The 144,179-nt window shown below is 38.2% G+C and overlaps 5 protein-coding genes across 6 annotated transcripts; 2 read left to right on the plus strand and 3 right to left on the minus strand.

Annotated features, from left to right (window-relative positions):
• Window positions 1–4,199: 4,199 nt before the first annotated feature.
• On the minus strand, window positions 4,200–27,593 carry btbd16 (BTB (POZ) domain containing 16). Its single transcript, XM_073814612.1, has 16 exons — window positions 27,549–27,593; window positions 27,295–27,442; window positions 20,918–21,023; window positions 20,482–20,570; window positions 19,611–19,744; window positions 14,340–14,460; window positions 14,055–14,166; window positions 13,228–13,297; window positions 12,976–13,106; window positions 11,341–11,460; window positions 10,993–11,078; window positions 8,214–8,296; window positions 7,796–7,870; window positions 6,060–6,161; window positions 5,351–5,539; window positions 4,200–5,265 (listed from the first exon to the last, which is right to left on the minus strand). The coding sequence occupies exons 1-16, from the start codon at window positions 27,591–27,593 to the stop codon at window positions 5,203–5,205; spliced, it is 1,674 nt and encodes a 557-aa protein (XP_073670713.1). The 3' UTR covers window positions 4,200–5,202.
• A 1,047-nt stretch (window positions 27,594–28,640) lies between these two features.
• waplb (WAPL cohesin release factor b) lies at window positions 28,641–93,745 on the plus strand. Of its 2 annotated transcripts, none has more exons than XM_065242649.2 (20): window positions 28,641–28,891; window positions 29,948–30,435; window positions 49,416–50,103; window positions 53,421–53,749; window positions 58,641–58,762; window positions 64,694–64,789; window positions 68,900–69,061; window positions 70,465–70,601; window positions 70,711–70,822; window positions 70,955–71,182; window positions 77,245–77,356; window positions 78,077–78,174; window positions 78,281–78,357; window positions 80,544–80,716; window positions 81,061–81,176; window positions 84,706–84,867; window positions 86,387–86,594; window positions 86,802–86,890; window positions 87,589–87,684; window positions 91,853–93,745. In XM_065242649.2, exons 2-20 carry the CDS (start codon window positions 29,970–29,972, stop codon window positions 91,916–91,918), a joined length of 3,537 nt encoding a protein of 1,178 aa, XP_065098721.1. In that variant the 5' UTR covers window positions 28,641–28,891; window positions 29,948–29,969; the 3' UTR covers window positions 91,919–93,745. The 2 variants fall into 2 exon arrangements, with proteins under 2 accessions (XP_065098721.1, XP_065098722.1); XM_065242650.2 differs by having other exon boundaries at window positions 53,421–53,725.
• A 61-nt stretch (window positions 93,746–93,806) lies between these two features.
• Window positions 93,807–95,785, plus strand: LOC135720636 (uncharacterized). Its single transcript, XM_065242837.2, has 2 exons — window positions 93,807–94,571; window positions 95,088–95,785. The coding sequence occupies exons 1-2, from the start codon at window positions 94,106–94,108 to the stop codon at window positions 95,783–95,785; spliced, it is 1,164 nt and encodes a 387-aa protein (XP_065098909.1). The 5' UTR covers window positions 93,807–94,105.
• Window positions 95,786–96,647: 862 nt separating this feature from the next.
• Window positions 96,648–98,396, minus strand: LOC135720635 (uncharacterized). The gene is made up of 2 exons (XM_065242835.1): window positions 98,031–98,396; window positions 96,648–97,692 (listed from the first exon to the last, which is right to left on the minus strand). The coding sequence occupies exons 1-2, from the start codon at window positions 98,291–98,293 to the stop codon at window positions 96,648–96,650; spliced, it is 1,308 nt and encodes a 435-aa protein (XP_065098907.1). The 5' UTR covers window positions 98,294–98,396.
• A 1,706-nt stretch (window positions 98,397–100,102) lies between these two features.
• Window positions 100,103–100,664, minus strand: atoh1c (atonal bHLH transcription factor 1c). The gene has a single exon (XM_065242800.1). It carries the CDS (start codon window positions 100,655–100,657, stop codon window positions 100,103–100,105), a length of 555 nt encoding a protein of 184 aa, XP_065098872.1. The 5' UTR covers window positions 100,658–100,664.
• Window positions 100,665–144,179: the final 43,515 nt, after the last annotated feature.

Consider the following 144,179-nt stretch of genomic DNA (forward strand, 5'->3'; position numbering starts at 1 on the left):
TGAACAGCCATCATCATCTCACACACACTGTTATAAGACCAGCATCAGAAACAGAAAAATATCTGATCAGAAAAATATAGCTTATAGTTAAATAGATAATAGTACATTTAAGTTTAACCAGTTACAACTAAAATATTTTATTCTTGCGTGACTTTAAAGAAGTCTATTGACAAAACAAACGTATATATCAAGTTGTATTTATAAGATAGACGCAGTCATTTGTCCTAAAATCTAAAATAATAATTTATTTTTGTCAGAGCAGACAATATAAGACTCTTTGTATAATATACACATATTCACACGTTTTAATAAGCGTTTAATTAAAAATAAACCCCTAAATGAGTTGAAGACGTCTTAAAAACATTTTAAAAAGTTTATTAAAGGCATACATAAGTTCTCTGTCACCATCGGTGCACGTATACATATGTCTTAATCAGAGCCTTGGTTAAAGAATCCCCTAAATCTAAAATAAACCCCCTATTTTGCCATAGTGGACAGAATTACATTTTATTAAGGTTGATTTAAAACGGCATATATGAACACACACCCGGCGCTTTGTCAGGCACCGCCGGATCTTTAATACGCGTGAAACTATAGAGCAGGTTATGAAAAGATTCACGGAGTTCCTGAAACCGTTTAAAATTTTATTTAGTTTAGACTATCGTCTAAAGATTGTAGTATTGACGGTGCCGAAGGATATGGCTCAGGTCATTGCTTAAACTATACACGTATACGGAATATTTAATTAAATAACTTGTGATGTTACAAACAATAGTTTTAATCATAGCATTGTTCATGATCTGTCTAAATCTAAAATAAACATTTACTTTTTTGATACCGTAATGGGGAATTATTTGACCCCACTTTGAGTTTTAGAAATCTCTACTCGCTTTACAACACGCACCCCTGTGAAAGAATGCATGGCTTGTGAGAAGGAGGGAGGAAGGGTGAGAGCTGACATCGAATGCCAAAACACGAGCTGTCACACACGAGCCGTCATTAAACATAACAGCATATGCTTGACATAAAACACACGCAGTCAATTGACCTAAATCTAAAATAATAATTTATTTTTGTCAGAGCAGACAATATAAGACTCTTTGTATAATATACGCATATTCACACATGTTTTAAGAAGCCTTTAATTAAAAATAAACCCTAAAATGAGGTGAAGACGTCTTAAAAACATTTAAAAAGTTTATTAACGACAGATATAAGTTCTCTGACACCATCGGTGCACGTATACATATGTCTTAATCAGAGCCTTGGTTAAAGAAACCCCTAAATCTAAAATAAACCCCAATATTTTGCCATAGTGGACAGAATTACATTTTATTAAGGTTAATTTAAAACGGCATATATGAACACTCACCCGGCGCTTTGTCAGGCACCGTCGGATCTTTAATACGCTTGAAACTATAGAGCAGGTCATGAAAAGATTCACGGAACTCATGAATCGTTTAAAATTGTATTTAGTTTAGACTTTCGTCTAAAGATTATAGTATTGCCGTCTCCAAAGGTTATGGCTCAGATCATTGCTTAAACTATACACGTATACGGAATATTTCATTAAATAAATTGTGATGTTACAAACAAATGTTTTAATCGTAGCATTGTTCATGATTTGTCTAAATCTAAAATAAACATTTACTTTTTTGACACCGTAATGGGGGATTGTTTTACCAACATTGAGTTTTAGAAATCTTTAATCGCTTTACAACACGCACCCCTGTGAAAGAATGCAGGTCTTGTGAGAAAGGAGGGAGGAAGGGTGAGAGCTGACATCAAATGTCGAAACACGAGCTGTCACACACGAGCCGTCATTAAACATAACAGCATACGCTTGACATAAAACACATACACAGGAAAAAACAAACCACTAAATGATCGGTCATAAAACGATAAAACACTCGCTGTCTAAAGTTGACAACTTGTACAGATTTTGATTGATGGTCCCACCCCCTGCCAAACACAAGCTGTCAAAGAAGTCATAAAACACAAACTGTCAAAACACCATCTGTTAAGGAGTCATAAAACACAAACTGTCATAAAACCATCTGTTAAGGGTCATAAAACACAACCTGTCAAAACACCATCTGTCATGGGGTCATAAAACGCCATCTGTCAAGGGGTCATAAAACGCCATCTGTCAAGGGGTCATAAAACACGACCTGTCAGCGGGTGGGGGAGGGGGTCATAAAAGTTTGACGAATGGTGTACCACTATAACTACTCTGGTAATGCAGTTAAAATACCTTTATATATATATATATATATATATATATATATATATTAGCCTTCAATTTTAAGGTCAGTTTTGTAATGTCCCAGTTAATCAGTGTTTTACGTGTTTGCTAGATTTCCTATGGTAATCTTAATCATTTTACCTGTAATTGTTAAATTATTATTGCTATACTATAGCATTTGGGTATTAATTTTGGAATCTATGCAGCAAAAAAATAAAATAAATAGAAGACCAAATTTTAAATGCTGGGTATGGTGGCGTTTTATTTTTAATAAAATAAATCTATTAACATATACATTGTAGTTTTGGTGCCTTTAAATTTTTGGATGGATGCGCCTAAATTTTTGCTGGTGCTCCTAACTCTTTAAAGTTGGGAGCACCAGTGCTACCAAATAAAAAAGTTAATTTTGAGCCCTGCTACATACACCGAGGGTCCCCTTATGTGGAAGTCGCCATTTTGTGCCGTCATTTTCTATAGAAGCCCTTAAAGCAACACTATGTAGTTTCCATGTAAAAATGACTTACAGCTCCCCCATGTGGTTGAAAAGCGCAACAGTGCCTGGTATCAGACACTCTTCTGCAGGCAGGGGGAGGGGCGGGGCTGTGTGCTCTACCCTTCACCGCCACTTTCAGAGTGTGCTTGTAGCAGCTAGGAGGCTGCTCAGGTTGCAGCAACAGTACAATTTGTCCAGTTAAAAGTTGTCCTATCACTGAAATAATTTTAGAGACATTATTTAAAGGTAAAAAAACTACATAGTGTTGCTTTAACAGACAAACTTTTTTACTAAGTTGTGTTCGTCGATAACATGTTTTTCTAGTGGTGGCCACCGTAGCTTCTCTATGTGTTTCAAAAACAAGGGTTTAGCAGTGGACTGAGCCGTTGGTTGCAATTTGTAACCTCACCACTAGATGCCGCTAAAATGTACACACTGCACCTTTAAAATTTAGCTTTCTGTCATAAAGTGTGACTGTCTCATTGAAATCGATGTGTATGTTATTACATTGCTCCTGCAGCGATGTTTAAATAAGCCAAACTCTTGCTCCACTGCTGTGCTTATGAGAGAGCAAAAGCAAGAGATACAGAAAGTAAAGTGCAATTTACCAGATTGATCTTTTTTACCATACGGGTATTGTCTAAAAGAAACAGTTCACAGAAAATTAAATCATCATTTCATCAACCTTATATACCTAAACATAAAGATAAAAAATGTAAAGACCGCATTATTTACTGTCAAGCCCAGTCTTTCACTTTAGCAATATGGCAAAGATCTACACTGTCAGAAACAATGGTTAAAAACCTGCCCCTAGCTGTCACTGGGGTGGTACAAAAGTAAAGTACACATTTACAGTTCAAATTAGTACCTAAGACGTACATACTGGTACTGAATCTACATATCTTTACCTAAATGGTACATATTAGGACCCTTTCAAAGGGGGCACTGCCCTAGTGAAAGCTTTTTCTGACAATGTACCTGGATATTCTTAAAATGTTTGCCTTTTGTGCTTCAAAGAGGAGAAAGACATCATATGAGTTGGGAGTGGAAGCATATGATGGTGAGTGATGTTTTGGGTGAACTAGTCCTTTGAATTTATTCTAACTTAAAGTGCCATCTGGTGGAGATATTGTGAAAAAACTAAAAGGTACACAGAATAAAGCTGTGAAAGCTCTAACCTCAATAAGGTATTTTTATCTGACTCATCCACACTGACAGCTTTGATAGTAGATACTTGTTTATAAGTTTACTTTGTGAACAACTCCCCTGATGGTTATATCAGAGTGTTTAACAGGTGTGACCAGACAAGATGTTTCTATGTAATTGCCTCTATGCAGAAAGAGAAAGAGCTGTTTAAGTTCAGAAAATTCTTTATTAGAGTTACACAATGCAGAAATAGCATGAATGTATTTTCTGTAAATGAAATTTTGTAAATATGCACTGTGAAAAGTGCTACACAAATAAATTTGAATTGAATTTTACTGTTGGAATTTTTTGACATTGCATATTATAGTATGTATACTAAATGTATGTACACTAAATGCGTTGTCTCAGAATCCACACATCTGTGTTATTATTTTAATACAAAATTAACACAAAATGACACATAATGTGTTAAAAGCATAACACAAAAAATGTGTAAAAAATTAACACATCCTTTCTTAGAGTATACTTTTACATAACATAAAAAGTAGGCAGTTTCTAGTACTTCACTCCAGACATAGTAGTCACTATCAATTCTGCATTGCCTATTTCCTTATTCTGTTGCATTAGCATCAACCCTCAGCAACAGGCAATATTCTAATACTGTGTCTTTCTTGAAACTGAAAAACATCAACTCATTGGCAAATTTATCTTTACTTTAAATTTTGACTCAGGTCCACCAAAAATATTTATTGTTATTGTCTACATTTTAAGAAAAGTAATAGCACAACATAAATATACACCCCTGTTTAAAAGTCACCTGACTGAAATATTTTAAGATTTAAGATTAAGATTTTAAAAGCATTTAAAAACAAGAAAATACACTACATATACAGTAGCAAATTGTGCAGGTTACTCAACTGTATACTGCATGGGTCTCCAAACTTTTTTGTTCAAGGGCTTCCACAATCAAAGGCGGACACTACTTGTTTTTCTTTGGAAAACATACATTCCAAAGCATATTATCATAATTTTTACTCCACTACATTTCATAATTTCAAGTTTTTGGTTTATATTTAATATTAAACATCTAATTTTTTTTACTTAAGCATTTAAATACTGCATTTAATCAAACATACTTTATTAAGCATGTGGATTAGCTGTCTTTATTTCAGTGACCCTAAGTGCATTATTAAAACACTAGCTGTCAACCGTCCCCCATATTTAGTTCATCATTATAACAAAAAAAGCATTTTAACAATAGTCAATAACCTATACCCTTATAATGGATTAATGTCAGTTTTATTTAACTGTTGAGGCTTCATGGAAATGCCAGAGCAAAGGTCACCAGAATAGGTGGAGAAAGTCCTTCAATGTGAAATGGCTGTTCAAGAAAGGATCAAACTAATTAGAACTTAAAAAGTAGTTCTGTCATAAAGTCTTATTGAAATCAATGTGTATGTTATTACCTTGCTCCTGCTGCGATGTTTAAATAAGCCAAACTCTTGATTGACAGCTCCACTGCTGTGCTCCTGAAACTCACTGTTAATGTAGGTTTGCACTGTGATTTGGTAACAGACTGATCTATCAGACCTCATACAGAATGGGCGAGTTGCTATTGAAGACTGTGACACAGCGGTGTCCCAGTGTCTCAATCTCTACAGAGAAAGAAAGAGAGAGTTAGAGAGAAAAAGTTGGAAGAGAAGAATAGAAGGACAGATTGTAAAGAGCAATTTACCATACTGATGTTTTAAAGGAACAGTTCACACAAAATTATCTAATTTCATCACCCTCAAATGCTTAAACATAAATATGAAAGATTTTTCAAATAGACCAATAATAGATTTTCACTGTCCAGGTCAGTTTTTCACTGGACGCACGCGCTTGTTGCGGTTACGGGTCTGTACGGAATTTAACTTCCAGTCTCTGTTAATGGTACACATTAGGACCGTTTTAAAGGTACTGCCCCAGTGACAGCTATGGATGATTTTGTTCTGACAGTGTTCCTCGATATTCTTTAAAGATTCACCTTTTGTGCTCCAAAGAGGAAAAATCATCATGGGTTTGGACTTGAAGGATATACAGTAATAGATATGAGTGAACTAGCCCTTTGAATTGATTCTAACCCAAAGGCTATCTGGTGGAGACATCGGGTAATGAAGCTGTAAAGGCTCTTACCTCAATGGAGAAGCTGTATGTATCTGATTCGCCCATGTTAACAGCTTTGAGTAGAAAATAAAAGCCGTAGAGGCTGATGGTTTGAATACAGCTCTCTTGTTCCTAAAGGGTAACAGTGGAAAACACATAAACACACAGACATAGCTTTAAAAGCATTCAAATAGACAGCAAAGCCATTAAAGAAAATTTTTCAGCCTTAATGTTATTAAAAGTCTCACCAAGAATTTTAGAAAGTTTGACCACAACACACTGGCCAAGTTGACTGTTACGGGTTTTCTAATGGTAGAATACCAAAGGTTGCTATCTCTATAATTAAAGTATCTCTACTGAAAGTGAACCGCAGGTCCAAGGAAGCTGGAATTTTTCAGCACACTTTCATGTCATTGGCTATATCATTGGCCATTACAGGTAACAATTATACGATTGATGATCGTTAAGTTAAAAGATCATTGCATATGGAAAAATGCATTAATTGAGATCCCTAATTGAGACCACAAGCTAACTAAAGCTGGCAAACTGAGCATATTCGTGTCTGAATTTTATGCGCGAATGAAGCGACACTTGCGTCTGGTGTGAATGAACAGTTATAAAGCTTGAAAGAACTTGGACGTTTTCTAAAATAACTGAAAATGTGTTCATCTGAAAATGATGGACATAATCTCGGTTGGCTTCAAGGTGAGTAAATAATGTTGTAATTTTCATTTTTTGCTGAACTATCGTTTTAATGCAGCTCAAAAATGCATTGCCCTCTCCGGAAAACTACCCCTTAGTTGCTGGACCTGACATTTAACACCACAACATCTTTCTAAAGACCGCGACTGTGTTCTTGCCACTTCTCACCGGATGTATTCAAGCCATTTAGTTGAATTAAAGAACTATTAGGTGCTGGTAGTTTTAAGTGGAGATTAAGCCAAATGCCGTGCCTACAATTTTCTCTCACAGTATGGTCTGTGTTTTCTGTATTGTCCTCATCGGTTGCTCCGGTTTAAATAGGAAAGGCTGAACCGTAGACATCTTGTAAGACAAATAAAACAAGCGCCTTCTGCCACCTGATGTGCATGTGTATTATAATCTGTTTAACATCTTATTTTAGGATTAAGAGAATGGGTTTGGACTGCAACCATTTGACGTCATGTAGTTTGAGGCAAAGAAATGTCGGCCTCCTAGTAATTTTTTTTTTTAATTTATAAAACCTCTAATAGTTACTCTGTTTTTAATCTTACATTTAATAGCAAATCTAAGTGTAAATCTATACAAGTCTATATAGGCGGGGTAACCTTTAAAGAGACAGTTCACCCAAAAAACAAAAATTTACTCATTTACTCACCCCTATGTTGTTACAAATCTGTACACATTTCTTTGTTCTGATGAACTAAAAGGAAGATTTTTTGACAAATGTTTGTAACCAAAACCATTTGTGGACCCCATTTACTTTCATAGTATTATTTTTCCTTAGTATGGAAGTGAATGGGTTCCAAGAATGGTTTGGTTACAAACATATCTTAAAATATCTTCATGTTGATCAGAACAAAGAAATGTATGCAGGTTTGTATTGTAATAACATGAGTAAATGAGTGAGTAAATGAGAGCAAAATTTTCATTTTTGGGTGAACTATCCCTTTAAGGGGACAGAAAAGTGCCATGGGGTTTTTCCTTTTGAAGAACTTAGCCATACTGTATATGCCATTACAAACAGCTTTAAGATCAGTGTAAAATTGTCTCAAAGTATACCGCACCTTATCAACCAACATTCCAAACCGGACTGCTTGTTTGGAGAAGTCAGTTATGGCCATGTCACCACCGCTGTAAAGCTAACATCACACAGATTTTTACTTTGAGTACAAACCAGTTAAATTTCACTTGCAAATTTATTTGCCTAAATTACAAAATAAAAGTTCAATTTAGAGTTAATAACACATATTATGCTACAATAAAAGTAATATTAAGCTATATTGTTTAATAAAAAAATTGCTTTACCAAAAATTTAACAAGTACAATTTTTAATTATTATTTTCATTCTTTCTATAGAGCTTAACTGATATTAAACCTGGGACAATTTAAACTTTTTTTTAATATTTAGTCTAACTACAAGCAGCTTATTAAAAATGAATGTCTCTAAGTTACATATAAAAATGTGTTAATGGAGATGCTTACAGTGTGGTAATGATTGGACAGAATATGCAGTAAACAGGCTTCAGGAAACACTCTGATGTTGTGCAGCTCCTGTAAATGATGCCCTGTGACATAATCACACATGATCAGCACAACAGCTTGGACAGCTACAGAACCACACAAACAAGTTTATATACACATTTACTTTCATTAATACACACTCTGTTCAAAATGCACAACAAGAGTGGATCGTAAACGCTGCTTGTTTGATTGTTGAACTATTTTCTATAGACTGTTCCATCAGACGCACACACGTTGCTGCGTTTACGCCCCTGGGCCGAAGATAACTTCAGGTTTGTGCTTGTGTATCATTCTGGCTAACAATAAAATGACCTCTGGAACAAATTTGTTGTGGAAACTAAATATGTTTCAGTTTTCAAAAGACGAGGAAAGATAGTGAGCATGGATCATTGGACATTATTGTTGTAAACACATACACATAATGTTTGTTCTGAATAGCTGATACTTTGTCTTTGGGTGAAGGTGGGTCATAAAATCACACAGATGTGGGTCATAATCACACACAGCTGCAAGTTTAGTGGGCAATGTTCTGAGCACGGCTATAAAGTGAGGTTACAGGTAGTACACATACAGTCAGAGAAAATGGCCACCAAAGCTGTCATTGGAGCAGTACCCGTTAAAAAGGTCCTACTTGGGACTCTTTGGGCCAGATTTAGTAACAGCTTGTGCCAGCGCAAACCATCATTTTGTCGTTAAAGAGCACCTATTGTCCGATTCATGCTTTTAGATTTCCTTTGGTATGTAAGTGTGTATTAGTACATGTTAATGATATGCCACAGGTACAAACCCCAAAGTAAATGATGATGTGAGTTATCGTCTCCAACGTAAATCTCTTTTTTTGGACTAGAACAAACACACGGATTGTAGGCAGCAGTTTACTTCTTGGGATTGGTGATGTAGACAAGACCAACATTATCATAATTCCTCCCGCTTCGGACTCACAGCCTGTAAGTAACTCCTGTTAGCAACTAAATCTTTCAAACATGGTAAGGAGAGTCGCATTTCCTGCTGACGTCAGAGGTATTCAGGCCAATTACAATGTACAGATTAGCCGGCCAATCAGGGACACAGAGCTTTTCAAATCCGTCCGTTTCAGGAAGACAGTGATATCTGGAGCTACAAAAATGTATGGTATGTGAAAAATAATGTTTTTTTTAACCAAACCACCCAAACACATTAAATAACAGTTTTTTAGCAATGAAATAGGTGCTCATTAAAAGATGACTGTCTGGATTTACTAAAGATGCGCAGTGAAAATCTAGTTATTTTTGTGACTGACCTTATTGCATATGCATGTCAAGGAGTTTCCTTTTCAGACGCAAAATTTATAGGAGGAGAATATTAAAATGATTCACGCCACATGATTTACTAAGGTTTGCACATGTGATATGACCGGTATTTGCCCATATTTGACACCAATGAAAGCATGTCTTAAATCATTTTGTGCTTGGCTGCAATTGTAGCTGATAAGAGGAGGCTTGGCAGAGACAGTACAAGGCAGATTATCTTTTTGTAATGCCAGAAGAACATATTATTCAAAAATAATGTTTGCCAAGTCATGTTATTTTTTATTTGAGTCACAGGAGAAGTCACACAATAGCAGGTGTTTCAAAACTTGTAAACTTTAATTTTTTTTAAAGTTTAATTTTTTTACAGTTCTTTTAAGTGTTCTTTGGATTTTACACCCCGAATTTTGTCTGTGGTGCTGAACTCAAACACATGTGGCGTTAGTAGATCACCCACCTGAGGATCAGCTCTGCTTATTTGGGACCCTGAACTATTTTGCGCTGCTCTTAGTAGATTGCATTGGTCATTATGTAAATCAGCTGTAGTGCCTTTTTTTAATAAATAACCCGCAGATATTACCACTCCCATCTGTGCTTTTTTGGAATTGCGCTCTTGTTCTAAATTGCCCCATTTAGTAAATCTGGCCCTTGGGTACCACTCCTCTGACTTACTAATATGAATTATTTATGTGCAAAGGGTACTGCCCCACCCCGGTGACAGCTATGGAACATTTTTATTTTTTTCGAAAGTCTATAATGTTCGGACAGTAAAAATGAAACACATTTTGTCAAATAATCTGCTTTTTGTTAAACAAAAAGGTTCATGCAAACCAGAGAGGAGATTTTAAGAAAATCTAAGATGAACAGTTTTAATAGTAATGTAAGGGACATCTAAAAAGATCTAAAATGTCATAAACCTTATCAGACTGACTTATGAATATTAATTAGGTGGCTTAAAGGAATATTCCGATTTCATAAAAAAATCATGTCATCCAAGATGATTATTTCTGTCTTTGTTCAGTTGAGAAAAAATTCCAGTATCATTCCAGTAATACGGTTACACATCACAAGGCTAGTGCAAGACAAGAAGTTGTGGTTTAAAAGTACTATTTTTGGAAAATGATGATTGTTTTGCTACATAAGACCCTTATGCCTCGTTTGAGATTGTTTAGAGCCCTTTGAAGCTGCATTAAAACTGCAATTTTAAACTGCATTGAAATTGTAAACTGTTGAGGTCCACTAAAGTCCAAAATATGGAGAAAAATCTTGGAATGTTTTTCTCTAAAAACTTAATTTCTTCTCGACTAAACAAACAAAGACATTAACATCTTGGATGACATGGGGGTGATTAAATTATTGGGATTTTTTATGAAAGTGGAGTATTCCTAGTAGTGTATTTTCCTAGATTAGGTAGTAGTGCCTTAAAGATATTGCTTAAAGAGAAAATCACATACATTCAGTTATGCCATGGAGTCGAAGAGCTTGAAAGATTGTGATGTATTTTTGTCCATGAGGCTGTTCCAAGAAAACACCTGTTTCCCTGAACAAGAGGAACACATTATGGAGAGACGCAAATAACATTACATACAGTTTGTGCACAAAATCAGCAAAGCAGCATCAAGGTTATTTCTAATAGACTTGGCACATGTAACTTAATTACTGTAATGTCCTCAACACATTCTGAATTCACTATGTTTGAAAATATACTAATGTGCCATCTGCTCTGTGCTACTCAGGGTCTGTGGTAAAATGTTGTTTTTGACTGCTTACACTATAACACTGTATATGTAGTTAATATCTACCTGGAGAAGAAGTTGATGACAGTGCTGTGTGCAGGTAAGGTTTGTTTAAGTGGGTTTAACTGCAGGTACAGCCAATGCAGTACTGTCCTCGAGAGATCATACTCACTAAGTGTAAACAACCTACACAAAAAAAAGACAAAGTTACCTTGTTTCCTGTTGATTTACCCATCTGTTCATTTTCATGTGTTTTTTTAATAGTCATTATGGCTGCAGAAGGTGATTTCAAGTACAGCAAAGTGCTTAGGGAAGTGCGTCGATGGAAAATACATTGATCATATGCAGAATGCATTTTAACCCTGGAGAACCCAAGAACCCATTTGTTTCCAATAACAAATTTGACCCCGTGGGTTCTCCAGGATTAATAAGAACATTTACAGTTATAATAGGAGTTTATAATTCTCCTAAAATTTAAAAGAAAATAATTATACCTTGCAAGCCTGAAGTGTTTTTAAGACAATAAAGAGTTTCACTCCAAAATGATATCAAATATAATTTGTTGTTACAAATTCATGCTCCTCTTTAGTTTCATTGCAGAAAAGTAAGTCAAAGGTGTGGTAAACATAACCACAGAACTGTATATTTGGGGTAATTTTTTTGTTTTTTATTATTGAAATAGGACAAAGACATGTTTCTGGTAGAGGTCTTCTCGTGTCCAAAGACATCTACCCAACCCGAAATGACCCGACATGCATAAATCTTTTTTTTTTTTTTTAAGAAAGACCCGACCCGAGACAAACCCGAGAAAATTAGACCCGAGTCCGACCTGACACATGCAGTGTAAATAATTTTTAACCAACTGGACCTGAATGTAAACGGCACCATCGTGTGTCCAGTATGCAGCCTTGCACGCGTCAGTCAGAAAGAAACAAATTAAATTTTCATTTGTTATCTGATGACAACACCAAGCTAAGATGTGCATTTAAAATTGATTGACAGGTCTGGCTCAACAAATATAAACCTACCGCCAGCCACACAATGTCGCAAGTGCTCTTGGTAAACAAGGAGGGGTTGGAAAAGGACTCAATGCACACACGTGAGATAGTTCCGGTCTTCTCGGGTCTGTCTGGCCAAAACACATTCAACTTAATTACCCGAAACCTGATGCCGCTAATATTATACCCGACACGTGGAACATTTAGACCCGAACCTGCTCAGGTCGGACCTCGGGTTTTCGGATCTAAGTGGACCAGTGAAGACCTCTAGTTCCTGGCAGGGTTTAAAGGGATAGTTCACTCAAATATATAAATTCTGTCATCATTTACTCAACCCCAAGTTCCAAACATGTATACATTTCTTTGTCCTGCTAAACACAAAGAAAGATACTTCATTCACTTCCATTATAGTAAATAAAATACTATGGAAGTCAATGGTGCTCTTAAACTTTGGTACAAACATTGCACAAAATATCATCCTTTGTGTTTAACAGAACAAAGAAATATAGGTTTAGAACACAAATAAGGGTGAGTAAATGATGACAGAATTAACATTTTTTGGGTGAACTATCCCTTTAAGATGACTCCAAGTTCATAACATGGCAATCAAACAAGATTATGATATTATGATGTGCTACAATCATTATGTTTAAATGTACACCATGAGACACTTGAAATGATCCATTTAGAAAAAATATGATACCTTGGACTATGTAAGGTCTTGAGCATGAGGTCAAAGGGCAAGTCTTTGAGATTAATGTGACAGGAGAGATCGGTCACTAAGAACAGCTCCAGCCAATGCTCACACAATCTCTGGAGGCCTGTTTCTTTAAACTGAAACATCACAGACATTTTACATGCACCAACTTAAGAGCCAAGGTTTCCCCCTGCTGATCATTTAAAGAAAAACAGGATGGCATGTCATACTTTTTTACATTTTAGACCCCCCCTTTACCTTACAGGACACCTCATGAAAGCTACACACAGTCGAGGATGATATATTTGTCGTCATCTCTCTAAGACACCTGTCAATCATATTCATATGTTAATCACATACTGTTTACTTCAGAATCAGATAGGATATAATACTTAATATAAAATATGTGACCCTGCCTGTAAAAACTGTGAAAATGTACTGTTTTCTACATAAAATCATAATGCATAATGTAAATAACAGTTTGTGAAAATATAACCTTGATATCTTTAATATTGACCGAGTAAGATCATGTCAAAGATTGAAATAAATGTCTGATCAAACTTTGATGTCATAATCTCATCATTCGATTATGAGAATTTAGCCATGGTTTCACAGACAGGGTCACATAGATCACTATATATTCATAAATGTAAAACTAAATACGTCAGTGTTCCTGCATGTAGAGAATTTGCTTTACTTAAAAGATTAGAAATTAATTAGAATTTGAAACTTTTTCCATGACCAAGGGAGAACTATGATACAATGCATGTTGTAGTTGTAACTCAGTTGGGTGGAACATGGTTTATCTTATGTGAAAAATATTTTTCAGTGACTGGCTGCAGTGCCAAAGGTTACATCAAGTTCCACCCAGTCTTTCCGGTTATGAATGAGTCTGGGACTGGAAACGCAAACCACCCTAGAGACCAGGGTGTGGATTTTACATGACCATAATTAGTGTAAACAACTGCAGCAGGTTTGCATGTTTTGGACATACAGTGAGATCATTTATTAATATTCATAAAGCAAAAAGCCCTCATCTGAGTGTTAATGAAAACAAACCATAAAAACAACATGTTTACACTTACTTTTGGAAGAGATCTGACATCCCCAGTAAGGTTGCGGCAGAGATCACACCCTCTCCCCATTCCTCCGGCTGTTCCTCGGGGTCATAGAGCATCCGCAGGACAAATGACAGAGCTGGATGAGAGCAATTTTTCTTACATAATAATTTCCTTCATAACTGTCATGCTCTATTATAAATCAATATCACAGACTAGAAACAGATGTGACAGCAAGTCGATAGATGACAGGAAAGACAGGATGACACAATTTCCAGTGACAACATGATAAATATATTGTTTTGCGCTTACCCTCTTTAGTGATGGAGGAATCTTTGACAGCCAGCCGGAGAGTCAATGGGCCACTGAGATTTTCCTTACTGTAAACCAGACCTCTGTCATACCTGCACAGAGAACTTCCAGCTCTGCTGCCCTGACCACTCGCTACAATCACAACAAATCACATATGAGTATTTTTAACTTTTAATGTTTATATCTTGGATTCTAACTTTTGTTTTCAAAGTGTTTGTCATCTAAAAGTCCTCTTAATCTTAACATTGTTAATACTTCCCTTACAGTGTTGGGCAAGTTACTTCCAAAGTGTAATACATTATATATTACAAATTACTGTCATTTGAAAGTAATTAGTTACATTACAATATTACTGACTCTGAACTGTAATGAGTTACACTACTTTTGCGTTACTTTTGAGTTACTTTCATCAAAATAACAGAAGTATGACTAGGCATTATAAAATGTTAAAATGCAGTTTATTGATGCTTATAAATCTAGAAGTTATGTGTTGGCCCTCGAGCTTTGAATAGGCACAGTGAAGACTTATGGCAAAAAAACAGTAACAATGACTGTCAGAGTCATAAACATAGACAAATGATCTGGTAAAAGTCTGGTAAATTATGGTAGACATACCAAACACAATAAAGCTAGAGCCCACTGTAATGCAAACTATAGACTAATAACATGGCAAGACATGCAACCTCTTTTCATTTCTATTCTTTAATTCACTTTTAATTCAGATTCACAGCACAAACCTGGCATGCATTGGGTTGACACAACTTATCAAAAGTGCTATTGGAGGATCAGGCCTCAAGGAAAACAGCTCATTTCAGTACAATATAAGGATTACATGTAGACTAACATATAAAACATAGACAAACAGAGGAACACTGCTTTTTGCCAAACAATGGTTCCCATACAAAGGCTGGTAAAAACTTTAAACAGTGATGTTTAAATATACTATTTAAATAACCATGTTTAAGTCTACATTAATGTTATGTTGTAGTTTAGGTTGCTGTTTGTAATAAAACTGTAGATAGCATAGGAATAGCCTAGCAATCTATTATGCATATGGACTGTAACCATAGCAACGTTAGCTTACCTTATCATTGCTGGTGTGGTGAAATGGATTTTACTGGCAAGATTTTTAAAAGTCGCTTTACTTCTGAGGTTCAAGCAGCACAGGAGACCGATAGAAACGTTATGTTGCTTTTTGCTCTCATTCGCAGAATTTTGCGTGTGCGGCGCTACCGGACCTGATTGCGACCACTTTAGGCAATGCTTATACAGCCGCGGACTTCCCAGATTCGGCTCTTTAAGAAACGCGTCAAATACAAAATTAAAGTAAAAATGAACATGCTGCATACAGCACCTGGAAACAGACATACGCTGCGTCCCAAACCGCCTACTTCCATACTATATAGTAGGCAAAGAGTACGAGAAGTAGTGCTTTTCGCCTACTATATAGTATGGATGTATGCTGTTTGGGACGCAGCCATTACTATTTTACCCGCAGCTTTTTCCTGTGTGGATGCTGGTCACGCGCATTGGTCAAAAAAAAAAAAAAAATAACACGTCTATTTTTGAAATGCATTGTTGTAACGCGCTCGTTACTAAGACTGTAACGAGTAAAATATTACCAAAATTTTATTAGTAATGCGTTATATTACTGCGTTACAGCAAAAACTAATATATTACTGTAATATATTATATTTTGTAATGCGTTACTCCCAACACTGTTCCCTTATTACTGGATTTGTAGCCCAAACCCTCAAGGTTGCTCCATCACCAGTCCCTAAAAAGCCTGGGTGTGATGTGTCCAACCTTAAACTATAGGCCCATATCTAATCTTCCTTTTTTGGCAAAGGTTTTGGAACAGGTTGTTGTGTCACAACATTATTCTCACTTGTCCCTGAACAAGCTATTAAAACCTTTTCAGTCAGGACATAGTACAGAGACTGCTTGGGTTGGAGTTATGAATAATCTTCTTGTCTCTGCTGACACAGGTGCCTTTACTATCTTGGTCTTGTTAGATTTGAGTGCAGCCTTTAATACGGTGTGTCGCTCTATATTGATTGAGAGGCTGGAGACTTGGCTTGGTATTTCTGTAACAGTGCTAGAGTGGTTTAAATCTTATCTTACTGATCGTACACAGTTTGTTGTCTTAGATAACAATAAATTCAATGTTGGACAGATTTGTTACGGTGTTCTTCAGGGGTCTGTTCTTGGCCCTATACTTTTTTAGTATCTATATGCTTCCTCTAGGGCAGATTATTAAAAAGCATGGTTTGGGGTTCCATTTTTATGCGGATGATACCCAAATTTATATAATCACGAAAACTAATATTATATTTATCTTGGCAACACTTTCTGAATGCTTGCAGGAGATTAAACTATGAATGTACCACAATTTTCTTAGATTGAATAGAGTTAAATCAGAGGTCATTCTAGCTGGCACCTCTGCTGCTGTCTATAATGAGGGAAATTTTAGTTTGCATCTTAATAAAAGTGTAATATCTTCCTCTTGTCATGTTCATAACCTTGGTGTTCTTTTTGATTCTCATCTCACACCTGATGCAGACTCATCAATGCATTTGTTACCTCTAGGGTTGATTATTGTTATGCCCTTTATATTGGCCTGCCAGCAAAGTCTATTACGCTTCTGCACTACATCCAGAACTCAACAGCAAGTGTTCTTACATATACTTGTTAGCAGATCTATGGTGTACCTAGGAATTTGCATTGGCTTCCGGTCCATGCGAGTACTCATTTTAAAACTCTCATTTTATCATATAAAGCTGTACAAGGAACTGCACTGTCATATATATGTGAATTAAATACGCCATATTTGCCTTCTCGATCTCTCCGTTCTGCTGACTCTTTTCTCCCTAAACAGCCTTGTTGCAGATAAAAAACTATGGGCTTTCTCTGTCGCAGCCCCTAGGTTGTGGAATGCACTTCCTTTAACAATTAGGAAAGCCTTCACATTAGGTAGTCTTTTTCACAGAGTGTTTATACTTTAACTTATGTCTTTCTTTTTAGATATGTATTATGTATAGTAACAACAGATAGAATTTTAGGCTTGCCTTGGAGGAGGGTGCCCTACATTGGCACTGGATTTTGGTGGGTTAACACAAATATATGTCAGATAAGGCTTTTCAAACAACTAACAGAATTTTTTTATGGCTGGCCTAAGTGCCAAAGCTGAGAAGAGGACATTTTGATGGGTCCACACCATTTCTCCTTATCATCCTTTAAAACCCCCTTCATCCAAAGCCAGGGTGATCGTTAAATTCCTTAAGGAAATAGCATGGCTATGAAGTATTGGCTTAGCAAAGAACAAGAATTTACATTTTTTCTCCAACAAAGTGGACACAAAACCATCACCTATTGAATTCATACTCGTTTAGAGACACTAGCATTCTGAATGACATCTCTGTGTTATAAAACTGTTCAAATGATCACAGTTATTAACATATGAATGAATGCATCCATGATATGGTATCATTTTGCTGTCATGTTTATACATTCGGGACAATCCCATATATTTTGGAAGTGGTTGGGTAAGTGGAAAATGCATAGATGAAATTCTTTAGACAAAGTTAAACTCTGTACTTTATGCTATGCAAATGAGTTTCTCACAGTGAAGAATGGTATAGGGCACATTCTGTGAGCTCCTTCTGACATCAACAGCCAATCACGGCTCTGCATTATGGCAGGCCCAATATGCAAACTCCTCCTTATAAGAAAAGTTATACAAGTAACTTTTTTTTCAGACATTCATCATTATGAGTCTTGGACCCTGTGCTAAGAGACTGAAACAGAGCCCCCAAGTTCTGAATCTCTCCCTGAGAGAGACAATAACAGTAACGCTATCATTCTGAGTCTCCAGCCCTATGCTTTTATTACCACTGTTTCTTCCTTATGTTTATAATACAGTTAAAGGATTAGTCAATTTTCTTTAAAAAAAATCCAGATAATTTACTCACCACCATGTCATACAAAATGTTGATGTCTTTCTTTGTTCAGTCGAGAAGAAATTATGTTTTTTGAGGAAAACATTGCAGGATTTTTCTAATTTTAATGAACTTTAATAGAGCCCAACATTTAATACTTAACACTTAACAGTCACTTAACAGAGTTTCAAAGGAATATAAACAATCCCAAACGAGGCATAAGGGTCTTATCTAGCAAAACGATTGTCATTTTTGACAATAAAAATAACAAATATACACTTTTAAAGCACAACTTCTCATCATGTAGATCCGGTCGTGATGCGCCAGCTGACCCCACGCAATACGTCATGACGTCAAGAGGTCACAGAGGACGAACGCGAAACTCCGCCCCAGTGTTTACAAGTGGTTGAAAGAGGACCGTTCCTACGTTGTTGTATGTCAACTGATACTAAATAAATGTCTTTGTGTCAGTTTATTGTTTAAAATGGTCCGCAAATGTGCGTTTTATATATGTAACACGTGACCTCCCTACTTCACTACGCATTTACTTTAGGTCGCGCTGGACCGGACCTAGACGAAAAGTTGTGGTTTAAAAGTACATATTTTTTATTTTTCTTGTCGAAAATGACAATCGTTTTGCTAGATAAGACCCTTATGCCTCGTTTGGGATTGTTTATAGTCCTTTGAAACTCCGTTGAAAAAAACTGTGCTCTATTAAAGTCCATTAAAATTTGAAAAATCCTGCAATGTTTTCCTCAAAAGACATAATTTCTTCTCGACTGAACAAAGAAAGACATCAACATTTTGGATGACATGGTGGTGAGTAAATTATCTGGATTTTTCTTTTAAGAAAATGGACTAATCCTTTAAAGGTTCTACAAGTTAGCCAGCATCTCACAAAATCCTTCAGATAAATTAGTTGATAAACTCCTTCCAATTTACACATTTTCTTATTTGTTGAATGATCTATTTTTAAGTGAAATTCTTTAGCTGGTGCCCCGAGGTAAAGAAGGGAGGGGTCATCTGACACATACGCACACACACTCGAGGTGAAACTCACTTCTAGTGTCCTGTGTATGGCATACTACCCAATTGGTGCCATGTGTGTAAACTCTATACATTCATTGGTGCCCGTGTAAAAATCACTACATATGTATTGTATTTTTAGTATCTGAGTTTTGTCTTAACTTGAAGATGAAAAAGTGCATTAGAAATAAAATGTTTTATTATTATTTAAGGTTACACAGCTTTATCACCTCTAAACCTCTGGATATCTTCAACAGTTAAAAATATGTTTAGGAAAATATTATCCATATAGCACATGGATAGCCACTATACCTGCTCTCTCCTGTTGTTGAACATCTCTATGCCTCTTGATGTTGGTATACAGCTTGAATAACGTGTCTGATTTGTTTAGGAAGGGGCAATGTAACTCCCATCTGCTCCCCAGGCACTCTAACACTGCATCTATGAACAATCACAGAGCAGACAGATATTATTTAGTTACTTTATTATATATTTTGTTCAAAAGCGTTGCAGTGGTTTTTTCATTGTTATACAAATGGCACTTAAGAAATATTACAGAGTAACTGATGACACTAGATGGGGGGATGCTAGGAAGTTCTTAGGTTTTTGTGGGAAGGGGAGGTGTGTACTTACTGGTACACCCCCAAAGTCTCTAAGATATTCCAGTTTGTATATAAATCTATTGGGTTTTATCTAACGGCAAGCTAAAAGCTGATATCTTACATAATAGCATCTGTCATCAACAAACTGCACAATTGAATGTCTATAGCACAAACATAAAAATGAGTTTTACACAAAAGTTTAATACTCACCATAAGATTAGAAAGCAGTTAAAATCAATAACCCTATATATGAGCAATAGTAATTCAATTCAATTCAATTTTATTTATATAGCGCTTTTCACAAAAGTCAATTGTTTCAAAGCAGCTTTACATAAATAGAAGCAGTGAAAAGCACAGAAAAACGACAGATAGCACAACAAAATACAAAATAAATTTGCTGCGGCTATGACTCAATATTATAAGTGCACGTATTACTAAAGCAACGTCTAGAAGAGGAAGCTAAGTAAAGCCCAAAATGGCTGCCATCCCGGGGTGAAAAACCCCCTAGGAGAAAAAAAGTAATGCTTGCCTCATTGAGTTAACAAAGAGATGGCATGATCAATACTTCAGTAATACCTGGTTTAGCTTTGCAGACCACTCTGCGAGAGAGACTGTAAAACTCTTTCTCTGGAATTCCAAGCGTTGAAGGCCATGTGACATCTTTGCTATATGTAAAGATAAAGAGAGACATTATTGCTGCATCTTTTCGATTGTGGATGCACACACACTAAACATACAGACACATTTTGTCCCCTCATTTTAATCTCACAAAGCCTCAGTGATAAATGTCCTGTGGTTCTCCCTGTAGTCTTTGTGTTCAAAGCCCACCAAATGGAAAGTTGTCATTCTCTAATGTACTATCCGCCCTCTCCTTAATGACAGCATGTGGCCTGGCAGGTATCCCATAGATCTATCCCCAGAGTGAGATAACCCGTCTCCCTCTCTCCCTGCCAGCCTTTCACTTTCATGCTAAACAGTTGTCACGGACGTCCACTTGCCCCTGGCGGCATACCAGAGACTGGTGCGTTGGCTGGCTGACAGCGGGCGAACCAGTCGTGGCAAAGGGGATTGTGGGCAGCCAGTGGTGTCCTCGTGCCAGCGGAGTGCCATGGGGTCAGCTGCAACAGAAACACACGGAGAGAGAAAATCTGTGCGTGTCCGTATGTGTGTGTTCAAAAACAGCCGTCCAGATATTTTAAGCTTTGAGCAAACATATGTCTTTGTTTGGTGACAGATGGTTGCTAATGCATTAATCACACAAAGACTTGATTTAGGATGATTAAAAAGTAAAAGTTACACAACTAAGACCTAAAGCCAACACTTTGGGCAAATAATATGTAAAAGCATGTTGTTAACTGAGATCACAGCTACCTTCTGAAATGTTAATTTATTACATGAGACGATCTGCTATCGATGTTCATGGCACTACAAATCAATTTATGTGTCTTTAAAGGACACATATTATGCAAAATTCACTTTTACAACGTGCTTGGACATAAATGTGTTTTGGCAGTTTTCACTCAACAATGAAAAAATCCACCAACTGCTTATTTTTGAATCACCATTAAACCAAAGCAGTCTCATTACCTATGCTGTTTTTGATTGACTTATCAATGTGAAATCACACTGATAAAGCCCCACCCACAGCCACTGACTGACAGTCCTGCAGAGTCTGTTTAATCTACACCATATCCCATCAAGCAAAAACCGAGATGTTGAATTGACGGTAGACCCAATATAGTCCAGCTATGCACTTTTACCTTAAATAACCTTGAATTTCGGTACATGCCATTTTTTGCCAAAATAACTTGAAGATGTATGATGTTCCAACATGTAAGCAAAGTCAACAAGTGTTCACGGTGTTTGCTTTTATTTGTTTTAAATGTATACGCATCGTCTACTCTTGGGCTATGGTAGACGTATATAAGACTTTTACTGACAGCCCAAATTTAGCCTCGTTTTAGCCAAAATTGCTTGCTGGCCTGGGATCCCAATAGCATTAGTGAGACACTATTGTCTCAGACTATGTTCACAGGAATAAGACCTATTTTAACTGAAAGCCCTCACTGTCTCTTTTGGTAAGTAGCTCATTTGCATTTAAAGGTACACACACGAAAACAGCATGTTTTTGCGCCCACAAATGGCACATTTTGGACATGCTATAATAAATTATCTGTTAGGTATTTTGAGCTGAAACTTTACAGACACATTCTGGGCAAACCTGAGACTTATGTCTTGTAAAAGTGGGAATAATAGATGCCCTTAAATCAATAAGTGAAAAAATATACTTAACCTTTAGAAAAATAGAGTAGGTTTCTTCAACCCCTTTATGATTATTGTATGAAAGCAAAATAAATTGATTTTGAACTGATTTTTCAGTAATACACATAAAAACAATAACATGCATTTATTGAAATATTTTGTAATTTTTTATTATTAATACATATTTTTTAAATAATGGCAGATTACGCTTAACAATTAATTTATTATTTTTTATTAAACTTAATAACTTAACCTCTGTTTAACAGAATAAAATAACACACTGTTGCGTTAACGGGAGCAAAATAAAAGACAGCAGTGTTGCAATCACTAATAATTTTTTTTCTCACTAGTGACGAAAACGTTTATCGTAGTACTTATGTGCTTGTTTTGTCTGTTTGTTTCATGAATAAACTCACAATGTGCTTTTGAACAGCTGAAACTCTGTAAAGCCTGCAGTTCTCTCTGCATGTTATTACGGTCGTCGTGGCTGGTCATTGTCATCTTTTGGTAATGTAATGAATAGGGGCTTGACGAATCAGGGAAGGATGCGCATTGACCCAGAAGATCCAATTAGGGAGCGAATGTGGGCAGCCATGCTTTTGTTTACAGTAAAGTGTCTATTTACTTCTGTCCACACTGCAGAGCAACCCTGGAGTTTTCAAACAAAAAAGGGTCTGCAGCGTTTACAACGGTCTCCGTTTAAGAGGGCAAAAACTCTGGAGTAGTGTGGATGCCACAATCTAAATTCCTTATGGGGTATTTTTAACCCAGTGCTGAGTAAATATTGGAAAGAACTAGGGTTGCCAACTTTTCACTCTGAAATATGGGACAAAATATGGCCTGTCGCATCAGTGCGGTTATGGTTTTTGTATATACTGTATTTAAACCATTTGTCAAAATGATAGCTAATCTCGTAATTAAATATTAATTTATATTGCTTATGCCTTGGCAACATACATGGTAGGTTTATTAATAGTTTGTTAATTTACAGCAGGTACTGTAGCCTAGTAAGCCTACTTTTAACACAGTCCTTTAATTGAACCATTACATTTGATAACTGTATAAAACAAAACAAAACAGGGTTAATAAAATGTTATCTAATAAGGGTAAATAAAACATTATCCTCTTCATGTTAAGCTTATGTGAATGACAAACTAAAACTTACATAGATTCTGTAAGTTTTAGGTTTGCAACATCGAAAACTTAAATTAAAACACACGTACAGTCTGTGAATCAGAAGCGCGAGAATGTCCTGGTAAAGTTGGAAATGCCTTGGGGCTTTTCAGATTGAGACGTTTTAGGCAGGTCTGTATCAGCGATTTTATCAAAATTGAGTCAAAAATTTGTAACTATGTATATCTTATACATGCACAAACAGCTAAATAACCTATTTTATAAAAAGCAAACATGAAATCGTATTAGTTGACCCTCTTAAACGTATTGATTGCTTTAGAAGGGGTCTGTGATTGGATGAAAGGTGTCTGAGATAATTATCTACTGCATGTGGTGCCGCAAGAACTGACAGGTGGATGACATCAAAGTACCGCAAGAGCATTTTGATAGCGGTCTCATCTGTATGATTCGTCAAATCCCTCTTGCGGGATTTTGATGTTATCTGCCTCTCGGTTGTGGCAGCATATGAAGTCGAATACGTTACTGATTATGTCTGTGTCGCAGTCAAAAAACAAAAAACAAACAGGACTCATGACGTCTAATACGAGACAGTTGGCAACCCTAGACAGAACACATGTTGGGTTGTTGTAAGTTGGTGAGAGGCAGGCTTTTATTTATAAACGAAACAAGATAAACCAAACCAGGGAACAAAATAATCCATAAGACAGAAACTAACATCTACATCCAACAAAGACTCACTGTATAAAATTAGCTGTAATTATGCAGCTGGTTGCCAGTAACTTTAACTTATTGTAGAAGATAAAGACTGAAAATGTTTCATGTTCATTTAACTTTGAACAAACTGTTGCCAGTAAATATCATAAATGTAAAATCTACAGTAAGTTACTGGCACCTAGTTTCCAGTACTCTAATTTCTACAGAAATTTTTAACAGTCTTCATGACCACTAAGTTCAGTGAACTTAAATATAAACATTTTCGGGGGACTCCCTACTCAATTTATTCAAGGGAACGAGTTTACTTAAATGAGTTCAGTCAACTTATTAGGGTTTTCAGTGATTTCAGTCAGTGCATTTTCATTTTAAAATGCATTTACTTTTACATCTGCAGTCTAAATTCTGCCAGATTATTTATAACCCATTGCTGGGTAAATAGTGGACCGAACACATGTTGGGTTATTGAATAAACCTATGATGAGTTGTTTTAACGCAATGCAGGGTTGTTTCAATGCAATACTGGGTTGTTTCAACTCATGGTTGAGTTAACAACAACTGTAACAGTCCTGGTCTTTTATTTTGAAGTCATGTAATCTGTCATCCATGTTTGTAGTTTTTTGTAGTTCTATTTCTCATTGGCCCTTATTTGATTGTTCCCCAGGTGTTACTTGTTATCTTGTTTCCCCATGTGTATAAATAGCCTAGTGCTGGAGTTGTCTAAATAATTAAACTCACTTGGTGTTCATAAAGACTGAACTTAAATTGTCATTTACACTGAATAACAAGATGAAATAAAATATATTCAGGACTGATTGTGTGTCAATGATTGAACTTAATTTGTCCCAAAAATACAATGAGTTGAACAGGCTCCATGTATACCAAAGCAAACACTGATAACCTGAACGGTGATTTCCCATATAACTATACACTGTAAAAAAAAATCCATAGAAATTGCAGTGTTATTGCAGCTGGGTTGCAGGTAATTTACCGTAGATTAAAATTTGTTATTTACTAGCAAGAGTTTGTTCAAAGTTAAATACATTTTAAATATTAACAAGTCTTTATCTTTACAGAATAAAACTATACGATAACAGCCTCATGCAAAGCATTCTGGGAACCAGAAATCATCATCAACCTTTTTCTGTTTTTTGCTTCAGATTTTGTTTCCCAGAATGTTCTGCTTGATGCTGTTTTTTTTAGTTTTACTCTGTAAAGACAAAGACTTTTAAATGTTTAATGTTCATTTAACTTTGAACAAAATGTTGCCAGTAAAAACATACATTTAAATCTACGGTAAGTCACCGGCAACCCAGCTGCAATTTCTACGGATTTTTTTACTGTGTAATTTACAACAAAACAGCATCAATAATACTTAAAAGAGTGTAAAACTCGTTTATATGTCCCATCAGTTGTTAGTTACTCTTTGAACAAGCGTAAATAATAAAAACATTTTCAGGCACAAAAGCTTATGGGTATTCCTTGTGACTTCTGTACTGATAATTTTAAATGAATTGCACTTAAAGTTTTTAGTTCAAGGTTTTTGTACGTTAATAAGTTAAATGAACTAAGATTGTTAAGTTATGGATCCAAAATAAAAAAATTAAGTAATGTTAAGTCATGATTACTTGACTTTTTGTGTAGGCCTACCTGTAAATCCCTACAGTGTGGGGACCAATTGTCACAACAAAGATAATAATACAATTAAATTTTTGGACTTGTGGGGACATTTTTGGTCTCCATAAGGAAACAAGCTGATGTTTGTTTTGATTTTGGTTACGAGATTATATTCCGCATAAAAAAATGGAAACGTGTGTATGCAGGGGAATGTAAAACATGATACGTAATATAAAATAACAGTTTTCCCAAACGTATCTAATAGTTCTCTCTCCACATGATTAGTGGATATTCTTGAAATGTGCCCTTCATATCTGTATGAGAAGCATTTAAGATGATTACAGCTTCTGTGTACCCATAGCTACAATCAGAAGCGTTCATTATAAGCAGATGTCTCTCATCATGTGCATCACCATTTCATCACAATATTCAGATTACTCTTATGCAGAATGACCCACAGAGATCTGGCACTGGAATCAAAAGCCATACAGTCTTTTTTATTTTCTGCCGGGTAAAGAGAGTTCATGTGCATGACTGCCAAGAGCTCTTAAACCCCTCTGGTGCCAGACCCCTCTAGGTACCATTTCTAAAATCTTGCCAGGTTTGTGACACCAGGTTTGGCGGCGTTGACATAGAGTCGTATTTGTATCACTTGGTCAACCCAGGATTCTGGCAAAAATACAGCATACACCCTGTGGCTTATGGGTAAAGCTAAGAGCATTAATACACATTGGTCACTAAAATATGAACGCACGTTTTAGACAGTATGATGTGTGTCATTAGTGGATAAATTCCATCTGCCTTGTTGTGTGTGCTTAGTTTAATTATTTAAGTGAGTTAAGATAACTTACTAGTAATACTAAAATTTTTGAGATGATAAGTGTATGTTTTAGGGTGCTCAGATACACAGATTATAGGGCCAAAGGCTGAAAAACATCCTGGACAGCTACCCATCCATCACAAGGCTAACACACATAGAGAAATACATTAAATAAGTATAAGTACCTTAAAGAACCCCACAGCAACATACTGTATAAATAATATATAACATCTGCACAGAACGACCCCCTGTCAGCTAGGACTCAAACTAGAGACATTCTTGCTGTGAGTGAAGAGTGCTTCTTAAAAACAAAGGTGCTCAAAATGATTTTTTCAGTGATATGCCATAGAAGAACTGTTTTTGGTTTCCTAAAGAACGTTCCTTAAGAAGCATTTCTGTGGATGTACCTTTCATGAACCTATATTTTTATAATAATGTTTGTTTATTGCATAGTACAGCCCAATATGGCTTACTTTTGGGGGGAGGGTATCCCCTATGTACAGTACTTTTTAGTACCACCTCCGTTGAGGTCATACTAAATACTGACTGATAGCTGAAGAATACATTTATTTGTGAAAATTGTTTTGTTTTTAATTTTGTGTACATATTTCCTGCATTTTCTGTTTGTATCTAAAAAAGGAGTGAAAAATAAATATGGATGGACATTAAAACTTTGCTAAAACAACAAAGCTGGTGATGGAGGCCTAAGACTTTTGCAGAAAACTGTATATCGTTTAAAGTTCTTATTAAGGTCATTATTTCATCCATGATTTCCAACACATGGGAATCCAGTTTCCATAATCCAAACTCTATAGACATGTGATTATTGTGATAACACCTCTCACCTGATTTGATTTTCCTATCCGATAACTGAATAGCAAACTCCTCTGCCCGCTGCAACTGTGCCTGGCCCAACAGGTCACAGCCCACAGCACCTGTCAGCTGCCAGCGGTTAGTGTACCCGGTCTGTGTACGCAGTGAACGAGCCGGCACCTGTTACAATCATAGAAAAACAGCAATAAGGATGTGCTGCACATTTTAATGGACATGAATACATAAATCAAATCATAAAGCAAAATTTGTAAAGGTTTTAACTTACGGCTCTTTTAGAGGTTTGCTGCGATATGTTGGAGGTGTAATGCATCAACCTGAAATTAATAAAAAATACTAAACATGTAAACCAATGAAGATTTGCATAAAAGAAATATTAAACCAATTTATTGCTTAAAGTTAACAAAAACCTATGGGTTTTATTGATCAAGTCATATTTTTTACATTTTATTTTTGTCAAACATTCTCTTAATATTATCATGAGCTTGTGCCATTTAATTTTTGATTCATATTAATGCTTGTTATAATATATTGCATGATAGATTACTGTAGTGTGACATATTGTATATCTCTTTAAAGCTGCTAGGAAAATATAATTAAAATAAATATAATAATAATTAACTAAATAATAAATATTTATAGCACTGTATTACTGTAGTACTGTAAGTAAACCTACAGTCCATGGCACATTAACCCACCTTGTATGAGACCTGGATGGCATGTTGCTGCCAGATAATGGACTCCAGCGGAAAAAAAATGTCCTTTTAATTCCAAATACTGCTTTTAGGGGTCCAGATTGACAGGCTAAATAATGTTCCTAAACAATCAAGGAATATTGAAAGAAAAACTATTGAACATTTATACTATAGTGTTGTTTCTGATGTTAACTAAAAGATAGAAAGCCACTAAACAAATACCGTACAGATGGATGAGAAACGAAGAAGTCTTTAGTCTCAGTAGTATTTAGGGCCCATATCTACTGTTGACAGACCCTGTTGCTAGGAGATATGAGGGTCACTTGACCTGTGCTAAGTATTAAATTACCTATTAACACATTGATGATCAAAATCAGAACCATCAGAAAAATAAAAATGACACATAATGGATTTTAAACATGTTTGGTTAAAGTTAACGATGTTTCTGTCAGAATATAACTTGTTAAAATAAAACATTGATTTTGCCTACAATTCCCACCATTCAACCCTATGCGATTCACGCTCATCGCGTTCAAGTTCATCTCGCTTTCTAAACCAACCAACCAATCACACGCTTGAAAATACTCCAACGTACGCCCACCGCGATATGTGATTGGACGATTTCTCTACGTCTGTGTCGCAACGCAAGTGTCGTGACGCCACACTCGAGGGAGGGGGAACGCGAATGGAGGCCGTTGGTGTTTCAGAGGCGAAATAATCGAGGCAGAAATACACGATAAAAGCTAAATTAAAGCCTTCGATTATTCTTTTTATGAAAAGTCGCGACACTTACCTCAAATACACTCACGACTGTGTTGACAGTGTGTGTGTGAGACAGTGTTCGTCGGAACTGAGCGTTTGTTTATTTACTGTTTGCAGAGCTCAGAGGCCCGGATTCACTCTGTTCACTAATCAGGCGAGTATTATACCTTCTTCTGTCATTCTGTGGGGGTTTAAATAATCAGCTCAACCCCGTAACTTATACGAGTCAATGTATACACTTATATCCAAATGTAAATGTAAATTTTAGCCTATATCTTGCAATTTCTACACAGATGCATTTGCAAGTATTTCATAACATGGTATGATTAGCCTGTTAGCATGTTCATGCTAATCCTCATGCTAGCCCATTAGCATTTCTATGTTGTTTTTGTCAACCCCGATAGATCTGGTGTTATTTCAGTCGCGCAGATTAAACAGAGGTAAATAAGTTAGGCTAGTGGTCTCTTTCGCCTGATAAGGAAAAGAAAATTGTCTTGATAAAATCTAATCCACTGACAAACATTAAGTTAGCACGTTAGTCGCTAACACTCAGCCCCTTCAGACTCTTCTTTTTTACGTTTATTATTGTTTCTTAATGGAGAGGATATAGATTAGCTGTTGTATATGTAATTTCAAAAGAGGCTATGCGAAAAGGCTTAAAAATATTCTTGCGATTATTAATTTAGTAGCCAAATTACAGAAAGTTGAAATGTTACTTAATGATTAACATACTGTGTGATGTACCATAACATTTACCAGGCACTTTCAAGAAATACCAGAGTATTACCAAAACCTTGTTCTTTGTGGTACTTCTTGTCAGTGCTGTTTTACCAATTTCTTGTGTTTTGCTTTGTTGAGCACATAATTAAATGTCCACTGCTTTGCTGTTATTGATCACCACACACACACACACACACACACACACACACACAAACAGACAGGTACGCCACTTCAGCGTGTAGTTTTTGGTTTCTTTTTCTTGGTGAGACTCAAAATAATAACCTTATTAAATTATTTGTGCTTTTAAACTGGATTGAAATCAGAATCACATGCTCCAAAATTCTGACATAATGTCCCCCCTTGTTTTTAGCACAGCAGTAATGCAGATAGTTTGTGTGTATGTGAATAAGATTAGGTTTATAATGTTAAGTCTTACAATTGAAACGTAGAAACTTTAAATTTTTATTAAAATGTTTTGAATCGTCCACAGGGAATATGAGACAGATGCTACAATGACATCTAGATTCGGAAAAACCTATAGCCGAAGAGGAGGAGATGGGACTTCCAAGTTTGACGAAGTGTTGTCCAATAAAAGGGCCACGATTAGCACCAAATGGGGTGAAACGACTTATAAAGCCAAGGTAGGAGCAAAGAGGCCTGGCTTGAAGACAGATGTGACTGATCAACACAAAAGGTCCAAGATCACGGAAGGTGATGGTTCAGAAGATCCGTTTGGATTTGATAGTGATGACGAGTCTAGGCCAGTCACATCTCGTAGTGTAGGTCAGTCCAAGCCCAAGATGACATCCGCTGGAGGATCTCCAGCCAGTCTAACTCTGGAGCCTAACAGCAGGGTGAACCAGCCTGCTAGTGTGGAGGCCGTCGCCCCCAGTAGGACCCCTTTCACTCTCAGTAGTGAAAGAAGTGCTCACAAAGTGCCAGAAGATCCTGGGAAATTCTTTAACACGTCTGCTGCAGGTATGTTTTGTTCCTGGATGAATGTTTACCTCACATTTTAACTCAATAGTGTTTTATTTAAAGTTTTCTATTTATTTTTTTATAAGCTTGTCATTTCCTGAGGAATCATGTTTACTATTTCATTTGCTTTTCTAAAGTATGACACGTGTGCCCCTGTAATCAGTTGCTGTTTTATGCTTACAAGTTTCTTTTATGGTTAGATGACCTGTTTTACTTCACTTGAAAAGTGCATGCACTTAATGTCACCCACTTGGCCTAGATGTGGTTTTCTTGCGGGTTTGTTTTTGCTTGTCTGTGTGTTTGAACAGCCACCTTTTTGATTTACTGAGCAAGACTGCTTCTCAATGTTGCTAAAATTGACTTATTTTCTTTAAGGAATTAAAATAAAAACACCTATCATAAAAATCCCCCCGAAATCCTTTGGAAATCCTGTTTGTGTAGATTTTTGGTCAGCTGATTTTTGTTGTCTTTAGATTCATGACTTTTCTCAGAGTAAGAAGCTTTTTAAAAGGAATTTTTGCCCAAAAATGAAAATGATGTTTTCATTTACTTACTCTCATGTGAATCTAAACCTGTATAAGCTTTGTATGTTTCTGTTGAACACAAAGGAAGATATTTTGATAAATGGTGGTAACCACACAGTTCACTGTAGCCATTGACTTCCATACAAGGAAAAACTAATAATACTATGCGAGTCAGTGTGTGTACTGTCAACTATGTGCTTACCATAATTTTTCCAAATATATTCTGTTGTGTTTAACAGAAGTTCATACAGGTTTAGTGGTGGAAGTAAATGATGATAGAATGTTTGGGTAAACTATCCCTTTAAGCCAGATATGAAAGATGACAAGTAAAGACCACTTGAGTACATCAGGTGTTTCTGATAGATGTTTGGTCTATTTTACAGGTGCATATGAATGTTGAGATTTTTTGTGTCCACCTCTCAGTAATAGAGATTTTAAAGGATAATTCCGGTATTTAACACTTTGAGTCTCATTTCTGGTTTGTTTTGGATGAACTACAGTGATGGACACAGAAATTTTGACAATGGGTTGTGTCTTGACTTTTTGACTCGTTTAGAAGCGTCTCTTGACTGCTTCAGAATGGAAGTCAATGACCATGCACAAACATGTCATTAAAACAACATTTAACCTTCATTTTCAAAACTGTACTACTCACCGAGTGGTTCGTGGTGTTCGTTGATGATTAAAAACAAATATATTGGCGCAATGTATGATTTCAATCCGTGTTATTTGCTATAGTGGAACTATTTTTTCAGATACCTCACAACCGCGTATATACTTCCGCTCTATATTTGAGTCTGAAGCGTTAGCACACTCCCGACCACTTGATGGCGACAACCACTTTGCCATACAAGTACGCTCGGTGTCTAGCGTCACAATCGAGCTCAACTTCAAACCTAAAGCTGGTCACTGAGCCATCAAATATGGGAAAAATTTATTCTGAGAGAAACCGAGCGAAAAAACTACAACCACATGTAAACAGACCCTTTTCTGTTTCCCGGCAGCGGAGTGATATATCAGCGAGCAATGAGTCTTCCAAGAGAAGTCAATGGAATTTTACAAAATGCCAAATAAAACACGACAGAATCTGTATTTCGCTACACAACTTGTTTTTAATCATCAACGAACACCACAAACCACTCGGTGAGTAGTACAGTTTTGAAAATGAACGTTAAGTGCTGTTTTAATGACATGTTTGTGCATGGTCATTGACTTCCATTCTGAAGCAGTCAAGAGATGCTTCTAAACGAGTCAAAAAGTCAAGACACGACCCATTGTCAAAATTTCAGTGTCCATCACTCTAGTTAATCCAAAACAAACCAGAAATTAGACTCAAAGTGTTAAATACCGGAATTATCCTTTAAAATAGAGTTGCTGGTAAAGTATTGATATATGTTTAAATAACTTTAATATTTCATTATGGGGTGGTTTCCCGGACAGGGATAAGTTTAAGCCAGGACTAGTCCTTAGTTTAATTAGGAAATATAACTAATTTGAACAAACATGCCTTAAAAAGCATTACTTGTATGCATTTTGAGGCAAAACAAAGGGTACTGATGTATTTTAAGATATGTCAGTGCAAGTTGTTTTCAGTTTAGACAGCTCTTACATTTTCTTTTGTCTAGGACTAGTCTAGAGCTGCCTAACGATTAGTCACGAATAAAAGTTTTTGTTTACATATTAATGTGTGTAATGTGTATAATAATTATGTATAAATAAATGCACACACATGCATGTACATATTTAAGAAATATGTGCATATGTATAAACATATGTATATTTACATATAATTTATATCATATATAAATATACATATTTATTATATCAATATATATTTTTCCTTAAAATTATACATACATGTGTTTGTATTTATATATACATAATATTTGTTGATGTACTGTGTATAATAATTATGTAAACAAAAACCTTTATTCTGCAAACGAATAGTTGTGACTAATCATTAGGCAGCCCTAGACTAGTCTAATCCCTGTTAGGGAATCCGCCCCTATAAGTTTAATTATTTCATTTTAAATTAAATAAAATTTGTCTAAATTTGTTTACTATAGGTGTTTCGCAGTAGGAAATTAGTTGAGTTTTTATCTGGAATTGTTTAAAGGGGGATAAATAAATGTTTTTTTTTGTAAGCCGTCTCTATACAGTCTGCTGTGCTTTTACAAAGCTGTTTACACCTGGTATTAAGATGCTTTTTGGTCGATTAGATCACAAATGGACAACGTTAAAGACTGGTGTAAAACGTTTTGAGCTCATTCACTTTCGATCACATTTAGTGGTATTCGAAAACATTTTCGACCGGATTGCTTTTGTGGTGTAGAGGCGTATGTGGTCGAATGTGATCGAGCAGCCACAAGAGAACGCCTACTCTACGCTTATTGATCTAATCTGAGTTACAGAGAGCACAAAGTTTTCCATTAAATATGACTTCTAGTGCAAACTAATGGTGTTCAGCGCGATCTTTAGGGTTTTTATTAATAAAAATGAAGTGACTGCTCTCCGCCTCTTTCATTTTTGTTTGATTTTGTGAGCATGTGAAGTTGCACAAGCTTATTTCATCGATTCCTCTGAAATATCAGAGAAAGCTCTTACATATGTACAAAATATTCTGTTTACTAACAACACCAGCTGGGGACTCATATATAATATAATGACATATATTATTTAGTTTGCATCAATTTAAACCTGCCATTTGCTCTCTCGTCCACTTGTGATCTGATTGACGAAAATGCATCTTAATGCAAGGTATAAACAACCCCTACAGCAGGGGTGACCAACCCTGTTTCTGGAGATCTACCCTCCTGCATATTTTAGTTCCAACCCAGCTTCAACACACCTCACTCTTAATATTTAGGTAGCCCTGAAATGCTTGATTGCCAGGTTCAGGTGTGTTTGATTGGGGTTGGAGCTGAACTCTGTGGGCCCGTAGATCTCCAGGAACAGGGTTGGTCACCACTGCCCTACAAGCAATCGATATAATTGTTGCTTAGAAGTTGCATATTTACATTTCCTTTATGCACCCACATTCTGCTTTCGTCACATTCACAACCCTAAATTTCAATACTTTCAAGACAATTATTGTCTTGACCTTCTTTTTTGCACCATGACTACTTCGTTTCTAAGATAATTTGGCAATCTAAAGGTAGTTCAACTTTTAGAGATGCTTGCCAAGATAATCATCTTAACATTATTTCATTCCGTTGTGATTCTCCGATCTTAAGACGCATTTCTTGGCCCTTATGTTTAGTGATTGGCCTCTGTCAAGCTGTTATTCATCCTGTGAATTCATAACTCTGGTTGACGTGACCCTAAACCAGCACATTTATACAGAGCTTTCCTAAGTCTGACTAATCTGAAAATGTTGTACACTTGCAAAAGTTCATATTTCTGTTATTTGGCCAATCTTTGGAAGGTAATGCTGTAATTTCAAAATTTGCAATGAAATAGCCTGAACAACCACTGTATATATTAATCTATTACTTTTTCAAAAGTTATTAAGCTTAGTTTTGTTTTCTTCCTTACTGTCTGATGCCCCTTAAGCCCAGCGTGACAGAAAATGGGATAATTGTACTTGGCAATTTTTTGTGGGGTTGTTGGATTTCAGAGTAATTGCATAGCATTTGGTCTAAGCACTACGTTCGGTCTGTTTGCGAAAACTTAACTGAGAGCATCACTCATTATTGGCGCAGTATTATTCTGCTGTTAATGCTCACGACACCAGTATTACTGGCTTTATATCAGTGTAAGACCCTGCTTAATACCAGCATAATGGATACTGGGTTTGACTCCTACTACAACAGCCCCAAGCTGTCTGCAGACCAAGAAATTAAAATCTTTAATTGGCCCAAACCCTATTTTACATTTCCTTTCCATAATTGCTTTTTCAACTCAGTACTCCTCCAGGGTTTTGTGAATCATTTGGCTGGCTAAGTAATCAATGAGGTGAACTCGGAGGAAACTTTTAAAACACTGACTCCCTGTCATTGATGATGTTAATACGAGGAGAGCATTTAGACGCTTGTGAAGCGTAGCGTCTGGACTTCAGGTCTCCCTTTCTTATCTCATTTAGTGAATGTTAAATTAAGGTGATGTGGTTGTCAAGTATGGTAGCCCATACTCGAAATGTGACCTGCATTTAACTTATCACCAGCAATTTCCCGAAACAAGGCCATGATACTGGACAATTTTGAATGCCAGTTTTGCTCAGAATTTAGTAACATTATTATCTGTTTATTGTGCATTAAATAAGCAGTGTTGTAACAGTTGTGTTTTTGCCATTCATTTTTTGGGAGAACTCTTCAAAGCATTTTACAAAGGTAGTGCCTTACTAGGCAGTATATTCTTCTCTCAAATAATTATTTTTATCTATGAATATATGTATAAACATACATTCAGAATAAATACTATTTATCTATAGAAATGAGATTTATTAATGTGACAGTTGTAGTTAGAAGTAGCTCTATTTCTCTTCTAGACACAACTTTTCACCTGCAGCTCTTTTGTCATCTTTCTTCCCAAATGCATTACTGTATTATAAGAAAGCGGCTAATAAAGCAGCGTGCGATTCATTGATTTTAAATGCGTGCGATAGCTTTATTATGGATTGCTTACAAGACGATGTGCAGTCTTTTTTGTGCAATGCTGCTTTAACTTTATGACTCGCCCCTTGCAGCAGTTTAGGTAAAGATATCTGCTATTCCCGTACAGTTTATATTTATCTTTCTGCAGAAAGGCTATAGACTTTGCAACAGTCTAAAACTCACTTGACCATTTACTCACTTATGCAAGCCTGCTTTAACATGCTAATAAATGTGTAGCTTGAAATAGGGATGTGCATGTACAGTGAATTATTCGATCTGCAATAATTATTTAAATGGAAAAAAATGCTAGTCGAATGTTGTTGTTTTTTGCCAATGCAGGGTTACAGGGCCAATCACACGCTTTTAAAATGCTTGGAAATGCAAGGCGCGCCACTCTGCCTTTTTTGGACACTTTTAAAAAGAGCATTGCAGCTTTTTATACTGCTAGGCAACCACCGAGGCAGCTGTCCTGTCAATAAAAATATTGAAGCATGAGCGCTCTTTTAACTTTTATATTTGCAGAAATTTTAAAAGAGAACGCTTGCTTTGAACTTGATCGAGTGTGAGAGGTGCACAAACACTCAGGAGACAGCGAGTGAATGCAGTCTGGTTGTTCCCAACATCTGTGAACTTCCTTCAACACAACAGAATGCTCTCCTCTCCCGTCATTCGATTGGAACGCAAAGCAGCTAAAAACATAAGCCGTTTGGCTAACGCATAAATCATTAAATAAAATCTGCCATTTAGCGTGTTTGGTGTGGAAAGCAGGCCAGTCTCAACATAACACAGACTGTGACGTTACAGTCACGATGTATGCCCCAACATTAAATTAATTACAAAGTTGTTACAATTTTATAAGTGCAATGTTATATGTTACAAGTGTATGCTATATTCTAGCGCAGGGGTCTCCAACAGGGCTCAAAATTAACTTTTTTATTTGGTAGCACTGGTGCTCCTAACTTTAAAGAGTTAGGAGCACCAGCAAAAATTTAGGCGCATCCATCCAAAAATTAAAAAGCACCACAACTACAATGTATATGTTAATAGATTTATTTTATTACAAATAAAACGCCACTGTGGCCAGCACTTAAAATTTGGTCTTCTATTTTATTTATTTATTTATTTTTTGCTGCATAGATTCCTAAATTAATACCCAAATGCTGTTGAAATAATATAGCTGCAATAATAATTTAACATTTACAGGTAACATAATTATGATTACAATAGAAAATCTAGCAAACACGTAAAACACTGATTAATTGGAAAATTACAAAAGTGACCTTTATATAGAAAGCTATTGGTATTGATAACTGCATTACCAGGATGCTATTACTACTAAATAGGCAATGCTTTAAAAAAATACAACAACAACATACCATCAGCATTGTCGTGTTCCACATCAACATGTACCACAAGGATGTTTGTCGGATGTCCATTCACCAGCGCATGTGCACATACACTATCAAACACACTGACAGACAGGTCGGTGTCTCCATCAATAATGAACACATTTGTTACGACACGTCTTGTGTTTTTGGCACTTTTGCCATGTTAAAGCAAGGTCTGGCTTTTAAAATGTTTTGATCCACCACCAACACCGTTTCACAGGATTTACAGTAAATACAGTAAGTTACATCGAGTTATTTTCATAGCGGAGACAGTCGAAATCTTTAAGGCACTCTTTCCGAAAGGTTTAACGTCAAGTCTTATTTTCCGGTGGTGAAGTTGCATTTGAATCCGGATCGTCGTCATTAATTACAGTAGTAACATTGGCTGTAATCGGCTCGTCCTCGTCATGCTCGCGTTTCGTATTTTCACATTTTCGCGCTTTAGGTACCAACGTAGCACGGCAACAAGGAATTATTGAGATTCATATTAGCCAATCTACAGTCTTCATTAAACGCAAGAACTTAATGGTGAATTTTGATTGGTTATGTAATGTTGGAGAGAACACTGAACCTGGGACAGCAGCACGCAGCATCACAATCTAAATCAAGTTGCACCACAACAAAATGGGCAGTCGCACAAATGCTCCCAAATATATTTTAAGGTCGCACAGATTAAATTTCGGTCGCATATGCGACCAAAATGGTCGTAATTTCGAGCCCTGGGTCTCCAACCTTTTTTCATTGGAGAGCTACTTTCTAAAAAAATTAAAGGTGCTCTAAGCGAATTCACGCATTTTAGGCCATAAAACATTTTTTGTTTCATACAGTAAACATTTCCTCAAGGGGACAGGCTAGCTGCCTGTCCCCTGAACACTGTTAAAAACACTGCCTCTGTAGACAGCGCAGGCTCCACAAACTGTGGTCAAACCTACCACCACGAAACGTAACAAAGTGTTCCAGCCAATAAATGACAAGAAGTGTTTGGGAGTGGGGTTTGGAGGAGTTAGATACACTCCGTTTTGTTTGACATCACTTTCGAACGTCAACAAGAAGTGACGTCACACTGTTTAGCTTAGAGCGCCTTTAAGTGGGTGAGAGCTACTTGGCTCACACAATACCTGCATTTTTTAAGAAAATGTATCTTAACTCTTTCCCGCCATTGACGAGATATCTCGTCAATTAAGAGAAAACGCTTCCCCGCCAATGACGAGATTTTCCGTCTTTCCGCAATACCGCTATTATCCACCAGGTGGCGCCCTTCCGCAACTTTTTAAAACCGGAAGTATTGCCCTATGGCAAGCTGCTGCATGTCCGTGTCTGTTTTAAAGATCGCTCTGAATGGGATCTCTATGAAAAGTCCGTCATAAAAATGGAATTATTTCTGCTTTTTGCTCAAAATATGGTGTTTTTGCAAAAACCTACCCATATTCAAAAGCTGATTGCAAAAGAACCACTAAAGGTAGGATGAAACGGGTTTTTTTGTTTGAAAGCAGAGGGTCTGTTCTTTCATTTGGTATATTGTATGTTTATTTATTTAAAGAAGAACATTTTCTGGAAGGCATTAAACTTTGGTGAAAATCATGAAAAACGCTGGCGATGGCTGGCAACTTTTAAAAAAAATGCTGGCGGTGAAAGAGTTAAACTCTCAGATCACCTAAAAACAAAACCGTTATATAGTTGAAAGAGTTTTGTGTACACATGTATCAGGAGAATAAGTTATTTTAATGGAAAACACAATTATACAGAATTATTATATTCTTGGATTTGTTTTGTGACTCTTATTGGGTATAAAATATTACTGGCCCACATAAAAAAAGATCTGGCCCCTTTGGCATTTGCCAGAATTGCCAGATGGCCAGTCCACCCATTTGTAAAGAAAAACTCACTCTCCCCTTCCTCATAAAAATTATATTTTCTTTTCTTTTTTGTTTACTGGATGTTATCTTTACTCTTTCTGATGCTTAAATTAACACAAAGCTACTGAAGGAGCTGCTCTGCCAATCAGACATTAGGGGTGGGAATCGCTTGAACCCTCATGAATCGATTCGGAATCGATTCTTAGTGTCCCGATTCGATTCAGAATCGATTCTTGACATGCTAATTTGCATATCTGTGACGTCATTACATCACATTTGCTCTCAAAGCCAGGTTAATGTTTGCGCTTTTGCTACTAGTCTCTGAACTGTCATATACTGTACTTTAATGCTAAAGGGATAAGGGATAAATAATGTCATTTTTATATACATATGTCCTGTTTCTGTTTTGTAAGACATTAAAACCAGTAAAAATCGTAATTAAACGTGACATATTAATTCTATGTAAGGGATAATGTAGAGGCATAATACACAGATGCATAAAATGATCGTAATACCTTATTAAGATCCTCTGCTTCATAGTTGTCTGTCTCCATTTTTTTCTCTTTTAGCCAGTCTTTGAGAAGTTTTAATGCCCATTCTGTATTTTTTTGTGTGTTGGCTTCGTAGCTGTCATGCTCTATTTTGTCAAGTTCAGTCTCAGTAAGCTCTCTGTGTCTTGTCGTGGTTGTCCAGTGTTTGTCACAAGATGGCGCCAAACAAACAGTAATCTTTATTGGCGCGGAGCGATCTTACTCGTAAAAGTAGTACCGGCTATGTGTTATTATTTTGGAGCGGTTATTATTCGAAAAGAACGAACCTGCAAATGTCTCAACTGACCAATCAGAATCAAGCATTCCAGAGAGCCGTGTAATAAATGTTGTTGTTACGACCCCAGTACAAAGAAAGGGATATAACATGATATGGTGAAATATAATTGTGGGTGTGAGTGGCAGCCAAAAAAACCAGGACAAGAAGTAAATACAAAACGGTGATTTTTATTTATCTACAAGTGGAGTTGGAGGTGCGGTAAGTGAAAAAGGTGAATATCTTTATATACAATAATTACAAACCAAAAAGAAAACAAAAGGGGGAAAGTGGACAAAGACGTTGCCAAATTAAAGAAATAAACAAAACAAAACGGTACTAACTAATATCAAAACCGGCTAACCTGCGCTAAAACTAAAAGGTAATGAGATAAATCTTCAGCGTCCGAGACGCCCTAACTTACCTACTCTACCTACCCAAACACAAAACGTACAGCGGGTGGCAGACGCCGCTAACCTAGTGTTTCTAATACAGAACAAGTTCCCTACGTGGTGCACAATGTAAGTCACGTGACATACTTACCTATCCTCTTTCCCCAGAACAAACAGAGTCACAACTACCACACAACAACAAACGAGTGACTCTAACAAACGGGTAAACAGGCATAGACGAGTGACATACAACAATAGGAAACCATAATCAACAGTTAGCTTTAATACAATAATGGGTTGTGACATAAACAACGCAACACACAGCCGAAGCTAGCATGAATGAGGGATGACGGGTTTAAATAGGCGGGACTGGATGGTGATTGGAGATGATGGAATGACGTCACACCGGGTAATTAGGATCGACAGCAGTTATGTCCAATGGCAGGGATCTATGAAGACAGACAGCGAAGAAAAGAGAGGGAGAGAGAGAACAAACAAAAAACAGCACACCGGCAACAACACAACACGTAACACCCCTCCCCTTAAGAACAAACACCTGTTTGTTTAAGTGAAACAGATGTACTCAATTATCAGAACTAACTTCTGGACAGTGCATCAGCAAAAACGTTCTCCGCACCAGATTTGTGTTTGATTTCCAAATTGTAATTTTGTATAACCAGTGACCAACGCATTAAACGCTGGTTCTGGTTATACATACGAGACAAAAAGGTTAATGGGTTATGGTCTGTGAATACAATGACAGGAAGAGGTGAAGACCCAACATACACTTCAAAGTTCTGTAACGCAAGTAGCAATGCTAACGCTTCTTTCTCTATGGTTGAGTAGTTAACCTGATGTTTATTGAACTTGCGGGAGAAATAACAGACGGGATGAACAATGCCTCGCTCATCCTCTTGGAGGAGAACGGCACCCGCGCCAACGGCACTGGCATCAACTTCCAGCTTAAATGGTAATGTAAAATTAGGGGCAGCAAGAACAGGGGCATTACACAAAAGAGTTTTAACAGTTTCAAAAGCATATTGACATTCAGGTGACCAGAGGAAGGGTTGTGACGGGCTCAGCAAACTTGTAAGGGGATGAGCAACGGTAGAAAAGTTTTTACAGAAGCTGCGGTAATATCCAGCCATGCCCAGGAACCTGCGCAGCTCGCGTCGCGTGGTTGGAGCAGGGAACCGAGCAATGGCCGAAACCTTTGCTTCGATTGGGCGGACTTGCCCTTGCCCTACCTCTTTACCGAGGTACGTAACTGTAGCCTGTCCGAACTCACACTTTGCTAAATTTAAAGTTAAGGACGCGTTGGCAAGCCTTACAAAAACTGTTTTCAACAGTGACACGTGATCTGCCCAGCTCAAAGAATATACAACCAAGTCATCAAGATAAGCATTGCAATTGGGAACACCTGCTAACACCAAATTAACAAGCCTCTGAAAAGTGGCAGGGGCGTTACGAAGTCCGAAAGCCATAATGTTATATTGTGCGAAATCGTCAGGTGTTACAAACGCAGAGATTTCCGATGCACGTGAGGTCAGAGGAACTTGCCAATATCCCTTTAATAAGTCTAATTTGGTTACAAAGCGAGCAGAACCCAAATTATCAATGCAATCCTCCATACGAGGTAGTGGATAACAATCAGGCACGGTAACTGCATTAACTTTACGAAAATCCGTGCAAAATCTAAACGTACCATCCGGTTTAGGCACCAGAAGGCACGGAGAACTCCAGGCACTGTAACTCGGTTTGGCAAGATCATTTTTCAGTAAGTAATTAACTTCCTCTTTCATCACTGCCCTTTTTGTAGCATTAACTCGGTAAGGGAGTTGTTTAATTGGAATAGCATTACCAACATCAATGTCATGTTGTAATACTGTAGTTTGGGTGGGAATGTCACCAAAAAGAGAGGGAAAATTACGAATTAATTCTACGATGTCATGTCCCTGTGAATCTGACAAATGAGTGAAGTGTGATGGTAAATCTTTTAATATTTCAGAGTTGGAGAGCCGTGCGCACTGCTGAGGAGCGTTGCGTAACACAATGCCATCCTCATCTGTGCCATTCACAAGAGGGGGAAAGTCGGGAGGGGAGACCGCAGCGACCGGGAGAACAACAGGCTGGCTCGCCTTCTCTGTACACGAGCCTTGCGTATCCCTTCCATGATACGCCTTTAACATGTTTATATGGCATACACGAGACTGACGTTTTCGGTCAGGAGTACGAATGGCGTAGTTGGTTTCACTGATTTTTTTTTAAAATTTCATAAGGGCCAGCAAAACGTGCCGATAATGCGGAACCAGGGATTGGTAGTAAAACCAAAGCTTTGTCACCAACTTTAAATGAGCGAGGTACAGCGTTTTTATCAAAAAGATGTTTCATGCCCTTCTGTGCATCAGCGAGAGATTGTTTTGCAATAGCACAGGCAGAATGCAGTCGCTCTCGGAATTTACAAACATAATCCAAGATGTTAGTTTTTGGACTTAACCCAATTTCCATCATGCTCTCTTTAAGTACTTTTAATGGTCCCCTAACCGTATGTCCAAAGACAAGCTCCGCTGGACTAAAGCCGAGGCTTTCTTGCACGGTTTCACGAGCAGCGAACAACACTAAAGGAATTCCCTCGTCCCAGTCTTTTTCCGTATCCAAGCAATACTTCCTTAACATAGACTTTAGAGTCTGATGAAACCTTTCCAGCGCGCCCTGGCTTTCAGGATGGTACGCGCTGGAAATTCGGTGAGTAATGTTTAATGACTTTAGTACCTGTGTAAATAAATTGGATAGGAAATTTGTACCTTGATCAGTCTGTACAATTTTTGGCAAACCAAATGTAGAAAAGAATTTGATCAACGCTTTGACAATGACAGGTGCAGTAATCTTACGCAGCGGAATTGCTTCAGGGAAGCGAGTGGCACTACACATTATTGTGAGCAAAAACTGGTTTCCCGATTTCGTTTTAGGCAAGGGACCCACGCAATCCACAATAATGTGCTCAAAGGGCTCCCCAATAACGGGAATGGGCGAGAGGGGAGCCGGCGGAATCACCTGATTCGGTTTTCCCACATACTGGCAGGTATGACAAGAACGACAAAAATTTGTTACGTCCTTCTTTAATGCAGGCCAAAAGAAATGTCTTAATATCCGGTTGTATGTCTTCGTAATACCGAGATGACCAGACAATTCATGGTCGTGAGCCAAACTTAATACATGGTGTCGATAAGGAGTAGGGACAACAACCTGACACACAACATCCGACTCCTTATCCATAGCTGTATTTGGCCACCATTTACGCATTAACAAGTCATGCTCAACAAAATAGACAACATTTCGTTGGTGAGTATTACCCAAAGAACTAGCTGCACTGAAACATTTAACCAGCGATTGATCTTCCTTCTGAGCAACAATAAGCTGTTCTCGGGTCAAAGGCAAATTCAATGAGTGCATAGTAGCTGCAACATCAGAACTCACTGACTTCATATTTTTCGACTTCTCAACAGCGGGTAAAGGCACATCATGCGCCAAAATCGGGGCAATGAATGAATCACTCAAAGAGACGTCCTCCCCCTTTTTACGAGACTGTGCGCGCGTTAACACGCAAGCTGGGAAGACATCAGGGTAAGTCTCAGATAAAGTATCAGCCTCACAATGCAAATCAGGTTTTTCCAAAACTTCTAACAAAGGCATCACTTTTCCTCCCGCTAGGTCATTACCCAGGATAAAGGTAACACCCTTAACGGGAAGCGAATGCCGTACCCCAACACGCACAAAACCAGTAATTAAGTCACTTTTAATATGTACACGGTGCAACGGGACATTTATTATACCCATTTCTAGACCTTGCACAAGCACACTAGAACCACAAAAGGTCTCATCTGACAAAGGCAGCACATTAGAGACAATAAATGACTGTGCAGCACCAGTATCTCTGAGAACTTGTATTTCCTTCTGATCCTCAGTTTTACCAGTTAATGAAACTAACGCTTTCAATAAGAAAGGTACATAACTAGGATCAGGTACATCACACACATCTTCAGGTTTAACAGAATCAGCGATAGTGTTTACTAGACCAGCGCTCTTCGGCTGTTGCGGCTGCTGCTTACGTTTTAGCGCAACACAGTCAGCGATTACATGACCCACTCTGTGACAATAAAAACATTCTCTTACCTCTTTAGGACGGGTAGAGTTCGTTTTTGAAACAGGGGTCTGAAACTGAGCATGCGATGTCTTTTCAGATCGTGCCGCTGTGAAGACATTTTTGTGCGTTAGCACAAACTCATCCGCCAGCACCGCGGCTTGTGAAAGGGTTGATTCCTTCTGCTCGTTTAGGTAGACCACAACACGCTCTGGCAAACAATTTTTAAACTCTTCCAGCAAAATTAATTCACGTAATGTATTAAAGTCACTAACTTTACTTGCAACACACCATTTGTCAAAAAGAATTCCCTTTTCTCTGGCAAATTCCATAAATGTTTGACTAGATGTTTTCTTGTGATTTCTAAAGCGTTGCCTATATGCCTCAGGCACCAACTCATAAGCACGCAAAATAGCCATTTTAACATTATCATATTGTAAACTCTCTTCCAAAGAAAGAGTAGAGCAAACCTCCTGAGCTTTACCAACAAGCCGACACTGTAGCAACAGAGACCAAACATCTTTCGGCCAGCGAAGGGATAACGCAATGCGCTCGAACGCACTGAAATACGAATCCACTTCTGTTTCTCTAAATTGAGGTACTAGACTAATATGTTTGCTCACATCAAAGGTAACTGAAGACGGACCGACCGCCGGGGAAATATTCACATCTGGTGCAGGTGTTCGATGCGCAGCCAAGCTGGCGGCAACCTTCGTTGCTTCCAGCTCGAGCTGTCGCAATTTTATTTGTTTTTCGGCCTCTATTTCAAGTCTGCGTACTTCCAAACGCATTTCTAACTCAGCCTGGCGAGCATGAGCTTTTTCTTGGGCTTCCAGTTGCAACCGGGCGAGGCGGACCTTCAGCCGCGCATCCCCTCTGGACCCAGTAGACACGGGAGAGAACGGTTCGAACTGGGGCAAGCCGGCCTTGGCGTCGGACTCCTCCTCGGCCTCAGCGACAGCTTGTTCCCCCATACTCTGTTCATCTCCGGAGGTAAAAGGCTGTGCAAGGTCGGCACCAAGTGAACGCGTCTCCCCATCGGCTTCCTCATCAACAGCAACCCCAGTTATGAGCAAAACATTTAACTCAATTAATCCATTTATCACTGTTTGTTTGATTTCTTTCTTAAGAGCTTGTTTGGAAACAGAGATCTTATAATGTGTTGCAATAGCAAATAAATCATCTTTTCTACACTTATTCAACTGTCCTATGGTGGGATTTGTAACAAAGGTTTGTAAATCAAACGACACCATGTCTGAAACGTTTATACACACGCACACACACACAAACCACAGCGCTAACATCAACACCCCCACCGGTAAAGCGTAGCACAACGATCACTACTAAATTAGGCCGCACAAACACGTCGATGACGCCAACACACACCACTAATTATTATAAAACGGGAAGAAAAAAATGGACGAGCCCCCAAATTTGTTACGACCCCAGTACAAAGAAAGGGATATAACATGATATGGTGAAATATAATTGTGGGTGTGAGTGGCAGCCAAAAAAACCAGGACAAGAAGTAAATACAAAACGGTGATTTTTATTTATCTACAAGTGGAGTTGGAGGTGCGGTAAGTGAAAAAGGTGAATATCTTTATATACAATAATTACAAACCAAAAAGAAAACAAAAGGGGGAAAGTGGACAAAGACGTTGCCAAATTAAAGAAATAAACAAAACAAAACGGTACTAACTAATATCAAAACCGGCTAACCTGCGCTAAAACTAAAAGGTAATGAGATAAATCTTCAGCGTCCGAGACGCCCTAACTTACCTACTCTACCTACCCAAACACAAAACGTACAGCGGGTGGCAGACGCCGCTAACCTAGTGTTTCTAATACAGAACAAGTTCCCTACGTGGTGCACAATGTAAGTCACGTGACATACTTACCTATCCTCTTTCCCCAGAACAAACAGAGTCACAACTACCACACAACAACAAACGAGTGACTCTAACAAACGGGTAAACAGGCATAGACGAGTGACATACAACAATAGGAAACCATAATCAACAGTTAGCTTTAATACAATAATGGGTTGTGACATAAACAACGCAACACACAGCCGAAGCTAGCATGAATGAGGGATGACGGGTTTAAATAGGCGGGACTGGATGGTGATTGGAGATGATGGAATGACGTCACACCGGGTAATTAGGATCGACAGCAGTTATGTCCAATGGCAGGGATCTATGAAGACAGACAGCGAAGAAAAGAGAGGGAGAGAGAGAACAAACAAAAAACAGCACACCGGCAACAACACAACACGTAACAGTTGTTAACAGTCATTAACTTCCACGAACTGACTAAAATTAAGCGTCTAGCATCATCATTATACACAGTGATTGGCAGTATTACTGTATTTGTATAATGCAGCGCACCCAGCAACTGAATAACAAACTATGTGCATAATTTTACAGAAGTAAATTCATGTTATATCTAAACAGTCAGTGGATGGTTTAGGGAAACGCTATTAGCACAGTCAGAAGAGTCATTAAATTAAATGCGCTGTTTCTCCCTGCCGCTCACTGAACAGAGAAAAGGCAGAGAAAGACTATACCAAAGTGTATGAGTCAAACAGGGCTGTTCTAGATTTTATTTCTTTCTCTTCTGCTATTGTAAGCTCCGCTATGTGCTTGTGCAGTGCGCGCTCTCTTAAGTTGTCCGTGTGCTGCACCGCTCCCCCAGTTGAGTTCCGCCTTTTGGTTGTGATAACGTCACGCTATTATTTTGTAAACTAACATTTAAGAATCGATTCTTGACATTTGTGAATTGATTCAGAATTGGCCCACGTCCAAATCACGATTCATCTTAGAATCGATTTTTTTTTTTGGTCCCACCCCTACTTAACATTATTATTCATGACCCTTTCAAATAAGGTAATTACAGACCATTTCATTCTGGGGCAAATCCTAGGGTTGTAAATGGACATGTAAAACCATCTCTGAATAATTTTGGCTCTTAATAAAGCCACATACATTCTATGTATATATCGGAGAATAATGTAACGCATCATTTCAATGCATTCTTGGGCACCTTTAAAGGAACAGTATGTAAGAAATTTATATAAATTAATCGTAAAAAGGCCCTGATATGTCACTAAACATGAAGAAATCATTTTCATTTCAAATACTTATATCACTGACAACAGTGGTCCGGCCAGGATATTGTCATTTAAAAAGTGGAGTTGCAGCCCTGAACTGATGTTTATGTTGCCATTTTGTGTATTGGCAACCAGCTGTGTGATTGCAATACTAGTTTTGGCCACAGTCCTACATACTGTTCCTTTAAGTATTTAGAGTTTTAATGGTAGGTTGTCAGTTTTTGCCCATTGGCACATGTGCTATTTAGGGGTTGTGCACACCAAAACTTTTAAACATGGCTGAAAACGCCTGGGGGACACTAATTGCTAGCTGTTTTTTCAGCTGAGCGCCAGCTTTCTTTAGCAGGAAAACTTTGGTAGCTATGATTCTTGAGCTGTGTTGCTGTGGTAATGTCCTGTCCCTCCTCCACTGTGATTGGACGGCCTTGTGAGAACTGACATTGACGAGCGGAGCTTTTCATCCAAACTTGAATCTCTTTCATCTCTCGACCCTCAGCGCCATGCTCGAAAAAAAGGCAGAGAGACGGTTTTTAGCACGGAAAAAAACGCTAGCTGCTGGCTTATTCGAAAAACACTGAGCTTCCATTGGAAACAATTGAAAACATGTGCCGGCTGTGGGCGTAAAAGCTTTGGTGTGCACGCCCCCTAAGACGTGCTCCGCATCACCACAGATTTAATGCCTACTTTATTTAATATGGAGTTGAATGAGACCGACCGAGAGAACGAACCAAAACTGAGAACATTTAGTATATGTGGTGCTCTGTGAAAAAAGAAATGGATAACTGCAGATTGCTGTTTAACAGCAAACAAAAAAGCAATAGCATTGCCTTTGCCTTCAAAGTGTTGTTTAATTTTTTTTTTTTTACTTTGCACAGTCAGCAGTGGCAGCTCGACTTTTTTAAATTGTTACAGATACATTGGTGCTTATTAAACAGACAACTGGATACGCTTGAGTAAAAATTGTGATGTGATATGTGGCTGTGACAGACATAAGCCTATTTGGTCATTCTCAGCTTTTCAGACCCTAATGAATAGGGCAATGTTCTGAATGACCAAAGTGGTGATATAACTCATTGTGCAAGTGCTGTTGTGTAACACCATGATTTTTATTAAGGTTTGTATGAATGGGCCTTTTTCAGAGCTGCCATTACTTGATATTTTGTCTCGTTATGTTTTGTCTTTTCTCCTAACATTTTGTAAATAGACTTAATTGTGGGCATTGGTGTAATGCTTACAATAATAGAAAATGACTATTGTTTGGCTAACTACAGTGCAGATGATGTTATGACTGTGAAGATGTGATTGTTGTTTTGAAAATCGTAACTTCGCAAACAATATGTTTAGCTTGTCTTCTGTGGTTTGTTTGACTAGTCATGGGATCAGGGAAAATTGATGTAGTCTGTGGTGTTGGCTAGTCAGCATTTCAGTGGCCTAGAAAATTCCCTGATAACTGAACAACATTGTCATATAACATTTATCTAATTCCTTTTAGTGCAAAATTACATATTTAACAAATCTGACATGATGCGACAAATTTAGACACATCTGTCTATTTTTCCCAGATTTTGATAACTTGATTTATTTACTTGGCGGTTTTTATAATTTAAAATTTGGCTTTAATATGTGACATACTCATTTATTATCACTACACAGACTTTAACTGCAAAAAAATTATGGATTGGAACAACATAAGGTTTACTAAATTTCTAGATGCATCTACTCTTTAGGCAAAATCTTTATTGGGGGTAAAAAATGGTTTTCCAATGAGTTGTTATCATAGCTGGGGGCAAAAATAAATAATTGTTTTAGCTAGAGTCTTATAAAAAGCAAAATGCATTTAAAGAAAGAAACAGGAAGTGGAAAAATATATTTGAAGGCTCTGTAGGTAAATTTGCTCTTTTTGAATCAGATTTGTTCAAAAGAAGTTAGGGTTGTGCCGATAGACGATAGTATCGTGAATAATATGAAATAAATATAGTAAAAAGGACATTTTGAAAATTTAACTTGTACAATGGTGAGAAAATTGGCAAAATAATTAGGAAAATTAAAAATAAATTGTCTGGTTGTTCGGTATTAGGCCTTTGGCTGAGTGTTTCATTTTATTCGGCTTTGGCCAAGAATTGTCATTTCGGTGCATCCCTAATATATACTGCTGTCGTCTTTTTCTGTAGGACAAACCTCGAGTTGGCCCATGGACAACACGGAGCACCACAGCTATTCATGGTACAAAAACCCTTCTGAAAGCTACACAAGACCTCTAGCCCAGACCACCACGTTAAAGTCAGATAAATCTGAGGACAAGGATTCCTATGATTCCTGGAATGTTGTGGTCGGTCTCGGGGCACGCTCCACATCGCTCTTTACCAGCCCTAAAGACCCTCCTTCTACTATGTGGGAGTCCGGTAGATACAGTAGCAGCAGCAGCATTCAGAGCAAAACATCCACAGAGACTCGCTTAGGCGACCTTGGTAGGGGAGATTTTTATGTTCCCGTCGAACCGTCGGAAAGCGAGGACCACTCTCAGTCTCAGCTCAGGACGTCCAACTGCAGGACGTACTGCAGGCCCAATAAAGGCAAGCAGCCAGGTGGAGCAGATGGAAGTGGAAGCGCATCTGGTCACAGCTCCGGCGAAGTGTCACAGAACAGCGGGCCTGAGGGTGCCTTGAAAACAGCAAGCAGAGGTCGAACAAGAGACTACACAGTGCTGCACCCATCTTGTGTTTCCATGTTTAACGTCACCTTTCAGGGCTCAATGGACCGCAGTATGGAGGAGTACACGTCGGCCAGTTCTCAAGCAGCTGACCCAGGAGATGCTGGAAGGCTGAGAAAGAAAGCAGAGACTGAAAGCAAACCTTTGAGGTAAAGGTTTGGTGTACAAGCATTACTGTAATAGCATTATGAAAGGAATATTTGCAAGTAGGCTTGGATTTACTATAGTAAACTTAACCATGTGTTTTGGCTGATTGATTGCCATTTGTATTACCATAGTTGAACTACAAATACCATGGTCAAACTGTGTTTACAGATAATGGTTGATTCAACAATGAATCTGCTTCAGCTGAGTCGGCAGGTCTTCCTGTGTGGAGGATTCATGTTCTCCCCGTGTAAGCGTGGGTTTACTCTGGTTTCCTCCCACAGTCGAAAAACATGCAGGTTAGGTTAATTGGAGATGCCAAATTTCCTCCCCCAACTTGTGTATGGATAAACCAGTTCTGGTCATGAATATAGCCCTGGATGCTATATTGCGTAAAGAAACAAACAACCTTCAAATAAACCTAAGAAATACTACGGTTAAATCATGAATAATTTTCATAACGGTAAATAATGTTAGTATCAATGAGTACTCTCATTATTGCAAATAGGCCTGTCATGATAGCCACTTTTCATAAGTCACTTATTTCCCCCAGAAATAATGGTGATTGTCTTTTTAAGACCATTTTACGTCACTGATTATTACAACAAAATAGCATAATAATCCAAGAACGTCCTTTCTAAGAACACAACTTTTTTTTTTTAAAAGGGAAACTTTACCCATTGGAACATTAATCTTTATTGAAAGTGGATCATATTTGTAGTCAAAATGTAACATAAATTTTTTATTTGGTGCCTATTTGACAGAGAAAAGACAGAATGTGACTTCAGGGCGCATTTGTATGAAAAACAACAACTCCCACAATGCACCGCTCTGCAAGCCACTCCCATAATCTAGATCACTGCTCAGCTGTATGCTGTTGTGTACATACATGCCACGTTAATATAAGAAAGAAAATAGAAACTCTCAATTTATAGTCTGACGTCCGTTTATCCCTGCAGGCCTTTGCTGTTGCTTCCAGTTTAAGATTCTAAAATATGTATCCAGGACGCAGCTGTCCATATTTGGTACGAAGGTTGGGTGGTTGGTTCAGACTTCACTCAGTTTCTTATTTATTTTTGAGAGTGCTTGGCCAAACATGGAAATAATCCTAAAGAAGAATATGCCACACCCTTGACACAAACGTGTCCACCGTCCACCGTTTACTCCACAGACACGCCTCGGCTCAGCGCCTGTGCTCGTGTGCCGAAACGGGTCTATGAAACAAATGCCGGTACACAAAATACCTCTCTTCCCAGGAACCATTCACCACACAAATGTCCATATCCTGATCTGATGCCGAAATTTCGTACAGAAGGCACACAGCGAGAGTACAGACACTACTAGTACGTCCAAGCTCGAGCCAGTCCAGGCTCCTCTACGCAGCCGAGACTAGTGCTGTGTTCAAAATATCGATACGACGATACATCGTCATGGACGCCTGACGATGCGCGCATCGATACAGCACCTTCCGTATCGATTCGGATGTACTTTTGAAAGTAACGTGACGAATTGCTGTTGATCCGTGATCCATATGAAAAGGACGCATGTGTCCCGCGGAGTACGTAGAGTTAAAGGTGGCGGGGCATACTTTCACTTTGCGTGTCTGTCTCGCTGGCGCACGTGTCTGCATAGTGAGCCGCGTACTCGCGCTCTCTCTCTCTCTCGCGCGCATTAAAGTCATTGAGTTCAGTATGAAAGCGCAGATATCTTAGCCTATCCTACTGCAAAGGGCTTTATTAGCCATGCTCTTATAAAACAGTACTAACGCATTTGAGAAGAAACATGACAAAGATTTGCATGTGAAAAGTGTACGTCTAGAGAAGAGATACAGAGCTACTTCAAACTATAACTGTCACATTAATAATCTGATTTCTATTAAATAGTATTAAGTCTGACTGCATGTTTATAGATATATTCATAGATGTAGAATAATGAGAGACAAGAGTAAGGCACCATCTTTGTAAAACTGCTTTTAAAAAAACATAAGTTAAGTACTAACTCTGGGATTTTAAATATTTCTAATAGCTAATAAATTAATGGCAAAAACACAACTGTTACAACACTGCTTATTCAATGTACAATAAAAGTCTAAAAGTCATTTGTTCAACCACCGAAACCCTCCCCCCAGAAAAATTAGGAATGAGTGTTTGTAGTCTCGAGCACCCACCGAAATGGACATGCACATTTGCTCATTTGCTCCACATATCGCATCTAAAACCACGCCGAAAACGTGACCTTGCTGCTTTCCTTCTTTTCAAAGGGCGTGGGTGCCCCAGAGCATCTGTCATTGCTTAGTAAACTAAGCATTGCTTGACGTTTTGACGAGCACCCACCGGTGGAAAAAAAACCAGCGCCTGTGAACATGCACGTTTGTTAAGAAATGTATATCTGATCCTCTTTTAAATTTTAATTTTTTTAAATATATTCATGCATTATATATAAGCCTATATGCATCAATGTGTGTACATATACGCGCGCCCACACACACACATTCTATAACCAACGCACCACTGTGAATTGGTGCATTAGCACCGCGGTGGTAAAATACAGCCACCGTCAAAGCGGAGAATTTGCGTTGACGTGTTATTAACGCCTATGTTTCAGAAGACTTTTTATTTGTATAGCTTTTTCTTTTGAACAGAGTAGACATGCAGGCTTGTTTACGTTAATTTCCGCTCCTAGCGTCTCAATTACAGTCGGATTTATTCTTTAACTATTCACCAGAAAAACATGAAATTTCAGCTCGAGTAATTCTCTCTTCACCTGCCACTGTTTGCTGTGTGTGTGTGTGTGTGTGTGTGTGTGTGTGTGTGTGTGTGTGTGTGTGTGTGTGTGTGTGTGTGTGTGTGTGTGTGTGTGTGTGTGTGTACACATTTACGCACGCACATGTGGACCCTGAGGTGCACGTGCCAGTCAGGACAGATAGTAGATCGAAATTACAAAGGCAATCCTTTTTCTAGGCAATTCGTTGTTATTTTTGTAAATATTTATTTTGTTTTTTTTTTGTGTTAGATTTTGTACCTATATTGACATGGATGTTTTGTTTTAGTTTTGTTAAAACTTTTGTTAAAAAAAGGATGCAGAGAAAGAAGGAAACAAGTAGTTTGGGGAGATGATACCGCCAAACTCCCACATTAGCAGCACAGCTCCAGACATTAGTCAAAAGTCTTTCTTAGAATGCATTTAACATTACTGTTTATATTGCTATAAATATTTATTTTTGTTCTGTTTACAATTTATTGCTTCTTGCTTTCTACTTCACCCATGTGATTTGATGTGCACATGTGAGCAGTTCTGACCTTTGGTCTGTTTTGATTTCTAGTCGATCCGGACCCACGCAAAGCAAAGTGAAGAGCAGTAAGTTGGAGCACTTTGGGTTTGATGATACAGACCCTCTGGCTGAGGGCGATGATGACTCTTCCGGATGCTCAAAGTACAGAATCAAATACTTTGGCTTTGATGAACTGAGTCCGAGCGACAGTGAAGAAGATGAAGGATCTTTTGAAAGGAAGACGGCCAAAAGAGAGGCTGAGATGAGCACATCAGGGTCAATGATTTCAATGGAGTTGAATGTAGAGGGTCTTCATCCCAGAGAGACACAGAATGCTCAGAGCAGTCATGCAGCAGGTCAGAGTCACAGACTCAAAGATAGTCAGTATATATAATACACACACACACACACACACACACACACACACACACACACACACACACACACACACACACACACACACACTTATGCTTTTGGCTTTGGTTGCTGTTATTGCATGCGTTAGTAGCAAACATTTTGATTTAATGCCAGAAACTTAATCGACACAAGTTTGTGAATGCAAATACACAAGCATTTGGTTTTTATTGTATTCTAAGAACATATAGCAAAAAAGGATCTTTATTCTGACATTTAAAAATGCTTTCACACTACCAATGCGTTTCTTAATCTATGCTGGTGGCTATTTTGATTGCACTATCATAAACATTATCATTCAGCTAAATTAATTTTGTCTTTTTACTTATTAGGCTGAACATAAAGTCCCATTTAAATTCAAATGTGAAGTTTTTGTGAACTCAAACACATCCCGTAATTGTTTCTGGGATCAGTCCCATAAAGGGGACCTATTGACATCGCTGTATCATTTACGGAACGCTTTCTGTGTGAACAAAAGGCAGAAATTTTGCCGTAAAGTGCATATTGTAGTGAGGATCCCCATGTCATCGCAATAAAAGGTTATGGTTCAGCTCTTTGACACGGGTTTTAAATGCAGTCAAGATAAGAGAGCTTGTCACCTTCTGTGCTGAAATAGAGATCGATCGTGAGCATCAGGTTGTGATTTTTCTGGGGGGATTATCGACCTTCTGGTATTTATATCCCTGACTCAGATAAATAATTTTTTATCCCTGGTGGGGAAAAAATTATTCCCCCCAAAATTAACGATCACGAAACTGCCATAAACAGTGGTCACCAATCCTGGTCCTGGAGGGCCGGTGTCTCTGCAGAGTTTAGCTCCAACCCTAATCAAACACACCTGAAGCAGCTAATTAAAGTGCTTCAGGTGTGTTTGATTAGGGTTGGAGCTAAACTCTGCAGAGACGCCGGCCCTCCAGGACCAGGATTGGTGACCACTGGCCTAAAATAACAACAATTTAAAGGAAAACACCACCTTTTTCAAAAATATTTTTTACAATTTTACTATGTACTTACCTCAACTTAAATTTATTAATACATACCTATCTTTTTTAATGCGTGCACTTTTAATCTTTGTACAGCGCTTTGGGAATGTGTTATCATTTAGCCTAGCCCCATTCATTCCTTTGGCTCCAAACAAAAGTTTTATTTTGTGCCACCATACTTGCTCATGTAACTTCTCAAGTAACAGTCTTTAAATAGGGAAAACATGAAAGTGTTTGGTGCCTTATTAATTCATCCCTGTTTGGAGCAAAAGGAATTAATGGGGCTAGGCTAAATGCTAACACATTCACGAGGCGCTGTACAAAGATTAAAAGTGCATGCATTGAAAAAAGATAGGTATGTATTAATTCGTCTAAGTTGAGGTAAGAACATAGTAAAATATTGAAAAATGGTGGTGTTTTCTTTTAAAAAACATATCATAAAATCTGACTTTATCCATGTTTTAAGTGCTATAATGGATGCCCAGTGCTTCTATTAACCTAGAAAATGTGATAAAGATCAACCCAGTAACTTTGTTTTGGTTAACTATTTTCTCCAAGCATGTGAAAAAATAGGTAATTGAAATTTGGCTCCCCTTGTGATGTCAAAAGGGGATCTTATTATAATAATACAGCCTCTTAATCTGCACTATCCAACCGTGCTACTGCCACTTAGGGCGCACTCACATTATCCAAACCAAACCAAGCCCCAGCGCGATTGTCACCCCTCCCTACTCCCCCAGATGCACGCACTCACACTGTACTTGTATCGATCCGAGTCCGGGCGCGCTTTCGTCATTAAGATGCGATTGTTTTGAAAAAAGCAGGAAGTAAAGTGCTCTCTTAACACTGGAACCCACCGTAATGATAAGTCTGTGTGAGACGAGTCGTTTGGTGCGCGATTACAGACAGCCCTCTCACATGTCATCATATTGCTTAGTTGATCTGTCACGTGCGCAGCTCGGACATTCAAGTAACCCCGCGGCGCGCATCAAAAGGTTTTTACGGAGGCAGATGAAGGTGAGTGGTCGCGCAACTGACGTCTTCACCTTTTGAATTGCGCTCAGGCGCGAATGCGCTCACACCACAGCCTTCCGCGCCTGAGCCCAAGTGAACCGCGCTCCGGCCCACCTCTGCAACCCGGCCGTGGCGCGAATAACCAATCCGCGCTCGGGCGCGGAACAGAGCGATCACACTAGTCAAACAAACCAGGCTTTGGGGGTCAAACGCGCCCGAGCGCGGTTTGGTTTGGATAGTGTGAGTGCGCCCTTAGTGCAAAGAGAGCGAGAGAAAGAAAGAACTAACAGCACAATTGACAACACAACAGTTTAAATTGAACAAACCACCAGTTGTTTTCCAATCAGTGTTTGCATTTCATCAGCTCATTTGCATTTAAAAGGACACACCCAAAAACTGCACATTTTTGCTCACACCCATAAATTGGCTATATGGAATTTTGAGCTAAAACGTTTGCATGTACTCTGAAGACTCAAAAGATTTATTTTGCTTCTAAACAAGTTCCCTGTGAAATGTCCCCTTTAATACAAGTATAAAGTATTTAAGTGCAGACAACAGTAAAATAAGGAATGGAGTATTACTGTCAGCGCTCCTGTTACAATAAATTACAGCGCGTCTATGTTATGTCATGATCAGTTTGTCAGTGAGAGCTTTGCAGTAAAAGTAAACCTCACTCCCCAACCTCAAGAAGTGCTCGTCGACTGCCGTTAAGGCTCATGGCCTTTGTCTCCTTGTTAGTGCATCCAACTCTCATGCCAGACGAGTGTGGTTCGAATCTGGTGCCAGTAGGACTGGTTACATATCTATACACGTTTTATTTCAACAGTTACCACAAATATTTTGATACCCTTGCTTCATAAATTATTTTCATTAATACAAATATTTGCAAAAACATCCTCCCCTTTGATTTTTTTGCACACATTGCACTCTGGCCAGCATAATATCAGGGGTGTGATTCTTCCGGATAAATCCGGAATTCCGGCTTTTCCGACCTGAAAATGAGGCTTTCGTGAATCATGCAAATCTAATTTTTTTGTGTGTATGTGGGGGGGGGGGGGGGTTGCAAGGCACCGTTATAAATGACCTCATATCACTCCGCAAGTAGTTTATTTATTTGTCACGATCGAAAGCAGAGCTCACCAAAAAGCTTGCAGTCGGATCACCGGCGTGTGGTGTTGGCTGCGAATTAAAAAAAATCATGCGTTCGCCTACACTAGAATGAGAGAAACACATATTTCACTCTCAACCAAACTAACAAACTAGCCAATCAGAGGTAGAATGGGGAGGGGTCTTTGATGTGTGGCTGAGATCCAGCTGCAGATGCCGCGCGGCTGCGGAAAAGTCACAACAAGTTGTCAGCAGGATGAAGATTAAGTAAATGAAGCCTAGCCTAGGTAAGACGACCTTATATATAAAGGACTTAAATCAGTGGCGCTGGGCTTGGATAGAAGGAATAGGCAGAGACAAACAGCAAAATTAAGAGAACCTGCCAGGTGTTTGCTGCTTTGACAAAACTGTCCGTTTCAAATCAAGCTATGCCAGTAATGTAAATATCAGATTTCTCATCGAGGTGAAATGCTGTCTCGCAATATCAATATAAAGTTGCGTTTGTGTCAAAACGTTTGCTTGCATTATTATTCTGTAATCACTTACGTTAACGCACGCATATACACGAATCAGATCCAACGTCATCCTGACGAACACACGCCTGTATTTGCTCCTCTTAATGGTTTGTGAATCTTGCGATTACAGAATAATATAATGACAAACAAACACATTCATGGATCTGGTTTGCCCGTGTGCGTGCGTGTGTGTGTGTGAAACGCGTAGCTCAACTGTGCCAAAAGAACTATGCAAAAGACAAATGCACTTGACTGCCTTTCCAGAAAGTCACAACATTTGAATAACTTTAGTGTTACAGTATCCACTTTAAATTCAGCGTGTTGTAATCAATAATTAATCTGTATTAAATGCCCCCACTAATTATTCTATAAACATTAAACATGTTTTGACCAATGACAAATCTCATTTATCAAGTTGTGTATGTGGCTTGTGTGCCTTATTATTTATTATTACCATATGCAACCAAAGATTTTACTAAAAGGGCACACATTTATTTACAAAAACATAAAAATCCTCATAGATCTAGTTACTTATTTTTACTCTTAAAATGCACCACACTGATATATTTACCTTTAAATGCACAAAGTGACTGATTTTGTTCAGTCTGAAACAGTGGCAAGGCTACATAATGGTCAGGGTGGCACTTGCCCACGCAGATTGACGATTGGCCACTCAGATCAATCAATTTTGAGCTCAAATTATATTTCAACTGTATTTCATTTTATAGTGTGTGTGTGTGTGTGTGTGTGTGTGTGTGTGCGTGTGCGTGAGTGAGTGCATGCGTATATATGTCGCCACGTCATGGTAGGTGTGCCATATATTTTCCTGCTTTTTTGTCCTTTGCCAATCACACCTATGTAATATAACCGCACCTCATGCCCTCATTTATGATTGAATCAGAAAATTCACATGCGTGGTTTCTCTTGAGAGAAATTGCTAATAATAAGAAAAGTTAAGATGCTTTGAATGATTGCAAATACAATACACGTCACGTCTCGTGTCTTTATGGGATGTGTGTGAACGCATGCACAGATTCCGGTAAACCATTGGCAGTGTGGATAAGCGAAAATTAAACAATCCCCGGACAAATCCAAGGGAGATTTTTCAGAAATCTGTGTTTGAAAAGGGCTTATGTTTGATTGTCTTATTGTCTGCACAGTGTAAAGATCCTCTATTAAGAAGCCTAATAGAGACCCTTAAGCTAATCGATGAATGAATGCTGTTTTACACGGTTTAGATCCTATGGAGATACCTGAAGCCTACTCCACCTCCATGACCGAGACAACCTGGAAAGTTCAGGTGAAACCTCAGGAGAAAGTCAAGGACAGCAGTCGGAAGATCTTCAGCGGGCCCAAAAAGGTGAGGCAGACACCTGCACTCCACTCTGTCTTTCTTTCCCATTATTCAACTGATACAGTTTATTATTGGGTTTCGGGAAGATTGTGAACACCAAGCATCATTTCATTTAGAGCCAAGGAATTGCATTGCTCATTTCACCAGTAAATGGGCCCATCATCCAAAGAAATGACGTTTGATTTGTTGTCCGTTGATTTATTTATGCTAGCAGGAGTATAGTGGAAGGAGCATTAGGCTGCTGTCATCTGCTTGGCTTTTATCTGTAATGTCAGTAATGTTGTTATCTCTCTCACCCCTGCTGTCAGCTCAGCCATTATGAAGCGCCTGCTCTATATGTACAGACCACTCTGAAGTCATGATTGATTCATAATTTTAAACATAAAATTATTTAAACCCGTAAGTTTAAGCCTTTGTGACCGAGGGTGGCCTATTATATTGTTTTTATTTTTATTTGAAAGTTTATGTAAGTACTAGAAGGCCATTGCTGCTTAAATTCGCATCATTAAGATGTGTCAGTCAGATTAATTTGTTGTCGTGCTGTGGCCTGGTTTATGATGTCCTCGTAACAAGAAAACAACAATGATGCAAAACGCCTGTGTGTGTATGTAAGCAAGACACAAAGCCGTTTTTACTCTTGTGTCTTTTGTATCTGACCAAATAATGGCTGTGTCACAGCCCTTTTAGTTATTGATTGGCACAGTTTTCATGTGTCTTCAGTAAAGTGCATTTTTAGTTTCATGGTGTCATTTAAAGAACCACATCCCTGTATCTCACAGCCCTGTTTTTGTTCATGTCAATTTACATGTGGTTTCCATGCTTACTACAACCTACTGCTCATTTTACAATTAACTTGTTTGTGAATATTGTTATTTTTTTGGAACGGTGATGCATCAATGATTATTCTTCCCACACAGTTGTATTAATTGCGATGGTCCGGTGGCTTTTGGCCATGCATTTTTGGTTTCGTTCCTGCAAGGAGGTATTTCACAGTGTCTCAGTAGGAGACTGAACTGATCGTGGATAAATTATTCCAGACTGCAGCTAGCGATTTAATCTGGAGAGCCTTTGTTTCTGTTTTCTGAGCTCTTAAAAACTCTGAGATGTTTAGGATATTTAAAGCTAATTTAATTAGAGTGCATGGCAGTTAGTGCACAGGTGCTGGAGGGTTTTTATAATCTTTCAGCGTCGTCATTTGTTCACAGCTGTGCCAAATGAGTGTGACGGTTTGTAAACAGAAGCTGAAGTCAAAACTGTCTCATTATTCCAGCGTGGGCTGAGCGTATCTGAACATACCCAGTAGTTTTTCTTACTTCAGTCATCTGAGTCTCCTGTAAAATACCATCTGTTCAACACACTGACTTTTCATTGTTTAAACACAACATAGTCATCAGACAAAGGCTTTTTATGGGAGTTTTTTTGACATTTTTACTCTGTTGTTGGCTGTGTTTAGGGTTCATAATTACTAGCATACAGTGCATGTGACCAAAATTCCATAATCAAAATAGTACAAGAGTCCTATACGTGCATGGCCGGATTTTTGTACCTGCAAACACTTTGTACGAAAACATCACACGTGGGTGATTGTCATGAAATCCAGAATCAGAATTTTTAAAAAGCCTTTGAAGCCAATTTTTTTTTGCACATATAAGATTAAGATCTGAACTTTAACCATTATTTTTAAAGGATTTGAAAATATTTCCCTAAGAATTATTATTTTTTTTTTGAATTTAATTATCAAAAATTGTCATTACCGCAACATGATATTACATTAAATGTATGCATTTACAAACTCATGTTTCAGTAATGAGAACTAAAAGTTGTCTAGGTACTATGACAAACTAAATTTTTATCTGGAGAGAAAAAATAAGAACTGCTTACCTGGTAGCCATCTTGAGTTTCAGTCAATTATGCCCCTTTCAACTATTTTTTTTTTTTTTTTTTTTTTTTTTTTTTTTTTTGAAAATGTTAGTTCCTTGAGGGCTTAAAAATGATTGAATCATTTGGTCTTGGACACATTTATATTCCTTATTTTTGTCTCTACATTTACCAATGATCACCAAATACCACACGTTTCTTTACTGTAAATGTTTATAGTATACCATGCACTGAAGCTTTATTTTTTTGATTTTTCAAGAAAAATTATTTCCATGTCAAATAACCCAAATCCAGTCTGGACATGTTGTGGTAATGAAAATTTTCCCCTTAAATGTGGAAAAAACTAAAATTGGTTTGTGTGATGTCGTTTGAATTAATGAATATAGTACATGAAGAGATGTTTGTAACTGTATGCTTCTTATTTTGATACTCTTACTTTGCGTTTTACTTTTTTATCAAAATGTTTCATGACACCTCATAAGTCTAATTTCGCAAGAATCACCCACATGCACATTAAATTTTTTATTTTGTTTGCAGTAATTAGTTTATCCACAAGGTTACAACTAAACCTTGGGTGTGTAAATTCACAAAATAAGTTGGAAATATCTTTGCAACAGATATGTGAGATATTGCAACTTGTTGCAATGCGCATGCGCCAAATACATTTGTTCAAGTACGAGTCAGATGAAGTATAATATTCAAGGTTGTGTGTATGACGAACTATACCAAAGCCTTAAAAGTCACGTTTTCGAAGCCTTGATTGTGTTTATGGTGCCCAATATAACGTGTTCATGTTTTGTGTGTTAAAATTTTCACACAATTTACTTATCTCTATAGCGCTGTTTTCACTGTCCTCAAAATGGGCTGATGTCTTCCTTGTTCTATGAAGTCCGTTCTTTAGAAATACGTAACGAGTTCTAATTGTGTAGCTGGTTTAGTGTGTTGTAATTTTGACCAGCAGTTTATCTTAGCCAGAGCCGTTTGAGCTTAGCTTGCGACTGCCATATTCTTGTGGCCTAAGGTTGGTCAAAAACTCATTCAACCTGTAGTAGAGGGCTGTAGTCCAAACCGGCCATTCGCTGTAGGTTTGAAAAGCAAATTCTGTTAAAGACAATGTATCACATTTAAGTTTTAGCTTTATAATTTTGCAGGATTTTCTTATGCTCTAACATCTTACACACCAGCTAAGTTTGAAAAATGAGAAAAACATGACATTTAAAACTAGAAATATTTAAATTGCAGCATTTTGCTAACGTCATCTGCAGTATGTTAGCCAGCTAGATTACTTCACAAGTGATGTTTTTATTAAAGCAGAACTTCCGATATTACCCAATCAAGTTTGAAAACAAGAAAAACATATAAATGATGGATGTGACATGAATGTGAAATCATTGGGACAGATGCATTGGCCTCAAAGGGTAAGAGATACTGGATCAGCCAGAAACTCTCATTATTTCTCTCTTTAGTCCTACTGACTCTCGCTAAAGTGTACAAACCCAGTTAATGAGAAAGTGGCTGTCGTTTTCAACTAGCTTCTAAACATCCAACTAAGTTAGCTACGAAGTTGTCTTTCATTGTAGTAAACTCAGAATATCATGTGTCAACATGTTGCTAGTGTTTAGCCCCCACATATATAACCAGGAGGAACACAATCGTGAATAAGTAGGGCTTAGCTTTTTTTGGAGAGACACTGTGTTGCTGTGGGTGACTCAGTGTGCCGATTACAGACAGAAAGGCCAACAGGACTAGATAGGTCTGAACTCTTATCCAAACTTCAGAGTAGTTTTCCAACCCTAGAGAAACTCTTTAGGGGACAGACCCTCTAGACGCTTTTAACCCAACATGAGGAGCTCTGTACGGGGTGGAGCCCGACTTTCACTCCCCGCTAGCATGAAGAACACTTCTTAATTACATAAGATTAAAACCAGTCTCCTGCAGAGGAGCTTTCATAGCCAGCTTTTTTCTCTTTTCATTATTATTAATAAGCCAACCTCAGCCTTGTCCAACGTGCTGTTTTAGCGTCTCTTACCGCTGCCAAGTTCACTTTTATCAGCCCCTCCTCCCTTGGCCGTTTGCGCACCATCAGTCCCTGCTGTTTGACTCAATCTGGCATTCTCTGCAAGTCGTTCATATACGGAGCGTTCCCGCAGTCTGCTTTGAACGCGCTCCTGCTGAGACAAATGACCTACGCTTCGATTCACACACCGCCAACACAAACAAGCCGAGAGATGTAGCACTTCATAATGACTTTTAATTACAGACTTGATTACAGTGTGAGGGGAATAAAGGCATCTTTGTACATAAAGTGTACCAGAAGGTTGGGTATTAAATAGTATTTACAGGCAATTATCTTCACGATTGGTGTTTTTGTATGATGGGGATTTATTCTCAGGTTGGTTTGATCGCTTTGTTCTAAAAGTGAGATCAATTCCAACCCCCAAATGTGTTTCTTCACATTGTATTATTTGGCTTTGGGCCATCTCCTGTTTGCTTTAACGCGAGTCCCATCACAAGTGCTATTGGCAGCTTTTTACCAATGTTTATGTAACTAATTGCAAAACATGGAAAGTGTTGTTTATCTTGTACTGTAAATTTAACTCACTATTGCTGACGCTTTGGGTTAAAATCCTTAACTCCAGTCATTACATTGTTCTGGACCACACATGACCGATTATGCTTGCAAATAGGGCTGCACGATTAATCGAAAAAACAATCACGCTTTTGATTTATACAAATGTGAGCTTCTCTATAAATGACAACGATTCACTTGCATATACAGTATTTCTCTGTATTCACATGCTGCATTCACGTGTTCACATATTTACATTACAACCATACACGATGCTATATCAGTCAAACTTCCTTCCACTCACACACACAGACATTATATACGTAGACACTTCATGACGAGCTGGAATGTAATCCAGCATCACCACCATATTGGTTGGGTCTCCTCACTCTATGCTAGCATTGGAGTCAACAGATAGCAACCTGTATTTTGTGCGGTTTACGGTTGCAATAACCTGTGCAGTATTGATACCAGATCACATAGGATTACCTTTCACAAGTAAGACTGAACAATAATTTTGGTTATTTTACCATTTATAATATTATGTAACGTGCAGTTACTTACGTGTAACCAAACTGTGTGAAAATCTGTAATGATTATTGAGTTATGATTATTGTAGTTAGAGGAGATACACCTTCCTCATGAAATAAATTAATTGGGGACCCATCCAAGATGACGGCCGTGCTGATACGTCAGCTCCAATAGACAGCGTCAGTCTATGATGCATGTATGTATATAATGTCTATGCTCACATGGTGTAAAACCAAAATATTATCCATTTAGCAATCGGACACGATCATTTCGCTTTCTTCTTTTTAGCATGGGGGGGCATTGTAACATGCCTGTGTTCCTTCCTGAAACCTTAAAATGTTGATCTTTTAGGGTTTTGTGTTTAAGTTTTAAGGTTGGCCAGTTTGAGTGTACAAAAAGCACATGTGCAATTTTTTATTTTTATTTATTGATGTCAACTTTCTATTGTTTATGTTTAACAGCTTACACATTTTAATTTAGTCATCTTAAGGGGTCTAAAATAAGGAAAAGTGACTTTTAAGACACTTTATTATAACTGAAAGTCTTGTGTAGCACATTTTTTACTTGAGTGCAATAAATGTTTTTGTTGGAAAAAAACTTGTTAGAGAATCGCGATCTCATTTCCCATGGGAAAAATCGTGATTCACATTTCAGCAATAATCGAGCAGCCCTACTTGCAAATGCTTGACAATTTTTTTATATATAAAATCACATATGATTATTTTTAAAGGATATGTATGCTAAAAATATTTACTCCCATATAAGTGCACTTACTTTTGTGAGATTATGTGTACACACCCACAAAAGGAGCTGGCACTTCTGTTAATTGACTTTACGCAGTAAATGTAATGCAAATAATAGTCCCACTTCATTTACCAGCAGACTCTCTGTGGTTAAAAACCAAACAAACAAACCAAACTGTGACTCAGTCTAACAATGTGTTTTTATGCTTTCTGCAGTCACCTACTAAAGCTGTGTATAATGCAAGACACTGGAACCAGCCAGAGGCTGAAGACCTGCTGCCCCCACCTCCATCACGATCTCAGGCCCCTCCAGTGAGTACAACATCTACACTCATAAGAACAAACACAGGTCACTCCAACTCATATACTGAACGGCAATGTTTATAGTCAACCATATGTGAAAACTCCTACCTCTTCGACTCAGACATGAAAAAATGTGAAAAACATTTTTGCTCTCGTTTTCCCTCTAAGTTACGTCTGTTAGCGGACCAATGAGCCGTTAGGCAGGCTGTAATAGTTAAAGCGTTTGTTCGCCTTAAAATGAATTTTTTGTTTATCAGCTTACCCACAGGGCTTAAAAAAAACATATTTAAATAATTTTTTATCACTATGTCCAACGGCAATGAGCACGTTCACATTATCTGCTGCTGCTTCTTTTGATTTTATGGCGGGTTGCGAACCAACTTCTTAGGTGCATACCTACTGTTGTATTGGGTGCACGGCATCAACTGCGTATACACGGCAGCTTTAATAGCTATTGGTCCTATTGGATTTTGTTTAATAAAGTTGTACACACTCCCTGGTCCTTGTGTTTATAAAACACTTTGGGTAAGTTTACGATGCTTTCAGCTACAAAAAATATTGCTGTACTTTTGATTCCGGTCAATACATTTTGAAATCAATCTGTTTCACAGATTGTAGCCTAAATAATTTTGGTAGAAAATACACAAAATGATTACAGATTCCATCCCGGTCATAGCTATTGGTTATAGCTGAAAGTCATTTCAGAGGAAAGTCGTTTCGGAGGGAGTTCAGGTTATTACATTTTAATGAAAGCTTATGAAGGCAAACATTTTTTCTCTGTAGAATAATGTTCCCTGATTGTGCACAATAAGATCAGGAGCGTATATATTAAGAAAATTGGTCGATTTGGATTTTGTGTTAAATTAAATCGCTTGTGCAAACACTGCGCCATTATGTACTTCTCTTCCTTCCCTCACTTTCCCTCCCTTAACATTTACCAATTTAGCAAAATCAGTCTCACTCAAAAAAGAGGACCAGGTGTGCTGCCCCTGGTTAAGCCTAATGTAATGTTAAGCTGTCTTTTCATTGCACACGACTTTCGAACATGACTTTTTGTATTTAACAGACCTGCAAACTTGTCGCTTTTCGGCGACAATCGCCGTTTTCTTGGTCAATTGGGTCATTCACGTGAATCGCATAAACCGAAGAGTTTTTTTTTTGAGATGTGTGGGGGGGGGTCGGAAGGCTGCCCTTTATCTGAATGCCATGCGGGCTAGAATTGCCAAACATTATTGGATAATTCTTATACTTGACATTTCTCTGGGCCAATCGGAATCTTAGCATGCTTTCCTCTGGGCCAATCGGAATCTTAGCACTTCCTTCAGAATCTTGAAGACAGCGCGGTCCTTTGGATGAGACACACCTGGTTACCACGCGAGTCGGATGGACACTTTTAACGTGAAGGAACCATCTTATTTGAGGTAAGTCAACTTTTTTGGACCAAAAACGACAACTATTTGTTTGCTTGATTTAATTTGCGTTAGCTACCGCTTATATTGTATTTTTAGGAACGAGTCAAAGCCGAGTAATGCACAAACGTAGACCTTGCATAAAGTTTGCCTATGCTTCGAGCAAAATGACTAATGTTAGCTAACTTAGCAGGACGATTGTTAGCTAGGCTTATCGTTACCCGGGTGTTCTGCCCGGAGTTCCGAGATATACGGCTACTAATCGAATTCTGAGCTAACGTTACCCTGAGTAACTTATTCATTATGGTGGCTGTGGTGCGCGCTTGCGCAGGAAGTCATTCGTGATGTGGGTAAATGTGACTGTTTACACAACAGCTGATGCGAGAGTAATGTTAAAGGAAAACCCACCCTTTTTCAATATTTTCCTGTTTTTACCTCAACTTAGACTAATTAATACATACCTATCTTTTTTCAATGCATGCACTTAATCTTTCTACATCGCGTTGTGAATGTTTTAGGATTTAGCCTAGCCCCATACATTCCTGGTGGCTGTATACCTGGTAAACAGTAATTTTTAACAACATAGGGCTGTTTAGATAAAACAATCTGGCGAGCGTGTTGTCCTAGGATAATACACCAACAGCCAATTTCTGTATAATAAATGGCTACATTTTGCATCAAAGTCTGTCAATGAAATCTTTACATTGTATTGTTAGTTGAATTTACATTATGAACACTAGCACTTTGAGATTGTTTATTCAATGTAAGGAGCCCTACATATAAAATGCATTATTATTATAATTAATTATTGAACAGAAATGTATTTTGATATTCACTGCATATCAGCCATACAGTATGGAGACACGTTGTTTTATCATATTAGTCCTAAGTATGATAGTTTGCAAGGTTATATTTTAATGATTTTAATTTACTTTCAGGCAATGGTTCTGGGCACTTTGGTGGAGCACTCACTGCCATTCACAATGGCCCGTCATCGTCAACCTTGCGCAGACGCCGGCTGAGGACAAAGTGGCTCTGTCGCACGAAGCTTTCACGAACATCAGCAAAATATATTTTTTTCATTTCTGTCTGTCTCTTGTTGTTTTTTATTTCAGTGTCATGCTTCACAACACCTCCAGGCGTTTCCGTGAGTTGTAAATAAAAACATTTGTAAAATATTAAATGTGTCATTCTCTTTAAGCTTCAAGGATGTTTTAACATTGTTTTTTGATTAAAGTATGCTGATTTTTGTTAAGTCACGCTCAGAATCATATTAAAATCACAAAAATATAGAGCTGGGGTAACCCTAACACCCCCATTTTGCTGCAATGAAATTACTCAGTGCCCGAAAATAGTCCCCTGCTATTGAAAGTTACTAAGGGGTCTATTTTCAGGTGCTGCATAATATCATTGTTTTTATTTGTTGAGCGCAATGCTAACAGTCTAATCCGATTCAATGGATTATGCTAAACTATGCTAAAAGTGGTACCGCCAGACCGGGAGATCGGCTGAATGGATTTCAAAACAGTAAAAATCTAATGTTTAACTCTAGGGGAACTGAAAAATTTGTCTTTAATATTAACACATAAATATTAAACTAGTTATGTATTACTTGTCAGTAAGCAATATTTTTTATAGGATTCAAGTGTTACTTGTAACAAAAAGGATTTATGATTTTAACCTCACACACATTTTTTTGGATTGGAATACGCTAAAAAGTATGTCAGGCATGTTTGTCTCATTGCATGCGGTACAAGTTTATTTTTTACACCTTTTAAAGTTTGTATTGAATCATCAATTTTACATCTCACACCTTTCCATTGTGAGACTTTCCATTTAAATTTAATGACTCTCAGTTTATTGACCATTATTTGTCAAGTGCAATTTAAAGGCAGCGTTGAACATGTCAACAGCTACACTTACACTACATCTTAAAGGGGACATTTCACAAGACTTTTTTAAGATGTCAAATAAAACTTTGGTTTCCCCAGAGTGAGTTTGTGAAGTTCCAGCTCAAAATACCATATAGATAATTTATTATAGCATGTTAAAATGGCCACTTTTAAAATGTGTTATTTTTGTCCGTGTCCTTTAAAATGCAAATGAGCTGATCTATGAATGGCAGTGCTGTGGTTGCATTGTGCAGATTAAGGGGCGGTATTATCTCCTTCTGACATCACAAGGGGAGCCAAATTTCAATGACCTATTTTTTCCACATGCTTGGTTAACCAAAACTAAGTTACTGGGTTATTCTTTTTCACATTTTCTATGTTGATAAAAGCACAGGGGACCCAATTATAACATTTAAACATGGAAAAAAATCAGATTTTCATGATATGTCCCCTTTAAACTGTGTGTGATTGTTCTTGTTAGCTCATTATCTCAATTTCTCTGATTCCTATGATCAAAGCCATAGATTTGGAGTTTTTTCGAAAAGGTTCATTATTCATTTAAGTATGTGGTGGTTGGTCATCTTTGAAGTGTGTTTGCTGGTTTTATTTAGCAGCATTGCCGTTTGGTCATTAATTCAGCATTTGAACAGCTTGTCCGCTCCAGGAGAGCTCTATAATGTTCTTTAGCTCTATCTTTAGTTATTGTTACATAAGAAGAAGTGGGTTGGTTGTTGGCAGGTGTGTTAATCACAGTGCTGCTGAGCATCCAAACATGCAGCTTTGCTTTATTTCAGAGTTGTTGATTTTTTTTTGCACAGGCCGCTTCATCAGGAGGCAGCAAGGAGTCAATCCCGCACAAGGACGATGGTGTGTTCAAAGCTCCTGCACCTCCTCCTAAAGTCATCAAATCTGTCACCATCCCCACAGAGCCCTACCAGGACATGGTCACTGCGCTAAAGTGTAGGAAAGAACACAAGGAGGTGAGCGCCGGCATCCCCTTCTGATATCACACAATGCAGAGACTAGCACGGATTTCATTCAAAACAGCGGGTGACTTTGCAAATATGAAATTTAGTTTCTGCATCAGTAAATGCAAAAATGACTTTTAAACACTCATTTCATCTGTCATTGATCAAACAAACTGATAACATCCCAAACACACACCATTGGTTTAGCACAATGCTGGGCTGCTAGTACAAACATAGCAGTTTCTTTAAAGCTTCAGGATGTCAATATGCAAATGACCTACATATAGTTTGCTCTGCACAATAAACTATAGTGGGAGAAAATATTTAATATAAAAAGTACTTCACCTTCACTAAGTTTGAAGGGTGTAGTATCAGAGTTTCAAACGTTTAAGTCGCTTTTAAGCAGCTGAATGTTTTGATGTAAAAACACGTACCACTTCAGTCATGTAAGCCACTGGCTTTCTGCTGAGACTAAATATTTGCTATGCGCTACACATTTGAATATTTGGCAACTTTATAGCAAAGACTCGAGCAGGAGCCAATTAAATTTGAAAGTCAATGGCGTGGAACCAATGATAAAGGCGTAAGGCTTAATCTTAATATGCAGACAAAGTAGTGCAGCTGTTTTTAAATGAATCTTGAATTTGAATGACTCAAAATGGCAGCATGCTAAAAACCCTGGCATGAAAGCCGTTTTAATATAGTAATACACAGTATGTATATTGTGTATAGTAATCAGTATTTGTCCAAAATGCAGTGATGCCAGATGAATCCTAGAATAGTAAAATGGCATTGTGTAACCCACGCACATTTTGGCCCTCATCTCGCACTGCCAACTGAGCCAAGCTTAGCTTTCTGCTCTTTGTTAGTGCTGGATGATAGCTAAAAAAAATCATACCACAGTTTCTTTTTCAACATTTACAATTAACAGCCATTGTGGTAAGTTATATTTAAAACTTTGAATACAAAAGGCAGTAAAGGTCTGGTTAAATGCAGGAGTGTCAAAATTTGCTTCTGCCAAACCTCCATTTAGTGATATGGGCTTTAAAATTTATTTCTGGATATTTGTGTATTAATCTTGGTAACAATATAATGCTGGTATAAATACAGCACCATAAACACAGATTTTTGGCATTAAGTAATAGGTGCATGCAGTCTTGAGAGCTTCAGAACCACAGACATTAATCTAAAAGTAAAAAAATAATCACTAGAAAGACTAAAATGTACTAATAAAATAGCAGATTAACCGTAAAAATCCAAGCCACAGCACTTGCAGAAATTGTGGATATACTTCTGTGAAAATGCAAAAAAAATTGAAAATCCAGATATTGAAACATAACACAATAATGCTTTTTATTGTTAATACCCTACATTTCATTGCATATTCTCACAGATATATTTTTCTTTTTGTTCAGTTGTACACCGTTGTCCAGCATGTGAAGCACTTCAATGACGTTGTTGAGTTTGGCGAGAATCAGGAGTTCACAGATGACTTTGAATATCTCGCCACAGGTCTGAAGAGCGGACAGCCCCTTAACACACGCTGCCTTAGGTATACAAAACATATTCTTTGTATTGACCAATATTTACCCTGTGAGCTCATACTTGATGATTATATTTGCACTGCATGCAGTATGTTAAATGAATATCTCTGTGTGCAGTATTATTAGCTTGGCCACACGTTGTGCCATGCCCAGTTTCAGGATGCACCTGAGGGCTCATGGGAAAGTGGCTCAGGTCTTTAAAACCCTCAGTGATTGCTCTCAACACCCGGTAAGCTTAGTTTTCTTTGAAAGTTGAGACTCTTTTACTTTAAGCCACAGATTGTTGTGTTAAGTCATTACTAAAATATTATCTCTAAACAACACTTTTTAGGTTTCATGATTTGTTCTGATTTGTCCTCAGAATCTTGCTCTGTGTACGGCTTCGCTGATGTATATTCTCAGCAGAGATCGCTTGAATATGGATCTCGATCGGGCCAGTCTTGACCTTATGATCAGGTTACTGGAATTAGACCAGGACAAATCCAGAGCCGATCAGCTGACGGCCAAGGAAATGAACAAAGTCAAAGAGAAGATTCGGAAACTTTGCGAAACTGTGCACAATAAGCATCTTGACCTTGAGAACATCACGGTAAACTTGTGTTCCTCTCACACTTTCTTATTCTGCTTTGCATCTTCCTTCAGTATGGTGCAGTGGTTTGTTGACTCCCAAAACTAGTCTTGGTTTTGCAATGCAATTTTTATTATCCTGTCTCTATGATTGTCTATGTGGGGAATCGATTGTTTTAAAATTGTCAGAAATATTTTTTTATGTCTGCTCCCTCTAGTGGATTTTCTAGCATGTCTAAAGTTAGTAAAGTTAGTTTCTGCTGGCCCACTTGGTCTAGTAGATTTGTATTCACCCAGGCAACATTTTCCATGACACCATTAGTAAACTTTATAAATATTGTTTTTAGCACTTTTTAGGTGTCTTTATTAGAAATAATCTAATGTTTGAATGATGGTTAAGCGTATAATAACACCTGCAGATCGCTTGTAGACAATGTCCATGGGCATGTTACAGTTTTAGGCAAAAGCCAAAGTATAGACCCTTTTACTGTTTGTACACAATGATGACGTGGCAGCGTATGCCCGCTCATTTAGGCAACGAAAGTATGGCAAGAATCAGCAGTGAAGCAACACAGACAGAGAAAGTTATTTTAAAAAGTTGACTTTATCAACTTTTTCAACACAGCTACCAGATCCGTGTACTATAGTGGAGTGGATAGAAGACGTTAGCAGATGGCCAAAAATAAAGTTGCCAGATACATATATACGTATATTAGTATATTATATTAGTGCAACCAAATGCAACAACCAGCCATTTGATGCTGGGAAACCATTTTAATAAACTTTCTGAGTGGGGAATAACACCACTACTGTTGCCCAGTCTGATCACATGAGCTGTAAAAGGGTCTATAGGCAGCTTGTTATGTACATTGTTAAAGAAGCAACAGTAGTGATTGAGGTAAATATACAGTGCCTTTGTTGCAGCTTGAGTTGTTAAATATTGCTCCTTAACTTGGTCAATCTTTGTTTTTCCTGTCGCAAGCATAAGTGCATAAGAGGAAATGCTAGACAGATTTTTTTAAGTTTTTTACCAGAAAGGAGTAGTTCTAGCAGACCAATCACAGCGCTTCTGGTTTGTGTGGAACTGATGCGCTGTTAAATTTTTGTAGAGGTGTGTGTTAGGATACGTCAGACAATCGATGCAGACATGGTTTGACATTAACACCTACCAAATGCGTGTAAAAATGTGCTGTGTCGGGTAACATTGTCAAATCACACGCCACTTTTGCGGGTTACTTTTTTTTAAATTAAGCCAAATCTGCAGTTTTAGCGCAAAAACTTTAATCGTCATCATGGTATACTAAATACAGCATTATTGTGCAGCAGCTGCGTAACTCTGGCACTTGAAACAAACCTGTCTCTAGTGTTTGATACTGGAAATCAAAACCAATTCCAATACTTGTATCCCACACGCTCTTTCTTTTTTCTCTCAAATGATGAATGGACGCGCGCGCACACACACGACACGTGAACGCAGTGCCAACAGAGCTCCAGCTCCTCTCACTCGTCTCGCTCCCTCTGGTTTAACAGTACTAGGAAGAAAGAACTAATTTTAGTTGACAAAGATGTCTCTTTTTTTTTTGCCTGTGATTAAAGATAAAGTTAATACAATCCCCTCAAAGTTATCAGAGCATGTTTTAGCTGACAAGAAAATTCTTTGACTGGCCAAAAGAAGATTAACCTAGATACTGTTGGGCTTTAAGTTCACACAATTTTTTAAAATGTCATTTATTAACCCTCTTGTCACTTCAGGTATATGTATTTTTACATTTGCACTACAATCTGTTAAAGGATTAGTCCATTTTCTTTAAAAAAAATCCAGATAATTTACTCACCACCATGTTATTCAATATGTTGATGTCTTTCTTTGGTCAGTCGAGAAGAAATTACGTTTTTTGAGGAAAACATTCCAGGATCATTTATGATTTTAATGGACTTTAATAGAACCCAACACTTAACTCAACACTTAACAGTTTTTTTCAACAGAGTTTCAAAGGACTCTAAACGATCCTAAACGAGGCATAAGGGTCTTATCTAGCGAAACAATTGTCATTTTTGACAAGAAAATAAAAAATATGCACTTTTAAACCACAACTTCTCGTCTATCTCCGGTCCTGAAAGCGCCAACGCGACCTAACTTTAATGCATAGTGACGTAGAAAGGTCACGTGTTACATATATGAAACGCACATTTGCGGACCATTTTAAACAATAAACTTAACACAAAGACATAATTAGTATCATTCCACATACAACAACATCGGAACGGTCCTCTTTCTCCACACTTGTAAACACTGGGGTGTAGTTTTGCGTTCGTCCTCTGTGACCTCTTGACGTGATGACGTATTCCGTGAGGTCGCGCTGGCGCTTTTTAGGACTGGAGATAGACGAGAAGTTATGGTTTAAAAGTGCAATTTTTTTTTCTTGTCAAAAATGACAATCGTTTCTCTAGATAAGACCCTTATGACTCATTTGGGATCATTTAGAGTTCTTTGAAACTTCGTTGAAAAAAACTGTTAACTCTTTCACCGCCAGCGTTTTAAAAAAAAGTTGCCAGCCAGCGCCAGCGTTTTTCATGATTTTCACCAAAGTTTAATGCCTTCCAGAAAATGTTCTTCTTTAAATATATAAACATACGGTATACCAAATGAAAGAACAGACCCTCTGCTTTCAAACAAAAAAAAAAAACGTTTCATCCTACCTTTAGTGGTTCTTTTGCAATCAGCTTTTGAATATGGGTAGGTTTTTGCAAAAACACCATATTTTGAGCAAAAAGCAGAGATAATTCCATTTTTATGACGGACTTTTCATATATATTTCATTCAGATCGATCTTTAAAACAGACACGGACATGCAGCAGCTTGCCATAGGGCAATACTTCCGGTTTTAAAAAGTTGCGGAAGGGCGCCACCTGGTGGATAATAGCGGTATTGCGGAAAGACGGAAAATCTCGTCATTGGCGGGGAAAGAGTTAAGTGTTGGGTTCTATTAAAGTCCATTAAAATGAGAAAAATCCTGGAATGTTTTCCTTTTAAATAAAACATAATTTCTTCTCGACTGAACAAAGAAAGACATCAACATTTTGGATGACATGGTGGTGAGTAAATTATCTGGATTTTTTTTAACGAAAATTGACTAATCCTTTAAAGAACAAACGAGCAATACAATAGCACTTATTTATCTTTTTTGCTGCAAGTTAATAAAACACAACTTTTCATGTTAGATAATATTAAAGGTGCTCTTAAGCGAATTGACGCGTTTTAGACCATACATTTTTTTTGTTACATACAGCAAACATCTCCTCACTATCTGCTTGCTGCCTGTCCGCTGATCAAACTGTAAAAAAACGCGATCTCTGTAGACAGCCCAGGCTTCACAAACGGCAATAACAACACGTGGCCAAACCTACAAACAGAAACCATAACAAAGTATTCCAGCCAATAAACGACAAGAAGGATTTGGGGGTGGGGGTTGGGCGCGCTCATGAAAGCACGGAAGGTAGGGGGAGGGGCTAGCTACGCTCCGTCTGTTTGAAAACAATTCAAACGTCAACAAAAACTAACGTCTCGCAGATTCGCTAAGATAAAACTTTGATTTTAATTCGTAAATGTAATGTTAATTCCAACAATGAATAATACATTAATAAATACTCTAGAAGTATATTTTATTGTTAATTATATTAACAAATGGGCTTTTATTCTAAAGTTATACTTTAACTTTTAATTTAAGTTTTAATTGCCTGAAGAAAAACAAAAATATTTCCCGAAGGGCGATATTTCTGTTATAGCATCAGACAGAAGTTGCATTTTTAATGTGTGGTAAAGAAGTTAGAAATCCCAGTATTGTGACAACACTACCAATCACTACACACAAACAACAGCGTGCTAGACTCGAGACTTAAACATCATTATGTGGCGATACTTAGGTCGGGTTACTAACCCCAGTGTAAAAAGGAAAGTCGTCCCAAAGTTTGATAGCATTTTCTGTGACGTGCTTATTAAAACAAGATGCATTATTTTCAAATAATTCAACAGACCGCAGTCAATTATTCCATACTTAATATTTAAAATGGCAGTATTCACAACAATATAATTCAAAACCTCACAAACAGCAAAGCTTTTGTGCCAGTACAGTACAATTCAGTACTGATTGACACAAGTGGCACTTTCATCAGCTGACTGTTGTACACTCGAGACATGTAAATCATTTATAAAATTGCAGCCCTTCAATTCAAGAACTCACAACATTAAACAAATAAATCGTAGCAGATAATCTTGAATTTGTCTTGAAATTAATTGTTGACTGCAGTTTGTTGCTAAAGCTTAAAGGGATACTTCACCGATTTAGCATTCAGCTTTGTATCTGTAGAAACACGGCAGTATTACTGAATGACCATGTTTCCCTCCATCATTTCCCCCTGAGAGGAGAGATATCGGCATTTTGGTTCTGCAAAAAAGTCCTCCGATGATGCAAAAATCGTCATATTACATCATCGGAGGACTTTTTTGCAGAACCAAAATGCAGATATCTCTCCTCTCAGGGGGAAATGAGGGAGGGAAACATGGTCATTCAGTAATACTGCCGGGTTTCTACAGATACAAAGCTGAATGCTAAATCGGTGAAGTATCCCTTTAAGGGTGTTTTCACATATACACTGTTTAGGTCGGTCCAAATGACGTGTCGCTCCGAGTACGGTGCGTTTGGGTCAGTGTGAACACAACAGCCGCACTCGGGTGCGCACTAAACTGCCGCTCCGAGACCGCTCTAAACAGGTGGTCTCGGAGCGGCTGTTGCCGAACTTTGGGGCGACCCATCTGTGGTGTGAACACTGCTGGACCTCGGGCCGAACCAAATACAGGAAGTTCTCCACATGTTTGAGCCACTGGGCTTTCGTTGTGACGTGAGCCAGGTGTTATATTGTGGGTTAACAACAAACAAGCCAATCCTGGTCCGTTGCATAGAGATTCGCTGTCTCCTTTAGGTTTGAGCTGATGATTTTATAAATGCATAGCTGTCCTCCACACACAAATAGGGACATTACGGCTTTTTAGCAAACGGCTCAGTGAGAAAGGCTTTAATTGAACAGCTACGCAATTTCGCGTTAAAGCAAAGAAGCTTCGCAAAGACGTGCATCGTTTATCTCCACATCTTGATAGCTGCGCTCTCCCTGTCAGGCTGGTTGTCGTGGAAACGTGGGGGTGGTCATGAGACGGTAAGAGCTGTCAGAGACCAATGACAGCGCTGACCGTTGTCACATGGTGTACGGTGCAGCATTTCGAGTAAAGTAAAATATATATATATATGTGAACACGGACCGCACTAACTGAAAAATGATACAATGTATTTTGGTGCGCTCCGATGCCGCACCACGGTGCGCACCAACATATGTGAAAACAACCTAAGTTTGGTGTACACAGAGAACATTGAATCCATCATTGGATATTATCTTGTAGTCTGTATTTTTATGGAAAATTGCAGTAGGGCCTGTAAAAATGAAACATTTTGTTTCTACATGAACAAACATGGTTGAATGACAGTGGAAAGTTGAATTTAAAGGTGCATAGTGTAACTTTTAGAAGGATCTCTTGAAAGAAATGCAATATAATATACATAACTATATTATCAGTGGTGTAAAGACCTCTCATAATGAACTGTTAGTTTTTATGAATGAGCTGTTTTTTATCTACATACACCATGGGTTTCTTTACATGGAATTGGCCGGCATGTTCAGGGCTCCAGACTAACTTTTTTCACTAGGAGCACAGTGAAAAAAATGTAGGGACACATACCATAAATTAACATGCTAACCAAATATTCACATTTCTACTATTTTACACTGTATTACTGTTTCAAATTCAGTGTCACATAACAAAAAGAAGGCAAATTTACTGGTTGCACATGTGCGACTAATGTAAAATTCAGTGGGACACTCTTAAATTTTGGTGGCAGTCTGGAGCCCTGATGTTTCTACCAGGGGTGCAAACTTGTCACAAAAAATCATGACCGTCCAATGAGTTATTTGCTGGATTTTAATGAATTGAGTAACATGTTTCAAAGTAACGTTTTCTTTTCTCTTTTTTTGCAGGCGGGACATTTAGCCATGGAGACATTGTTATCGTTGACCTCAAAGAGGGCGGGGGATTGGTTTAAAGAAGAACTCAGGCTTCTTGGAGGCCTGGATCACATTGTAGATAAAGGTACAAATGTTGAGAGAGTCTATAGAATTAGAGCAGCCTTAGGGGCCGATCACACAGAACGCATTTATGGCAGTGTCAGGCGCCTTTTTTGAGTGATTTTCTATGGGCAGTGAGTATTATGTGTGCTGGTTATTCCTGCCAAACGCCTTGCGTTTTTCCAGGCTCCTGCGCATGCACTTTTACAGGAGCGTTCGGAGCGGAAAAATGCCAACGTGTCAAACGTGTTTTCCATTGTCCAATCAAATGAGGGAAGAGGTGGGTCTTTTGCTGTGGTGACACAAGTTTACAGTTGCTTGCAACAACCGGAGACTGCAGTCACTTACTGTCTCCTGCGTGTTTGTGCTCCTTTCACCCTTGATCAAGGTCAGAGCAAGCGTCCTCTCTTTAAAGTTTCTGCTAATATGATAGTTAACAGCCAAAGAGTGCTCACGCTTCAATATTTAAGCTGCCTCCGTGGTTACCTAGCAATAGAAAAAAACGCACCGCAGTGCTCTTTGTTTAAAGTGACCATAAAAAGGCAGTTTACAGGCGTTTAAAACACGTTTGGTGTGATTGGCCCCTTGCTGTTGCCATGAAATGCCATATTTGCTCTTAAAGTGGCAGGTGATTAGTGTAGAAGTATATAAGGAAATAGCAATCACTTTTGCTTGGGTTTCAGATGCATGTGTTTAAAGTATAAAATACCTTTAAGAGTGATGGGTGTGTCTTTGTTTTCCACAGTGAAAGAGTGTGTGGAGAACCTTAGCCGAGAAGACGATAAGGAGAATCTGGTGGCGTCGTTGTGGGGGGCCGAGAGATGTTTGCGTGTATTAGAAAGTGTACGTTTACCTCTGATGCTCACACAAATTTATTTTACATTTATATGTATGTACATTTGGCAAACAATTTTTCTGCTGTTTAACCTTTTAATGTGTTTTGATACAGGTAACTGTTCACAATCCAGAAAACCAAGGGTACCTAATTGCCTACAAGGATTCTCAACTCATAGTGTCTTCAGCCAAGTAAGCCCACTCAGTTGCTCAGCAGTTTCACTGTAGACTCGCCATTTATAGTAATGTTGCCGTAGACCTGGAGTGCTTTTCTAACACGCTCAAAAAGATTTGGCAGTAAGCCTCGATCCACTGTGGTCTAGCAGGGTCCAGGTCAATCGTGCGCTCTCTGCTAGCTTTCCTCATTACAGTTGACAGACTCCAGACTCATTACCACCTCCAAAACAACAGGAAGGCTTATCAACCGGACCACAAGCACAGAGCTGCTATGCCAGAAACAGCTGCTGATACATCTCAAGAACTACTGAGATTTGATTTTCATGATACAGCAGTGGTTTTGCAATGACATGCTAAGAGAAATTATTTTGGTAAAAAATCCCTTAGACTTAAAGGAATAGTCTACTCATTTTCAATATTAAAATATGTTATTACCTTAACTAAGAAGAGTTGATACATCCCTCTATTATCTTAGTGCGTGCACGTAAGCGCTGGGGCGCGCTGCGACAAAATAAAACGTAGCGGTTTTCTAAGCGGATTTAAAAGAGGAACTATATTGTATGGCGGAACAGCAGTACTCCCAAAAGTGCTGTTCCGCCATACAATATAGTTCCTCTTTTAAATCCGCTTAGAAAAGCGCTACGTTTTATTTTGTACCACCAAACTTCCTCGTATAACTACTCGTCTTAAATAGGAAAAACGTTGATGTGTTTGGTCACTTCTAACTTTATCTCTGAGTGGTACCATTGCGCCCCAGCGCTTACGTGCACGCACTAAGATGATAGAGGGATGTATCAACTCTTCTTAGTTAAGGTAATAACATAGTTTAATATTGAAAATGAGTAGACTATTCCTTTAGGGGGTTGCGCACTGGAAGAAAAGCCCAGTGCCGAGTCGCTTCTAGAACAACTCAGAGGTATTGTACACCGGAAGTGCACATTAAATAGTGCAAGCTTAGTCAGATAGCGTCTACTTCAAAATGCAAAATATATGTTAGCAGCCAATGTTAATCACTAACGATTTGGGACAAATATAAAGTTATTTAATGTTAAACTATGTGAGTGGCGCTCTTTGGCGCGACAGAGATTTGAGCAGTGTCCAAAGTCACAGCGGACAAACGCCGCCAGTATGTGTACATTCATAGAAAATAATGTGTTCTGTTTTTAGATTCATGGCGCGATGCGGCACTTTTCGTCCGGTGTGCGACCCCCTTTATACTAAAGAAGGGACCTGATCCATATTTGTAGCCTAGCGAGGGTTCTTTTGATATATAATCCAAAAAGGAACATAATCTGCACACCATATAAATTTAAGAACTAGGATCCGTTAAGAAAAAATAGTTGTTTACTGAAGATTATTAAAGCTTATCCGCTTGTTAAGGCAATCATCATTCCATTTGCAAAAGGATATTTTATATTTCCACCTAAAATGTTAGTTTTTTTGGTGCACTGTTCCTTTAAAATGGTTTCCATATAAAACTGCAGAGAGAGTGGAGCATCTATAGTTATGCGTTATGGTACATGCAGCTCATTTTGATGTATTTCAGGCAGTCTGACATCTCTTCCAATGTTAATGTCATTTTAAGCCGCTCTATAGACAGGGTCATGCATCGTGAACTGAACGTGGGGGCTCGAGACGAAGAAGGGTACTCGCAGATAGACACACAACAGTATGAGCACGTTCAGCTTGCTTTAATACAATTAAGGAGTGCGACAGGCCTGCATTAATAATGACTTGACTAATATGAACGCATGAACCCTTTCCCATTACACTCACTAATGTCCTCTTATTATGCTAAGCGCATTAGAGGTGTTTTGCTGGTCATACTGTAGTACTTTCATTGAATACAGAGCATTTCTCTCTTGCTTGTGCTTTCTTGGGGTCTAATAAAGAGATTGTTTCTTCCACAGAAAGCTAATGCAGGCTGTGTCTGCTGACCGTGGCTGTGGTGTAAATGTGATCCATTAGTATGTGCGCACTTCCCACTAGGGCTGTTGTTTTTACTTTTTCCGTTTTTAAGTGTTTGTATAAACAGCCTGGTAACAGCACTTATGTTGCCAGATGTAGGGTTTAGCGGTGCTATTTATGATTTTGTTTTGCAAGGTATTTGTAGTTTTTATATTCTGTCAAAAAGCTGCTTAATGATACACTTTCAAAAGACGTGACATTGGACTGACTGTCCTTGTTTGTTCATGTTCCAGGGCTTTGAGCCACTGTGAAGAAATGATCCAGAGGTACAGTCGAGAGATAAACAGAGATCTGTGCTCATCCGGGACACCGCTGCCCTACTGCAGTAACAGTAATGTAGGAAAAGCTGTGGAGGACTGCATGCGAGCCATCATCGGAGTCCTGCTTAATCTTACACATGACAACGGTCAGTGCAAACCATCTGCTTGAATGTGAAGAAACGATTTGATAGTGTGAAACGTGCTAGATTAACAGTTAAGTGTTTGGGAAAGGAGGTTGTTATGTTGAACATTTATAATATAAAGGTTAATAAGAGACTAGTCCTTCTTCAATGGATTTTGTTTGCGCTTTAAGACGGATTTCTGTTAGCGGTGTTGCTTACAAACATGCCTGCCAAACCGTTCAGCATAATGTTGATATGCTAAGCCGTAAGCTTGATGTGAGCTCTGCAGGCAAAGTAAATCCCTGATTTACTAGCACTGAACTCGTATATGCATCGACTGAATGCGTTTTCTCCATATCTCTTTGTAGAATGGGGAAGCACAAAGACGGGCGAGCAGGAGGATTTCATCACCACAGCGCTCAACTGTGTGCTCAGGGTCCCGCAGTATCTGCCACAGGAGCAGAGGTTTGACATCAGAGTCCTGGTAAGTACACACGTCTACTGATAACACTCCTACTGCGTTAGTAGCTAATCAATAGATCAAGCTCATGGGTTTTTGCTAAAGATCAAGAGAATAGAAATTCACAAGGGCTTTAAAGTTGAAATGTTACAGGAAAAACTGGATAATTATACCTTTTGATATATTTAAATATAGCAATGATGTGGCTGGTGATACACATCAATAGAATAGAATAGAACTTTATTGTCAAACCAAGGCCGGAAAATTGTCTTTGGTCTCACCAGACCTAAAAAAAGTCATAGTACAACCATTAACATACAGTATAACAACATACCAACATCATATCACATCGGTGCCATACATACATCTCTCCGCCCATCTTATCACATTACTGCAATTGTATACCTGCACACAGTGTACAATATACTTTCTCTCCTGAAACAAATATTCCATTTAATGTGGTTTATTCATTAAATTAATTGCACTGGGTATATAAGATCGCTTATATATGTATATATGTATATTCCTGTTTGCCAAAGGCACCTTTGTAACGTCGTCCTGAAATTAGGAGATCGAACTCATTATGGAGGGGGTGTTTATTGTCTCCAATGATGCTCAGGGCCTTTCTATATAAGCCTGTACTAGAAGTGACTTTTGTTGCCGGGCTATTATCTTTCCTGCTGTTTTGACTATCCTGCCTAACTTATTTTTATTTGTAACTGTTAAGTAACCAAACCAGACCGAGATATTAAACACAAGCATACTCTCTATCAGGCTGACATACACTTTCTCTAAAATGTTTTGACTAACACCGAACTCCTTCAGTTTCCTAATTAAAAAGATTCTCTGTCTGGGTTTTTTACAAATGCAATCAGTGTTTTCTGTGAAACTCAATTTATCATCCACGTGTGTACCTAGATATTTAAAACTATTTACTATCTCCACTGTTTGATCACATAGAGTAAGCGACAGTGATGGTTCAGTATTATATGAAATCAGTTTCTTTGTTTTCACAACATTGCTCGACAGAAAACTAGACCTACACCATTGCTCCAGCCATGAGACCTGAGCAAAATAATCAGACACAGCATCATTTTTATTAAAAAGAGCAACTAAGGCCATATCATCCGCATATTTAAATAATTTATAATTATTATCTTGCAGTGTCAACTCATTAGTGTACACAGAGAATAATAAAGGTGATAAAACACAACCCTGAGGTGCTCCTGTGTTGAGGACAATTTCCTCCAATACTGTTCCTCTGACACAAACTCTCTGTGGGCGGTCAGTAAAAAAATCCTTAACCCAATGTACAAGACCCGCATTAACACCTAAGTCCACAAGTCATTGCAGCAGGATATGGATCTGCATTGTATTAAAAGCAGAATTTAAATCTATGAATAAAATCCGTGCATACGTGTTATTCTGCCGTAAATGACTAGAAACCATATTAACCATGGTAAGAGTAGCATCCTCAGTTCCCCTATTTGTCCTATAGGCAAATTGTAATGGATCAAGTTGTTCTTTTATGCCTAAAGTAAGATGTCTACTGACAACCCTCTCTATGCACTTAGATAGTACGGGGGTTAAAGCTACAGGGTGGAAGTCACATTGATGTTAATAATCTTTTCATTTGACCAATGAGGATGCAGGAGACCGGCCCACTGATAGAGATGTTTGTGTGGTGATGGGACATACGACTCTTTTTGTAACTCGCAAACTGTCTAGGGCTGCAAATGATCAGTGAAGCAAACTTGTCACTTTTCTGTGAATTTCACATTTTTGGATTCAAAATAGGTTATTATTGTGATTCGTCTAGATCCGAAGAGGTTTTTTTTTTTTTAAAGGGGAAGGGGTGGTCTGCAAGGTTAGTCTTTGGACAGGGTCGTGGTGAATAATTGTCTAGCTTTTGTGGTAACAATGTCAAATCACTAGTCAGTTTAGCGGGTTATGATTTACAATCTATATTCAATTATTTTCTGCCAAAGTTTATGCAATCTGGGCAGATTGAGCGCACTTACTCCACTCATGAATCAATGTTAGATAAAGTCGAATTGCGCAGCATCTTTGCATTTTTGGCTTACGTCTACACAACTGTCTCTAAGCAACAAGTAAAAGTGCTTATTTGCTTGCCTTGAAAAATAATGTGGTGTAAGTAAACCCCTCAGGTCATGTTAACACACAGTTTGGGGAGTGACAACCACACTCACCGCATTTACGTAGAAGCCTTGCTATGTGTTAATGTAGAGTGAACTGAGATCACGGCAAACTGTTTCGTAATGCTTTGCACAGCCGATCTCTCTTCACAATAGCTGCGTTACAGTATAATGTGAAATTCTACATACGAGCATTCATAGATTTCATCATCCCATGGCACGTTTCTTGTGTAACATACGCATCTGAGTGTTGTGTTTGTTTTGTTGTAGTGTTGGCCGATATGGCCCCTTTTTGAGATTGTCCTATCGATGGCCTGTGAGATCGCCGATACACGGGAGTATGGGGGGCGGGCAGTAGTTTTCTCACTTTGTTCATTTTTGACTCATTTATGACAAGTGACTTGATTGGTGGACAAAAACGAAGCAAGGGCAACACTGTCATGAACGCAACCTCCTTATAACTGATGCCATTAATCCGGGCGCGTCATACAATTCCTGCATGCCAAGGAGTGGGAACAACACACTCGCTGGTTTTAGCCCTCTGCGCGCTAACAATCTTTCTAGTTAAAGGAAATATCAGAGTCGTGCGTATTACAAGCTCATGTGCGAGGAAGAGTCAGATTCATGCGCATTACAAGTTTAGGTGCTAGGAGTAGTCCATGCCGCGCGCATTCAGATCCGAGCAAGGTTTCTAGACACGCGCATTAAGTCCAGGTGGGAGAAGGAATCTGCTCTCACACGCAAAGTAAAGCCCACAAACCCTCTAATGCGAGGAAAAGCATGCAATGCGCATGTAAATGTGAAACTATGATGATAATATTATAATAACATCCGTCGCCAACTATTATCACGAAAGCCTGGTATTGACGATATGTCTGACGATCATTGATACGCGATACTATTGTCTATCGGCACAACCCTAGTTTGTTGTACAACATTGCACATAAAATGTTGTTGTACAGCGAGCTGTTAAGTGGAGCAGCAGGCAAGTGATGTCATAGTGCAAACCAGTTGATAATAACATTGGTTGAACACCATTTCATCATCAGTTATTATCAGTTATTCCATTAGTTGTTGCAGCCTTAAACTGTCATTTAAAATTAATCCGTTCCTAACATTAATTTAGAAATGTATTTGCACCTTCATTCCCAAATGTTCCTATGGGGCAGTTTTTAAACAGCAAATATAGCTATTACTATGTTGCTATTATTGATGATCAAATATTTATATTTAAAGTGTTCAGTGAAAAACAGGCTGGTAAACATGCCCTCATTTTTTAAAGTGCTTTAGTAAGAGATGCTAAATAAATTCATAATTAAAAAATTAAGTTGTATCTGTTATTAGTACTGTGTTTTGTCTGGTCTAAATAAAGTGCATTTTATTGTGTTTGTGTGTAGGGTCTTGGCTTGCTCATTAATCTGGTGGAGTACAGCGCGAGGAATAGACACTGTCTGGTGGAGTTACAGATGGGAAGTGAAGTCTGGGAATCTATGTGCGTGTCGGACAAAGATGAACTGCAGACTGAAGGCTCTCTCAGTGCCATTGCTGCTCTGGTGAAGGTATCAAACTTATCAGAACAAAAACCACTCTTGTTAGGCAAGACAGGAGTCACAACTGCTTTAACCTCCTAATACCCAAGCTTTGGTTTGGCTTGCATTTAAGATTTCTTCCAGCTATTTGGGGTTAGAACAACCAATAAATATAATAACCAAATATTTTTCTTTGAACATGAAGCAGTGTAATTGTCCATGTTTGTGTACAAGAGGTTCCAGTTACACAGAATAACACTGTATTATGTAAACAACAATAAAATGTGATGTCCACGTATGTGGACACACCAGGTCTTAGGAGGTTAAAGGAATTTTCGCTGGCACATCACACGGCTAGTGCGAGACAAGGAGTTGTAGTTTAAAGTACTTTTTATTTATTTAGGTGAAAATGAAGATCGTTACGCTAGATAATACCATTATGCCTCAGTTGGGACCGTTTGAAGCCCTTTGAAGCTGCAATGAAACTGCAATTTTGAACTGCATTGAAACTGTAAAATGTTGAGGTGAAATAAGGTCCATTATATGAAGAAAAAACCTGAATGTTTTCCTCAAAAACTAAAGACATTTAAACATCTTGGATGACAAGGGGAAAGTAAATGTTCAGGATTTTTTTATGAAAGTGGAGTATTTCCTTAATAGTCACCATTTAACAAGCTGACACTCATTCAGTAAAGTTTTAGTAGTTTAGGAAATTCTGCCATCATTGCCCTCACAGCCCATCGCGACCTGTCTACAGTTGCCATAAGGGAACACGTAAATCACACAGAGCTCTGCAAAACAATACATTATTTTTTTTATATAAGTTCAAGCTAATAATATAGATGGTATCAGCAGCAACAACATAATTAAATGTCTTTTGTGGACTAAATGCAACTTCCTGAAGACTTCCACATATTAACAGAGTCCTTTTACAGTAGTTTATTCTGATAACAAGGGAAATATGAACGAAAGTAATTTACTTGTCATTTATTTCATATTTAACGCATATTAATTAATACACTGTGCTAACATTACTGTGTAAAATGAATGAATACAATGTTAGCTACAGGTCCTTTAATTCTTTACTGGCTGCCAAACATTTCCCCTCAGCTGTGATCCATGCTCGTCATCTCCCCTTGTCTTAAGCAAAACAAAACATTATATTTTCCACAAGGTATTTGTCTCACAGATCAGTTTAGCCACTAGCTAGACCGATACATACATAAAGACTGGATGTTCACTTCAGTTCAGGCGCGTAACCGTGAATGCGTCTGATGAACCCATCTATGCTATACAGAGGTTGGCAAACTCTCTACACCCCACCCATATTATTTATTGAGATTAAACTGCAAAAAAAAGAAGCGATGTCAACTTGAATGCTACAAAATGCGCTGAACCCAATCAGTAATGCATATACACACGTTTAAGTGATTGCTTGCTTATAAATAAGAAGTCATGCCACGTAACAGTAGAATCGATTAGCTTTATATAATCTGTAAGTATAATAATAATACAGTTGGGTACTCTGTCTCTGTTTGTGTGCGAATAGCTTTTCCTCCAGCGAGAGCATGCAGCCGTGTTGGCGGAGGCGGAGACTGATGATTTCATTAACGACGCACCAAAGCCCCAGCTGGACCAGAGTGGAGAGTGGAAGGAGACCAATGAGGAGATCCAGTGGGTGGCTTCAGAAAACAACAACACCACAGATGATAAAAAGAAGGAAGGAGAGGAGGAGGAAGAGCTTGATCTTAACAAAGGTGCACACACGTACACTTTCACATAGATGTCTGATGTTTACTTACTGTACCAGCAATCTCAGTATGTTCATAAACATGCAGACAGAGAATAATAAGTGCTGTAAAATGTACAATTTGCAATGAAAAATGTACATCACTTTTTACTATATGGAGATATTACCCACAAGTCTGCTGTGAAGTTTTAAGTGTTTTCCTGTGTGTCTGCAGCTCTCCAGCATGCTGGCAAACACATGGAGGACAGTATCGTGGCATCATACACTGCACTGCTTTTGGGCTGTCTGTGCCAGGGAAGCCCTGTAAGTAACATTTATGTATTAATAATAACCCTGACCATTTAGTCCACATTATGGTGCTTGCTGATCCAGGTCCAGACAAAGTTCAGGATTGACCAATAAGAGCAGAGTGATAACCAGTGCAGTGTGTTTGAGATTTTATTGTAAACCTTGCTTTGCCATTGTTTGTCTAAATTGCAGTTGTAAAATTGAATGGATTGTTATTAGGTGTGCAGTAGAATAATCTGTAATGGACTTTCACGAAGCTTTGTTGCTGTTTGATGGACGTACACAGTAATTATCCGTCTGACTAATAAACGTGGCTTGGATACAAACAGACAGAGAGATGGACATTTATACACTCGCTCGCTTCTCATAAAACATGAAGGTTGTCTTTGATGTCTAAAGCTGAAAACAAGGACAACAGGAAAAAATTGAATCAAACTGCTGACATTTAAAGTGAACAAAACAAATTGACTTATAACAAATTGAATTTCAAGGACGTTGTCCTTCTAGTGGCTTCGATTCGTTTTATCGACATTAGACCGTTTTGAATGAGGGGAGTTGAAAAATCCTTATGTTTTTGAACATTGCACAGCATGAGATTTTATAAGCAGTGTAATGAGATGCACTGATGTTGCTTTGTTTCTCTTCAAGACAGTCTGCTTGTGTATTTAACATCTTAAGGGAGGAATAAGCCTCTAATAATGTTTCTCTTTCAGATGAATGTGACTACTGTGAGGGAAAACCTGCCAAAAGGGGATTTTTCGGTTATGACAGAGATGCTTAAGAAGTTCTTGAATTTCATGAACCTCACAGTAAGTGCACAAGTAATCAGTGGTTGACCAATGTTGTTTTTCAGTGGCTGAAACCAGTATCTGGAGGACAGGGTGTCCAATGGCTGAAATCGTACATTAACAAAACCAAACAAAAGCATGTACATCAACTTAAAATGGGTGTGCGATCCAAAAAATAAGTAAATCACATTGGAAGAATATAAAGCAAGGTCGGCACACCGAAGCTTAAAGTATAAAAATTATTTTAATCTTAGTCTTGCATAAGGTTTTGAGCACGCAGGCTCTTCCTTAGACCCTTAAAGGGGACAGTGAATGAAAATACGTTTTTACCTTGTCTTAGTTGAATAACGGTAGTCTACCCGCATTCACGAACATACAAAAAGTGCTAGACATCTCTGTTTTATAGAAATTCCTCGTTTAGAAATATCTGCCAGAAAATGGCCCAATCTGAACAACGCATACATGTTACGTAAAATGCATCTCACTTCCCCCCCCACTCTCATTCAATTCCCTCCCCTTCAAAATAATTTGCATACATCCGGCCTCTCGCCTCCAACGGCAAGTAAATTGCAGCAGTGTTTGCGAAGTTCAAGGCGAAATGGCGAGTCGTGTTCTGAGGTGTTCCCTTTTATCTGTAACATTTTGGTCTGTCTGTGTTCTGAAGACGGCGAAGTTTACAATTCTTTTGAGTGGCAGCAAAGGCAGCCAGCCAGCATCAAGTGCTTGCATTTCATAATGAGGTTGCCAGTTAAGGCCGAAGGGAAGCCAAATAGGTGCAAAACCACACGTTTAAAATATAACTTTCTGAGAGAGGTTTTTAGGGGCCAGTCCCACCAAAAGCGTTTATGGCAGTTGCAGGCGCCTTTTTTTAATGATATTCTATGCGCAGAGAGCGTTTGCGGGCTGTTTATGCGCGCTAAACGCCTTGCTGTTTTTGCCCCCGGCCGCAGCACGCACCTTTGAAGGAACGCTCATTCGCGTCTTTCCATTGTCCAATCGAATGAGGGGAGAGGCGGGCCTTACGTTGTGGTGAACGTTTACAGTTGCTTTGAAGAACCGGACTCCACTCGCTCACTCTCTCCTGCGTGTTTGTGCACCTCTCATCCTCAAACAATGTCAGAGCAAGCGCCCTCTTTTTAAAGTTTTTGCTAATATGACAGTTAACTGCAAAAGAGCACTTACACTTCAATATTTGATTGACAAGACAGCTGACTTGGTGGTTGCTTAGCAATATAAAAAGCCTTGTTTCGAAGCGTTTAAAGTGCAATTGGTGCTTCCCCTTAGGAAGCTTCTCAGGCATTACAGTCCCAACCAAAATTGTATTGTCACTGAACAAGGATAAATACCCCGTTCAATCATTCTATGTCACCTTTAAAGTATGCACATCAAACCACACCTTTTGTACCTCCAGGTGATCACTTGAAGATCACACGACATAATGTAACAAGAAATCAGAGTACATTTTTATCAAATACCAAAAAGAAAAATAGTAAAAATATTATTACACCATACAAAACTAATTTGGAAAGTCTACCGGTACTTGAAAAAAAAGTAACAATAATTAAATGGTAATTAAATAATAATAATAATAATAATAATAATCATCATTCCTTACATTTATATAGCGCTTTTCTCAGTACTCAAAGCGCTTTACATATGAACAGGGGAATCTCCTCAACCACCACCAATGTGCAGCATCCACCTGGATGATGACCTGCATAATTAAATACCTGCATAATCTCAAAATGTATTTAAAGTATATAAAAGCAAAAACAAAATCCCAAAAAGGAACAGCTGACTGTCAAGTTCTTCATTTAATGGATAACATATCCAAGTTATAGGTCAAAATAATATCACATGACCAAAACTCCAGCAATCAATAGCCTTTTTCACACAGTAATGTGCTAATCTTACATTCTCACTAACTGGTAAAACGTCATCACTGATTTACCAATAAAGGTTATGATCTGTTAACTGGAATTTACCATTCATTTAAAAGTAAAGACTATGTGTGAGGGCTGCTAATGCCTTCTTCCAAATACCAGTTTCAATAACAGCTAAAATAATATATTATGGATAATGCTTTTGTTTTGAAAGGTAAATATTAATATAAATACCTACAAATTTAAACAACAGCATGTATTTCTCTATTTTATATAGACAGTGAGGAAAATAAGTATTTGAACACCCTGCTATTTTGCAAGTTCTCCCACTTAGAAATCATGGAGGGGTCTGAAATTGTCATCGTAGGTGCATGTCCACTGTGAGAGACATAATGTAAAAAAAATTCCAGAAATATGTATGATTGTATGATTTTTTTTAAACAATGTATGATTTTTTTTTAAACTATTTATTTGTATAATACAGCTGGAAATAAGTATTTGAACACCTGAGAAAATCAATGTTAATATTTGGTACAGTAGCCTTTGTTTGCAATTAAAGGTCAAACGTTTCACATAGTTTTTTACCAGGTTTGCAAACACTGCAGGAGGGATTTTGGCCTACTCCTTCACACATATCAGTCAGGTTTCTGGCCTGTCACTGAGAAACACTGAGTTTGAGGTCCCTCCAAAGATTCTCTATTGGGTTTAGGTCTGGAGACTGGCTAGGCCACATCAGAACCTTGATATGCTTCATACAGAGCCACTCTTTGGTTATCCTGGATGTGTGCTTCGGGTCAGACCCAGCCTCGGCCCATTTTCAATGCTCTAACTGAGGGAAGGAGGTTGTTCCCCAAAATCTCGCAAAACATGGCCCCGGTCAACCTCTCCTTCATACAGTGCAGTCGCCCTGTCCCATGTGCAGAAAAACACCCCCAAAGCACGATGCTACCACCCCCATGCTTCACAGGAGGGATGGTGTTTTTGGGATGGTACTCATCATTCTTCTTCCTCCAAACATGTTTAGTGGAATTATAACCAAAAAGTTCTATTTTGGTCTCATCTGACCACATGACTTTCTCCCATAACTCCTCTGGATCATCCAAATGGTCTTTGGCAAACTTAAGACGGGTCTGGACATGTGCTGGTTTAAGCAGGGGAACCTTCCATGCCATGCATGATTTCAAACCATGACGTCTTAGTGTATTACCAGCAGTAACCTTGGAAACGGTGGTCCCACCTCTTTTCAGGTCATTGACCAGCTCCTCTCGTGTAGTTCTGGGCTGATTTATCATCTTTCTTAGGATCATTGAGACCCCACGAGGTGAGATCTTGCATGGAGCCCCAGTACGAGGGAGATTGACAGTCATGTTAAGCTTCTTCCAATTTTTAACAATTGCTCCTACAGTGGACCTTTTTTCACCAAGCTGCTTGACAATTTCCCCATAGCCCTTTCCAGCCTTGTGGAGGTGTACAATTTTGTCTCTAGTGTCTTTGGACAGCTCTTTGGTCTTGGTCATGTTAGTAGTTGGATTCTTACTGATTGAATGGGGTGGACAGGTGTCTTTATGCAGCTAACGACCTCATCTAATTTTGGATAATAAATGGAGTGGAGGTGGACATTTTAAAGGCAGGTCTTTGAGGGTCAGATTTCTAGCTGATAGACAGGTGTTCAAATACTTATTTGCAGATGTATCATACAAATAAATAGTTAAAAAATCATACATTGTTACCTACAATGACAATTTCAGAACCCCTCCATGATTGCTAAGTGGGAGAACTTGCAAAATAGCAGGGTGTTCAAATACTTATTTTCCTCACTGTCTATATAACCCTGATTCAAACTGGTAAACTTATTATACAGATGTGTAATTTGAGCTGTTGGGTATGATGACAGTTTGAAAGACAACCCACATAAGGAAAAGTCCGCAAGTGACTTTAATTTCAACTATAGATGGTGATAGAGGAAATGTGACGGATAACAGCTTTTATTATTTTAAGATACAGTCTGAATTAAACATCAAATACATTACAAGAAAACAGAAAGATTACAAATGTGCAGAGGGTTTCAGATAATCACTCAGATATTTTGTTTATTCAAAGCGCGCATTTACACAATTAGTATACTGAGGGGACTCTGCGAAAAGACTTGTATTGCTAACATTTAATGTTTTTTTGTCTTTAATAAACATTAATGTGCACATGAGGTGCACACAAAATGCTCTGCAATATTCTGCATTATCATCTAATGAAAACAAAACCGAGTTGTGTGTATTGACCGATGAATTCTGTGTTTTTGTCACCTGTAGTGTGATGTTGGCACCACGGGGCAGAAGTCGATCTCCAGAGTCATTGATTATCTGGAGCACTGTTAATGTGTTAGTGGAGCTCCACACAGACCTCAGCACACACCTGACCTGCCTGATACACCTGGAGAACAAACTCATCATCACTCGTTCAGAAAGACTACAGAAGAAAGTTTCAAGCACACCATACACTGAACTCTATTAAAAGAGCCCTTTAGAATATGTTCATCCATTTCTTCAGACGTTCATCATCACAGCATTGAGCGATAAACCGTTAATCTATCCCTTTCTTGTAAAGTCCATAGTGTTGCCTTGTAATTTCACTTTCTAAGTTGCAGAAATTCATAAAAGTGGTGGTGAGAGTTGGATGTCCCGCTGTTTTTACTCCACTTTTGAGTCTGTAAATTTCAAATGCTCAGCGTTGACCCTAACTATTGGAGGGCGAATAGCATTCAAGTTTCTTGCCCTCTTTGAAATGCAGAGAAGACGACTTAAATCAGTTCCTTTCACCGTAGTATATACTCGCTTTGTGTTGCAGAAACTGTATCTCAACTGATAGCACCGTGTCAAAGGTCGGTGAATGAATTAATCGTGTCTTTTTCGTTTCGTTAGGGCCAGAGAAAGGCAAAACGTTTTTCGAATGTTATATCAGTCTTGATGGATTAAACGTATGGTGCTGATTATTCCATAATGCCAACTGTAATTGTGCAGATAAAGTTAAGTACCCTGAATCCCAAACCTTACGTTGCTAAAAAAAAAAAGATTGAAAATGAACAGGCTTACTACTGTACATTAACCTCATGCGGTAAGCAGATGGTAGAAGTGCGCAATCTTACAATTATTCTGCATGAGAGAAATTAGTATTTCTAGTCAGTACTGACATCTGGACCATGTATTTGAATTAAAAGTGAATAAAAAAAGAAATCGTCCTAGGATTGAGGTTGTGGATAAATGATAACCCGACTCACCCGAGTGTATGCTGCTACTGAGCTTCTGTTATTGTGAACAATGCTTTAGGACTTCCTATCAGTATATAGTTGAAACTCGTGAGTGTTTTACAGAATGAGGGTTACTACCTTAACACCACTTTGGGTTTGGATGCAAAACTGTTGCTCTGTACACGCTTACAAAACAAACGTTCATCCTGTATTTAACTAGTTTCTGAAGTGTCATAAACAAAGTCCTATAGTACCTGATCTTTTTAGCACTTGATGTCTTAAGCTTTCTGATGAGGCCAGTATGTTACACGTTTCAACCAAAACCATTTTTGTCTTTTCAAGTTCGTCAGTGTCTTCCTGAGTGCGCTACTGTTTGTTTACGTGCGCCGTTAATCGCCCTTGAGATAAGCTCGACAGAGTTTCATTCGGTGCCAGACGTTCAAACATCTCGCTGCCGTTGTCAGTTGTTCAAAAAGCACAGACTGAAATGAACACAAGTTTTATTCAATGCACAAACCTTGTTATGGTAAAGCAGGCTGTGCATTATTTTATAAACATTTTCTGTTGTTTGTCAAGGGATTTGATTTTGTTTTCACTGTTACATGCAGTGGCGGGTGTTTTAAAGGCTCTGTTTGGTCACGAGCCGATCCGGGCCCGGTCATGCCGTGTGTGTGAGAGCTCCAGACAGCACTGTGATTGAATTCACACAGCTGGACATGAATGAAGCCACATGAACTGTATATACTCGTGTAAATATTGGCTGTCGGAGAACTAGATCGACTACTTTTTCTGAATCCAGTCTTTTTATTTTATACCGCATTTTTCTCAGTTGTGTTTTCGAGGTAAGAGTTATTGAAAAGCCAACTGCAGGAACATGAAATTTGTACCAATTTCAAACATAATGTCTTTGGTTACATGTATATAATTTTAAGTCTAATAAAAATTGCTACTTTCAGTACTTCTTTTTTGTTGTCATTTTGTGTAATTCACAAAATATATTGACTGGTGTTTAAGGGGGTTTTCACACCTGCCTTGTTTAGTTCGATTGAATCGTACCAGAGTTCGATTGCTCAGTTGGTGCAGTTCGTTTGGGCAGGTGAGAATGCAGCAATCGAACTCTGGTGCGCACCAAAAGCGGACCAAACAAACGGACCGAGACCAGCTTGCAGAGGTGGTCTCGGTACGCTTTCAAACGAACTCTGGAGCGGTTCGTTTGTGGTGAGAACACGATCCGAGACCGAACAGACCTAACTGCAAAAATTATTGCGCATTTTGAACTAAACCAGCTGCCGTACTCAGCGGCGCTGTGCATTATGGGATGAGGAAGTGCTTGTTGACAGTTTACATTAGCAGTATTAGCACAACAATGGCAGGTCGCGGACAGACTTGGAGTTGCGAGGAGGTGCGAAACCTCATAGAAATTTGGTCTGATGAACATATTAGATCACAACTTTCAAAAACTCATAAGAACAGCGCGGTTTTCTCTTTATTTAGCAAACAGCTCAGGGATAGGGGATTTCATAGGTCTGTGGAGCAGTGCCGGATTAAGGCGAAAAAACTCCGCCAGCAGTACATCCAAGTGCGAGATGCACTTAATAAAACAGGCAGCTCGGGTAACGAGAAAGACAAGTTCCCCTGGTACGATGATCTGGACAAAATACTTGGGACAAAACCGGACGTTGATCCAGTGGATGTTGTTGAGTCCCATGAAAATTCAACTTCGTCCTCTTCCAATGATGCTAACACAGGTGACCGGGCTACCGCATCTGACACAGATATTGACGGTGAGTTTACCACTTTTCGAAAGTTATGGTTTAACTAGTTATCTATTGTAATATGCATTCGCTATGCCAACATGACATCAATTTACTTCACATTAAAGTAATCATGTTATATCGTACGTTTCTCAAACAGAAGGCTGCATCCTCTGTATGTCGCATTTGTAGGCTGTGTACGTCATCAAGACTTTCTTATTTCAGAATATTAACAATTATAAAGGTGACTATTATTCTTAGTTAATCGTAAATTGTTGTTTGTTGCTCAGTTAACTTAAATAAACCAGGTTTGATGACGAAACAGCCTGCATATGCGACCTCCAGATAGATGTAGCCTTCCTTTTGAGGAACGGTTACACACACACACACACACACACACACACACACACACACACACACACACACACACACACACACACACACACACACACACACACACACACACACACTGTGCACTGAAATATATATTTTCATCCGCATTAAAATGATATGACTAACACTGAGAAATTGTGTATTTCCAAACAGTGGGAGATTCAAGCAATGTATCATCCCATACTGATATCTCAATCGCTGCTGCTGATGAAGGAGTGTCTGATGATCCAAGCACAGAGAGCAATGTCAATGAAGAAAGCATCAGAGGAGGGAGACTGCCCATTCCTGGAGCCAAAGCTCGAAAAAGAAAGAAAAAGTCTTGTAAAGCTGATGATGAAGTCCAGTCATATATGATGGACAACAAAAGGATGCTGACAGATTTGCAAAGAGCTGAAGAAAGCCAAGTGGCTCAAGAGGCTGCCTGTTTTGAGAGAATACTTAAGGCACAACAGGAAGCCGAGGAGAGAAGATTCCAGGTAATGCAGGCACAGCAACAGGCCACTAACCAAATGTTTCTCCAACTAATGGGCACTCTTACAAGTGCATTAAATCCTGGTCAGCCTCATCTTCATGCTTCAACAATGCCTGGTCAGCCTCAACCTCATCCTGCAGCAATGCCTAGTCAGCCTCAATCTCATTCCTTACAATTACCAGCCTGGACCACGACAATCCCACCAACATCAATCCCTAGTGCTTGGTCCTTGTCCCAGCAGTTTCAGCCAACCCAGCCTACTGCCCTGCTGCCAGTGAATCATCCACATCAGCATCGGCAATCAGAATCTCCATCCACCCAAGATGAGCATCCTAGCACTTCTTCAATTATACATAGTGCACACTACTACAACTTGTAGCTGTTGTTTTTTTTTAATATAGGAAAGGATTTGCCTATAATGTTCAGTTAATGTTTTTTTTTTTCATTTTAATTGCTAGGTAATGGTCATGGTTTCCGTTCAGTGTTCTGAATAAGCAAAAAGTACTACTTTCTGCGTTTACATTTCTGAGAAATATGCTACCTCATTTTGTTTCAACTTGTGGGATACACAAGGATAATATAGTAAAAAATATATTTTTTTGAAATTACACATATTGCACGTAATGTTTGGCATATTTCTTAATGTTTTCAGCCAACAGTTATGGCAAAGTTACATTCATCTGAAGTTAAACAGGCAGTTTTAGAGTTAAGAATGTTATTTTTTTTTTTTTTTAATTTATTGTGTATGTTTACAAGTGTAAAAGCTAATCCAGTGCCTATTGTTAGCAGTCAGTTAAACCTCAATGAGACCCTAAAGGGCACCACTTATTCACTGAAATAATAACATAGTACCTTTGCTTACTGTGTTTGTGTATTGCCTTTTACATGGTAAATGGAGGTTAAAATCAATCACAAGCAATATGTTACCTAAAAATGTTTTATTGTAATTTCTTATTATCTATACGACACAGCACTTTATCACAATTATTCATAGTACATGGAGAAAAGAATGTTTGTTAAAATGTGTCAACTGTACATTTGTTACAAATTAAACAGAAAATAAAACTATTTACATCAAAAATGTTTTCTTTTAATCCATTTTAAATCAGACAATATAAGGTGGTTCCAATACTAGCACTTTTCTTTAAAAAAAAGACAGATCATTAAGTGGGATTACACATTTCTACTATTCTTTATTATTGTGAATACTGAAAACAAAACTATTTACAGGCTTTGGTTATTCACATTGTAGCAAAGTAGCTACACAGTGCATCTCTAATGTCATGTTGCTGCTGTGCAGGCCCCTGTTCATCAGGTACAGGTCCCTCTTCCTCTGCAACTGTTTCTCCCTCCAGAAATTCCTCCTTCTGTACCTCACAGAAATTATGCAGCACGCAGCAAGCGGAAACAATGCGGCTTATAAAAGTTATGTGTGCATCATTTTCTTTAAGAAGGCAACGCCAGCGTCCTTTCAGGCACCCAAAGGCACGCTCAACTGTCATACGGGCTTGGCTTAATCTGTAGTTAAAGTTAAGCTGCTCTTGTGTTACTGCTCCTCCTTCTGGGTAAGCTTTCATGAGCCAAGTTAGTAGAGGGTAAGCCGAATCACCCAAAAGGAAAAGAGGAACATCAACCCCCTCAAACGTTTCAGTCCAATGAGGTAAAAGATTGCCTGCACTGCCACGCTCATATAGTGAAGAGAGGGAGAAAACACGGGCATCATGTATCTTGCCTGGTCGCCCAACATTAATGTCCCAAAATCTCATTCTATGGTCCACCACACCTTGCAGAACGATAGAATAGTCTCCCTTCCGGTTGTAATAACAAGAGGAGTTGTCAGGTGGAGCTTTGATCTTGATATGGGTTCCATCTATTGCACCTGCCACCTGAGGGAATCTCCATTTGTCTCGAAAACCCTGTATTATCTGCCTGAACTCAGCTGCGGAGGGATGCTTGATGTACAGAGGCTTCATTACAACATTTATGGCAGTCACAACCTCTTGGGTGATAGTGCAACAAGTTGATAACCCAACACCAAACAGTTGTGAGATAGACCTATACTCCAGGTTTGTGGCTAACCTCCAAATACAAATCGCAACACGAGTCTCTACTGGCACAGCCTCTCTGTATTTCGTGTTCTGTCGGGTCAGCCAGGGCCGGAGAGTGTCACACAGTAGTCTGAAACTGCCTCTTCGCATTCTGAAGTTTTTCAGCCAATCATCATCTGTCCAGGTTGCATTGATGTGGGGCCACCAACTATCATTACGTGCACGTGTCCAAATGCTCCTGGGTTTAAAAAAGATGAAATTTGTGACATTAGATGTTATTATGATAATTTTTAAGAAAAGATATCTTAATTTTCATTATTATTATTATCATATGTAAACTGATATATTGTTAGATTAATTAGGTCGATCTCATTTTGCTATTAATATTTTACACTTTTAATAAGTTTGTCACTCTCAATAAAAGTACTAAATGCATTGGCACAGTGGACAGATAACAAACGGTTTAATGGCAAGCAAGGGGTTGATAACACAGTGAGAATGCTAATAATGAGACCTTGGAGGGTTTACAGAAGCTTACAGAAAACAATTTTAAAAAAAGACAACACATAACATTACCTCATCGGTCGTTGGCAATATTTGCGGAAGATGAGCATGTCACAGTTTTGCAAAAGTAATGCTCGCCGCCTCCTGAAGTGTCTTGCGATGCGTCTTCGCCGTTTGCAGTGCATTAAAATTATATTTTCAAGCTGCAGACGCGCTTCATTCTGAAAATGAAGAGTTTGCATAGAGTGCTGTATACAAGCGATGTAGTAGATTACAACCACGAACATAATTACAGCGCGCAGTCGTCTCTCCATGGTGTCTGCTGTATTTTCCATAGGTATTTTCCTCTTTTTGTTTACTTCCGGAGTTTCGTTGGAATTTCCCGCACGTTTATTCTGACCAATCGAGAAGCAGTTTAGGAAATACGTTCAAATACACGTGGCCAATGAGTAATGTGGATGTTATAACATGACTGCATTTTGGTTCGTTTCAACTGGTGCGGAACATAATGATCAGTATGGTGTGAAAAGGAACCAAAACTGCTAAAAAAGCTAAAATGTATCATTTTTTGCTTTTGGTCCGGACCAAACGAACCGAACTATATATGTGAAAACACCCTAACAAAGCAAGTCTCACTAATAGTGTATTTTCATGTATTACTGACTGCTCTGTTTGAGCAATATACTGTATGATACCCTGGACCACTTAGGGGGCGTTCACACCAAAGCTTTTACGCTGACGGCCAGCGTATGTTTTCAGTTGTTTCCAATGGAAGCGCACCATTTTTCAAAAAGCAGCTGGCCAATCACAGTGGAGAAGGGGTGGGACAAATATCATGACAACCAACCGCCGCATCGTACAACGACTGATAAATAAAGCAGAAGTATCACAGCAACCAAAGCTCTCAGCTGAAGAAAGCTGGCAGTCGGCAGAAAAAAAAACGTTCGGCGGGAGTTTTCAGCCGTGTTTAAAAGCTTTGTTGTGCACACCCACTAAACTAGCACAGGTATATTTGTAGCAAAAGCAAAAAATACTAATGATCAATTATTCTTTTTAAAAATCATTCAGATATTAAGTCAACATGATCTCACGGAAAGTCTTATTATTGTCCTGTCCATGGCATGAAATCCAATTTTTTTTTTACTTGCCTTGAGCATGAATGTATTTTTTGTGACACATTTTTCTATAGTTTCTCTATATATAGTTTTTCTTTTTTGTTTACCCCTTTTTTTAAATCGTTGTTTGGGGTTAGATTTTGGGTTTGAGTTAGGATGTCTAAAAATGTAACAGAGTGATTTTAACCCCAACTTTAAGTGACAATTGTAAGAAAATATCAAAAAACTGAGAACACAATTCATAAAATAAACTAAAAAAGAATGTTGTGCCACGGACATGAAAAACTATTTGTAGAAATTTGTGCAAGAAGAAGACAAAAAAAGCTGAATTTCACGAATAAATTGATAAAATTTTGCGTAACTATAACACGACTTTCCGTGAGATCAGTCTGTAATAAGTTAAGATCATGTTCCATGAAGATATTTTGTACATTTCCTACCGTGAATATAATTAAAAAAACTACACTAGTCAACATTCGAAGTGGATCAAAACTATTCATAAAAGTTTACATAAAACCAATCCCTAATACCCGTTCTTGTCTTAGGACAACTTTAATAAACTTTTTTGATCCACTTCAAATGTTGACTAGTATATTTATCATTAGTAATGTGTTGCATTTGGACAACTTTAAAGGCAATTTTCTCAAAATTTTGTAGGCTATATCGGCCAAATATTGTTTTATCCAAACAAACCATACATCAATAGAAAGCTTATTTATTCAGATTATTTGTGTATCTCAATTTTTTTATAGCTTTCATGTCTGGTTTTGTAGTTCAGGGTCACATATATAAATAATTTTAATAATGTTTTTTTTTCTAAAGCTTTTCACCTTTGCAGACAATAACAACAGTGAAATCTTAATTTAACTAGAAATGCAAATTTATGAGACCGAGGCAAACTGTTCTCTGAAAATATTTATTTGTAGCATCATACCCAAAAATCTGATTGATTCCAAAATAACATTATGTAACAAAATATTTCAACTGTTTAAAAAAAAAGTTTAATACAAGTACAAAACCCCCAGCGTATTATCTCCCTCCATTGCTCCTTTCCAGAAAGTTAATGTCTAAGTCTTCTGTTGATATGGGGTCAGGACCCCCGAAACTTCCAGTAAATGATTTGATCTTACAGGAAGAAGCATTCATCTGCTCTGCTTTGGTCTTGTCTCCAGCCGAAGTCTCGTTTGAGTTGTTCATGATCCCCTGATCCTTCGCACCCCTCATTGAGTAACTCAAATCTGTGTCGCAGTCTCTCTCCTCCAGCAGCTCGCTCAGAGTGCTGATGTAGATCTGTGCCATCTGAAGCGTCTCAGACTTGGACAACTTCCTGTCGCTCTCCACATTAGGAATGACGCTCCTGAGGCGATCGAAGGCCACGTTCAACCCCAGCATCCTCCTCCTCTCACGGGCGTTAGCGGCCAGTCTGCGACGTCTCCGGGCTCGGGTGATGGCGCTCTGGTCGTGATCGGGGTATGCGAGTCCTGAGAGCCTGAGCTGGATGAAGGCGCACGGGTCACAGCTCGCCCCACCCTGTGCGTGTTGGTCTTTCAGGGTCTCTTTCCAGGAGGCGTCCGCATGTTGCATGGTTAACTTTTGGGTGAATAGACTTAAACTTCAGAGGACTGAAGGGTTGTATTTATACCCAAGTGTAATGAGGGGTGTGTGTGGGTCGTGTGCGCTGAGAATTGAATAGAAATGAGTGTCTTTGATAGTGACCACAGGGAGTCTATTAACTCAGTTCATCAAAAGTGGATTAGACATGTGTGAATGATCAGTCACTGGGCCTCCTGAACTAACACATGTCAACAGATTACTTGTGTTTTTAACAACAACTATCTAAAATTTGGACACACTTATTACAATTTTACATTTTTGAATAATAGTAAAACTATATAAAAAAATGTGCATGCCAGAAAAATACAAATTGGAAAAAAAACTTTAATTATACTGAATTAAAGTAAACAATAATATATAAGTCTAAAATATGCTATCAGGCATTATGCATACCATGGCATTACAAAGAAATCACAGTAGGGTTGCACTAGCAATATTAATATTTACAATCCGCTCTAAAAGTATTATATATGATGTTCATTCCTTACAAGCAACAGATAAACTGTAATTCAGTCTATTCATATCTGTTCATTGTATATGAAATATTCTCAGGCAATAATGTGCAGTTCATAAAGGTTTAATTGACAGGCAACATCCGCAGCATTCAGTCTAATCCAATTATGCGCAGAACACACACTGCCTGCGCAGACCCACACACACACAACACGCTTCACATACTGCAATATTCAAGAGCAACAAAAGAAGATTCACTTAGCTCCCGGAGGGGGGTTATATATTCATGCACTGGCTGGCCAGGTCTTGGCACACTTCACATATTAAAGCTAATGAAGCGCCTCATTGAGGCGAGGGCGCAGGCCTGAGATCAAACCGACGTGGGGAGGGTACATTTGGTGGAACCCCATGTAGAGGGTAAATTGGGGTGGATTCACGCCTGTCAGAGCGAAACCAGCTCGAATGAAAGCAAATTTTTATTGAGGGGATTAGTGACACAGGATGAATCGACGTTAGCAGCTTCTTTTCACGTGGTGCCAATGAAGCCACATTTTGCAGGATCCACGAGCCAAAACCCCGAGGTGGCCACATTGCTGCAAGAGACACTTGTCACAATTCATTAAATCTTAGCGTTTACCCTGAGATGAGCTAGATGTTTATGCCAGAAATACACTGTTGCGCATAGATTTCTATTTTTGTTGTTAATTTATTCAAAATGATCCTAAAAGTAATCCAGTGAAAAGGTCATAGTCATGGTTTGTTCATGATAAAGCACAACTATTAACAAATTGGCATCATATTTATTTATAATATGAAAATAAACCTATGTTAGATAAACATGATGATTTCACTACATTGGAATATTAACCACCATCACCATGTATTTTTTACCTTAATATATTTTTTTTCTTGAGGCACATTTCTTTTTATCACACAAGGATTCACAAGGACATTCCACTTTTTTGAAAACTTTTTTCCAGCTCCCCTTGAGTTAAACATTTCATTCTTACCGTTTTGAAATCCTTTCAGCTGATCTCGGGGTCTGGCACTAGCACTTTTAGCATAGCTTAGCATAATCCATTGAATCTGATTAGACCATGAGCATCGGGCAAAAAAATAACTTGACTCTTCTGTAGTTACATTGTGTACTAAGACCGACAGAAAATTAAAAGCTGTGATTTTCTAGGCAGATACTCTCAAACTGGCGTAAGAATCAGTGAGTTTGCTGATGTAACATGGCTGCAGCAGGCGTGGTGATATTATGCACTGCCCGAAAATAGTCCCCTTGGTTACTTTCAATGGCAGGGGACTATTTTTGGGCAGTGCGTAATATGCATAATATCACTACGCCTGCTGCAGCCATGTTAAATCAGCAAAGTCCATGGCCAGTTTGAGAGTATAGTTCAGTGGTCACCAATCCTGGTCCTGGAGGGCCGGTGTCCCTGCAGAGTTTAGCTTCAACCCTAATTAAACACACCCGAAGCAGCTAATTAAGGTGCTTCAGGTGTGTTTGATTAGGGTTGGAGCTAAACTCTGCAGGGACACCGGCCCTCCAGGACCAGGATTGGTGACCACTGGTATAGTTCCTAGCCAATAACTCTTTGGTTATTTTTTGCCTGATGCTAATGGTCTAATTAGATTCAATGGATTGTGCTAAGCTATGCTAAAAGTGGTACCACCAGACCCGAAGATCAGCTGAATGGATTCCAAAACGGTAAGAATCAAATGTTTAACTCTATGGGAAGCTGGAAAATGAGCCCCTTATTAACCATTGATAGAGCCACATTTCACATTTGTGTTTTCAAAAGAGTATTAGCAGTGCTTTTAACCTTGGGTTATAAAACTTTCTTCCCTGCACTGCGGTGAAAAGGTATACAGAGTGTAAAATTATCCAATGTTAGTGTAACGACCATCTGTTCAACCAATCATAAATTACCCCAGTGCCTTATTAAACATTTTATACAGTCTTAGAAACTATGGCACGGGAGAAAAATGTGTAACCAGGATAGGCAATGTTTTAATAATGGTCTTCATAAATCACGACCACTATATTACAATATTAAAAGTAAGGCGATCGACACAAAACCTGCACATCCATATTGTTATGGCAGATTCACATACAGAGATAGTACTGAAATTGAAAATGCTGCTTATATTCTCACACATTAATGACCTCCAGCAACCTTTTACTTTTGTGGGAGAAATACATTATACTACCTCGCAGATACTTATAAATACATAATTTCTCAAATGTCAAATACAAAAGTCTCAGATGTGCCTAGAATGTGTCTGCGAAGTTTCAGCTCAAAATACCCCTATTAAGATGAGAGCGAAAAAGTGCTGTTGTCATGTGTACTTCTTTAAATGCAAATGCTACTGCTTTCTGATAAAAATAGATCTGATTCCTGTGAATAAACACTTGTATCTTTAGTCGCATTAGTGTTGCAGCGTATAAACACTTTCAGAAAAGCTTAACCAGTCAGTCATCGGATGTGGGCGGGGCATTATTAGTGTGACATCACATTAACAAGAGTATCAAAACAGCATGTCTAACGAGACATTTAATGGGAATTAAAAAGGGAGTTGGAGGATTCAATTTCAATATAGGTTTTGATATAGGTTTTTAATATGTGACATATATAAAATTGGCTGTTTTCCTATATTATATGCACCTATATGTTAACCTATATATTAGTAAAATTATTAAAATCTGTAGCTGCTAATAAATAAAACATAAATAAAGGTCCAACCAATGACAGTCTGCACCTGCAGGAGCCAGGATTGAAACCTCCAGCCTTCCAAACACAAAACAACACACACTCCCATGCACCACTGTTGGGATTCAAACACCCAACCTTCCAATCATAAGACAACCTGCTCTACCATCTGGGCCACTGTCACTGTTTAAGAGCTTGAAACAGTAGCTGTTAAATTGTAAACCATTGTGTTACATGTCTTTCTTTTCCACTATCTTCATACAAGAAAGAATAGACCTTGTAAATGTTTTGGGAAAATGTGTAGACATCATAACTTTTCATCTCCTGTAATACACTCTTAAAACAAATGTGTTAAAATAACACATCTAATGTGTTGTCCTTAAATTAACACAACTCTGTGTTATTTTTGTGACAACACACTTTGTGTTGTATTAACACATCTTGTCCCTTTTCTTTATTTAAACTCAAAATCAACACGAAATGATAAATAGGATTAACACATAGAGTGTAGTTAAATTCCATAACATGCCAATTACATGTGATACCAATTTCATGTGTTTGCACATACATAAGTTCTTGCATATTTTTGTTAGTTCTTAGTTATTGCCTTGATAATAGAAAATATGAGCTAGGCATCATGTATGACATTTGCCAAAGTGAGATATGAGCTACAAAATGACCAGATCCTGCTATATAGGAGACATAACTTGTATGTATAGGGCATATATGTGGATATAAAGAAGCAATGCAGGAGACCTATATGGCCTGTATATGCATATATATGCACCTCAATTTTGCATATATGCAGCATATATATTATGATATATGGGCATGTATGCTGTATATGTGCAGCATATATGTGCATATTAGCTGAATATAGGTTTCATATATGCGCATTATATCTTATTATATATGTGCATATGCTGTATATATGTGCAGCATATATGTGCATATTAGCTGCATATAGGTTTCATATATGTGCATATATATTTTTATATGTGCATATATGCTGTATATGCGCAGCATATATGTGCACATTAGCTGCATATAGGTTTTCTATATACGCATATATATTATTATATACAGTCTTGTTCAAAATAATAGCTATAATAGATAGTACAATGTGACTAACCAGAATAATCAAGGTTTTTAGTATTTTTTTTATTGCTACGTGGCAAACAAGTTACCAGTAGGTTCAGTAGATTCTCAGAAAACAAATGAGACCCACCATTCATGATATGCACGCTCTTAAGGCTGTGCAATTGGGCAAGTAGTTGAATTAGTTGAAAGGGGTGTGTTCAAAAAAATAGCAGTGTGTCATTCAATAACTGAGGTCATCAATTTTGTGAAGAAACAGGTGTGAATCAGGTGGCCCCTATTTAAGGATGAAGTCAACACTTGTTGAACATGCATTTGAAAGCTGCACTGTAAAAAGATTCCGTAGAATTTACAGTATTACTGGCATGCTGGATGCCAGTAACTTACTGTAGATTTAAATTTATGTTAATTACCTGCAACAGTTTGTTCAGTTAAATGAAAATTAAACATTAGCAAGTCTGTATCTTTACAGAATAAAACTAAAATAACAGCCTCAAGCAAAGCATTCTGGGAAACAAAATCTGAAGGAAAAACCCAGAAAAAGGTTGATGAGGATTTTTGGTTCCCAGAATGCTTTGCATGAGGCTGTTATTTTATATTTTTATTCTGTAAGACAAAGACTTGTTAATGTTTAATGTTCATTTAACTTTGAACAAACTGTTGTCAGTAAATAACATAAACTTAAATTTACAGTAAGTTACTGGCATCCAGCTGCCAGTAATACTGTAAATTCTACGGAATCTTTTTACAGTGTGAGGAAAATGGGTCGTTCAAGACATTGTTCAGAAGAACAGCGTACTTTGATTAAAAAGTTGATTGGAGAGGGGAAAACCTATAAAGAGGTGCAAAAAATGATAGGCTGTTCAGCTAAAATGATCTCCAATGCCTTAAAATGGAGAGCAAAACCAGAGAGACGTGGAAGAAAACGGAAGACAACCATCAAAATGGATAGAAGAATAACCAGAATGGCAAAGGCTCAGCCAATGATCACCTCCAGGATGATAAAAGACAGTCTGGAGTTACCTGTAAGTACTGTGACAGTTAGAAGACGTCTGTGTGAAGCTAATCTATTTTCAAGAATTCCCCGCAAAGTCCCTCTGTTAAAAAAAAGGCATGTGCAGAAGAGGTTACAATTTGCAAAAGAACACATCAACTGGCCTAAAGAGAAATGGAGGAACATTTTGTGGACTGATGAGAGTAAAATTGTTCTTTTTGGGTCCAAGGCCACAGGCAGTTTGTGAGACGACCCCCAAACTCTGAATTCAAGCCACAGTACACAGTGAAGACAGTGAAGCATGGAGCATGATATGGGCATGTTTCTCCTACTAGGTGTTGGGCCTATTTATCGCATACCAGGGATCATGGATCAGTTTGCATATGTTAAAATACTTGAAGAGGTCATGTTGCCCTATGCTGAAGAGGACATGCCCTTGAAATGGTTGTTTCAACAAGACAATGACCCAAAACACACTAGTAAACGGTAGGGGTGTGACGAGACACTTAATCCACGAGACGAGACGAAACACGAGATTGGGTTCACGAGAACGAGACGAGATGATATTTTTACACTTTTTAAGAAACCCTCAATGATAAAATAAATGAATAAGAAACTGAAATCACATTATTTTTAAATGTTTTAACTAATCAAGGACTGGCCCTAACAATTATTTTGCTAACTGATAATGAAGTAATTTGTTATTTTGGGGTAATAAAAATTGACCCAAGTAAGCAGTAGCATTTAAAATTACATAATAACGAAGATGCAATAATAATTGTTTAAATAAAGTATTAAAACCTAGTTACATTAAACAACATTAACAAACACATTACATTTGTGGCATAAAAAGCATTATGTATGTATTATAACAAATGCCTGCAGGGGGCGATAGTGGACTCGTCTCGCGGACGCTATCTTCACTTTCACTTTAGACATAGAGAAACGCTTATTTTTAGACAAACAATGGTTAAATCCATATTAATATTTAATATATGTCCATTTCCTTACACTAGAAATGATACAGACACTGTCATTTTTTTGAGCAAGAACATGCAGACATTAAATCATGTAACTCCGTGTGAGGGTTTAATCTGCTGAGACTTCACATCTGACACTGATCAACAGAGAAACACAACGCGTCTCAGACTTCACACGAGCTCCCAAACGAACATTATTAGAAACCCAAACAAAAAAGCAAATGCCATAAAAGACAAATATAATGCATGCACTGTAAAAGGGTCAAACAGAAAGCTGCATCCTCCGGATGTCGCATATGCACGCAAATCATTAACTGAGCATTACATTCGCAAGTTGTGAGCATATTACAACAAATTGCGATTAACTAAATAATTAGTAAACTTTATAATTGTTAATAGTCTCTAATAAGACAGTAATGAAGTAAATGCAGTTTAAAAATGCGACCTCCGAAGGATGCAGTCTTTTATTTGAGAAACGGCCAGCACCTCCACAAGAAATCTCGCGAGACACATGTAATCTCGCGAGACACATGTAATCTCGCGAGATCTCGTCGCACGAGATCTCGTCACACCCCTAGTAAACGGGCAAAGTCTTGGTTCCAAACCAACAAAATTAATGTTATGGAGTGGCCAGCCCAATCTCCAGACCTTAATCCAATTGAGAACTTGTGGGGTGATATCAAAAATGCTGTTTCTGAAGCAAAACCAAGAAATGTGAATGAATTGTGGAATGTTGTTAAAGAATCATGGAGTGGAATAACAGCTGAGAGGTGCCACAAGTTGGTTTGACTCCATGCCACACAGATGTCAAGCAGTTTTAAAAAACTGTGGTCATACAACTAAATATTAGTTTAGTGATTCACAGGATTGCTAAATCCCAGAAAAAAAAATGTTTGTACAAAATAGTTTTGAGTTTGTACAGTCAAAGGTAGACACTGCTATTTTTTTGAACACACCCCTTTCAACTAATACCCCAATTGCACAGCCTTAAGAGCGAACATATCATGAATGCTGGGTCTTGTTTGTTTTCTGAGAATTTACTGAACCTACTGGTAACTTGTTTGCCACGTAGCAATAAAAAATATACTAAAAACCTTGATTATTCTGGTTAGTCACATTGTACTGCTATTATTTTGAACAATACTGTATGTGCATATATGCTGTATGCAACATATATGTGCATAAAAGCTGCATATAGGTTTCATATATGCACATATATCCACATGTTCTTTCCATGTGGGAATATTTTTATTATACACTCTTCGAGTGATCCCTGTATTTAATATGGTCTGGGCTAAGCCCCGGATGTCCTTCAATGCTGGAAACGCCTCTGGCCAACACACATTTATGTCCAAACACCTTGATAAAATGGATTTTGCATAATATGAGGCCTTTAAATTTAGTGGACTACTATAGGCTATTTAAAATAAACAGGTGAAACAGACATAAATCTCATAAATATGGACATAAGAACACAGGATTTCCTTATGAAACAAAATAAAACAAATTATGTTTACCCTGAGTTAAGAATCTCCCTGGATTATTAATTTCAGGTGTAAAAAGCACTTCCTCTCTTCTATCATTAATTTCTGCACTAAACATCTGGTCATCTTGGGAATTGTACCAAGAGCAAACTACAAAGCTTTTCCACGAAGAGGGAGGATGAGAGAGAGAGTTGGTACCTCACAGAAGCACTGACCCCTGATCTCTAAAGGTCAACTGTTTCCTCTGACCCCTCACTTGTTTCATTTCACACTGCTGGGAATCAGCAGTCCACGAGTTTGTGTGTGTCCAAAGCTCCATACAACCCAATTACCAGCCATCGATTAGCCTGATCGCTGATGTGTGTGTGTGTTCAGCATGAGTTCAGTCAAGTCTGTGGTAACCTCTCTTGTGTACAAGCATGTTTGAAAAATATCTAGTAAAACAAATCAATGATGTTAATGTGAATAATGGATGTGTGCTCACCCCTCGTTCAGACAGCCAGCGACGTTATCGCTGTGTGTCGCTTGTCTCTTTCAATGAGGCGTTTCTAAATCTGCTTGTCATAAACAAATGAGTTCCATCCACGCCAGTAATTGACGAGAGAAGGATGACGTGAACTCCACTGCTTTGTTCTCATTGGTAGTCGCTCCTGAAAGTCGCTCAACATTTGCATAAAGTTAAACTTTTCTTAACTTTCTCGCGTCGCTGGACACGCCCATACTTTCGCTTTCGCTCGTGTCGCCGGAAGTCGCCAGGTTTCCATTGAAATTAATGAGATCGCGTCGCTCTGCTACTGCTTGTCGTTGGCTGTCTGAATGGGGCGTCAGATGTCCAATATTCAGCTGGTTTATTTCATACAATTTTAGTACATACAATTTTAACCCATTTGGCTGATCTGGGTTAAGAGTTTTTCTTACTTCTTTGTCTGCTTGCTCATCTTAGTTATTCCTTTATCTGAAATCTGCTGATCCCAGTGCTGGTGCTAGTTTGTTAACTAACCACATATCTTGTATTATCTTACAGCTGTATATTATTTCCATATGGACATTACTTTGAAATACTATAAAATAAAACTTGCTGATTATAACATGAAACATGCATTTGCTGTAAAGCTGTTTTTATTCGGTATGTGTTGTGAGAATCACAAAATATTAACCTGATTTAAATTTAAAATAATGGAATCAATCAAATTAAATATAAATACATAACGTTAATACAGTAAGAGTTAAAAAAATACCCATTTACCAAACCTAAACAAACTGAAAGAGAAACACATTAAAGTACAGAAATGTGGTTTACTATGATTAATTACTCTTTGCTCCGAGCCCTGATAACATTTGCATTCCAAACTATGACTTTGGTTAAATGTAGCTTAATTAAATTGATTGCAACCACTTACCTTAAAAAATTGAGTAAATTGAATGAATCGTTTTTTTCAGTGAGTACTTAAAATTCATATTATTCTAATTTTATTTAATCTAGTTTTCAAACTGTTGAATGTTTTTATTCTGAACCGTTTGTACTGTTGGGTTGCTTTTGAAACATTTGATGAAACTGAAATTTAAAATGAAAATGTGATTTAATTATTTTTTGCAAAGATAAATAAAAAAATATGTTTGTAGTTACATATTAACAATGTCATAGCCATGTTTATATATATATATATATATATATATATATATATATATAAACAAGTGTAACAGAAAAAAATCTATCTGGTTCTGTTAAAAATAGTAACTGTCATGGTCTTGTCAGACATCTGTGCTAGATTTAGGTCTGAGTGCATCTGACAGGACCATGACAGTATTATGTTCTGTGTGGGGGACATGTGGAGTCATATTGTGTGTGTGGCTTCCACATGTTCCCAGTGTCTTGTCGCTGTCGTGATCTTGCCAGACCTTAGTATAGGTTCAGGTCTATGTTCTGAGGGCAAGGTCATGGCAGCATTGTGGTCTGTGTGGGAACACGTGTTTTTCACATTATGTATCTGTGTCATGTGTTCCCAGTGTCTCGTCACTTTTACCTTGCTCCCTCATGTACTCGTGTCTTACGTAATTAATTATGTTCACCTGTTCCCCATTGATGTCGTGTCTTTATAATCCCCTCTCGTTCTCTGTCGTGTGCGCGTTCGTTGTTTGGAAATCTGTGTTCATGTTGTGCTTCGTGTTTCTTGATTCCTGTTCCTGTTTTCCCGTATTAGAGTTTGTGTTTCATCACAGTGTTTTGTTTCATCTTCTGTTTTACCCCCACGTGGGTGTTTATGTTCTGTTCTGTTTAATAAATACATAGTTATTTTTGTACATCCTTGCGTTTGGGTTCGTCTCTTAGTTTTTCCTTATTCGGTGTATCACACACCGTGACAGTAACAATGCACTACTTATGTTTAAAGTAAAATTATACAGAAGTCATTTTACATTTGTTCAAAATTCCACCTGGTATTGATAGACCACACTTGTGAGCCATTGGCCACAGCAAAAACATTATCTTTTAGAATTAAGTTTTTCTGAAAAAATTGTACTTTCGCCCCTGCTCTCCCTTAATTACGGAAAATGACTTATCATAAAGGGCATATGAAACAATAAAAAAATTAGAATTAGGAAATCTGTATTGGAGTATTATTTTGAAAATATTACATTGCTTTGTTTGGCAATACTAACAAGATTTCTCCCTTGTTCCCTTGCTTTGCATTTGTTGGCATTTTTTATTTTTTTTTGCTTAGTTTTTTGCTCCAGAGGGATAGCTCCATTTAGAAGCCATGGTGGGTATCCTTAGCACCTCACTCTCCTGAGTCATGTCACGCACTGCATGTTGTTCGAGTACATATCAGTAAATAAAGAAATCATTAAGTATTTAAAAAAGCATAAATCCGCAAATTAATAAAATGATAGCGTCTTGTTTAAATTGAACATCATAATCATTTTGGTATGTTGTTTAAATTATTTTGAAATCAAGGGTGCCTCTAGTGGTGTGGGGGCCAATTTCAACTTGCATAATTTGCGTATAGACGGTTTCATCGGGCGCACGTGATACACGTCTGGATCCGAACCTTACTTCTGGTTTCGTTTTTTTTAATGGTCTGACTATTTGCTTAACTGATCTCTTGAACAAATGCCTTGTCGAAAATAACAAATGTTTTGGTTTCCTAGGTAATCTATGTGTTGTTTTTTGCTTGTTATATAAATAAACTACGTTTAAAGAACTTTGTTGTTATTTATTCTTAGCGGAGTTTACCGGAATTTACGCGCGGACCGTGACAGCCGCTTGTTTATGTTGTTACTGTTGAAACCGTCTATATGAAAGACCGGAACTGGCTGTTCCACACTGAAACAACTGTTATTTTACAACAGGCTTCTTGATCTTTTGAAAGGTTTTCAGGTTGCACATACGTTCTTCTGTGGGTTGATGTGCAGTAATTTACATTTTTATATGTGAACATTAAAATACAGCTTTTCCTTTGTCGTTTTTCTATTCATTTTGATTGTTTTTGCACAAAACTGTTGTGAGCGTGTACTAAAAGATTGTGTCTATCAATTAACTGGGGTTTTTACAGTTGTTTCAGCTTTTGTTACATATATAAACAGTACCAAACTTATGGAAAGTATATCTACAGTTGTCCCCATAAATAACAGGAGCAAAAAAAAAAATGATTTTAGACCTTCAGCACTCACATTTGTATTGGGGAAATGCATGGAAAGGGTAATTATCGCGCATTTAATGAATTCTGTGAGTGATATTTTAAATCCCTTGCAATTTGCATTCAAAATAGCAAGAGGTGCAGTATTAACACTATATACAGTCTTGTTCAAAATAATAGCAGTACAATGTGACTAACCAGAATAATCAAGGTTTTTAGTATATTTTTTATTGCTACGTGGCAAACAAGTTACCAGTAGGTTCAGTAAATTCTCAGAAAACAAACAAGACCCAGCATTCATGATATGCACGCTCTTAAGGCAGTGCAATTGGGCAATTAGTTGAAAGGGGTGTGTTCAAAAAAATAGCAGTGTCTACCTTTCACTGTACAAACTCAAAACTATTTTGTACAAACATTTTTTTTTTCTGGGATTTAGCAATCCTGTGAATCACTAAACTAATATTTACTTGTATGACCACAGTTTTTTAAAACTGCTTGACATCTGTGTGGCATGGAGTCAACCAACTTGTGGCACCTCTCAGCTGTTATTCCACTCCATGATTCTTTAACAACATTCCACAATTCATTCACATTTCTTGGTTTTGCTTCAGAAACAGCATTTTTGATATCACCCCGCAAGTTCTCAATTGGATTAAGGTCTGGAGATTGGGCTGGCCACTCCATAACATTAATTTTGTTAGTTTGGAACCAAGACTTTGCCCGTTTACTAGTGTGTTTTGGGTCATTGTCTTGTTGAAACAACCATTTCAAAGGCATGTCCTCTTCAGCATAGGGCAACATGACCTCTTCAAGTATTTTAACATATGCAAACTGATCCATGATCCCTGGTATGCGATATATAGGCCCAACACCATAGTAGGAGAAACATGCCCATATCATGATGCTTGCACCTCCATGCTTCACTGTCTTCACTGTGTACTGTTGCTTGAATTCAGAGTTTGGGGGTCGTCTCACAAACTGCCTGTGGCCCTTGGACCCAAAAAGAACAATTTTACTCTCATCAGTCCACAAAATGTTCCTCCATTTCTCTTTAGGCCAGTTGATGTGTTCTTTGGAGGGACTTTGTGGGGGATTCTTGAAAATAGATTAGCTTCACACAGACGTCTTCTAACTGTCACAGTACTTACAGGTAACTCCAGACTGTCTTTTATCATCCTGGAGGTGATCATTGGCTGAGCCTTTGCCATTCTGGTTATTCTTCTATCCATTTTGATGGTTGTCTTCCGTTTTCTTCCACGTGTCTCTGGTTTTGCTCTCCATTTTAAAGCATTGGAGATCATTTTAGCTGAACAGCCTATCATTTTTTGCACCTCTTTATAGGTTTTCCCCTCTCCAATCAACTTTTTAATCAAAGTACGCTGTTCTTCTGAACAATGTCTTGAACGACCCATTTTCCTCAGCTTTCAAATGCATGTTCAACAAGTGTTGGCTTCCTCCTTAAATAGGGGCCACCTGATTCACACCTGTTTCTTCACAAAATAGATTTCTAAGTGATTGAATGCCACACTGCTATTTTTTGAACACACCCCTTTCAACTAATTCAACTAATTGCCCAATTGCACAGCCTTAAGAGCGTGCATATCATGAATGCTGGGTCTCATTTGTTTTCTGAGAATCTACTGAACCTACTGGTAACTTGTTTGCCACGTAGCAATAAAAAAATATACTAAAAACCTTGATTATTCTGGTTAGTCACATTGTACTGCTATTATTTTGAACAATACTGTAATTCAGTCACTGAGCATGTACAACTTACCTTAAACTATGCTAGAATTTTGTTTTTAGACTTTACATCGACTTTTAACACAATGAAGATTCATATCCTTATTCAGTGACTGATTTATTAGGGGGTAAATGTGGGTCTTATTTGGTGGATAAAAGATTTTCTTTCAAATCGCCCACAAAGCTATCAATGGCAGTTTGTCTGGAACTATTATTTTAAACACAGGAGCCCCACAGGGAGCAATTTTTTCACCCATACGTTTCCCCTTGTATATTAATGAGTTTAAAATAAAGAATGATGTGTTTAGTCTCTTTAAACATGCCGATGATGTGGCACATGGGTCTTCTGAAGGCAGGAGATGCTGTTAGAACTTATGAAGCTTTTTTAAGTGGTGTCAGTTGAGTGCACTTGTTATAAATACAAGACGAAAGAGTTGGAAATTAGGCTACTGGAGATAAACGAACACACTGGAGTTGGAAACTGTAGTGCTTAATAGGAATCCAATAGAATTTGTTTGTCATTTGAAATATTTGGGGACAAATATTGATGCCCAACTTGATTTTAAGAGAATACTGACAGCATTTGTAATAAAGCTGAATTACTTTGGTGTCAGCAACATTATTCTTGAAATGGTTTGTAAAACATTTTGTGGTTTTAACATGACATCATGGTATGGTAACCTGAGTGTTGTAAATAAAGCCAAGCTGTCCAAGATTGTGAATCAGGGAAGTAAGATAATTGGTAAGACACAAAGACACTTGAATGATCTCTACCGATGTAAAGTCAAGGAAAAGGCTTTAAAGATAGTTGAGGATGTGTCTCACCCCCTACACAGTGAGTTTCAATTATTGCCATCAGGAAGACGTTATATGCAATCAAAAGCAATAAGGAAAGTTTATTAATTATCTTTTGTGCCAAGTGCCGTCAAAATTTTAAATTTTAAATGTTTTTATATATTTTTTTCTTTGTCCTTCTTTTTTAATTTCTTATGTGTTAGCCAGAGACAAAAGGTCACAAAAATACTGGTATTCCTATTCCTATCCTTTCAATTGGTCCCCACAACATGATAATTACCAGGTACACACACACACACACACACACACACACACACACACACACACAAAAGTGTTTGAATGAGTTTCACATCCATGGGATTTGTTTGCATTGTCACATTATTTTTATGACATTTTCTTTTTACATTTTGTTGAAATTACACTGCCAGACATTATTACTGACTTCTAAGCTTGCATATAGATCTTAGCTTCCCATGAAAAAGTTATCATTGAATGAATAAACTGTCTAGTGTCTAGTGACGGTTTTGAAATGGGACTGTCTGAGCAACTTAAACTTTACGTCTGGTTTATTCTTGGTCTCGGTAGAAAGCAATATGTGGAGGTGTCACGATATTGCAGTCTCTTTGTGTTAGCTCTTCAAACAAAGCACCTGCAAACCGGCATGGTATAGAAGTGCCATAGAACTCACAAACACACATTACTGGCACTAAAGCAACTGCAATAAAGGTATGTAGAAGAAATTATATTTATGGATTTTCTTGACAGTATTTCATCACTATTATTGTATTAGTTGAATTCAATCTATTTCCAGTATACCAAATCAAATATGCCATTATATATTCATAGATTATTACAAAGACCATTATATCTATGTGTGAAGTGTTATAAACCTGTGATGGATGATTGATAGCAAATGCAATCATAATATTGTAATACATAAAGAAAGATTAACTCACAAAAGAGCAAAAGATCTTTTCAAAGAATCTGTCATATACTGTCATTTTTTTTTTCATTGATATGATTATTTTCTTTGGTATGAGAAGTCTTAATTAGATACTTTTAGTCGTTTTTTATTTTATGCACCAAATAACCAGTAATAACTGTGATGAGGCTTTGATATGAAACATCAAGAGATGTTTCTGGCTTTTAGGCTTTGATTCTCACATTCACAAAGGCAATTCAAGGCCACTTTAAAGAGGATTTTCTGTGCTATTGAAATAGGTGGCTTGTTCTTCAATACTGTAATGCAATTTAAATGTAGAAGAGCTTGATGTAGACAAGATGCATGTTAATAAGATCTATTAACAAGATGTGTATTTAAAGCGATAGATGCTCCTTTTCACAAATTGAAAACATACTTAATTCTGATTTAATGCATAAAAATATACATATACACTACAGTATGTTCATGTATGGGTTTCAAAAATTAGAAATAGATAATTTTTCTGATGCGACATATATTAAAAAATAGATATTAATTTCCACGTGTGAGATTAAAATATAATATAATGGCGGTATATTCATATTCATAATTTTATTAGATGCACTGCTTGTTCTTGAGTTAGACGCCTTCATCTGCTGCTCATTGGATTGCATTTTCATTGGATTTGCATTGCTCATTGGATTGCATTTTTCAGTAAATCCCTGTAAACTCTATAGAGATGTTTGAAAATCCCAATAGAGGAGCAGTTTCTCAAATACTCAAACCATTCATCTGGCACCAGCAATCATGCCACATTCAAAAGCAGCTAAATCTTATTTCTTTCATATTCTGGTGATTGATGTTTGAACTTCAGCAGATCATCTTAACCATAGCTGCCTGAATGCAATTAGTTGCTTCCATTTGCCTGGATCTTTAGAGGCCAGATTTACTTAACAGGACAAATTAACGTAAGAGGCAATTTCAATAAAGTTCCGACAGGAGTGAAATTTCCGCAGGTGATTTGCTGACAAGGTGCAGGTTAAAGAGGCGCAAAAATCTCATTTCCATGAAGCTTTTTGTAGGCATTAAATAATTGTGCAAATACTGGTAAATTGAAGAGCACAAACCTTAGTAAATCGATTTGCATGATTCTTTTAAATTCTTTTAAACTCTTCTCTCATAAATTTTGTGTCTGAAAGGGAAGCTCCTACGAATGCATAATGCAATAAGGTCAGTCGCAAAAACAAGTTCACATCTCTTCAGCACTTTACTAAATCCCGATACTCAACCCAATGTTATTTTCAACACAGCGTTGGGTCAAAAAGGGGTGAGCTAAGCCCCTTGGGTTGTAATTTAACCCAGGCTGGGTTGTTTCAACCCATTGTTGGGTCAAATGTAAACATTTTCTGGGTTAATTTAACCCAACAGCTGGCCTTGTGGAAAACACATAGATTTCAGTAAACTTCCACAAAGAATCAATAACAACAGAGTCCTTTCAGTGAAGTTTATTCTAATGACAAGCATAACAAGTAAATTACCTTAGTTCAAATCATAGCTAAAGCGTAATCAAAACTATACTGAGCTAAAATTACTGTGTAAAATGAATGTATACAATGTTAACTACAGATCGGCTGCCAAAACTCCCTTCACACAGCAATGATCCATTATCACCATCTCCCCTAATCTTTAGGAAACCAAAACATTTGTTAATTGCGATGAGGTACTTGATGAGTTCAGTTTAACCACTAGTCAGACCATTAAACCAACAGAGACCGGAAGTTAAGTTCCTTCCAAAAGCGTAACGCAACAACACAGCTGCGTCCGATAAAAACGTCTACAGTATAAGGTCATATATGGAAAATGAACAAGAAGGAAACAATGAAATTTAGTATTAATGATTAATGATTTGTTTATTTTTAGTGAAAAGTGTCTACATTTTTTCCCCTCACACAAAGCTATAATCTAACTTCAGAAGAACATATTGCACGAGTCACATGATTTGTATTTTAATGGTGTTTTTATGATGTATGTTGTCCATTTTGAATACTGACAGCCCTTCACACTGTATGCTTTCATTATGTTGAGAGCCGTATATATTAGATCAAGTCATCTTTTTTCTGGCTTAGCGCTGCACTTTAATAAATATATTCAATAGTGTGTACAAACACAAAGAAACAGAAAATTTACAGTCCAAAAAGAGTTTGGGTGAACAGATTGGTAAGAATCCTGGCTGCCTGGGAAAATATACTCTTTACTTTTAATGAATGCTCTTTAGCTTTGCTACTTTGCTGCCATCCGTTTGGTTTGTCATGGCAACTTTAGACTAAGTTATTACTGTATGTATGAAAGTTACTAGCTGGATTTCCATTACTCAAATTTTATGCTCATTTTGAAGTATTGCATAAGAAACAAAAGATGGAAATACATTTTTGCCGAATAAATTCTGATGTAGCGAACATTAAACCTTATAAATTTTCCATTCGTTACTAAATGGAGTCCTGTCTCCATTTTCTAAGCGTTCCTATAGATATACAGAAAGTAACTATCAGTAAATTACAATAATTTGAGCATTGTAAATACTCATGTTTAGTAAAATACATCATGGAATCAAACAAAATTGTTACTTCATAAATTATTTATATTTCACTTCTGCCAACTGTGTTTGAAATGTTTGAAATTTTTAACATTGAGTCCATTAAACAAATAACAGCTTAACATCCAACAGATTCCTCTCTGAAAACCTTCCTCTCTCTGAAACACAGTTTACGTACAACATTAAACATTGTTACATTTCTCCTCTCTCTCTCTCTCTCTCTCTCTCTCTCTCTCTCTCTCTCTCTCTTTCTCTCTCTCTCTCAAACATGCGCCCAGAAAAAACACGTCTCTTCCGTTCAGGCGCCTACATTTGAAATAACGAACTTGAGCGCGCAAAAGACGTGACATGTGAACCGCCCCTAACATTGTAGAATCAAGTCATTTTTCTCTGCGTGTGTGTGTGTGTGTATGTGTGTTCAGGTGGCAAACTTAGAAAAGTATATCTTGTACCGCTTTGAGGCTGTCGTCTGGCTGCCCGTGATTTTAATGTTGCATGTCTTGCAACACACTGTTCGTCTTTTGCCATCTTGTTGAAGTCAAAAGCATGACCCTCGGTAGCCCTCCGGCTGACATGTTGATATCTGATCTAAGTGGGCATGGTGTGCGTGTGCGTACGAGAGGACATGAGTGACGATAATGTCGTGATTCGGTCATGACAACGCCATTCTCAGCCTGCGCTCCAGCTGGGTCAACTTTATTTTTTTTAAATAATTTGTATATTTTATATTCAAACTGAAAACATGATGTGATTAACACTTAAGGCATTCAAGTCATCATGTCTCAAGTCAAGTCAAGTCCCGAGTCTTTAACTTCCAAGTCCGAGTCAAGTCTCAAGTATTTTATTTTTTGTCAAGTCAAGTCACAAGTCACAAAAATAGTGACTTGAGTCTACTCGAGTCCAAGTCACAAGTCCCCATGTCTGCTATCTACGTAGAAACCAACTGCAAACCTCTTGAGGTGTTTTGAGCTGTCAGGCATGCCAGAAACCTACCTAAATGCAAAAATGCTAAAACAATTGTCCTCTTTTCACTGCCTTACTGCTGATATGCAAAGGGGGTCCTGTGCTACCAAACGTCAACAATCATTATCCTGTTTTGCTGATGTTGAGGGAGAGATTGTTTTCCATGTTCTGTACCAGGCCTCGAGCTACTTGACCTTATCATTTTAAGCTTGTAAATGAGCCCCACAGCTGCGCTATCATCAGCAAACTTAATGCTGTGATCAGTTTTTAAACATGCATCACCATCCTGATCATAAATTATTTACAGTATTGATCAATGTTATGAGAAGCATATCAAGCTGAGGGCAATTTCACGCTGCCCAGTGTGCTTTCCAATAGATGATGAGAAACAGCATGATTTTGCCGTGTGAGTGTGTACAAAACAAGTGTACTAAAGGATTAATCTATCATGACATGCATGTCATTGTAACATCAAGACATACATTTTTTTTTGTTAATTATGTTTCTACACTTCTACACAGTATTCAGTACAGTAATACTTAGCGCTTTAAAGCTTTAACAACTTTCACAGCTTTAAACAGCCATCCAAGCTCAGAAATATATGAAACTGCATTTAATTTAAAGTCGCCATGAAACGGAAGTAGCGATTGCCTTATTTTCCCCGTGGTGACGTATATCCGAATGAAACGGCTTTTGAAATGAAAGAAGGCAGGGCTGGATTTGAATTTGTCCATCGAGATCTGATTGGATCGTTTGAAGTTGGGTCGTGTTGCTAATTGCTAATCACTGCGATCTTCTCCCGGACCCCGCCCACCTGCCATACTTTTGACCGGAAGTGAAGAGAGATCGTTTTGAGGAGGGGAGGAGATTTGCATTTTTGATTAAAGATTATGAGCACACACGAATTTTTAAAAAATAATGAAGCTCACAGATAAGTCATTTGTTAATAATACCACACTATTAAAAATACATATATAGTTTTTCATTTCAATTTCATTGCGACTTTAAATGTCTCTGCAGTGATCTGCCTCTAAACTGCATTTTCTTGACTTCACAAACTAAGCTACCCTTAGCAAACACTACCAATATATAAAATGGCTACCCTTTGGTTTGCTCCTGCATTAAAGATGATAGCGGCCTTCTCCATATACATGTAAGGACCGTCTGTCGTTTCCCTGACAGCATCTCTTCAATTTACTGACCTTGAATTCAATTTTAGCCCAGCCTTCAGACATCATACAAAAACCGTCCGGTCACATATAGCAGGAGCGCCTCAGTCTCATACGCAAGTCAGATTCTGACCGCTTTATTTCTTATATTTGTTTTCAATAACACAAATGTGTCTCCATCGTTCTTGCGCAGAGACGTGAGACGTTTGTGTGCGTTGAGTCAACGTTATTCCTGTAAATGCTCAGACAATGTTTGGCAGTAAAGCACAGGGCCGTTTATCTCTAGCAATAAAGAAAAGTGGCTCAGTGTATCTCTGGAGATGGCTGTAAAATGAACGAAGAGTCGTTTCATGCACAAGGTCACATCATCGTTCTCTGCCATAGATTAGCATTTTTATTCACTGTTTGACAGAACAGCTCATGCTTTCAAACTCTGCATGCATTTCTCAGAGGAACCTGTCTAGATTATAAGGAGGGATTTGGTCTTATAACTCAACTATGTCTCTAGTTTATAGCTGTTTAAGTTCTCTCTTCATTCAAGCCCTTATTAAATTACATGAATGGATATAGTAAACTTTCAAAACATCTGACCTAAATAAAACTTATTCAGTTGTCTCATTTGAATTTGGACATTTTGCTTAAAGTCTCAACCACTTTGCAGCTTATTTAACCCAAGACACATGACAAATAAAGTAGCCAAGCACAGTTTGTTTTGTATTTATGTGCCATTCAAAGTTTTTAAAGGAAAACACCAGTTTTTCAATGTTTTATTATGTTCTTACCTCAACTCAGATGAATTAATACATACCTATCTTTTTTTCAATGCGTGCTCTTTTAATCTCTGTACAGTGCTTCTTGAATGTGTTAGCATTTTGCCTAGCCCCATTCATTCCTATGGCTCCAAACAAAAGTTTATTTTTGTGCCACCATACTTACTCGTGTAACAGTCTTTAAACAGGGAAAACATGGAAGTGTTTGGCTTCTAAATTCATCCCTGTTTGGAGCCATATGAATGGGGCTGGCTAATTTCTAAATAACTTTATGCCTTAACATATTATAGTGTTTTTGTCTGATGGAGTTGACAAAATGTATTATTTTTCCATCTTAACCATGTGCCATACAATGGAGCCATTTTGTTTTTCCTTGGTTAAAGCTGGTGAAAAGACACACTATGCAGTTATTTTACCTTAATATATTAGCTTCAAAGTTATTTCAGTGGCAAACAAAGTCATAGTAGGGCGAATCATCCTCCTGTTGATGCTCGGGGAGGACGCTGCTAGAAAAACCAGCAATGCAAGCTTAAGAGGAGCGCCCCTGACAAATCTTGCGGGAATCATGACTTAAGGCAACAACGTCACACACGTTAGGCTTGTTTGACTTTGTGCGGCGCCGCTAGAACTGACAGACAGATGACGTCAAAGTGCCTTCTGGATCATTCTCGTGGTACTTTGACATCATTCGGCTGTCGGTTCTTGCAGCGCCGCATGAAGTCGAACAAGCCAATAAACAACAACTGCACTCGCAAATTTGAGATGGATGCTCAAAGATGGAAAAGTTAAGAAAGCGCGTTCGGAAGAGAGTAGGAAAAGGAAAAGAGAATCTGACCGCGTTAGGAACCGGACAAGAGTCCCACTCGGTCAGGTTTTTATTTGTTGGCGTGAGTTAAAAGACAGCACTGGATGCAACAGGGTTGCTGATCTGGCGATCTTGTTGATGGACCAGTAAGTAAATCTCTTATTTGTAAACTTGTTTGCGGTCTATGTTGTATGTTGTTGCGCTTGCTTGTAGTATGTCATGCGATTATCATGACAACAGTTGTCAATATCTCACATAATTATCAGGACATAAATAAGCCTAGAGGTTGTAAATAGTGTAAACATGCAAAATTTGCAAGCTGTTATGATAAATAGCAATAATCATGTATAGTGACATTATAACGGCCTATGTTATGAAATAATACAACGTACACAATGAACTTTGTCATGGCATTTTGTAATGTTATACATTACAATAAAAAACACAAATGAAATTATACAGTACAGTAGACATAGACTATATACTGTTTACTTGTGATTTAGCTGCAATCATGTAAAAACGTTATAAGCCAGCAAACGCGGTAGGCTACTTTATTATTATATGCCTACTCTATACTTGGAATAAACTTCCTATTATCCTATTACCATCATCAGTTGTTTAGTAGACTATGCAGTAGCCTAATATTTGTATGAAACATTACCTGGTCATTATCTTCGGAGGTGTACAGAGTGGGGGTGGGAAATTACGACAGTTGCAAGTATTCTCTAGAGGTCGCTGTTTGAAAAAAACGGAAAATGCATAGAGTGCCTTTAAAGGACAAGTTCGGTATTTTACACTTAAAGCCCTGTTTTCAGATTGTTTATGATGAAATAGAACGGTTTTGACTGAAATTTCGACATATGCGGCTGCCCCGAGAATTTTTTGGGGTTAGTGTTTCACCTCCCACCTTTACAATGGGTTTAATGGTGCACTGGAACAATCCTTCCTAAAAGACGTGAAACTCACCGAGTGGTCAGGGGTGTTCACTGGTATGCTCACACAAAAATCGCTGCAAAATACGCATTCCAACAGGTTTTATCATAGTTTTTGCCAACTCCATTGACTTGTATTAGTTGTGCTGTGAGGTACGGTATTACTCCGCCCCGGGAACTTTGTTTCTATTCTTGCAATTGGCAATGGCGGATTAGCGCCACCAACTTGGCTGGAGTGTCTATTATTCAAGTTCTAAGCGGAAGAATGTACGGGTGTGAGGCGTTTGGAAAAATAGGTCCACAAGTTAACAACGAATGCTAAAACACCTGTTTGAATGCTTCTTTTGCAGTGATTTTTGTGTGAGCATATCAGTGAACACCCCTGACCACTCGGTGAGTTTCACGTCTTTGTAAACGAAAGTTTAATGCATTTTAGAAAGGATTGTTCCAGTGCACCATTAAACCCATTGTAGAGGTGTGAGGTGAAACACAAACATCCGAAAATTATCAGGGCAGCCACATATGTCGAAATTTCAGTCAAAACCGTTCTATTTCACCATAAACAATCTGAAAACAGGGCTTTAAGTGTAAAATACCGATCTTGTCCTTTAATAAACTTAACAAAAATACCTACATTTATCCCTCAACTTTTGACAGATAATCACACTGGGAAGACGAAGTTGACATGTTAAAGTGTTGACTGCGGAGACTTCAGCACTGACAGTTTAAAACATAAACCAATAAACTTGAGCATGTGTCCTGCTGAGGTTTCCACATTGAGCAGTAAGAGGGGAAAGTGCTTTTTGGAGTTATAGCTGTCCGTTAAAATTGCTGATTTTTTTGCTGAGTTGATGTAAGGACACAACAAAGGCATTTTTATTGAAATATAATATATGAGTTATTTTATGCATCGTTTGGTATCTTACAGATCTCCGTCTTTCAATTTAAATGTGAATTTTTGAATTTGTTGTATTTGTTTTGAACACTTTATTTGGCAGACATTGTGATCTCATGCTGAGGAAAGATTCATTTACATGTATTTTCCAGAGCATGCATTCAATAAAGACATGTAATAAAATGATTTAAAAATATACAACATGAAAACCATGAGTCGTACATTAAGAGGGCTTTTGTGTGCATGACATTTTTTCCCTCATAAAACATGAATCAGTGTGCTAGTAAGTCCATCAAACATTACTCCTGCTAAACTTTGTCAACAGTAATGATTAGTTTTTTCTAAAATGGACTCATTGTGTCAACCCTGTTTCTTGTAAATGCTTTGTTTCCAGGTCGACTGATAAAAAGCTGCCAGATTGAGAAAGTGCTTGCCAGTTCTGTATGCAGTGGCTATGAATCAGACTTTTATTTAATGGACTGTGGGCGGTCTGTGGCTGACCAACAAACCACACCAAACAAAAGCTGAATTTTCACTTGTGTTGCTTTCTACACACTGGATGAGGTCAGCATTTATTAAATGAGATGTTCACCTAAAATGAAAATTCAGTTATTATTGTTTAAACTTTTGTTTTAAAGTGGTATTCAGTTTTATTCTAAAGAGCATAAAAGGGTAAACACTTTTAATGAAGCCTGAATTTATACAGTTGTGCATTATAATGGTATTCTTAAGGCGATGTAATAAAAAACTATAATGCTGTATATCATCTAATAAATATTCATAACAAGAGTTACAATACATTATAATATATTTTTGTTCGGGTTAAAACTTTAAAGGATATCATGATTTAAAACACACAATTTTTTTCTTATAATCATCTTAAAGGCTTTATAATGTAGTTGTAGGTGGTCTTGGTTGGCTTTAAATAAAGTAACAAAGGCTAGGTATGCTTTTAAACTGCTAAAAGATATTATGTAGTGATTATAAGACATTAAAGTTATAGTAAAATGAAAACAAAAAATACAGTATTGGGCTTAATTATATTGTCAGTCAGGGATTCCATGCTCTTACAGCTTTTATATGTAACTGTTTTAAGATTGATTAAACTTAATGTTTGGGTGAAAGAAATTTGATATAACTTGTATTTGTCACCCCTTAATAATTTTTTGAGAAATATGACAGTAATAGGATAACTGAGAGCCAACAGGAAATCAAAATGGTCACATATGTGAAATCAGCCATGCACAGAGCAATCTGTTACATGCCTCACGATCAATTCATGATAGCAGAAACCATGTGAAGCTGAGCAAATATTTGATGTTTGTTTAGGAGACAACAATCAATGTTGCTGTCTGAGTAGAAAAGCCAAACACCTTTAGTCTTTAGCCAGGGCCGGAGTGGGACTAATTTCAGCCCTGGAAGTTTCATGCCTCAGACCGGCCAACTTTAGTTCATCACTGACTATATTACAATAATATAATTCAATCCTCAATGCCCTATATAAGTCTGTGATAGTGCACTGATCTCTGCAGCCTTGCAATTCATTATATTTTTCAAAACATCATTTCCAATTCAATGCAAATACAGTAGCTGTCATAGTTTGGTTTTAGTTTCATCATTATGCCATCATCGTCACCTGTTCCTCATTTGTGTAGTTATTGTCTTCACTTTTCTCTTGTCATCAATCCTCATGTATTTAAACCTGTGTTCTCCCCTGTGTTAAACCTGTTTAAATATGATTAAAAACTACTAGGGCTGTGACAAATAATCGTGCAAATGTGCATTTTCTCAATTAATGAATTTTAATAAAATACGGTGAAACGCCACCACATCCAAAAGCTAGAGGGCGCTTTCTTGCAGAAACGCCATTCGTGCCACAGAAGAAGAGCCATTACAAACGTTATTCCAGGAAATGTCTAGAGCAGTGGTTCTCAAACTTTTTCACCGTGCGGCCCCCCCTTATGTATGGTGCTTTCCTTTGTGCCCCGTCAAAGAAAATTTATAAAAAAAATTGTTTTAAAACTTAACATTTTAATTAAACAAAACATATTAGTAGTGCTGCTGTTTAGTAGCCCCGGCCCCCAGATTAAGTACCACTGGTCTAGAGGCATATTAATATCGCTGTTCTTTAGATTGTTTCAGGTATTGTCATGATAATAAAAATATTTTGAATGATTCTGTTTGAAGAGTGTTGCTTTTTTGTCCGCGTGTCTCCTTGGGAGTCTTGGTGGAGTTCGAGGGCTTAGGAGAAAACACTGTCCACACTCCCTTCGCTGAGGAATATTTGACTTTTTTATGGAGGATGACTGCTGTCTTCTACAGAAGCCGAGGGAGGACATGCACTATTATTATTTTTGCTTGCTTGTTTTCTTGTGATCACGACTTAATTTCTCGTGATCTCGAGATAACAAAAAGTTGTTTTCTCGTGATAACGACTTAATTTTCTCATTATCTCGAGAAAACAAAAGTTGTTTTCTCGTTATCCTGACAAGATAATCCAAATGTCATAATGTAATTTCCTGTCCATAATATTTAGTGTATTTTGAAGTGGACTGCTAATGCAAACGTTTGGTTCTTCGCTGTTACCACACGTGTAGCTAATGTGTAGCCGATAGACTTAATAAATATATTAATATTTAACAGTTTATTTAAATACATATCAAAAATCTAAAACGTGTGCATTATAGCTGACAACCACATAAACACATTGGTTTTGTGACTGTTTGTTGACTTTCAGTCATTCCATTTAAATGCTGTTAAAAGTAGAAACGTGTATATTATTGAGTAACTTAAAGACGGTCCCTAAATTCACCACTGTAAAATTGTAAATATTGACAAATCTATTTCAGCTTAAACAATCTGTGATCCAAGTAAAATCTAATTTGTTATCCATGCTAATTTAGCAAAATATGCTTTTGCTGTTTACAAACAAAACAACACGTTCTATCGAGTACACGTAAGCTTTAATCACATCTCAAGAATACAACTTTTGTTATGTCAAGATAATGAGAAAACAACTTTTGTTATCTCTAGATAATGAGAAATTAAGTTGTGATCACGAGAAAACAAGCAAGCAAAAATAATAATAGTGCATGTCCTCTCTCGACTTCCGTAGTCTTCTACCTCTGCTGGTCTTATACAACTCTCCTTGGTCTCCGCTGGTTATGTCCAGCTCTTCTTCGTCAAACGACGGCATTTCTCCAGTCTCCACAAGGCTCCCTCCCTGCCTCCCTCTCTTGCCTCTGCTGTCTTCGACGGTCGACTCTATGGCCCTGAGTCTGCATGCACCTGGAGACCCCTCAGCTCACCCTCCGCTACCTCAGTCCGTTGGGTCAGTTAGGCCCCAGGATCTCAAACTGCCAGCTACCTCTGGGGTGGTGTTTCCTGCCTTCGAGACCCGGAGTCCACTTCAGCCCTTCATCCTTCGAACTTACCTCAGCTCTGTTCTGCATCGTTTCCACCATTCCCCATCAGCCCACTGGCTTCGCCAGGTTCCCCCTTCTCTCCAGCTTCGCCTTGGTCATGGCCCTCCTCTGCTAAGGACTTCACTCCTCCAACTGCACCTCATCGCTCTGTCCCACTGGCTCTGTTTTGCTCCTCCCTCCATCTCCACTGCGGTCTTCTGGATCCCCACCTCCACCTTAGTTGCCTGAGCCTTAAGTTCCGCTTTGGCCATCCGAAACCTCTGCTTTTCCCTGACTCTCCGTCTGCTCGGCTTCGCCTTGGCCTCCACCTCCCAAGTCGTTGACACCATCTCTCATCCAGTGTGTCAAGTTCCAGATCACCACCCTGGCTTCTCCCTCCTGTGACTACACCCTGGGACTGCATCTTGGCTGATTATTATCCCTGACTCCTCTCACCATCGTCACCACCCTGACTCTTTTGACTTTTACTTTGGTGTTGTTTTTGTTACGGCACGTTTCGCGCCTAGGGGAAATACTGTCATAGTTTGGTTTTAGTTTCATCATTATGTCATTGTCACCTGTTCCTCATTTGTTTAGTTATATCATCAATCCTCATGTATTTAAACCCTGTGTTTTCCCTTTATTCTCTCCCAAGTTAAGTTCTATGTTCATGTGTTAAAATGGATTTTGAGGCTGTATTTTAAGCATCCTTGTAATTGGGATGGCCTAACTGGCTTTCAGTCACTCTGCTGTGATGCAGTCAGTCTTGGAATGCAGCCTTCGGTGGTTGCAGCCTTCAAACTAGGACACAGCTACTGTCTTTACAAGTTAGTTTGTTAAAAATTAGCTTACAATTTTTCTGGTTGCCATGGGAACAATTTCACGAAGTTGTGGCTGCTTTCCTCAAGCAACACAAAAATGTTTTAGTGTAATCGTAAAATTTTTATTCAAAATTGTGTATTCGGATCCCAAAAGACACTTTAAGTAAATTACAAAAAGCTAAGTGATAGAAAATGTAGTACACATTTAACACATAAACTGTGTTTCAATCCAGTTCTGCACAGTTTTATAATCGACAAAGTAAATATGTGTAAAAATTTTCTACATTTACTGTCTTCAGTATGGTTCGTTTTTAAATAATATTTGGGTCTATATTTTATTTGATTTCAGTTAACAGAACTGTTGTAATAGTTTTAGTTAAAACTATAATTACCCTGCTTAGGTAAAGAAATTTATACAAATGAACAGAGCTGCTGGCCATATATCAATACAGAAAATATCCGACTGCAACCTTTAAGAACATTTTAGATGCTTTTATATGCCCTTCAGAGGTTTGCACAAGATGAAAATTTATCATGGTACACCACATTTATTTGCATTGAAGTCTTTTTTCTACAAAAAGTGTTCCCAAACCAGTTTTTCGTGACATTAACCATCAATAAATAATTTCGAATTTAGCTCTAAAGTTTAACGGAAAAAAACCTTTGGCTAAATTTAATCATTGTTTAAAGCCAAAATATGTAAGATTTTTACCACTAGAGGTCCCTATTTCACAATAATAATAGGCAATACATAATGACGTTATGAAGGAGAGTGGAATGATAGGAGATTTTGCGTTCACCATCCAGAAAGGGTGAAAACGTATGGAATTCACTAATCATGTTTATGGATGAGGTAATGAATTAATGTTTGTTCACATTATTTAATTTCATCATAATGAGTTAGCTGCAAGGAGATGCTGTAGGACAAGGACAACAGCTGCGTTAGATGCTGCTGTATTATCGCCACTTCAGCATTTGTCCACTCGTGTTACCATAGTTTCTACAACCGAAAACTGAGGATATTGTGCGAATATTCACTTAAAAGGGCAACACTAAAAGGGTGACAATTACAAGGGAGGCAAGGGACAGCCATTAAGCATTTGTGTAAAATAAACATTTCTCAGGATTTACAAAAACCTTAAAAGTACAAAACTCCATGAAATAAATCTCACCGTGCAAGTGGTTTTGAACATTTTAATACAAAAATCGTACAAATTGTTGCTTTAACAATTCCATGAGCTATAACTGTAAATATTTGGATGCGCTAAACCTTTTTTGCAAAAAAACCTGGTTTTGACATGATGACATAAGCTTCAAAAGCATTTCAACCTAATGTCTCTTCTCGAATCGTGACTGCACAAAATGATCCATGATCACTAGACAATGTGCACAGCTTCCCTTTTAAATAAACATTAGTTATCCTGACCACAAGTGGTAATAATGCCATATGCCATGTTAATTATTAATCCTGTGCATTCTATAGTGAGCCTCATTTGCATTGAGATGAGGCATGTTTGAACAAACAATGATGGCAATTTAAAAACGCTGGGTGAAGATGGTCTTCAGTGAAGCTTGTTCGTGTGCACCGTGAGTAGCATGCAGGGTTTTGAATATCATATGCTAAAGCAAAGCAACCTTTTTATTGACTTCACTTCTCAGTTATGTTACTGTGCTGTCATATTGGTTTCTACATCAGCCTCTGATCCATTCAGCTTATCTACCTGCATTGATCTGCTCATGTTGGGTTGGTGTTAAAGAACATACAGTAATGCTGAAAATGGTGTCAATCTTGTCCAGGTGGGTGTAGGTGCAATTGGGCAAGTAGATCCAAGCATCATCCACAGCTATGCTTGCCTGTCTGTATGCAAAATGCAGTGATCCAGATGGTCTGTGAACACGGAGCTGTTTTAGGATCGGCCCTCAAAAGATTGTAATGTTGTGTGGGGAGAGAGAGAGAGAGAGAGACAGAGAGAGATCTGTATCATGTTTTACACACTGTAATGATTCAGTTCAGTAGCATGACAGTATCTCAGCTGTATAGATAAAAAATTATATAAGATAGTTATACTGTAAGCAAACCGTAGATTAAGTTCTTATGAAAAATTAAGTAAACATTCTTATATTTGCCTGTGTTTCACCTCTCAAATAAGAATGACCGAACCCAACGAGATCAGCATTTGCATATGCATACAAAATTCATCAGTGCCATGAATACTGGATATATCTCAGCTCCCCTGCAGAAAGCATTGCTGGCTTAGATGTCACAATGTGACTTGTTAATTTTTGATATCCATGATGATTGGTTCTCCGCTATGACAGTGATTGTCAACATCTCAATTATGTTATGAATCTTTCTGGTTTGGTCATGCCCAAGAAATAAAAAGATGTCATTGTTTTAAGTGCCCGGCTGCCCACATACAATAAACCAGGAGGGTTGAGTCATTAAAGTGAACTGAGTAGATCTCAATGGTTAAGAGAAAAATGAATATAGATTAAGATTAAATATGAATGACAGTCCTGGATTGACTGCTGTGGTGGTTCTGGATACAGTTTCCTTTTTCACTGTCGTCAAATGGTCCTCGTGATAGCAATTTATTATGTGTGGAGCCCTTTTCGGGTCTTTGGCGATTCTGATAAAAGCGTCCTTTGGATTTTAATACAAATGCGTCAGTCGTTACCTTGGTAATGCAAGTGTTTACAGAGGGTATGCAATATAAATGTGGCCCTGGACACAAAACTAGTTATAAGTAGCAAAGGTATATTTGTAGCAATAGCAAAAAATACATTGTATGGGTCCAAATGTGTCTGTTTTTTATGCCAGAAATCATTAAGATATTATGTAAAGATCATGTTCTACGAAAATATTTATATCTTAAATATATAAAATTTTATTTTTGTAAGTGGATGCTGTAGCTAATGACTTCAGTTGGACAACTTTAAATATCAGTCATGTGACCTTTTACTTCATGCCGCCATCTTGAGTACCTACCGAGTACCAGTAGGCTACTGACAAGCATTGGCTAGCTTGCTATGATTTACGGATTTCTTATCATTTACTGTCTATGATTTTTACGGCTACGGGAAATGGCTACGAAAGACAACATTTCGCACCTCGACTGTCATGTAAAGAAATGCTACTTCTAAAAAATGCTAAAAAAATATCTTGGTTAGGGTGTGATGCCTACTCGATCCCTGATGCGTTCTTCCAGCCGCTGTCCGCTGCTACCGAACTACCACTATTTACCAATAAGATGGCGAGCGGATGCCAAAACAAACAAAGTCAGTTGTTCAAAACCTTCTTTTTAGTAAACTCTGTGTACACAAACAATATTCTCAATGCTCGAGTTCATGTGTAGAGACATAGGTGATACTTCGAGCAAAGTATCATGTTGTGTCAAGCCTTCTGAGGGGCTGTTTACACTTGGTATTAAGATGTGTTTTCATCGATCGGATCACAAGTGGACAAGAGAGACACATTACGTTTACACCTGGTATTTAAATCCATCTCTTTTGTCCACTTTCGACTGCTTCTGTCCTGAATACTGTGGGGGGGGTGGTCTTTGAGACGGTGGGCGAGTCTCTCTGCTGTCATTTAAACGCAAGCAGGAGTAAGTATGAATTTATATGGACGCAAACTAATATTATGTCGGAGTCCACTGCTTGTTTAGCAAGTAAACATGCTGCACAGTGTTTTGTACATATATATGTTAGAGCTTTCTCTGAATTTTCAGCGCTATTGATGAAAATTGCAATTTTGGGCCTTTTTACACCTGGTCACTTCATGTGTTTTCTCTTTTCGGATAGGTATCTGCTTTGTTAAAATTGTTCCATTTACATTTGGCCACATAAATGCGTCTTGGCAAAACGGATATGAATCCGATCTTTTACCCCCTCCCAAAATGCAAATACACTATTTATTACTCCGCCTTTAAAAACTTAAGATGACGTTTATGCAACAATAGGCAGCACTTACTGTATGTTGTACTGTATGTTGGGCAGGGGACGCACGTCTCATTGCTCGGCATGAGCTTAAGCTCGCAGTACAGCGCAGCAGGAGAGTGACAGCGCGGTGATTTAATGCAGGTCCATGACGGGAAAAGCATTCACAAAACTTTCCCTTTAAAGTTTTATTTCTTTGTTTAATATCATTTGAGTTTGTCATTAGACTCTTTTATTGATTCTAGGAAGCTTTTTTACCCGCTGTCGTCGCTCCATAAAGCAACGAGAGTGTCGTTTTTGTTTGTTTAACTCTTTGACGGCTAACTTCTGGGTGACGTGCTTACGTTTGGGAGGAGTTATGCGCTGAAAGATGTGGTTTCATCAACCAGATGTATTTACACTTGTCCAGTTTCATCTGAAATGCGTCCCAGACCACCTCCTGAAGTGGTTTGAGCGATCGGATTTAAATCCGTCTCGAAAACGTTTCGGAGGGCATTTACAACTGGTCTTTTTACGATCGGATAGCTATCCGATCAGAGAAAACGCATGAAGTGACCAGGTGTAAAAAGCCCCTTTGATGCTCACAATATACTGAAGGCATAGCTTCTAGTTCTTTTGCGACCACTTCAGGTACTCAAAATGGAGGAAGACGTGTTTGAGATGTGAGTGACGTCAGCGAATATTCATGAATAGACGGTTTTAGCAGTGACAACATAAACAAATGGCTTTCGTGGAACACACATAACTTCTGCTAAGAATCAATAACAACAAAGTCCTTTTAGAGTAGTTTATTTCTGATAACAAGCTAAATAAGAAGTAGATTACCTTAGTTCATATTTCATAGCTAAAGTGTATAAATGACACTGAGCTAACGTTGCTGTGTAAAATGTGTACTATAATACAATGTTAACTACAGACTACAGAAGTAACTACAAACTACAGAAGTAAAGTTCCGACCAGACGCGTAACCGTGACAACGCACGTGCGTCCAATGAAACCGTCTATATGGTCATAAGACTTACAGTATCTGCCTGTGTGTGCTAAAACAACCAGCCCCCAAACTTTTGAATAAATTATTAAATTATTACTTTTCAATCACAGCCAAGTCTCTTAACAGTTTCAGTGTTTTAAGTGTGGCCAGCTGCCCTCATTTTTATACAAAGCGGACATTTAAAAAAGCTTGCAGTGTTGATTATGAAATCCAATTTCTTTTAAATATAATTATGTCAATTATGAGTACAGACACACTATTGTTGTGGCTGGTGAATGATTTATAAACATGCATATAGGACATTTAGCACTTTCATATGGAAATTTGGTAAAAAAAAAGTATTAGTCAATTGTCTGCCATTGTAAATGTAGTTCAAATAAACATTTGATGTGCCCTGTGGTAATTTTGATTGCATAGTTAGTTATGAGCCTCCTGCTAGATTGAATATTTAAGCAAAAGTATTTCTTGCTTTGTGGTGGAAGTGATTCAGAATCACAAGGTTGTCACGCACTCTCCCGCAACGATCACAATTAGCAGCATTCTAATCACAGACACCTGTTCCTCATTTCCCAGATCACACTATTTAAGCACCATTCAGTCACTCACTTGGTCTTGTTCAAACGTCCCACTCTTCTGTGTTTATTGTTTCTCCTTATGTGGTTCAACTACACTCCAAAATATAAAGTTTGTGTCTCATCATGTTGTCTTCGTCGTCGTCGTCATCTGTGTTCCCTGCTGAAAAAAACAGCATACCAGGACCTGCATATGTTGTGTTTTGGTGATGGTTTGCTAGTGAACACCAGCTAAACCAGCACCAGCTAAACCAGCACCAAACCGGCATTAGCGCCAGCTAAACCAGCACCAAACCAGCATTAGCACCAGCATCCCATGCTGGTCATACCAGCAGGACCAGCATATGTTGTGTTTTGGTGCTGGTGACCACCAGAGGGGTATTGCACAAAAGCAAGATAAGGGATTAAGCTGGGATTTTCCAGTTATCCTGGCTGAATTTAGACCTGACTCGGTTGCATGAAGGAAGGCTAAATTAATCTAGATGAAGTTACTATGGAGATTTACTCTTTGCAGCTAGCCTGCTCCAGAGCAGGCTAACAACCAGGCTAAGATTAATCCTAGTGATTAATTCAATTCAAAGAACTTTATTAATCCCAGGGGGACATTGCTTTCATGTTACAATTATAGAAATGAAAAAAAAAGAAAAGAAATAAAAACATAATTATATGCCCATCAATGATTAAAAAATTAGTAGATAAGAAATAAAAAATAATAATAAACTATAACCATATAAAAAAGGGTAAATACTTCAATAGTGAATTGTCCCAGCACTTACAAAGAGGAATTATACAGCCTAATGGCCACAGGTATAAAGGATCTTCTAAAATGCTCAGTAAGCAGTGATCAGTCTCTGACTAAATGTACTTCACTGGTTGGCCAGCACCCTGTGTAGTGCGTGAAAGGGATTGTTCAGAATTGAATTAAGTTTTGACAGTATTACAGAGTCCAGCTCCAGACCAAGTACATAGCCAGCCCCTCTAATTAATTTGTCCAGTTTATTTCTGTCTGCCACCTTCATACTAATTCCCCAACAGACCACTGCATAAAAAATGATGCTAAACACCACAGACTCATAAAACATCCACAGCATGGTATAGCAGACTATACCATTTCTGATTAATCAGCTAGGTCCTCTTTCAATCCTACTAGATATTAAAGGTGCTCTAAGCGAATTGAAGCGTGTTAGACCCTAAAACATTTTTGTTACATACCGGAAACATCTCCTCACTATCTGCTTGCTGCCTGTCCACTGATCAAACTGTAAAAAAACGCGATCTCTGTAGACCTGTGCTGCATGGACACATAATGACAAAAAAACATTAAATAATTTATTTAACACAAGTTACATAATAATATATGAGCATATTTTTGACAAGACTTTAACTCTCCCATTTATTAAACTTGTAAGTCTATAGTTTCTGTCTTTATTTCGCTTGAAGATGCTAGTATTGCATCCCAGAGTTGATGTTTGAATATGAATTATAGTTCTGTCCACCTCACAGATCATTCATATAATGATGCTTCATAGACTCCTGAGACTAAGGTCAGAGGATAGTATTCATACTCTACCTTAATTTTGTTCTTATTTCATGCCCATATTTAAATAGTCAGTGTTGCTTTTTTGCAGCATGCTATAGTGTATTGTCCTGCATGAAAGTAAATAAATTTCAGAAGACATGATTCCTTTTTCCCATCTTTTAGGTACCGTACAGTACATATCTTCCAGATGTCATTTTGGCCCCCTCAAGGGACTTACCATCTTACTTCCCAATATTCCAGTCCAAACCAGCCTTGTTTGAACATGATGGCTATTCACCAACAATCCAGAATATACTATTTAGTGTATTATGGCATGTCGATGATAAAACTGTTTGAAAACTTCATGAAGGTCACAGTAAATTTAGTAATTTTGGAAGCTTTAGTTTGGGGGTGGGGTTGAAATCCATGTTTATGCACTGAAGGATCCCATATTGAGGGCTTCTTGGTATTACAGAGGAACCAGCATGTTTGCTTCTTAGGAGGTGGCATTTTTATTGTTGCCTTTTCCTAATATTTTGCTTAAAAAAATTCTTCATTTGGTCAAATCCTGTACATAAATCTTATAATAATTCAATGATTTTGGTTTAGTTCCACCAAATATAAATCTTTATAGGAAATAAATAGCTTTCTTAAGATAATGCACACTTTTTTTTGCATCAAATACTGTAGATACACATTAGTAGTTAAGTGTTTGCAGTTTCATGATGAATTTTTATGAGTTTTATCCATTTTTGCATCAGTGATTCTGTGATCGATCCTGTGGTCTGTTTAAGAATTCCGTGAACGTGCACTTATCCTAGCTAGCTAAACCTGGCTTGACATAGCTGCCCGTTCTCATCCTGGCTTAGCAATCGTGCAACAGACTTAGCCAGGATGGGCTGATTAAACTAGGTCAAGCTGGGCCTTTTCTGTTATCCTGGCTTACTTAATTCTACTTTTGTGCAATACCCCCCTGGTCATTCAATTCAATTCAATAAAATTTTATTTATATAGCGCTTTTCACAAAAGTCAATTGTTTCAAAGCAGCTTTACATAAATAGAAGCAGTGAAAAGCACAGAAAAACGACAGATAGCACAACAAAATACAAGATAGCATGAGCAGTTAAATTTGCTGCGGCTATGACTCAATATTATAAGTGCACGTATTACTAAAGCAACGTCTAGAAGAGGAAGCTAAGTAAAGCCCAAAAAGGCTGCCTCCCCGGGGTGAAAAACCCCCTAGGAGAAAAAACCCCCCCGGGCTTTTATCCGAGGAAAAATAAGTCCTAGGAGGGAAAAACCCTTGGGAGAACGGATAAGGAGATTTAGCGGAGATTAAGCGGGTTATGCCGGTGATCGTTGGTCAGGCATCAGCTGGGCATCACGTTGAAGGACGGCCAGTAGATCAGAGGTGTGCCGACTTTCACATCTACCGGGACTGGGTCTGTTTGTCTCGTTGTCCTCGGGTCGAGGACGAGACGGGGAGAGAAAAACAAAATCGTATTAGCGTAGCGGCCGTTCATATGTATTGAGGTGTCACACAGTGATGTGGTTTAACTCAGCTTAGTTCCAGACAGACTAACTATTGCGGCATAATTATATTATCCACAGTTGAGGATTTAGCAAATTGGGGGCCCAATGCGAGGGTATATATGGTAAATAAGGGTCACCTTCCGATCTTTAAGAGAAAATGAAACCTGCTAACCCGTTTGACTAAGGCCTAAAGCCCCACTGTCGTCGTTAATGCAGGTTCAGTGGCAAACGTTTATGTATGGCATACTATTCACAAGACACACGAAAGCGCGAAAAACGCAACCCGACCATACATACCAACCCGTTTGACTAAGGCTGGAGGCCCCACTGTCGTCGTTAATGCAGGTTCAGTGGCAAACGGGTCAGTATGGCATACTATTCATAAGAATTACGATAGCGGCAAAATCGCAACCCGACCATACGAGCCAACCCGTTTGACTATGGCTGGAGGCCCCACTGTCGTCGTTAATGCAGGTTCAGTGGCAAACGGGTCTGTATGGCATACTATTCATAAGACTTACGATAGCGGCAAAATCGCAACCCAACCATACGAGCCAACTCGTTTGACTATGGCTGGAGGCCCCACTGTCGTCGTTAATGCAGGTTCAGTGGCAAACGGGTCAGTATGGCATACTATTCATAAGAATTACGATAGCGGCAAAATCGCAACCCGACCATACGAGCCAACCCGTTTGACTATGGCTGGAGGCCCCACTGTCGTCGTTAATGCAGGTTCAGTGGCAAACGGGTCTGTATGGCATACTATTCATAAGACTTACGATAGCGGCAAAATCGCAACCCAACCATACGAGCCAACTCGTTTGACTATGGCTGGAGGCCCCACTGTCGTCGTTAATGCAGGTTCAGTGGCAAACGGGTATGTATGGCATACTATTCACAAGACACACGAAAGCGCGAAAACGCAACCCGACCATACATACCAACCCGTTTGACTAAGGCTGGAGGCCCCACTGTCGTCGTTAATGCAGGTTCAGTGGCAAACGGGTCTGTATGGCATACTATTCACAAGACTTACGATAGCGCCAAAATCGCACCCCGACCATACGTGCCAACCCGTTTGACTAAGGCTGGAGGCCCCACTGTCGTCGTTAATGCAGGTTCAGTGGCAAACGGGTCTGTATGGCATACTATTCACAAGACTTACGATAGCGCCAAAATCGCAACCCGACCATACGTGCCAACCCGTTTGACTAAGGCTGGAGGCCCCACTGTCGTCGTTAATGCAGGTTCAGTGGCAAACGGGTCTGTATGGCATACTATTCACAAGACTTACGATAGCGCCAAAATCGCAACCCGACCATACGTGCCAACCCGTTTGACTAAGGCTGGAGGCCCCACTGTCGTCGTTAATGCAGGTTCTGTGGCAAACAGGTCGGTATGGCATACTATTCACAAGACACACGAAAGCACCAAAATCGCAACCTAACCATACGTGCCAAACCGTTTGACTAAGGCCGGAAGCCCCACTGTCGTCGTTAATGCAGGTTCAGTGGCAAACGGTGGCAAACTATTTAATGCAATTCATTTTAAGTGTTCATGCAGAAAAGGTTTTTATTTATTTATTTGGTTGGTCTGTGTTATGACCGTGAGTGCTTTGTTCCGTGAAAATAACTATTGCGAGTTAAGAACCTTTACTAGACAAATTATGCGAATGCTTTGTTGAAGAGAAAAGTTTTAAGTCTAGATTTAAAATGATCGACTGTGTCTGATTCTCGGACATCGGTTGGTAAATCATTCCAGAGCTTAGGGGCAAAGTAGGAAAAGGATCTTCCACTTTTAGACACTTTTGATAGTCTAGGGCAGTGGTTTTCAATCTTGTCCTAGGGGACCCACAGCTCTGCACATTTTGTATGTCTCCCTTAACTGACACACCCAGTTCTGTTCATGGATCTCTCCCTTAATGAGCTGATGATCTGAATCAGGTGTGTTAGATAAGGGAGACATGCAAAATGTGCAGGGCAGTGGGTCCCCTAGGACAAGATTGAAAACCACTGGTCTAGGGATAATCAATAGACCAGAATTTTGCGACCGTAGTGAGCGTGATGGATTGTATTCTGATAGTAATTCTCTAAGATATGAGGGTGCTAAGCCATTTAAAGCTTTGTAGGTGATTAGTGATATTTTAAATTGGATGCGATATTTAACTGGTAGCCAGTGTAAAGATGCCAGAATTGGGCTTATGTGGTCATACTTCTTAGATCGAGTAAGTACCCTTGCAGAAGCGTTTTGAACTAGCTGAAGCTTGTCATACCAGCAGGACCAGCATATGTTGTGTTTTGGTGCTGGTATGCTGGTGACCACCAGCTAACCAGCATCAAACCAGCATAGACCAGCATAAGGCTTATGCTGGTTTGATGCTGTTTTTTTCAGCAGGCTGACAAGAAAGATAATTGTCTTGTTTATTCAGTGACTGTTAAAGCTATGGTCTACGATTTCAAAGATTGTTCATTATTAATAACCTTGTTTAGATGCTGGTTATGGTTCTACAGTAAAATCCTAGCAATATGAAGAGAAAAAAGAATGAAAAAAATCCATTCACTCTATTGGGTGTACAGCGGCAGAGAAGTTGACCAATGTAAGCTGTCCGGCCGGACAGCTTGCATTAGTCGACTGCTCTCATCCAATCCCCGCTCCACTTGAAACTCCACCTTGCGCTCGCGTCTCCACCCCATCGCACCCCACCCCGCCCGCGACATGAAATTCTGACAATGTATGGTAGCTAGCAAAGTGGCAACAGCTCACAAATGGAGAAAAAACAAACCGACAGCAGCAAGCGGCCCCTGCTTGGAAGAAAGAGAAAGTCTGTAGAAGAAAGAGCAGAGCTATAAACGGAGACCCAAACGCCGGACTCAAAGTCGAATTAATATAGGGTTCGCCATTGACCGTTGGAGGAAGCTTCAGGGAGATATGGGACTGAAAACCGACGCTGACACTGTGGACTTTTTGTTGAGCAGGTACGCATTTATTTATACTTTTATGGTGTGAGGTGTTATGTAAATATCTTTATATCAAGCCCTTTTCACACAGAAATTCCGTAAAATACACGTAAAATGCATCCTGGATTTTTCCGGAATAGTTAAAGTTTTTGTTTGTTCACACTGCCAAGATTACACGGCATCTGATGGTCCCGGAAAGACACGTGACATGTTGAAAGTCCCGCCCTCTCTTCTACGCAGCGTCTGAAGTTTGCATATTATTTATTATTTCTCTCTCCAGAAACAACTCGCGTGCATTTTTGTTTATGATAAGACTACAAAGGAGCGCGTGAATGCACAGTTCTATTCTGGTGAATGATCTCAGCTTCAGAGTGTATATTTGACAAGCTCCCTAATTTCTGCTTTGATACAGTTTTCAGACATTTCTCATCGTGATTGTTTATATGCATTTAAAACCCGCATTTTGAGGAGCTGAACAATATATCTCGTTGGGATGACATGCGGGTATTTTCGTTTATTATAGCTCAAATGAGCACGTGACGCGATATTCTTTTATGCTGCTGAATGATCTCCGTTTCAACGTAGTAAGTAACGAGCTAACTTACCTGATATCCGCTTCAGTCTAGTATGCTGACATTTCTCGTAGTGAATGTTGTAAATCCCTCATTTTAAAGAGTTGAACCAACTTCATGTTGCCATGACACGCGCGTCCTCACTACGGCACGTGCGTCATTGTTTATGCGTCTCATATATCATTTCCTGATAACTGCTTCAATCTAGTTTGCAACATTTCTCGTGGTGAATGTTTATATACATGTTATCTCTCGTTGTAAGGAGCTGAACCATAACTTGTGTTGTGATGATGACGCGCGCGTCCTCACTTCGACACGCCCTTTATGGCATTCTTGTTCACACAGAGGGTTACCCGCGTATCTTACTAGGTCCTCTTTCCGGCAACGATCCCAGAAGATTAACGGAACGAGTTTTTGTTCACACAGACGCTTGTCTGGCAATTTTACGGGTATTTTCTGGGACCAGAGGTCTGTGTGAATGAGGTTTTAGTCTGACAACATGCTCATGCTGCCGGTCGGCATTGGAATGTTAGCCGTTTAGCATCGCGTATTACGAGTCAAAGTAATTATTTTTATTAAAGTGCTTAAATTTCAATAGGCCTAGCGGTATTCTGTTCGTGCCGATCGGAATTTGAACAAGATGCACTGTGTGCTGCTATAACAATTACTCAAAACCTTAGCAATACTAACTAATTATTAATTAGTAATTAATGTGCGCTAGGTAGCACTTTTGACCAGGGAAAACGAGGCTCAGGAGGGGGAACGTATGCCAAACGTTGTTGTGAAAGTAAATAACGTCAATCAGTCATAATTGTTAGTGTTCATTCAATAACAAGCACATTTATATTAATCGAAAAATAAAACATTTATTAACAATAAGCTTTTTGTTAGACTGCTTTGAGATTTTTCGTCATCTGTCAATCTTGCCGCCATATCTCTCCCTTTGCTCGTTCTTGACCATACATGAAGGCGTGCATCTGCTGCTCAACATGCGCTATATAAGCGGTGCTGCAAGTTTAAAGCATAGTAACGAATAGGTTATTTGCATTTTGCGTGGGAATAGAAGATCGGATTAATATCTCATTTATGTGGTCGAATGTGGTAAGATTTAACAAGTCTATCTATAGCTAGCTATTTGATCAGAGAAGTGATGAGGTGAGGTGTAAAAGGCCTTTGTCACGGTGATCCGTGACATGTTTTGTGTCTGTTCTATATTGTCATCACCTGGACACTTGTTAATTATCACATCATTCATTCCACCTGTGTGTCATTAGTCTTTGTGTATTTATACCAGTGTTTGTGTCACACTCATTGCCGGATTATTGTCATTACTACCCTGTCTGTTCCCTGTATTGGATGTTCCTGTGTTGCTGTGTTACTCCTCGTGTTTTGTTCCAGTTTTATTATTAAATGTTATTTATTTGTCCGAACTCTGCGTTTGTGTCCTCCCTCTACTCCCGCGTCGTGACAGAATAATCCAGCCAGCATTGGACGCAGCAAGTTCGCGGAGGGCGGCTCCCCCAAGAATTTCGTCGAGGGGGAGTAGTGACATCGGGGTTCGTATTCCATCATCCCCGATGTCTCTTGGGGACCACCGTGAGCGATCGCTCGCTCCTGCGGGAGGAGGATCGGCCCAGGCGGTCCCCCAACGGTTGAGTCGTCGTCGACGGTCCCTCGGAGGACCACCATCCTGCTCGCAGGGGATCCGGAACGGACCACGCCCGATCATTTCCCCGGGGTGGCTACCGAGCGAGGGTCTCCGTTTCCGCGAGGGGATGGGAGATGATTTCCGGGGGCATCTGATCGTCGACGATTCCCAGGAGGGGGGTAATTCGTCTGCCTCGGTTCTCGGAGAGATTGCTCCGGTTCTCCTGGCGCAGTCCGGCCAACCGTTCCTGTTGGTCTCATCCCGGCGGCTGCCGGCTTCGCCAGGGTCCCCAAGCCCTCCACCCCTCCCTTGGACTCTCGCTACCAGACTTTGTTTTTGTTTTGTGTTTATGTGAGTGTCTGGTAGCCACTCGTAGAGGGAGGGGTTATGTCACGGTGATCTGTGTCATGTTTTGTGTCTGTTCTATATTGTCATCACCTGGACACTTGTTAATTATCACATCATTCATTCCACCTGTGTGTCATTAGTCTTTGTGTATTTATACCAGTGTTTGTGTCACACTCATTGCCGGATTATTGTCATTACTACCCTGTCTGTTCCCTGTATTGGATGTTCCTGTGTTGCTGTGTTACTCCTCGTGTTTTGTTCCAGTTTTATTATTAAATGTTATTTATTTGTCCGAACTCTGCGTTTGTGTCCTCCCTCCACTCCCGCGTCGTGACAGCCCTGTAATGACTGCTGGAATGTTAAAAAATGTAATTGTTAAATAATGTGAAATAAATATAGTAAAAAGGACATTCTGAAACTGTAACTTGTGCAATGTTGAGAAAATTGGCAAAATAATTAGGAAAATTTAAAATATGGCCATTTGATGATCATTAAACATGGGGGGATACATTATGTCCCCACCGGAAATAAAAACATAATTCATCAGAGGCAGGGATATAAAGACCAGGGGTGGGGATAATCCCTGCAACCCTCCCAGCAAATCGCACCCTGGTTACAAAGACAAACACCCTTGTTATAAAGGAGAAAAACAAGTGAAAACTAAAAGAATATGATGCGGTTTAATATATTAAATGGCATCGTATTCGTTTAGTTTTACAAGTTTTTCTCCTAAATGAAGTTACATTCCCCCCTGAGAAATCTTCAATATTATTGTGTTATCTTCTGTATATTTATGTTTCTTGCTAAAACCCACTGTAATAAAAATAAAAAAATAAAATCCTAAAGTAAAGGGGTTTTGCTTGCAAGAGCAATATAAAAGATTTTGTTATTACTCGTTTACCTTCTCTGTCTCCAGGTTTTCCGAGAATGGCTATTGAAACTGTCAAGCTCGAAAAAGCAAATAACAGTTGTCTGTTTCACAGAAATCTTCATCTTGAACTGAATGTGAAAACAAACTAGTTTGACTATTCCATCACAATTCCTAATTTCGATTCTGGCACGCTTGCATGTCTTTTTGTTACTCCTCAACACTTTTGTTCCTCTCGACACTATATAACGTAGCGACGAAGGAAAATAAATTGCAAACCCATTTTCACTACAAGGGAAGACTTCTGCGTTCCTATACAACACCTCTGTGCCACACTGCACAGCACCACGGATTATACACATATAAAAACACTTGCATGTGAGAAAATATATGCTGCTTTGCAAATAATGACAGATGCGGGAATATCCCACATCTGACCATAGCGGTCCAGTGTGAAATTGTTTACAGTACATATAAGGTGGTTGTCAGTAAAATATATTTCACCCACATGTTACACAATGCTAGATTTTATGTGCCACTTATGTGTATGCAAGAGATTTAATAGATATGCAACTACCCATAAACATAAATCTTGCATGTTTTTTTTAAATATTTAATGTCATAAACAAACAACTTTACCCTTTCGCAACCAACCAGGCGTTCCTTCTGGGTCATTTGTATTATAATGATATTCCCATTTGTTATTGAAAGGGATAAAATTTGCAATTCTGTCATCATTTACTCACCTGCATGTTGTTTTAAACCTGTGTGGGAGTTTCTTTATTCTGTTGAACACAAAATAAAATATTTTGATAAATGATGATAAGCGAACAGTTGACGGTATCCGTTGACTTCCATAGTTGGAAGAACAAAGCTGAAGAAAATGGGTACCATCAACTGTGTAATATTGGAGAATTAAAACACAGGACAGGAATGATTAATAGCATCAATTTTTTAGATGTATATTTTACCTCAGCATAACAGCCTCAGGATCATGAGGTTTATAGTCTTTTCTTGGCCCATGGAAAGAGATTCATTTGTCTTTCTCCTAAAGTGTGCTGTGTGAAGCAGGATGAAAAGCAAAGAGACATGTTAAACCTAATTTACCAAAGCTATAGCACCCCTCTCTCTCCTTTTCTCTCTCAAACTCTTCCTCATTCAGTATTAACAGCACTCTTTCTCGCTCTAATCACCTTCATCATCATAGTTGTGCTGTGGGCTGTGGGCTCCCCGGCGAGAGCCTGGAACCCAAGCGGGCTCCCTGTGGTCTTCAGGGATAAATTTAGCTCCCAATACATCACTGGCTGTAGCCAGAAGCAATGACCAGACTGACCAGATCGCTTTGCCAGAGCAATGTTGGATTATTTCATCA

Source organism: Paramisgurnus dabryanus, chromosome 1, assembly GCF_030506205.2.
Source record: "Paramisgurnus dabryanus chromosome 1, PD_genome_1.1, whole genome shotgun sequence".
NCBI classification, from domain to species: domain Eukaryota; kingdom Metazoa; phylum Chordata; class Actinopteri; order Cypriniformes; family Cobitidae; genus Paramisgurnus; species Paramisgurnus dabryanus.

Bases quoted from the DNA above. Each gene is read 5' to 3' on its own strand.
- btbd16 (XM_073814612.1), bottom strand. From the start codon at position 27,593: ATGCATTACACCTCCAACATATCGCAGCAAACCTCTAAAAGAGCC. The intron at 27,443-27,548 runs GTAAGTTAAAAC...TGATTGTAACAG, and splicing joins AGCAAACCTCTAAAAGAGCC to GTGCCGGCTCGTTCACTGCG. The intron at 14,167-14,339 runs GTAAGCGCAAAA...GCTCTCATCCAG, and splicing joins TTCCTCCATCACTAAAGAGG to CTCTGTCATTTGTCCTGCGG.
- waplb (XM_065242649.2), top strand. From the start codon at position 29,970: ATGACATCTAGATTCGGAAAAACCTATAGCCGAAGAGGAGGAGATGGG. The intron at 70,602-70,710 runs GTATACAAAACA...CTCTGTGTGCAG, and splicing joins CTTAACACACGCTGCCTTAG to TATTATTAGCTTGGCCACAC. The intron at 86,891-87,588 runs GTAAGTAACATT...TTTCTCTTTCAG, and splicing joins GTCTGTGCCAGGGAAGCCCT to ATGAATGTGACTACTGTGAG.
- LOC135720636 (XM_065242837.2), top strand. From the start codon at position 94,106: ATGAGGAAGTGCTTGTTGACAGTTTACATTAGCAGTATTAGCACAACA. The intron at 94,572-95,087 runs GTGAGTTTACCA...ATTTCCAAACAG, and splicing joins ATCTGACACAGATATTGACG to TGGGAGATTCAAGCAATGTA.
- LOC135720635 (XM_065242835.1), bottom strand. From the start codon at position 98,293: ATGGAAAATACAGCAGACACCATGGAGAGACGACTGCGCGCTGTAATT. The intron at 97,693-98,030 runs GTAATGTTATGT...TTTTAAACCCAG, and splicing joins TATTGCCAACGACCGATGAG to GAGCATTTGGACACGTGCAC.
- atoh1c (XM_065242800.1), bottom strand. From the start codon at position 100,657: ATGCAACATGCGGACGCCTCCTGGAAAGAGACCCTGAAAGACCAACAC.